The 144179-nt window shown below is 36.1% G+C and overlaps 4 protein-coding genes across 16 annotated transcripts in view; all 4 read right to left on the bottom strand.

Annotated features, from left to right (window-relative positions):
• LOC125802948 (uncharacterized) overlaps positions 1 to 7502 on the bottom strand; it is an 18849-nt gene extending 11347 nt beyond the window's left edge. For 4 of the 9 annotated variants that reach the window (XM_049481380.1, XM_049481381.1, XM_049481383.1 and 1 more), the window contains exons 1-2: positions 6469 to 7502; positions 545 to 880 (exon numbers count right to left, since the gene is read on the bottom strand). In XM_049481380.1, coding sequence (XP_049337337.1) covers positions 545 to 880; positions 6469 to 7473 — 1341 coding nt within the window. In that variant the 5' untranslated portion in view covers positions 7474 to 7502. Of the gene's footprint in view, positions 1 to 544; positions 1757 to 6468 lie in introns of those variants that run through there. The other 5 variants (XM_049481385.1, XM_049481387.1, XM_049481384.1 and 2 more) reach the window with 4 other exon arrangements.
• A 9004-nt stretch (positions 7503 to 16506) lies between these two features.
• On the bottom strand, positions 16507 to 33021 carry tmem184c (transmembrane protein 184C). Its single transcript, XM_022662923.2, has 11 exons — positions 32680 to 33021; positions 30227 to 30388; positions 29977 to 30107; positions 28244 to 28280; positions 26918 to 27123; positions 24803 to 24877; positions 24434 to 24527; positions 23652 to 23764; positions 22467 to 22566; positions 21887 to 22058; positions 16507 to 20432 (listed from the first exon to the last, which is right to left on the bottom strand). Exons 2-11 carry the CDS (start codon positions 30341 to 30343, stop codon positions 20146 to 20148), a joined length of 1332 nt encoding a protein of 443 aa, XP_022518644.2. The 5' UTR covers positions 30344 to 30388; positions 32680 to 33021; the 3' UTR covers positions 16507 to 20145.
• A 17002-nt stretch (positions 33022 to 50023) lies between these two features.
• On the bottom strand, positions 50024 to 108847 carry ednraa (endothelin receptor type Aa). Of its 2 annotated transcripts, none has more exons than XM_049481395.1 (8): positions 108759 to 108847; positions 90036 to 90545; positions 80553 to 80680; positions 59720 to 59918; positions 57072 to 57224; positions 56492 to 56625; positions 55368 to 55476; positions 50024 to 53698 (listed from the first exon to the last, which is right to left on the bottom strand). In XM_049481395.1, the coding sequence occupies exons 1-8, from the start codon at positions 108816 to 108818 to the stop codon at positions 53564 to 53566; spliced, it is 1428 nt and encodes a 475-aa protein (XP_049337352.1). In that variant the 5' UTR covers positions 108819 to 108847; the 3' UTR covers positions 50024 to 53563. The 2 variants fall into 2 exon arrangements, with proteins under 2 accessions (XP_049337352.1, XP_007231627.1); XM_007231565.4 differs by lacking the exon at positions 108759 to 108847 and adding an exon at positions 94637 to 94931.
• Positions 108848 to 115478: 6631 nt separating this feature from the next.
• On the bottom strand, positions 115479 to 116957 carry LOC125802951 (uncharacterized). 4 transcript variants are annotated; one of them, XR_007439994.1, is made up of 4 exons: positions 116312 to 116957; positions 116204 to 116263; positions 116096 to 116155; positions 115479 to 116047 (listed from the first exon to the last, which is right to left on the bottom strand). XR_007439994.1 is itself a non-coding variant. In XM_049481413.1 (3 exons), the coding sequence occupies exons 1-3, from the start codon at positions 116402 to 116404 to the stop codon at positions 115979 to 115981; spliced, it is 330 nt and encodes a 109-aa protein (XP_049337370.1). In that variant the 5' UTR covers positions 116405 to 116957; the 3' UTR covers positions 115479 to 115978. The 4 variants fall into 4 exon arrangements, 3 of the variants coding, with proteins under 3 accessions (XP_049337370.1, XP_049337371.1, XP_049337372.1); XM_049481413.1 differs by having other exon boundaries at positions 115479 to 116155; XM_049481414.1 differs by having other exon boundaries at positions 115479 to 116155; positions 116342 to 116957.
• Positions 116958 to 144179: the final 27222 nt, after the last annotated feature.

Genomic DNA, 144179 nt, shown 5'->3' with positions numbered 1-144179 from the left:
TATTTCTTACCACTTAATCCTCTACACTGTTCTACTTATAATTGATTTTTCGCCCCTTTCCTCGTGTTCCTCGTCTCCTGGGCTTCTTTTTGGATTCAGCTTCAGATCTGCATTCAGCCTTCGTCTCAGCTTCCTTAGTCTCTGCTGGGTCTGTGTCACATAGCAGCCCTGCAGCTTCTAATCCCTCACCCACAATGAGAGTGGCCTGATCTTCCTGGGGGCTGGTAACTTCTCCATCTCCTACCAGTGTTTCCACCACACTCTCACAGAGTTCCGGCTCCACAGTCACCTCAGCTTCCTCTCCACTGTCCTTCTTGTCGCTGATTTCCCGCTCTCTTTTTCGTCTCGGCTGACGTTGCTCTTTTGGTTCTTCATCTTTAGTTATAGGCCAGTCTTTGTAGCGGGGTTCATCTTCATCTGAAGGCCAGTCTTTGTAGAGCTGATACACACTTGGGAGAGGTTGCTCCTCATCCTCATCCTCTTCTCCTTCATCTTCCACAAGTGTTTCCACCACACTCACACAGAGTTCAGGCTCCACAATCACCTCAGCTTCCTCAGTCTCTGCTGGGTCAGTGTCCAGTAGCAGGCTGGGAGCTTCTGGTGCCTCATCCATAATGAGAGTGGCCTGATCTTCCTCTTGTGGGCATTCAACTCCTCCATCTTCCACTAGTGTTTCCACCACACTCACACAGAGTTCAGGCTCCACAATCACCTTAGCATCCTCCGTCTCTGCTAGGTCAGTGTTCAGTAGCAGGATGGCATCTTCTATTGCCTTTTGCACGATGAGAGTGGCCAGATCTTTCTCTTGTTTGCAGTCAACTCCTCCATCTTCCACTAGTGTTTCCACCACACTCACACAGAGTTCAGGCTCCACAATCACCTCAGCATCCTCCGTCTCTGCTAGGTCAGTGTTCAGTAGCAGGATGGCATCTTCTATTGCCTTTTGCACGATGAGAGTGGCCAGATCTTTCTCTTGTTTGCAGTCAACTCCTCCATCTTCCACTTGTGTTTCCACCACACTCTCACAGATTTCAGGCTCCACAATCACCTCAGCTTCCTCCGTCTCTGCTAGGTCAGTGTTCAGTAGCAGGATGGCATCTTCTATTGCCTTTTGCACGATGAGAGTGGCCAGATCTTTCTCTTGTTTGCAGTCAACTCCTCCATCTTCCACTTGTGTTTCCACCACACTCTCACAGATTTCAGGCTCCACAATCACCTCAGCTTCCTCAGTCTCTGCTAGGCCAGTGACCTGTAGCAGGATGGCATCTTCTATTGCCTTTTGCACGATGAGAGTGGCCAGATCTTTCTCTTGTTTGCAGTCAACTCCTCCATCTTCCACTTGTGTTTCCACCACACTCTCACAGATTTCAGGCTCCACAATCACCTCAGCTTCCTCAGTCTCTGCTAGGCCAGTGACCTGTAGCAGGCTGGGAGCTTCTGGTGCCTCATCCATAATGATAGTGACCTGATCTTCTTCCTGGGGGCAGTCAACTCCTCCATCTACCTCCACCAACTCCATCACAGTCTCAGGGAGTACAGGTTCAACCATCGGCTCAGCCACCGTTTCAGGGTCTCCTTCCACTGGAGTGACCGTAGTCTCCTCCGTTGTCGTCGGCTTCTGAGTTCTGGATCGGTACAGGTAGTAAAACGATCCACCGACCGCTACAGCTAGAGCTGCAACGCCCGCCGCTCCCAGAATCCCTTGGATTGAGCACATTCCTTCGCTGCGAAGATCCGTTGACGACTGAAGTTTCTCGCGCTGCTGCGCCTTTTATACTGTGAGTCCCAACGTTCATGTTAGTGACGTCACAGTTCTATCCAATTCTAACCACAGCGGTAAACTGAACTATGATGTCACTGACATGAACGTTCGAATGTTGGCAATAAGCCAACAAACAAAAAAGAAAAAAAAAACATCCAAGTCCAATTTTTTTTTTTCGTTTTTAATATGTATATATTTATGTGGTTATTTTTTTGGAGGGTTTTTTTTTTTTTTTTTTTTTTTTGCGGGTAGTTATTTTTATTTTTTTGTTGTTTTGTGGTTGATTTTTAATGTAACCTTTTTTTGTTGTTTTTTTATTATTGAATTATTTTATGGTTGTTTTTGTTGACTGACGCTGACTACATTTCGTTGCTAAAACTATCCGGTTTATTTGTATTTTTCATAATTTTACGTTGTTGTTTTTTTTTTTATTTTGTTTAGATTTTTTTTAGAATCTTTTTATTTTATTTTCAATTATTATTATTATTATTTTTTATATTCAGCTCTTTTAACTGTTCAGTAGGTGATAAAAACTAAACAACAAACTGTGCTGAATTCCTCACTACTGCTTTAACGCGTTTTCCTTCACCTATGACAACAGTTCAATTTTAACTATATATAACTATAAATAAATAACATTTAGATAAAACAAAAGCAATGCTCTTCCCAGCTAACTAAAATAAGGTTCGTTAAGATGTTGGGTTCTTATTGAACGTTTTTAGGACCACCAATAAACATTTAAAAGACTATTATGCGACGTTTATACAAAAATATTTAAACGTCTTTTATGGTCTTACGTCCTTTAAACGTCTCTAATAATGCTTAGTTAAATTCTATCATTTAGTAGATTGTGGCATACAATAAACACAAGTAGATCCTACAATCTGCTGTATTTTTATTAAATATGAAAAGACATATTTCTCGTGTATTGCTGTGATGATGTGCGCGCTTGTCCCAGCGCAGTTTCAGTGCTCCTCTTGGGGTGAAAGAGCCTAAAAGAATGTTAACATAACATCAATGTATTCACCGCCAGCGATTCAACACTTCAAGACCGTAGTTTAATAAATATAATAAATCTCTCAACAGCGCTGTAGAAGCGCAAAACTCCCCCGAACTCCCGGAGTCCTGAATCCGGTCTAAACACTGCTGCGTCTTTATACAGGGAGGCTGTTATGGGTAATGGTCGCTATTGCGCTTCTTTAACATATCGTTCAGTTCCATAGAGCTACTGAGGGATTATATTTACTCATATAACTTTTTATATGAGTAGGACGACGAGCTATGAGCTGTGCACTAGGCCTGAAATATATTTCAGTTTTAGTTTAACAGTATAACACAAGTATCCTACATTTAAAATGGTAAAAATGGTGCAATGTACAAGCGTGCACAAACTAACTTTAAAATACGTTTTATTTTTAAGCATAGTGTCTGCGTTAACCTAATTGCAAAAGTAAGATATAAAATTAAAAACATAAAAACTACTTAGAACACTGAAAACTAAGCATTTGTTACCTGTCCCCTCTCTCTATAAATTTTACCATAAAATATTATTAAACTCCTTCAGATAAGCATTTTTTTTTTTGCATTGTGCATTATTTTGTGAATGCAAAAAAAATCATAATAAATTAATTATATATAAGTTAAAATACACATGTCTGGAACATTCTACAAATCACATCTAGTTTTTCAGTATATTTGATCTAATTGTAACTACGACTGAGGAGGTATATTTCAACGCTCTGTCCTGTTACCTAATTTCATTCTTAGATATTACTTGTTTATTTTTAAATGGCAAATTTGGCAAAATCAGTAGAATGTGCTCAGTGTCCTCATGCTATTAGCATAGCCACCGTTTAGCTATTTTTCACGTTTTTGCTAATTCTATGCTAAAAACTAATTTATGTTACTTTCAGTCCTCTTAACATAAAGAATAACAAGACTGAGTGCCAGTAACAGGAGTAAGTTCCAGTGATAGGAATGAGTTCCAGTAACAGAAGTGATTTTTTTATGTTTTATTTTCTGTGCTTATTTATGCATGTAATTTCCTGGGGACAGAAATATAAATCGTTATGATAATCTTATGCATTGCAATTCATACGTTTATATTATGTAATAGTTTTATTCTTGTAAAGTGTATGTGAGGCTGAGAATTATTATTATTATTATTATTATTATTATTATTATTATTATTATTATTATTATTATTATTATTGTGCAATATAATTATACAGCATCAACAACACTGGATTTTTTTTAAGCTTAGAATTTTATACCAAAAAACTATTTTTTAAAAATACTTTTAATAATTATTTTTATGTAAGACTTTCAGGTATTATTTATCTGCGGAAAGGCAACAGTTTAAAAACACCAACAATAAAAGTTTGTGGGGAAAAAAATACAATAAAGCTTCAGAATACAAATGTGATTTTATACATCCATATTTTTGGCGAATAAATTACGTGTGATATTAAGTTTTTGTTTTTTTTCCCTTAGACTATAATCATACCATCAAAGTGTACTATTGTTGCCTTCCAAATTGTCCCGCTGTTTTTATGTCCTGCATCAATATATTTTTCTTTATAACAACTTTGTATAATACGAGCCCGGGGAGGGGGGGGGGGATAAAAAAAAATTAAATCGAGTGCTCAAAGTTTCTGTAATACGAGCGAACGATTTCTGTAATTCGAGCGAACGATTTTTATGCGCACTAAGATAAGCTTGGAGGGAAAGGAGCATTTATATATATTAAAATAAAACTAACAAACCTTAATAACCGAACTTTCAACGCACTGTGCACTTTCTGTATTTAGTAGGCAGATTTTGCCTTGGTGGCGGCGTCTTGGTTTGAGCGCGCGCAGTCCTTCGCGGAGCTTATTAACCAACAATTTACACAAATACAGTCAATTCCAGTCATGAATAAAGGGAACAAACATTTGACTGATGTAGGATGACTGTATTTGTGTTATTAAAACCCGATCAAATCAAAGTTATGATGCAATGTAGAATTGTGTTTAATAATTTCTTATTTTCAACAAAAATATCACGTAAAGAGGTATAATTTTATAAATATACAGCTAAAAGGCTTAGGTCCGAATGTACAATGTAAAGGGAAATAAAGATAATACAAAATTAATGCAATGTGTGACAGTTGTCTATGAATGGCTTATATAAGAGCTGCTTTAAATATGTAACACTATATAAAATCAAAATAGCTGGTCTAAAATATTTTTTTTTCCTAAAATCTAAATTTAATCCACATTTATTGTTCTTCATATATTATTAAAGTGTAACATATACTGTTTATTATAGTATATACATATACATATATGGGCCATTTCACCCAATGGGAGCCAGCTGCTTGTTGAAGATTTTATCTTTTTTTAAACTATGAACCTATTTAGTATTTGAATAATCATATTTCATGGTAGTTTATAGTTAAGAAAGTGGAGACAGGTAACAAACGCTATGTTAGTAGTAAGTAAGTAGTTCATATTAATGCTTTTAATTACATATCTTACTTTTGCAATTAGTTTAATATAACAGACACTATGCGTGTATGTAAAATATATTTATATATTTTTTTCAGTATTTTGTTATATATATATATATATTTTTAATACTTTATATTATGCTTCTTAAAAAATACATATTTTATCCCTTTTATATATATATATTTATATACATATATATATATACTTATATTTACTTATATTTACTTACTTATATTTATATATATATATATATATATACTTATATTTACTGCTGGGTCAGTGTCCAGTAGCAGGTTGGAAGCTTCTGGTGCCTCATCCATAATGAGAGTGGCCTGATCTTCCTCTTGGGGGCAGTGAACTCCTCCATCTTCCACCCCCAACTCCATCACAATCTCACAGAGTTCAGACTTCACTATCACCTCAGCTTCAGCCTGGTTGTTATGGTTGTTTTTTTATGTAAACTTTTTTATTTTATTTTTTTTTTGTAGTTTTTTTTTGTGGTTGATTTTTAATGTAATATTTTTTCCCTTGTTTTTTATATTAAATTATTTTTGTGGTTGTTTTGAATTTTTTTATGGAGTGTGCTACTATACTTCACATACAAGACTTCAAAAGGACTGAAATACCTAAAAAAAAGACCCCTTACACTCGAATTTAGATTTATGCAGATTTATTTCTTACCACTTAATCCTCTACACTGTTCTACTTATAATTGATTTTTCGCCCCTTTCCTCGTGTTCCTCGTCTCCTGGGCTTCTTTTTGGATTCAGCTTCAGATCTGCATTCAGCCTTCGTCTCAGCTTCCTTAGTCTCTGCTGGGTCTGTGTCACATAGCAGCCCTGCAGCTTCTAATCCCTCACCCACAATGAGAGTGGCCTGATCTTCCTGGGGGCTGGTAACTTCTCCATCTCCTACCAGTGTTTCCACCACACTCTCACAGAGTTCCGGCTCCACAGTCACCTCAGCTTCCTCTCCACTGTCCTTCTTGTCGCTGATTTCCCGCTCTCTTTTTCGTCTCGGCTGACGTTGCTCTTTTGGTTCTTCATCTTTAGTTATAGGCCAGTCTTTGTAGCGGGGTTCATCTTCATCTGAAGGCCAGTCTTTGTAGAGCTGATACACACTTGGGAGAGGTTGCTCCTCATCCTCATCCTCTTCTCCTTCATCTTCCACAAGTGTTTCCACCACACTCACACAGAGTTCAGGCTCCACAATCACCTCATCTTCCTCAGTCTCTGCTGGGTCAGTGTCCAGTAGCAGGCTGGGAGCTTCTGGTGCCTCATCCATAATGAGAGTGGCCTGATCTTCCTCTTGTGGGCATTCAACTCCTCCATCTTCCACTAGTGTTTCCACCACACTCACACAGAGTTCAGGCTCCACAATCACCTTAGCATCCTCCGTCTCTGCTAGGTCAGTGTTCAGTAGCAGGATGGCATCTTCTATTGCCTTTTGCACGATGAGAGTGGCCAGATCTTTCTCTTGTTTGCAGTCAACTCCTCCATCTTCCACTAGTGTTTCCACCACACTCACACAGAGTTCAGGCTCCACAATCACCTCAGCATCCTCCGTCTCTGCTAGGTCAGTGTTCAGTAGCAGGATGGCATCTTCTATTGCCTTTTGCACGATGAGAGTGGCCAGATCTTTCTCTTGTTTGCAGTCAACTCCTCCATCTTCCACTTGTGTTTCCACCACACTCTCACAGATTTCAGGCTCCACAATCACCTCAGCTTCCTCCGTCTCTGCTAGGTCAGTGTTCAGTAGCAGGATGGCATCTTCTATTGCCTTTTGCACGATGAGAGTGGCCAGATCTTTCTCTTGTTTGCAGTCAACTCCTCCATCTTCCACTTGTGTTTCCACCACACTCTCACAGATTTCAGGCTCCACAATCACCTCAGCTTCCTCAGTCTCTGCTAGGCCAGTGACCTGTAGCAGGCTGGGAGCTTCTGGTGCCTCATCCATAATGATAGTGACCTGATCTTCTTCCTGGGGGCAGTCAACTCCTCCATCTACCTCCACCAACTCCATCACAGTCTCAGGGAGTACAGGTTCAACCATCGGCTCAGCCACCGTTTCAGGGTCTCCTTCCACTGGAGTGACCGTAGTCTCCTCCGTTGTCGTCGGCTTCTGAGTTCTGGATCGGTACAGGTAGTAAAACGATCCACCGACCGCTACAGCTAGAGCTGCAACGCCCGCCGCTCCCAGAATCCCTTGGATTGAGCACATTCCTTCGCTGCAAAGATCCGTTGACGACTGAAGTTTCTCGCGCTGCTGCGCCTTTTATACTGTGAGTCCCAACGTTCATGTTAGTGACGTCACAGTTCTATCCAATTCTAACCACAGCGGTAAACTGAACTATGATGTCACTGACATGAACGTTCGAATGTTGGCAATAAGCCAACAAACAAAAAAGAAAAAAAAAAACATCCAAGTCCAATTTTTTTTTTCGTTTTTAATATGTAAATATTTATGTGGTTATTTTTTTGGAGGGTTTTCTTTTTTTTTTTTTTTTTGCGGGTAGTTATTTTTATTTTTTTGTTGTTTTGTGGTTGATTTTTAATGTAACCTTTTTTTGTTGTTTTTTTATTATTGAATTATTTTATGGTTGTTTTTGTTGACTGACGCTGACTACATTTCGTTGCTAAAACTATCCGGTTTATTTGTATTTTTCATAATTTTACGTTGTTTTTTTTTTTTATTTTGTTTAGATTTTTTTTAGAATCTTTTTATTTTATTTTCAATTATTATTATTATTTTTTTTTTATATTCAGCTCTTTTAACTGTTCAGTAGGTGATAAAAACTAAACAACAAACTGTGCTGAATTCCTCACTACTGCTTTAACGCGTTTTCCTTCACCTATGACAACAGTTCAATTTTAACTATATATAACTATAAATAAATAACATTTAGATAAAACAAAAGCAATGCTCTTCCCAGCTAACTAAAATAAGGTTCGTTAAGATGTTGGGTTCTTATTGAACGTTTTTAGGACCACCAATAAACATTTAAAAGACTATTATGCGACGTTTATACAAAAATATTTAAACGTCTTTTATGGTCTTACGTCCTTTAAACGTCTCTAATAATGCTTAGTTAAATTCTATCATTTAGTAGATTGTGGCATACAATAAACACAAGTAGATCCTACAATCTGCTGTATTATGAAAAGACATATTTCTCGTGTATTGCTGTGATGATGTGCGCGCTTGTCCCAGCGCAGTTTCAGTGCTCCTCTTGGGGTGAAAGAGCCTAAAAGAATGTTAACATAACATCAATGTATTCACCGCCAGCGATTCAACACTTCAAGACCGTAGTTTAATAAATATAATAAATCTCTCAACAGCGCTGTAGAAGCGCAAAACTCCCCCGAACTCCCGGAGTCCTGAATCCGGTCTAAACACTGCTGCGTCTTTATACAGGGAGGCTGTTATGGGTAATGGTCGCTATTGCGCTTCTTTAACATATCGTTCAGTTCCATAGAGCTACTGAGGGATTATATTTACTCATATAACTTTTTATATGAGTAGGACGACGAGCTATGAGCTGTGCACTAGGCCTGAAATATATTTCAGTTTTAGTTTAACAGTATAACACAAGTATCCTACATTTAAAATGGTAAAAATGGTGCAATGTACAAGCGTGCACAAACTAACTTTAAAATACGTTTTATTTTTAAGCATAGTGTCTGCGTTAACCTAATTGCAAAAGTAAGATATAAAATTAAAAACATAAAAACTACTTAGAACACTGAAAACTAAGCATTTGTTACCTGTCCCCTCTCTCTATAAATTTTACCATAAAATATTATTAAACTCCTTCAGATAAGCATTTTTTTTTTTTTGCATTGTGCATTATTTTGTGAATGCAAAAAAAATCATAATAAATTAATTATATATAAGTTAAAATACACATGTCTGGAACATTCTACAAATCACATCTAGTTTTTCAGTATATTTGATCTAATTGTAACTACGACTGAGGAGGTATATTTCAACGCTCTGTCCTGTTACCTAATTTCATTCTTAGATATTACTTGTTTATTTTTAAATTGCAAATTTGGCAAAATCAGTAGAATGTGCTCAGTGTCCTCATGCTATTAGCATAGCCACCGTTTAGCTATTTTTCACGTTTTTGCTAATTCTATGCTAAAAACTAATTTATGTTACTTTCAGTCCTCTTAACATAAAGAATAACAAGACTGAGTGCCAGTAACAGGAGTAAGTTCCAGTGATAGGAATGAGTTCCAGTAACAGAAGTGATTTTTTTATGTTTTATTTTCTGTGCTTATTTATGCATGTAATTTCCTGGGGACAGAAATATAAATCGTTATGATAATCTTATGCATTGCAATTCATACGTTTATATTATGTAATAGTTTTATTCTTGTAAAGTGTATGTGAGGCTGAGAATTATTATTATTATTATTATTATTATTATTATTATTATTATTATTATTATTGTGCAATATAATTATACAGCATCAACCACACTGGATTTTTTTTAAGCTTAGAATTTTATACCAAAAAACTATTTTTTAAAAATACTTTTAATAATTATTTTTATGTAATACTTTCAGGTATTATTTATCTGCGGAAAGGCAACAGTTTAAAAACACCAACAATAAAAGTTTGTGGGGAAAAAAATACAATAAAGCTTCAGAATACAAATGTGATTTTATACATCCATATTTTTGGCGAATAAATTACGTGTGATATTAAGTTTTTTTTTTTTTTTCCCTTAGACTATAATCATACAATCAAAGTGTACTATTGTTGCCTTCCAAATTGTCCCGCTGTTTTTATGTCCTGCATCAATATATTTTTCTTTATAACAACTTTGTATAATACGAGCCCGGGGAGGGGGGGGGGGGGTTTGCCTGGGGGGGGGGGGGGGGGGGATAAAAAAAAAAATTAAATCGAGTGCTCAAAGTTTCTGTAATATGAGCGAACGATTTCTGTAATTCGAGCGAACGATTTTTATGCGCACTAAGATAAGCTTGGAGGGAAAAGAGCATTTATATATATTAAAATAAAACTAACAAACCTTAATAGCCGAACTTTCAACGCACTGTGCACTTTCTGTATTTAGTAGGCAGATTTTGCCTTGGTGGCGGCGTCTTGGTTTGAGCGCGCGGAGCTTATTAACCAACAATTTACACAAATACAGTCAATTCCAGTCATGAATAAAGGGAACAAACATTTGACTGATGTAGGATGACTGTATTTGTGTTATTAAAACCCGATCAAATCAAAGTTATGATGCAATGTAGAATTGTGTTTAATAATTTCTTATTTTCAACAAAAATATCACGTAAAGAGGTATAATTTTATAAATATACAGCTAAAAGGCTTAGGTCCGAATGTACAATGTAAAGGGAAATAAAGATAATACAAAATTAATGCAATGTGTGACAGTTGTCTATGAATGGCTTATATAAGAGCTGCTTTAAATATGTAACACTATATAAAATCAAAATAGCTGGTCTAAAATATTTTTTTTTTCCTAAAATCTAAATTTAATCCACATTTATTGTTCTTCATATATTATTAAAGTGTAACATATACTGTTTATTATATTATATACATATACATATATGGGCCATTTCACCCAATGGGAGCCAGCTGCTTGTTGAAGATTTTATCTTTTTTTAAACTATGAACCTATTTAGTATTTGAATAATCATATTTCATGGTAGTTTATAGTTAAGAAAGTGGAGACAGGTAACAAACGCTATGTTAGTAGTAAGTAAGTAGTTCATATTAATGCTTTTAATTACATATCTTACTTTTGCAATTAGTTTAATATAACAGACACTATGCGTGTATGTAAAATATATTTATATATTTTTTTCAGTATTTTGTTATATATATATATATATATATATATATTTATATATTATATATATATATATATATATATTTATATATATATATATATATATTTTTAATACTTTATATTATGCTTCTTAAAAAATACATATTTTATCCCTTTTATATATATATATATATATATATATATATATATATATACTTATATTTATATATATATATAAAAGGGATAAAATATGTATTTTTTAAGAAGCATAATATAAAGTATTTCAGTATGAAAGCAGGTGTTTGTAATGTGTAACAGCGCCCTGTATCATAACTATATCTCTGCTGTTTGTAACAAACCAAACCGTGTGTAAATCGGGTATAAATTGGTAGAGTTGTGATTATTATAGGTGTTTTTTGCACCTTTCTCAGTGTAAACGTTTTCATGATAATTTATTAAGTTTTTATTGGAAGCATTAAACAACCTTCTTGCGTGTTAAAAAAAAAAACACTGTAAACAGCAGTTAAAAATAATAAACTGTAGAAACGGGTTCTAATCACGTACATGACCATAACTTTTTAAACTTTAACTGATACAGTAATTTAGCCTATCCACATACAGGCCCGTAGCCAGGGGGGATCGAAGGGTTCGTTCGATCCCCCCCCCATCCCCCACAACCCCCCCTCAGCCAACCCCCCCACCCCCCCGCCTGCCCCCAGAGTAGTGATGAGTAAGAAAAATTGTTAATGTTTCTCTTCACACATTTTGTTCAGACTGTTTTACACCAATCCAGTAGGTGGCGGCAATTCCCCCATTTCTGTTCTTAGCTTGTGGAAAGAATAAGAATCAGGGGAAAGTTACTTGAGAAAATGGGTAAAAAAGAAGACAAGGAGCGAAAACGGAAGAAAACGGCGGTAACATTGTTACTAATATTGGTGACTTGTTCAAAAAAAGGCCCAAAATCGGTAAGTTGCTGAGTGCAGGGCTTCTATTTCTTTACAACTCCCCTGCGTTAAAAATGCCGGGCTCGGCTTAGCCCAACAGTATATTGTAAATGTAACACCGGATTATTACTGTTATTATTGCGATAAATCCAAAGTCTGGATTTTTTGTTGATTTTTAAGAAATGTAGGTAAAGTGACAATAACATTCAGTCACTCACTTTGCAATTCTGACGATCAAGCTAGGGTGTATTTTACTCTCAACATGCCTGTTGCTCCTAAGGCCATATATAAAATACAGTATAGAGGTGTAAAAAGGGGTTTAACCTCTTAACACGCCCTGGTCCGCCGGCGGGCCAGAAAAATATCATATTTAATATCTGGCTGTGTTTATAAATACTTATAGGTTCAATGTAGACACCCAATATGCCATTTTAAAGCTTTTCAGTTATCTAGCCTATTTAGCCGTATCTCCTTTCAGAAAATAAACATTTAGGGCGAAATATGCCTGGTTTATGAAAGTTATGAAATATTATTTTCATATTTACGTTTTTCGTACGTCCATATTTGATCGAATGCGGACATGTTATACACCATTCAAACCGTCTGCCCCTCCGGATTACGGAACTGTGTTTAGAGTTTAAATCTGTTTGTGTTTCGCTTTGTGTTTACCTCAGGACACTCGAGACACACACCCAACCCCCTCCAGCGCTTCCCCCACACTCTTACCTTCAAAACGCAATCCAGTCACCAGTAATTCTCACATATATCCAAACAGTGCTTGAAATAATTTGAGGCAGAAAAAAATAATATCAACTGTAACGCGTTATTAAAAGCGGATTATTGGTCGCTCCACGAATCCACGCATATCTAATGAATCAGCAGACCCTCACAGACCAGACGGTATGCAAATGAGCTCTGTCAGCCAATCAGGCGCCGAGTTCAGCGAGCTGAAGGGGGGGGGGTTGTGGGGGCAACGAAGTCCCAGCACAGTTATAGGAAGATTTTAATAAGACAGAACACTTCAATTTATATTATTATTAATTCATGTTTAAGTTTTAATGACCATACCGATAGTGTTCCTAATGAAGTAATTCTTATCTATTTATGTCAATAGTAGAGAGATAGACAATAAAGGACAGCAACATCAGAGACAGACAATGGAGGGCAGCAACAGAGACAATGGAACAAAGCAACAGACAACTGAGGTGAGCAACAGAGACAGACAATGAAGTCACATCACAGATGTAGGAAGTTTGAGTAACACTTACATTTATATCAAATTTATGTTAACAGTGGGGAGCAACAGACGAACAAATAAGGACAGCAACAACAGATTCACAACAAACTTATAATGAATAAAATATGTCTAAATTAAAAGGTTTGAAGTGTGCTCGTGTATTTAGGGGGCATTGGAGTAGAGAGCCAAATGAAGTCCACTTTTGGGGGAAAAAGATCCCCCCCATCACAATGCTGGCTACGGGCCTGACATACTCTACCTAGGTTTCTTCTGATAGTATTTTCTAATAATTTTTAATATGGTGGTTTTTTTTTTTTTTTGTATTTTATTCCTGGGGTAGCATGGTTTGACAAGGCAGCGCAACTCGACAGATCACCGGTTCACTAATTAAGTCCCGCCTTTCAGGAGAAACAGCCAATCAGCTTGCTGGTTTTGCGAAGCGTGGAGGAGGGTTAGTATGAGCGCACACACACACCGCTCCACCAACACAATCCAAATGAATCGCGCGTGCCCTCAGCCGCCGCTGACTGACCCCGCTCTGTATTTACAGAGCAGAAGTATAAATATTAATGTGTCTTCAGTGTGACACGAACAGAAATCCCTTAATTTAACTCACAGTATCAGTCATTCACTCACCTCATTCACCACACAGCCTGTCACTCACCTCCTCCACAGTGTCTCCCTCTTTGTAAAAAGCTAAATATCTATTGAACCATTGAACAATTTGTCTATGATAGGTTTAAAAATAAAGAAAACTTAAGAAAACGTAAAAAATAAAAATAAAATAAAACAAACTAAAAACTAAAAAAAAACTGGCTAACTGCTACTCTTATAATAACATTTAAGAACATGGCAAAAAAACAAATTTATGTAATTTACGTAAAAATGAAGTTACTGTAAAAAAAGTGACCTCCTATTTAAAAAGCAACAGAAGTTGTTCATTTGTAACATTTCTAACACATTTATGGTGTTTTTACTCACTTTTTTCTCTCCCACAACCCTAATCCTTTACAGCTTCAAAAACATGTATTATGCAAATTAGGCGATGACGTCATTTAGCGACTTCTAGGACAGCCAATAGCTACTTTCCTTACTGAGGAGTTGGCAACACTGAACAGGCAGCAGCAGCAGCAGCTGACCTTAAAACTCATATGGACATACGGGGAATTTTCTACAAGAAAGGTAACGGTATCTAATCATGTAAACTGTAATGAGACTGTTTCTGATAGCTGGTTAAAATACATGTCAGAATCAAAACACAAAGATTAAACCCACTGTGTGCTTAATAAACTGCAGCTTGTGTCTAGTCAGTTAGCTTAACTTTGGAATTAGTTAGATAGGTAGTCAAGGTTTGAGAAGATTGTGTTTATTCATTTAGGATTGCAGGACTTGTAAGCTACATGAATAAAAATCCATTTAGCTAACTAGTTATCTAGAAGCCGGATGTAGAGGATAGCTAGAATTTAGCACTCGGTATTGTTTGTAGTTTAAAGCAGTTTCTTAACCCTGATCTCTGTCCTGAAATTGTGAATATTGCACATTATTAATATAATATAATATTGCATTAATAATGCACATTATTAATATAATATAATAAACTTAATCAGAATCTACAAACAAATCACTATAACCCACATTACTGACCTGCTGTAAAATCCAGAGACGCTGTGGAGGAAACAGGCTGGATGAGGAGCTCCAGTAACAGTATATGATGTATTTTGAGTTTGCTGGTGTTGCTGGTCTGTCAGTATATCCAGGGTGGTGCTGGATCAGTATAATTAAAGCTCATACTTATAGAGTAGTGTGTAGAACAGCCAAAACGGCACTATCACTGGTCTGAGCTACACTGGTAAAACGTGTTACAGCGTTTAAAGCTGGTTCTGGGTAATTCTGCGCTGTTGGGTCAGAGAGGGCAGTTAGATCATTAGTTGGATCAGTTGAGTGTAATATGCTGTTGTTGAGCCAAACAGCAAAAAGCAGACATGCGCAGACTCGCTGTGTGACGTCAGCGTTTTCCGAAACCTCCGTTTTCTCCGTCCACACGGCTCCGCTCCAGCAGAGTTTTCAAAAAATCTCCACCTTCGAAGGCGTTTTCGACAGAGGTGGAAAAAGTACTGAAAATTTGTAATTAAGTAAAAGTACCTTTAATTTGCTAAAATTCTACTCAAGTAAAAGTAAAAGTACCCATCTAAAAATCTACTCGAGTAAAAGTAAAAAGTACTCAATTTAAACATAGTTACTTTTAATTATTTGATGTAAAAAAAAAAAAATTAAATTGTTTTTAATGAAGTATTATTCCACATAATAATTTGGACCTTTCAGGCAGTATTTTTACAGACCACCCCATAAAACAAGTGGCATAGGTTTCTATGATCCATTTTTTTTCTTTACTATTAAAAAGGTTATGGTAATATAGGTGACTATAAACTGTATTTCTATAGTTTTACAGTTCATTATTATTTTTTAAATTGCCATTGCTGTGCTTTAACTGTTATTTACATGTTTTTTAACATTGAAGCAGATTGTTTAATGATAAAAGTACGTATACCACATGCTTTTGCAGGTTTGACGTGTTTTTTTTTTTTTTTTATTCAAACAATTGTTTTTTTTTTTTGTTTTTTTTTTTTTTTTTTCCCAGCATTTTATTTTTTACTTAGTAATTGGGTGTTTTCCAATGTAGCGAAGTAAATTACTTAAAATTACTTAAAATAGGTAAAATTACCTATTTTAAAAACTACTTTATTACAATTACAAATTACACATAAAATCTACTCAATTACAGTAACTTGAGCACATGTAATTCATTACTTTCCACCTTTCAGTGACCGAAAATGCTGTTTTGGTGTGGACGGAAGGCCAAAACCTCTGTTTTTAAAAATACCCGGGTTCGTGTGGACGGGGCCTTAGACACATCATACCACCTACTTTATTAAGAGCCTTTAAAGCAGAGATAGCTTTAGAATATGCAGAACAGTGGGAGTATGCAGTAGAATATGCAGGAACGGGGTTGAGAAACACTGATTTAACATGATTTCTGTTTATTTGTAGTTTACAGTAACACCACAGTAAGACCACAAATCAACCGGTTATATTGTAAGGTGTGTTTATGTATAGTGTTTTAAATTCGTGCTCAATTTTTCCCCTTTTGACTTTGAGCACCCGCCCCTCCAAAGCTCTCTGCACGGCCCTGCTTTACGTTCATTTGTGCCTTTTTCCACTTTAAAAAGTCAGATTATCAAGCAAATAAAAAAACACTGCTGAGATTTTTTTTACACACTCCTGTTAAGTTTATTGATTGGTGACGGTGTTAAAGATGCTCCACCCCAATTCAGCAGATATAATGAGGTAAACAAGGACTGTAAGTGATTTATAGCCGCAAAGATGTTCCTTAGGTGCTTTTTAGATACAGCAGATATCATATTAGGATTTATTATTGATCTGCATTCTCAAGCATTGTGAGAACATACAAAAAAAAAAAAAATTACAATAAATCAAAAACTGAAATTCAGACAGACAGGATTTTTATGAACAGCAGCACAAGTGTGCTTTGGTAGATAAACATTTCCTTAAAAGCTTAAAATGAAATAATAATAATAAAAAGAAAAAATGTCAAGAATAAAAGAGGTGTGTCAGTGACCTCAACTCATACACAAAACTATAACCCACATACACTAATCAGCCACAGCATTAAGACCACTGCCTAGTTTCTACTCTCACTGTCCTTTACATCAACTCCACTGATCATATAGGACTCTTTACAGTTATATAATAGTCACAGACTGTAGTTCTGTATCTGTTTCCCTGTATATTTTATTATTATCCTCCTTTCACCTTGTTCTTCAATACTCAGAACCACACAGGATAGAAAATCACCACAGAGATACCCAAAAAATACTGTGCTGCTCTGTGGTATTTTTTTGTTTGTTTATCCTGTGGGGTCCTGAGTATTGAAGAAAAATGTTCCCATCTAACCAGTGGATCTGATACAAATAGACAAGAGTATAGAAACAAGGTGGTCATAATGTTATGGCAAATTGATGTACTACATTTACTTTCTGGCTGAAACAAGAAAATTATTAATAATTATTAAACTATTAATTAATTAAACCGCAGAATGCTGAAATATCCCTTTAAGATAGATTTATAAAAAAGTAATTTGGATAAACGTAACAGGCAGATGTACAGGATACGTGCTCAGAGGCTAGAATTGGAAAAGCTCCATGCATTTAAAACATGTTGTGCACTTTAGGCCAGTCATAAAATCATTTAAAATAAAAATAAAAAAAAACAATAAAAAAAAACTCTCAGTTTATACTAAGGGCATTTTCACACCTGGACTTTTTTTAAGCTTCGTTTTCACTCTTGGTGCTGTGTGCGGTTTGTTTGGGCAGGTCTAAATACATTAAATCATACTTGGATGTGCCCCAAAATAAACGCAAGCTTGTACATTACACAAAACTATGAAATAATGCCATACCTACACAGGACCTTCTTATTGTATTTACTTTTTTTGCTCCACCCAAAAATAGGATATGTGATAATGCTACTGAATATTACAATATTGATGTAAAACATAATAAATTAATTGATTAAATGTAGTTAACTGTTTATCTGCACTTGGCTTCAATGCACTCACAAGTAGTAGTTAGGTATGTCTTGATAATTACATTAGACATACCAAACAATACATTAGCATTACACTGACCATTTTTGAGGACCACAATATTGCAGCTGAGTTTATTTGCGTGGATATTAAGCAGATTAAAAACAGGACGAAAAATCCAGGGACAATTTATCGGCAATTTAAAAACTTTTCTCGTGACAGGCCTCAGTGTAAGCGTGCCCTATTGAGCTTTACCTCACTCTACCTCCAGCCTGGTTATGTCATGTGATCACAGTCTGCAGCACGAGAGCGCTCCCTCTGTTGGTGCATGCAGATAATGCAATTTTTCGAGATGTTTTTGTAAGATAACGATAAAAATTTGGTTTATTGTAAAGTCTCTACCACAGACAGCTCTGACCAATAAGCAGAGAGCATTTTTTAACATGGTTTGTTATGATGCCTTTTAGCAAACTTGGATTTATCACTGTAGTGTTAAAACAAACCAAAGTAAGGTTAAAATGCCCAAACTTTATAAACTCGTTAACTGATTTAGAGCAAAACTAACCAACTACAGGTGTGAAAATGCCCAGTGACAAAAGTCAGTTCTTCTCTCACAATAATCTCTGTTAGCTGCTATTGCTAACATCACCTTGGCACTGGATCAGTACACATGTAATCAGCAAACATGATTCACTGTTTTGAAATAAAATCATAAAAAAAAGACATTAAAAAGTGAATAAGATTATCTTAGGAGAAGGAAATGGCGATTAAGTCTCGCTGCTTATCATTCACGTTACCTGTAACATTCGTACAGCTGTCTAAACGGTTCGGCTGTGTGTTTTTGATATGTGGTAAATTAGATTTTGCTAGACTAAGGCCCAATCCCATTTCACACCTTGCCCATACCACTATTTTGCACAATTACACCTAGGGTTAGGATGTCCTAATTCACTTGCTATATTGTAAAACATGTGACTACATAAAACTACAAATGTAGAATTTTTTGTTAAAATTAATTACAATAATCTTTGCATTATCTTAGTTTAAAGTAGTTTCAATATATTACAGCCCTTTACTTTAAAACAAGCAACAGCATAAACAATCTGCAAGTACCTTTAGTATGTCTCAGTAGCTGACTAACAAGGTAAGATTTCTGTTCCACCTCCACCAATCAAGGATCTAATGCGTTGTCAAAATAACTTAATATTTCCTGGTTATATATATAAGTTGTTTTGACAATTTATTAGATCCTTGATGGGTTGTCCCATTTCTAAGGGCCAATTTATGCTGCTTCACTTAAGGTGGAATAGAAAAATTAGAAAAAGATACTAGTGGATAGCTAATAGAATTTCTCAGCTGTAGGAAGCTAAAGATCCTTGATGAGTTGACTCATTTCTAAAGGCCATTTTAAACTTCTGCATTGATCCTACGTCATAGGTTACGTGTACTTTATGCATATCTCGCGTCTGGACTGATTAAGAGCCGAGTCAGCGCCGAGCACTTAAAACCTGAGGAAAACAACAAAACAACAGTAATCGGCCCTTTAATGAGGCATTTAAATGCCTTTTTAAAAGGTAAATAAAAAAGGAGTGGTTTTCTGGGATTAAAAGCGTGAATTCCACTGTAACTGGAAATATCTGCTCAAAACTGTGCCAGACTGAGGTGCACAGCTTTCGACACGTGCTCACGTTTACAAGCACGTGCCCAACCATGTGGATGGAGACCATGCGGTAACTACTTCTTGCCAAAACTTTGCAACATGATGTGTTTGATTTAACTGCCTTAAGTGACATCACACGTCCTGCAATGTGACTTTTGTACATGCGCACATCACAGTGACGATGTTTAAATGATATATCGTGCAGCCCTACTGTTGACAATACAGTACAGCTGACTGGACGCAGGAGGAAAAAATTCAAACCACTTCCCCTTGTTACTCAGTTCCAAAGAGAAGAGGCACATGTAAAAATAGGTGGTAGGGATAAAATAATAAATGGGATTGGGCCTGTGACTATAATGTGCTTAATCTTGCATGTTTTTTGGTCATGTCTCATCATAAAAACTAAAATGGCATGAGAAAAATGGACAGTCTAGTTTGGATGGTGAGCCCCAGCTACTAAAGCTTCACCCAACACCTACCTGATGGACACGTCTGAACATCAGGTCTGCGGTGAGTCGGCTATTGGATGCTAGGGTCGAGATTATTCACTCACTTCAGCAGATTCTCCAGCAGACAGCGCTCATTCAGCTCAATGTGCCCTATCTGCTTTAGCTTTGGTAGCATGTGACCGTCCTTCCGTTAAGTGATTTCAGCATAGTCTGTGTGCAGCTGTTTACTACCGTCACCAGACACCACGGTTGGTGTGATGTCATCCACGTCTCCGTCCCACGGCGCAGAGCACAGCTCAGCAGGAGCAGAGTAAGAGTGGGGCGTGGCGGTGCGCCCCAGGCCATGGTAACGTCCCGATGGAGACGGGGGTGTGGACGAAGCGTCCAGGCCAGGGTCCGAAAGCAGCCCAGTGTGTTCATCCTCCTCAGCCTCCTCACTGAAATAGCTCTTCCTCGGACGGCCCATAACCGTTCTCCCTGTGGGAGGGAAATATAATTAAGGTATATAAAATGAAGAGGGGCATTGTGTTTTATTTTATACTAGCACATCTCAAAAAATTACAATATCATTGGAAATTTCCTTTATTTCAGTAATTCAGTTCAAAATGTGAAACTCATATATTATAAACATGTATTATCTTTTTTAAGCATTTATTCAGTGTCTCAGAAAATTTGAATATTATACAAGACCAATTGGTACTTTTGGCAGTGTAGGCAGTGTGCCAGTAAGTCCTGCTGGAAAATGAAATCTGCATCTCCATAAAAGTTGTCAGTAGCAGAGGGAAGCATGAAGTGCTGTAAGATTTTGTGGGAAAACAAAACTGCACTGACTTTAGACTTGATAATAAAACACAGTGGATCAACACCAGCAGATGACATGTCTCTCCAAACCATCACTGATTGGTGGAAACTTCACACTAGACCTCAAGCAGTTTGGACTGTGTGTCTCTCCACTCTTCCTCCAGACTATGCTCCCTTAATTTACAAATGAAATGTAAAATTTACTGATGATCAGTGATGGTTTGGAGTGACATGTCATCTGTTGGTGTTGATCCACTGTGTTTTATTATCAAGTCTAAAGTCAGTGCAGTTTTGTTTTCCCACAAAATCTTACAGCACTTCATGCTTCCCTCCCCCACCCAATTAAAGTTACAGAGGTAACTCTTGGTCTTCCTTTTCTGGGACAGTTCTGATGAGAGCCAGTTTCATCATATACTATCAAAGTTCTTGAAATGTTTCGAATTGACTGACCTTTAAAGTTCTTTCTTTAATTAGTTGAGTAGTTGTTGCTTCTCATAATCTGGACTAGAACATTACTCAAATATTCACTATTCACTGTATACCTGTAACTCTACCTCTTCACTACTTTACAACTGATGCTCTCAAACACATTAAGAGACAAGAAATTCAAGTAATTAACTCTTGATGAGTTCAGCACAGCTGTTAACTGAAAGCCTGAATTCCAGGGGACTCTACCTCATAAAGCTGACTGAGAAAATGCTGTGTTCATTAGCTCAGTAAAACACCAGCTTTACAATAAACCGGACAGCAAATTCACCAAAAGCAGGGCTTTAACATCACTGTTTTCCTTAAAACCTCTCCTTATCTCTCCTAATCTGAGTTTAATAGAGTTATTTCTAGTTCTCGTCATATTAATCAACACCTGGTTTGGTAAATTGGTAAATGTGGTAAATCAGGTGAGCTGCTGACGGAACTGAACATAATATACACATGCTGGCTGTGGAGCATCCAGGAGAAATCTGGAATCTCTACACTTTGTTCTTCAGTTTGGCTCACAGGATATAACATACTTAGTTAAAAATGAGAATTCCTTGTTACGTTTTACTGTATTTGTTTATTTGCATTTGTCACTGAGGTCACAAGAGAACTTGTGAACACTGATGTGTGAGTTTTGAGTTTTGATTACTCACCAACGTTGCGTACTTGCTCCGAGATGTCGGCCCGGATGTCTGATATATCCCACATGGCCAGAAAGGAGTCGAAGCAGGAGCCCTCCTCTGCTTCCTGGATGTAAGGCTTGTAGGTGAAGCTGAAGTGATGAGCAATGGCTGCGAGGAACATCTCTACACAGATGATAAAATCCTGCAACAGCAGCAAAAACATGACTTGGGATGAGCTGGAGCTTCACAGAGTGAAGAAAAAGCAGCAAATATTGTTCAGCACCTCCAGGAACTCCTTCCTTCAAGACGCTGAGAAAACTATTCCAGGTGACTCTCCCTCATGAAGACACTGAGATTAAAATTAAAATCAAGAGTGTGCAGATCTGTCCTCAAAGATAAATGTAGCTACTTAGAAGAATCTAAAGTATAAAACAGATTATGGTTTGTTATTAAAATAATCCAGAAGGTGTTCCTGTATAGCTTTAATATAGTCTTCAATATTAAATTTACAATGTAAAAAATCATAAAAAGAAAGAAAACACATAGAGTAAGAAGAGGTGTGTCCAAACTTTTGACTGGTACTTTATGTGTAAGAAAAATGAAAGTGTACCTGCAGTCCAGTGGCCACAGCCTCCACACTGTCCCAGTCCCAGGTGTGTCTCTCTGAAATCACTCCCACTTTCACCAGCAGAGCGATGACCACAGCCTGCCTGTAATGCGGTCAAAAGCACAGTGGAGAATAAGTGCTAGTGATACAGAACTACTACACTAAAATACCAGCGTTTTATTCAGTTCACTGCACATTTTACTGTAGCTCTTTCCTGTGCTTCAGAGAAGTTTGACTTCTCTGAAATAATACTTTATTTTTACTCAAATACAGGTGCATCTACAAAAAACAGAATATCATTAAAAAGTAACTTTATTTCATTAATTTAGTTTAAAATGTGAAACTCATATTATATAGATGTATTACACAGAGTGATCTATTTTAAAATTTATATAAATTAGTACTTTTGGCAGTGTGGGCAATGTGCCAAGTCCTGCTGGAAAATGAAATCCGCATCTCCATAAAAGTTGTCAGTAGCAGAGGGAAGCACTGTAAGAAGTGCTGTAATATTTTGTGGGAAAACAAAACTGCACTGACTTTAGACTTGATAATAAAACACAGTGGATCAACACCAGCAGATGACATGTCTCTCCAAACCATCACTGATCATCAGTAAATTTTACATTTCATTTAAAGTAAATCAAGGGATCAGAGTCTGGAGGAAGAGTGGAGAGACACACAGTCCAAACTGCTTGAGGTCTAGTGTGAAGATTCTACAATCAGTGATGGTTTGGAGAGACATGTCATCTGCTGGTGTTGATCCACTGTGTTTTATTATCAAGTCTAAAGTCAGTGCAGTTTTGTTTTCCTGCAAAATCTTACAGCACTTCATGCTTCCCTCTGCTACTGACAACTTTTATGGAGATTTGGATTTTCTTTTCCACACTGCCCACACTGCCAAAAGTACCAAATAGTCTTTTATAATATAATTTTTTTTTGAGCCTCTGATTTTTGGGTTTTTATTGGCTTTAAGCCATAATCATCAACAATAAAATAAATAAACACTTACAATAGATCACTCTGTCGGTAATACATTTATATAATATATGAGTTTCACATTTTGAACTGAATTACTGAAATAAAGTAACTTTTCAACTTTATTCTTAATTTTTGAGATGCACCTGTATAAAAACACTACAATATCTCTTTATACAGCCTAATGTAGTATTAAACATTAAATTGGCTTACCAGAAAGACACAAACACGACAAGTTTGACACAGAGGAACTTCCCCACCGGCTTGATGGGACCCAGCTCTTCTCTCAGAGCCTTGTAGAACAGCACCAGGCAGTACATGGCAAACTAGGAGAGGGGAAGCAAAGGTTTATGGAAATGAAATCAATTTAAAATTTATTTACAGTAATACAAATAAAAAAAATATATATAAAATATCTTAAGCCAAAATCTAACAGAAAAAATGATAGATAACGCTTGGTTGGTTGCTGTTAGGAAACTTCCTGTTAGAGCTGCTGTTTGTTGAAATTGTTTTGTTAAAACTACTTAATTTCCAATTTGCACTGAAAAGATTTTGGACCACTTTTTAATTAAATGTTATAGATCGAATGGAAGAAATCGAAAAGTTTGGAATATGATGAAAAATATTATTGGACATTAATCTAAAATTTAATCTAATCTAAAAAAAATTATGTCAATGTGCCAAATGCTTATCATTAATTTTATTGGTTTATTATATGCGTACAATTTATGGAAAACTAGGAAACGTATGACAATTGACCATAAATTCATATCAAGTAAGATGGTTTTTAAAAGTATTATAACATTATAAAGCAATGTAATATTTAAGAATCCAACTGTGTTGGAATCTTTAATTTTTGTAATCATGATAGATTTTCATACAGTTTTCTTAAAAAAAAAACAAAAAACAAAGCAGGTGATAAGTGCACTGTATAATACTCAACATATATGAAGGAGTAAAAATTAAGAAATATTAATAAAAATAAATCTACTTACCAGCTGAGAAACATTGTTCACAATCACCAAGTACGTCCAGGCATTTTTGGAATTGAAGTTTCCTTCATCGTACACTCCACAAAGCTGACAAATTCTAAAAGTGCATAAACACACACACACACACACACACACACACACAAATAATAAAAAAAATTTCAATAACTACAATTTAACTAATCTGTACATTATAGAGGTAGTGATGAGTAACTGTGTAAGGAGATGTAGAATGCTCCCATTGCTCCCATACTGACTCCTGTACAAGACTTGTTCTTCTAAATTAAGGAAGATCCATAATAAGCCTTGAACCACAAGGCCTGGAAACTTGAGTCACAGGGTGTGAAAAACAGTGGTGATAAATGGGAAACTCACAATGCGATGACTGTGGTGACGGGTCTCACTACTGTATACTGCAGAACACCCAGCTTACACCTCAGCAACAGCACCCTACACACACACACAACATGAGAGAAAATACACATATTCATACACAGTCCACACATACAGTATACACACACACACACACACACACACACACACACACACACAATATGAAAGAAAACAAACAGATATTCATACATGCTCCACACACGCGCACACACGCACACACACACAAAATATGGGAAAAAAAAAGTGAACCAAGGCTCACTCCTAGCTTAGCTACCTAACTATGTAAAAAAAGGGACGCATTTGAACAGTCTCTCTCTAGGAAATGAAAAGTAAATCATCAGCACACAGCGTGAATTCTTCTTTTGCCTTTTTACACAACTTTTCAATGTTGTGTTTTCATTTTAATTCTGTCAGACATGCAGCCTATTGCAAGGAAAAATAAATAAAAACTTTACCATTGCATTTTGATTTTAGTTTTGACATTTACTATGCAGTTAATCAAGAAAATTCAAGGCCAAATTGAAGCTTTTATTTTTCTTTTCACAATTGTCACAATTCTTTTCATTTTAGATTTGACTGTAAAATACCTGTATGGTAATGAAATGGCAAAAAAAAAACTTTTTAATTTGAATTAAAAACAATTATTGCAAATAAAGTGATTTCAAAATGGTATTTGCATTTTAATTTTAGTGCTTTCATTTCTGTTTTATTTCTGGCAGGATTTACCTCCCATAAAAAAAGACAGTTTCTCAGTCCTGAGGTAATTTTCTTTTTTGTGGGGGGTCCTCTGTGATTTTATTCCCGTGCAGAACGACCATGTACGTGTTTTTCTCAGACGTCCTCTGAGAAAATTACAGGCTGAATTATCTACTGTTTTTCTCTGAGTTTCATCACCTCACGTTTAATAAAATACCTATTTATCCACTGCCACGCACTGTAATTACACTTTGGGTGCGCATTTTCACAGAGATCCATGTTAAAACACAACAGCGTGTGGAAATGGAGGAGCTACTGAACGTGATCTTGTGGTCATGTGACCAAGAAAGCCTAAAAACTCACTGGTCCTCTTTTTTCAATTACAGTCCAGATGCAGGAGTTTTTACACTAAGTAGAAGTGTGAAATATTTTCAACAGATGCCCCCCTGAGAAACTAATCCCATCCAGACTGGGCTATAGCAATGCAGCTTTAAATCAGACACAGAAAAACATGTTAAGCACTGTGGCGGATCTCAACATGATCAAAACCTTCCAGCAGGTTTCCTCACCATCTGCAGGCAACCGAGAAACAAGGCTGTTCCTGAACTCCACACTGCCGTAAGGGTGAGACACTCAGACACAGGAAACAGAGCAAACTTTCCCAGGGACTCGTTTTAATCCAGTGTTAATTAGGCAATAGAAAAAAATAGCCTGTGAGACGTCCTACTAGTGAGACTGAAGGCAATCCACTGACTAGATCTAAAAATAAACCCCAGCAAACAAGCTTTCCTCAGACTGCACTGCTCTGAATCAGACAACACAGCCCGAAACACACCACAGAGACAGTTCAGATAACACACAGCCCAATGTCAAATGGGCACGACCTTTTTAATGAGGCTCATTAAAAGAAATATGTGAGATACAGCTCTGGAAAAACAAGAGACCAATTAAAAATTATGGGTTTCTTTGATTTTACCAAATTGAAAACCTCGTGTATATAATCAAGAGGAAGATGGACGATCACAAGCCATCAAACCACCAAACTGAACTGCTTGAATTTTTACACCAGGAGTAAAGCAGCATAAAGTTATCCAAAAGCAGTGTGTAAGACTGGTGGCGGAGAACATGATGCCAAGGTGCATGAAAACTGTGATTACAAAACCAGGATTATTCCACCAAATATTGATTTCTGAACTCTGAATATGTATGATATTAACAATGCACACTGTGTATCTAAGAATGGAGGAAAAACTTTTTATTTTTTAAAAACATTTTAGTTTATCAATAATTATGGTTTAAAACGTATATTTAGTTATAAAACAAAAAAATCTGAATAGTTGTGGTTGAATGAAATTAAAAAGCACGAGTTTATGGTAAAAGCACATGTAAAAATGCACTCACTCTCCCATGGGCCAGGGTGGGCAGCAGCAGAGTGGGGGCAGATGCCTCTGCTGCTCCTGAACCTCCAGCATCAGCACCAGGCTGGGGTACTGCTTCCCCAGGTAGTTCAGCAGGAAGATCATGAAGTTGTAGATGACGTAAGCCTCGTAGCACTCTCTGCACGTGTCTACGTAGATAGCGATACTGGGGTACTTCAGTGCAATCCACTAGAGAGATAGAAATAGATAGATCTTGAAAGAGAGATCTTGTTCAGTAAGGAAAAAGTATAAGTATATAAAAAAGTATACTTAAAATTAAAAAGTACATACTTTTAACACTGGAATTGATACAAACTTAAATACATACTAAATGTAGTATTTTGGAATAACTCATGGCAACTTAACTATATATCAATTGTAATTAAGCTATACTTAAATACAACATAAAAACATTAAATTGTGCTTTTAAGTGTTTTTTTTTGTATATCTTCTTCAAACTTAAGTAGATTTAAGTATGTGTGCTTTTAACATCATTTTTAATACTCTTGGACTGTAATATAACAGTGTAAATGTACTACTTTGTGCATTGATGCACATATTATATACACCTTTATTACACTAACATAAACTACACTAAAGTGCAGTTTAAATAAATTTAAGTATATTTAATAGAAAATGCACCTTCAGCATTCTTTACCTAATTTAATGAACTTTTAACACTTCCTTTTCACAAGGGCTAGAACAGGGCTGCATACAGAACATACAGTGGGATTTGGGCTGGGCTGTACAGGACTAGTATTGTAACATTAGCTGAGAGCATTTTACCTTAGCATTTGTTTGTTAACCAAAAATGCTAATTGCATTTCTCTGTGCAAATTAATCAATTTAGCTAGCTAGCATGTGACTTAAGAAGCACTGCAGAGGTAAATGTATGTTTAGAATTGAACTGATTAGGTTTATATGTACTATAAAAAAGAAAACAATAAATATATATTTGGGCTAATTTAGTATTTGGCGTTTTATTTTGCTGGATTTCAGCCAAAAATATATATATATATTTTTTAAAGGTGTATAAAGCATTTCGAGGAATACAGAGAAAAGCAGAACTAAAAGGGTCTAAGTGAAGAATAAAAAGAGCATGACTTCAGTCAAAGCTCTGGATTCAGAAGCCAGACTGAGCACAATAATTTCAGTCATGTGCTGCAGCGACATCACTAACGCAACGCTACTAATTACTAACATGCAAGCAGAGGAAAAAGAAAAGAAGTAAAAGGCTGGCGTGCGCTATAAAGAGCTGGTATACTAAATATAACTCTGTCAACATTTTAGACAAGCATACTGTACTTACACTATCCAAACTGTATATTGGAACCATCCATAATATCCTGAAACACAGAGAGAGGGGAGAGAAGGGAAATGAATAATACTCCAAGTTATTTTAACTTAACCTAACTCAGCAAATTTACTCAGATACAGCACTGTGCATCTAAATAAATTCTTTAAAACCATTTCTCTCAACATTAAACAAAAAAAAGTTTTACTATAAAAACTCAGGTTCATGGATGATTGAGTGAATGAATGCCAGAATATCATATTAAAAATATGCTTGTTTTTAACCATGCCAAGGATATCATCAATATTGTATTTTGATTTTCTTTCCTTATTATTACTATTATTATTTTATTTTTTAGTTCATTTATTTATTTGTATTTTTATTGTATTATGTAAAAGTGGTTTTAGCTTAATTTTCACAGATTTTTGTTGTATTGATCTTATCTTCTTTTGATCATATATATTTTATATTTAACCAAATTTTAGTAATGTTATTACTTTTATTTTAATTCTACTTTTATATTTATCTATTTTTATCTTTTATTTACTTTGTCATGTTAATCCATGTATTTGTAAATGCTCAGCTACACTAAAAATGATGGTTGCCCTCAATGTACTTCCGACTCAAAATTGATTGATTGAATGAATGACTGAACATTGACCCGACTGATAAAAGTCTTGGCCTAGATTTGGACTCGGCTCTAGAAGGTTTGACTACAAAATAGGCTGGCAAAATCAGATCATGATTGTGTACATCACATCCGGTGGCATTTGTACTGTTCACATCAATATTGGAATGATATCTTATTGACCAAAATTAAGAAATATATTATGGAACAAGCACTGACCACATTGTCAAGGCCTAGTCTCGTGTCTATGTTACCTCCTGACTCCCTCTTCTTTTAGTTAGGCTGTTATAATCAGATCTGTCAGTCATTAGCCAAACTTCCTCTTCTTCTTATTATTATCATCATTATTATGTACCGTTTTTTGCGCACTATAAGGCACACTATCAATGAACGTTGATTTTCTGATCTATTTTCATACATAAGGCGCACTGGATTATAAAGCATACCGGATTATAAGGCGCATTATGCGTCACTAGTAAGGAACAGGGGTGTCGCCATGTTTTCCTTCTAATTCAGCAGGTCTCACCACTGAATGGTGGTTAACTTAGTTAAGTAAAGCCAAGCTAAGTAAACAAAACTGTCTCAATTTCTCTCCTTAAAACTGTTTATTTGGATGAGTAAAGCACTTCTGTTTATTTACGGTAAGCTTAGATTTTCAGATTTCCACTATGGCTGGGTGCAGCAGCATTAGCATTAGCATTAGCGGTTAATAGCTAGTGCTAACAGTATATAAATGCCACCCGACAGCTCTACACTGAGCTCTACATTGAGGAACCCTGAGTGTTCTGGTAGGCCAGGGTGATATTAGCTAGTGGTTCGTCCCACGTAGCTTGTTTTAATATGGTAAACACACAGGCTACAGTGTGAATGACGAAAGAGCTAATGCTTAGCGCAGTTAGCGGCTAATGCTAATACTGCTCCAGCCTTGGTGCTGGAGATCTTCACTGAAGCTCCCTTATAATGCTGTACTTCAGCAGAGTGGCTTTACTGCTCCTTATTACCTGACTGGTATAATTCATACATAAGGTGCACAAGATTATGAGGTGCACTGATGATTTTCGAGAAAATTAAAGAATTTGAATGCAAAAAAAACAAAAACAAATATTGTAAATGTCCTCACCTAATGATGGGCTTCTGTAGCTCAGGTTGGGTGTAATGCACCAGATGCTGAAGGATACCCCACAGTGATATGGGTATCGTCATAAAGACGAAAATGCCAGCGATGAACCATGCTTTATTGTGGGTGCCAACCTGAGAGCAAAAAAACACACTCAGTCATACACACTCCCAGATCACAGTCAGAGCTGCAGATAAGGCTGATTAATATTTAACACAGTCACATGCTGAAGGCCCAAAGTTAACAGACTGACCTCTGATTTCTGTAGCTCCCATATACACAGCGGGAGGACCACCAGGAGCAGCAGGATGTAGAGGAGCACCACGAGGGGCCGGATCCACCTCCTCCAGTTCCCACATGTGCACGGCATCTTCTCCAGAAGACAGTATAGAGGGTTTATTCACTGTACCAGCACCTAAAACCAACAAGAAACCAGTTACTAGGCTGAAAGTATCTATTATGCTTTGTAAAATAGTGTAATATAATGAAATAAAAAAATACTAACTGCATTGTAACATCATTTTTAAGAATTATTAAACATGAAAAGACTATTGAAATATTGAATATAAGGTAAATAATTACAGGTTTTACTAGAAAGGCTGTCACTAGAATTAGTGACTTATAGTGGCTTAAACTTCTCTAAACACAAATTGGTGAGTTTACACCCTAAAAAATAAGGGTTCTTTGAGTGATGTCACTTACATAGATGCTTAAATTTAAAGAACCTTTAAGAACATTAAGTGATGGCTATTTAAACCTCCTCACATTCAGACCTCTTTTGCAAACATGGTTATTTAAGGAAGCATACGCGGTTTTTGCAGCATCACTAAGGAACACTTTGTAGCACGTTTATATTTTAGAGTACACTACCATGAACATATTGGCACCAAGCCTAATTGTGGTGAGTTGTGGTGTTTCATCCAGTACTTTTAGGAGAAGCTGGAGTGATGAGAGTAGGAGGTGATGAGGTGGGGTCGTGATCAACCAACATCCTGACCTAATTAACACTTCTCTTTCTTTCTTTTATTATTATTTATAATTTTCTCCAAATTTAGCTAGGCCAATTGTTTCTCCCAGCTGTATATCCCCCATCACAAGTCACACTCAGAGGCTTGGAGCAACCCAGCATCCTAACCATCCGTACCAACGTACACTGAACGATCGAGATGATGCGACTGCAACTCAACTCCAGCAAGACCCTTGTGATTTTATCCCAATGCTGGAAATAATTTGGGGTAAGGTCTGCATTAGTTGGTCAGGATTGAAGGTTTAAGTCAGTCTTTTTCTAGTCCTGCTGTTTAGATAAAATCAATGGTGTTTAATATTATCATCAAGTCTTGAGACTTGGCTCACACAAATAGTGATGTGAACAATGTCAACAACCATTAGAAGAGCTACAGGAAGCTGCATCCCAGATAGCAAGTATACGTTGGCTCATTGTTTACGCTGGCATGACATTGGCCAATTACGTTGTTCCAATGTCATTTTGGCCAGTGGGCCTACGTTGGCATGACGTTGGGTGCCAACCAATGCTTGATGTTGGGCCTACAGTTGGCCAAATGTTGGCTTCTAACCAGTTAACATTAGCAAGACAAGGGCTTTATAAACTTTTAGATGTTATGTATTGCAAATAACCCTTTATGAAGAAGGTGAAATAATCAACAATCAATGTTTGCTAAAATAATTTACTGAAAACAGATTCATATTATGTATTTTTATATAAATGTCATATATATATATATCCCCAGTCTTTGTAAAATCTTAGTCGGTGAGTAAAAGGTGTGTGACTTGTCTTTAGATATGAGAGAGGGTCAGACTTTAATCTATTAAAAGTCTTTTTAGAGCCCAACAAAAGACAACTCCTAAATGCCCTTAATTTCAGAAAAACAATAACTCAGCAGGTGTCCTAATACGTTTGTCTATATAGTATATTAGTTGTAGGTTTGTGTATGGGTTGATGTTGGATCACTGTGCTAAAATATCTACATTTACAAGCACTAAAGACTGTTTAATTAGCTGGAAACGGGTTTCTGATGGTCTAAGATGGTCTAAGATTGATGGTTCAGGTGGAATTTAATAATTGTTTTTTTTTTGTTGAGTGTAACTGGATTGTGTGAATAAAAATTCACACCTCATGTACCACATGTGATGTAAATGACTCATTGAACCTTGGCCAAAACATCTATATGCCTGCAACTAACGATTATTTTGGTAGTCGACTAATCTGACGATTATGTTTAATTTCTTTAAATGTGGAGAGTACTGATTATTTAGTGATTAAATGTGTAATCTGTTGTGTTTGGGCACTTGAGTGAGTCATTTAGCCATTTCCCATTGCGCTTCTGTCTCCAGCACTTTGGGTTAGTCAACAATTAAATTTGTAGTTGACAAATTTAATTAATCGACATTGACGATTTTATCGACTAATCGTTGCAGCCCTATAAAGCACCTATACTGGCAAGCTATAGGCTCTGGTTAACCAACTCTTGACCAGAAAAGTGTAGTTATAGGTGTTTAGCTAATTTGACCATATTGAAAACCATAGCTATTATATCCTGGTCAGAATCCAAGCCCGTCAACCAGCCATGCTGCTTTTCCAGCAGATAAATCTGTATTTTGGTTAAACCAGGCTAAATCTCCTGTTATTCCAGTGTGAAAGTGAGTATTGTGGTAAGTGAACACAACAGGTTCTACAGTGTTACTTACATTAGTGTAGGTGAGGCTGGGTGAGGGCTGATCAGTTTAACAGCAGTAAAGCTGAAGATCTGCTGATACTTTTCTGAAGAGCAAAACCAGACTCATCAGCTGATCCACTGTAAACAAGCCCAGCCGCTCCTCCGCCGCCCCGGCTCCTCCTCACACACACACCCGCCCAGAGTCCACCATCCGCCGCAGAGCTTCCCCCGCCGCTCCGCCGGACAACCGACCGCGTTTAATGGAATATAAACTAACCGAGAGAGAGAAACTCCAACCCGGACAAACACAAACAACACAGATCCAGTTCCAGCTCCCTCCGCTTCCTCACAGGCTAAAACTACTGTACACTCAAGCCTGCTACAGCTCACTACTGCTCCCTACAGCTCACTACTGATCCCTACAGCTCACTACTGCTCCCTACAGCTCACTACTGCTCCATACAGCCCGGGGAGACCCACTATACTCACTACTATACCCACTAATATACTGCTACAGCTCACTACTGCTCTCTACGGAGCAGAGGCACACACAGATCACTACTATACTCACTATTCACTATACTCACTGATATAATCACTAATATACTACTACACTCACTGATATAGTACTAAAGCTCAATACTGCTCCCTACAGCCCGGAGACACACACAGGCCCATACACTATACTCCACTATACTCACCATACCTGACAAGTTTTGAATTTAAAAATAAGGGAAATTGTCCGCCGCCCGCTTTGAGCCATCCCACCAGCCCAACTGAGGTTCAGTATCCCTTACATTTTAAGACAGGTTTACAAGAAATCTAAAATAACTACCTGGGAACCACCATCCTCTACATACAGCTTCTAGCAAACTTCTTAGCTAAATTAATTTAAGTTTATTACAGCTTACAGTAAATTCTGCAATCCTAAATTAGTAAATACAAGTAAAAACAAATAATTAGTTACTGGCTGACCAGTTACCAGAGGGCAGATTGATATATATGGGTTTAATCTGTGTGTTTTTAACCTGTAGAAACGGCTCCAGAAACAGTGTAATCACAGTTTACATGGTTAGCTCCGTTACCATTCTTTTAGAATAATCACTGTATATCCAGATCTGTTTTATCGTCAGCTGCTCCGACTAGCTGCCTGGGGGTTGGTGGGGCTTCCCCACACTGACCCTCCTCTGAGCGCAAAACCAGCAAGCTGATTGGCTGTTTCTCCTGAAAGGCGTAACTTTCTCCTTCAACTGGCATTAAGACATCTCTTAATCTCTTATTAATACGTTTTTTTTTATTCATAATACGTGAAATTTACAGGAAAATACTAATAAGAGAGGACGGTGGGAAAGAGGGGTAAAATACGGTAGTTTCCCGGCCAAAACAGGAGACTTGACAGGTATGCTACTCACTACTATACTCACTAACATACTAATACAGCTCACTGCTGCTCCCTACTACTACTACTAGTACTACTACTACTACTCACTTATATTCATTGTATCACTCAGTGGTTATACAGTTTTTTTTATTTATATATATATCTTAATTTTTATCTGATTCTTTATTACAAATTTCTGTTAAAAAGTCATTTTTTAAGAGAAATATAGATTGTAGATAGTTCTGTTTCTTACACCTTCAAAAGAATCTTGTAAACTGGAGTAAACTACGGTGGCCGAGAAAGCCCAACGCAGTGCAAATTGAAAAGCGCTGCAAAAGCACAAAACACATCCATCAAAATTACAACACAGGCGCAGCAAATAGAAAAACGCGCTGCAAATAGAAAAACGCGCTGCAAATAGAACCACAACACAACGGAAGTGAGTCACAACACAACGGAATTTTCCCGGGGGAGCTTAAAAGATACTGTACCAGCTAAGCTGCGTCTTCAGTAACGTCTCGGACTTCACTATGTGTACAAAGGACAATAAGTGGCAAACAAGGTGTTTTGTGAAGCAGAACTTTTAATAATATGCACACAACCGTGGTAATCACAGGTAATAAACATTACTTACTTTTCAGAAGCTTGTTTGCCACTTATTGTCCTTTGTATACAGCTGGTACAGCATCTTTTAAGGTCCCCCGGGAAAATTCTGTTGTGTTGTGGTTCTATTTGCAGCGCGTTTTTCTATTTGCAGCGCGTTTTTCTATTTGCAGCGTGTTTCTCTATTTGCAGCGCGTTTTTCTATTTGCAGCGCGTTTTTCTATTTGCAGCGTGTTTCTCTATTTGCAGCGCGTTTTTCTATTTGCAGCGCGTTTCTCTATTTGCAGCGCGTTTTTCTTTTTGCAGCGCGTTTTTCTATTTGCTGCGCCTGTGTTGTAATTTTGATGGATGTGTTTTGTGCTTTTGCAGCGCTTTTCAATTTGCACTGCGCTGGGCTTTCTCGGCCACCGTAGTAAACTGATACAGGAAGACTGGGTCTGACTGACCCACGTGGAAACAGGACTAAGTCTCACTTTCAGCAGTGAAGAGAAGAAGAATAAGAGGTCTGACAGGTGAAGAACTGCAGTAATAAAGTCATTGATTAGATTCTAAAACAAAAAAGCAGATTGTCTGGGTCATACAGCACAGATATTGTAGTACTAAACATTACATTGTACACCAACAGTATTCATATAATTAAATGTAAAGATTTACATGGCAGCCTTGTCTTGTCTTTAGTTTATTCTTTAGAATATCTGTGCTTTGTCTCCAGCTTGTGGAGTTCAGTGGTAACACAGTGAATGTGTATCTGTAGGAAAATGAACTAACAGCTCACACAGATAACTGAGGAAGAACTGTATCAGCTGATGGTCTTTAGATGGCAGTGTGAGCTCACAGTTCCTCTGCTGAGAAACTCCAGCACTGAATCCCTGTACACTCACACTTTACTCAGAATAAAACCATACAGACTGTGCTAAACTGATCAGCTTTGAGGCATTATAGCGTTAAAGTATATTTTCTTTTAAAACAGAAGATAAAACTGATATTAAAAGTTAAATATATAAAATTAAAAATAATCGGGTTAAAGAATTAGAGGCATTTTTAAGGTTCAATAAAAAACAAAATTTTAATGAGCTTCTTTATAATAAACTGGCAAAAACCATCATTTAAAATAATTACTTCGAACTTATATATTAATTTACCATTTTTTTTCTATATGGCATACCTGAAATAATCATTTTGTGCCTTTATTTTTATGAAATATCGGTTTATAGCTCAGATTCTATCGTCTATAGTGTTTTTTTACACAGGATAAACAGACACGGACTGTAGGAGAGCAGTCTGCTAGTAGTTAACATTCCTCCTGACTGAGACGAACACGGCATTCTTCCAGTGTGTTTATTTAATTAAAAAAGAGCAAATTCAGCACTTTCTGCAAACCTCCTGATTAAGATTTATTACTGAATCACAATTAAAATAAAGAGTTTACACCTTAACGTTTCTCTGCCTTTTTCTCCATGCTGTTATTAGTTCAGGCCGAGGGTTAAGAGTGAGCCTCCTCTAGTTTCTACATCAGTGTCTTCAGTCTGGAGGTTTCTGTCTATTTATATAAAAATATGAATATACAAATCTCACAAACTTGTACCTCGATTGAAATGTTTTTTTGTTTTTTTTTTTATTGCTTTATACGTACAAAACAGATCCTTTTTACATTATGTGACTCATAGATCATTTTAATAGATAAATTCAAAAGCTTAAAAATGTAAAAAATTTAAAAAACACAAATCTCATTTTAACTGATTTCCATTATTAGTTAATCGTCTTTTTGTGTTCTGTAAAATTAACATTTTTTAATTAAACATTTTTTGTTGGTCAGTTTGCTTCCATCCTTCCATTTTTGTTCATTTGTTAATACTGTGATTTTTTATTTATTTGTTTATTTATTTATTGGACGACAACAACAATATTATTTAATGTAATATTATTATATGTAATTGTCTGTCTGTTTAGCATTCTAGGAAATTACAACTCTCAAATCAAAATGTTTCTCATTTATAGTTCCATTCCATTTTCTGTATTTTCTGTTTGTTAATTTATTTTATGTATCTACTTATTTGTTTTTCTTATTTTAGACCATTATTTCTTTGATTTTCCCAATTGAAAAACTCTGGAATATAATTAAGAGGAAGATGTATGATCACAAACCACCAAACCGAGCCAAACTGCTTAATTTTTTATCCAAAAGCAGTGTGTAAGACTGGTGGAGGAGAACATGCCAAGATGCATTAAAACTGTGATTAAAAACCAGGGTTATTCCACCAAATATTGATTTCTGAACTCTTAAAACTTGAATATGAATATGAACTTGTTTCCTTTGCATTATTTTCTGCAAATAAATGCTCTAAATGACAATATTTTTATTTGGAATTTGAGAGAAATGTTGTTTGTAGTTTATAGAATAAAACAACAATGTTAATTTTACTCAAACATAAACCTATAAATAGCAAAATCAGAGAAACTGATTCAGTAACTGAAGTGCTCTCTTAATTTATGTCCAGAGCTGTATTTTTTATGCAGCCCTAAAAGGCATTTTAAAATATGTGAATAATTTTGTTTGTTGGTAAGCAGTGAGAGGACTTTGCCCCCAAACAGTGCATTCAGAGCTCTACATATTGTTATTTATGGATTTATTTATTTGGAGGGACTTTAAACATGTTACACAAGCTGATCTGACGTGTTTGGCAGCTGTTTTCTTTTAGTTTCTCCTCGTTTTTTCTCCTTGAGCTCCTCGCGTCCTGACCCTGCCTCGCTGGGGAGAGTGTAGCGGGGTGGTTTTACTGGGCCTTTAGGGTCAGTTTCAATTAGCCCGTGAGTGATGATGAGGAGTTTAATGATGTTTTACGTGGAAAAGGGCTCAGCTCAGTCTGGGGTCTGGCCTGTAAAGCGGAATATTCGTAATTTCTCTTGTACTGTTTTTTGTTGGATGGGAACTAGTCGTTCGAGCGTCGCTGAAAGAGCTGAGATCCAGACAGAAGTGCGGGAAGTGCCGGGGTTAGGGCAGGGTTTGTGTTGCCAGGTCTTTCGGGATGGGGCGTTCTTTCCTCCCTCTCTCTCTCTCTCTCTCTCTCTCTCTCTTTTCTCTTCGCAGGAAGGCAGAACTTTTCCTTTGTGTCGCTGCGCCGCTACCTCGCTGCCCCCAAGTCTCAGAAATGACTGGTTGTAGTGGGACAGATTGTTCATGAATATTGAATCCATCCTTTTGGCTTTTATAAATTAGCAATGGCTCTTGCCACCGTCATGCGAGCGCCTTCGCTGGGTGGCTGCGAGCGATCGCTCTGCAAAATGACACGGGGGGCGCTGCCATGTTAGGGCAGGGAGAGACAAACAGCCGCTCTGTTTGAGAAAACTGGAGACACATTGGAACATTAAGCGCCTCGTGACGTCCGCGCTCAATCTCTCCGGAGGCCTGCGGGACAGCGGCGGTGGGTCTCGGCCCCTGCGAAGAGGTGATTGTAAAATAGCGAACCTTTATTATCAGTCAATTTAAGAGGTGATCGGATTAATCACAAGAAGATTCTGTGATTAATCACAATTAATCACAAATTTACCGCTTTTTTTTAAGACTTACACTGTATTTAAGGGTGTACTCACACTAGGCAATCCGTCTCTCCCAAAGCACTGCTCGTTTGACAGTCCCTCGTTTAAACATTGGCTAGCTGAGATGCTTAAATTTTCTTCGATGGAGTGTTTGAACAGTCGTGGACCAAGTGCACAGCAGTGAACTAAACAGATTTGTCATCCAATAATAAATTATTTTAAGAGGCCGTAGATATTTATTTATTTATTTAATTATTGTTATTGTTCTTTATTTTTGATTGTATGACCATTGGGCTTTGTCTTCTGTTGTTTATTATTATTATTCATTTTATAACTATTATTCTTATTTTTATTATCATTGTTACTATTAATGTCTAGTTATCATCAGCCCTGCTGTTGCATTATTATTATTATTATTATTATTATTATTATTATTATTATTATTATTATTATTATTAATAAGGTAATACTTTAAAATAAGACTACCTTTATAAAGGGTTTATAAACGGTTTACAATTAGTTTATTAATGGTTACTAATTGGGTTGTAAATGCCTCACAAGTCATTAATAATCAGTTATAACACATACGTAGAAAGGGCAACAATGACCTGTTGTTTGCCAAATAGTGAACTCACAGCTATCTATATTGTTGCCCTTTCTATGTATGTGTTATAACTGATTATTAATGATTTTTAAGGCATTTACAACCTAATTAGTAACCATTAATAAACTGATTGTAAACCATTTATAAACCCTTTATAAAGGTAGTCGTATTTTAAAGTGGTGCCATTAATAATAATTAAATAATTAATTATTATTATTATTATTTTTCTTCCTTTTCTGATTGCGTTTGCTAGGAGGAATTTTCTTTGTTATTTGTTATGTACAGTGTTTTCTTTTGAATTGATTATACAAACCAAAAAAAAAAAAAGTGACACAATAAAATATAAAATAAAAAAAGAAGAGGTGGGTCAGTACCTGAAGGTGCAGAATGTGTTCCGTAAATCTGTCGTCTCGTCAAATGAAAAACATTCGTTCCATTTCCAGACGTTCCTAGGGAAGTATGGAGGAAAATCTACTGTAATTATTGCTGTTTCAGAGTTTCCTGTCCTCTGTCCTTTATCATCCTGCCAAATTTTTGGCACTCGGACCAACAAAAGACAGCGTGGACAGGCCCGTAGCCAGCATTGTGATGGGGGGGGGGGGATCTTTTTCCCCCAAAAGTGGACTTCATTTGGCTCTCTACTCCAATGCCCCCTAAATACACGAGCACACTTCAAACCTTTTAATTTAGACATATTTTATTTATTATAAGTTTGTTGTGAATCTGTTGTTGCTGTCCTTATTTGTTCGTCTGTTGCTCCCCACTGTTAACATAAATTTGATATAAATGTAAGTGTTACTCAAACTTCCTACATCTGTGATGTGACTTTAAAGTTGATATTATTTTTTTCTGCCTCAAATTATTTCAAGCACTGTTTGGATATATGTGAGGGTCGGGGGGATTGGGGTGGCTAAGGGGGGTTGTGGGGGATGGGGGGGATCGAACGAACCCTTCGATCCCCCCTGGCTACGGGCCTGGTGGACAACAGTTGCAGAGAGTGCTGAGATATTTGGTGAGTTTTTAAATCACTAATATAAGAGAGGTAGCGAGTGTTAGTTATGAGATTTAATCCATATGTCTGAGGTAAAGCTAAATCTGTCCACCCTGTCATGGCAAAATATAAAGATAATTAAAATTATTTTAGAAAAACAAAACATACAGTGGTTGGACAATGAAACTGAAACACCTGATTTTAGACCACAATAATTTATTGTGGTGACGGACAGTTCTGGTGGAAACAGGAGAGTTGAGGTGCACATTGAATTCTGCCGTGATTTGATCACAGCTTCCTCTTACAGCGTCCACAGTTAATCCTGTTGGATGTGGTTGGTTCTTCTTGGTGGTATGCTGACATTACCCTGGATACCGTGGCTCTTGATGCATCACAAAGACTTGCTGTCTTGGTCACAGATGCTTCAGCAAGACGTGCACCAACAATTTGTCCTCTTTTAAACTCGGGTGTGTCAGAAACAGAACAAAGTTACCATGAACAATTCCAACTGTTCGCAACTCTAGGTCAACCACGTTTTTTTTCTTATAAATATGGTAAATTGACAAAAATAAAACATATTAAGTCTTTTTTGAAGGCCAAAAGGCAAAGTATTTGGATAATGCATCATGCACATAAATGCTGCTACAAAAACAGGCACGAAGCAAAGTGCAGTGATTTGGATGTGACTCCACGGCCCTGTTTTTCTACCAGCAGTGTCCCGCCTCCAGTTGTTTGATGGAAAATTGTTTGTTGAAACAAGGAATTTTAAATCAATCCAGTCATTCCTCTTTAAACAAGAAACAGCATTCAGCTCTGCTTAGGAAACAGTGGCACAATTACGAGAACATTAAAAAACTGTGACTTTAACAATTTTTAAATCAGTATGAGTGGAAGAGATTAGTAATGAATGACTCCAATTTGCTTTACTTATTCGGTCCATGTACTCAAGTCCTGGACCTGATCTGTATTTGTACTACTTTAAATATTCTCAATTGAAATTGAGCTTCTACACAAGTCTACTAAAAAATAAAAACACATTTAGTTCATTTTTATATCAGTGAAGGTGTAGGTTGAGACAGCTGATTATGAGATATTAAAAAAAGAGAAAATACAGGATTTCATGTCTCTTGATTTAGAGATAAGGTTATAGGGACAGTTTCCTGAACAAGGATTAAGCCTAATCCAATTTTCTTTTAGTTGGAAATTTACCAATCCTATGTAGTTCAGCATCAGGCTTAATCTCTGTGTGGGAAACTGGCCCATATGTTCCTGATCGAAGGATAAAATGTTCAGTATGATGTATAATGTGACAAGGTCAGTGAAAACTAGGCTTTTGTATAAGCTCAAGCTTTCTGGAGGAACTCTATGGGTCCTATCGTATCCTATCATTGTTTAAAATAGAAATAAATCTACACTGATGAGCATGATGGTCTGGAAGTGAGGTGTGTTCAGGTAAATATCTGGTGTGTTTCTTTCTTGGCAGTGGAAAATAGAGGTGCGTCACTGACTGATTAAAACCCTGACAACAGTCAACAGTTAGCCATCTAATACTATCTTAGACATGTCTAAGACTGATCTTAGCTTGTACACCTCTGCTCATGGACGCACTGCAGAGCACAAACTCAACTTTTAACTCAACAATTAACAGAATTAAGAATAAAATAACATTGCTTTTCCCTTAAATGAGCTGCTGGTGTATCTTCACAGTGTGAATGAGCAGCTCAGTATCCTCTGCTGAGACGCACAAAAGCGCAGCACTTTTAAGATACGAACACGAACGCCAAAGTCAGAGCTCACCTGGTTCTTAAAGGGAATGGCAAGTGATACAATGATTGGTTTATTTTACGTTACACCCAAATTTTAACACACACATGATTAATTAAGAGAATTAGTACATGCCTTTTGCCCATTTTCAGCCACCAAAGGTCTATTTTTTTGCGTTCTCATGATAACAAAGACAAAGGACCCTAATGCTTAAAAATTGTAGGCTTGTAAAGGAACTCTCTGCTGCCTGAGAAACTCTGAACTGGTGGATGAACTCTATGAGAAACTGTAGACCCCTGAAAAAACTTTAGGCTTCTGAAGAAATTCAAGGCTTGTGGAAGAATTCTAGACTCCTGGGGGAACTCTAGTCTCAGTGAGGAAGTCAAGGTTTCTAGGATCTCTTGGATAAACTCAATACTCCTGTAGAAACTTTAGACCAGGGGTCACTAATAGGTGGACCGCGGTCCGGGTCCGGACCCAGACGATGTCCAATGCGTACCCAAACCGATAAACTACTGAGAAGGATTTCATTCGACAGAGTTCATTTAAAGCAGCGGAACATTTATTGTCTTTATGGTTTACGTGCTTTACAGTGCAGTAAACTTACAGACCAATCACGTAAGATCACCAAACGCTCTCCTCTGCCAATCAGAGGAGACCACAGGCGGTGAGAAATCAGAGAATAAAGCGAGAAAAGCTAATACAGATGGTGCATTAAGGAATTAAAGAGAAAAAACACAGACAAGAATGCAAAATATTCCACTTTACTTCACCTGATCAGAACTCCTCAAGAAGAAAAAAAATACTCCCTCGCTCGCAGGTGGGCTCTCTCTACTCCCAAAACATCCCTACCTCAACACTAAGGCAACCCCCAGGGGACAAAAAGCATTGGCAACTCCCCCCATCAACATAATAAAGTATGCTACTGTAATAATATTAAATAAAATAAAACTAAAAAAAAAACTTTTAAAAAAAGCTGATATTTTGGCCAAGTTCAGCAAACATTTCTCCATTTATTGTACGATTTATCATTAATTTAATTATTATCATGACAGGCAGGCCTAAATCTAATATAAATAAAATCAAATAGAATAAATATAGCATTTTGAAATAAAGTGAACATACAGATTTACATTACTAGACTCGATATGTTTAATTATTGAGGGTGTTTCCATTTATTTTATGTTAGGTTGATAATGTAATTATTGTGACAGGCCTATTTAAAACAATAAATATTGTTGAAATATACTAGTATGTATAATTAGTTTTGTCTTTCAGTTGTTGATAAAACACTTACAGAACTACTATAGGCTTCTTCAGTAAACAGAATAAAACACTGAATCATAACACAAGTTAACAATGCCGACGGTCCGGATCATAGCCTGATGACATTTTCTCTAACTGGACCAAACTGAATTCTAGTTAAATACCCTTCTTTAGACCATGGAGAAATTCTAGGTTCCTGTAAAATTTATAAGCTCATGGATAAACTCTAGGCCCCTGGATAAACTCTAGGCCCCTGGATAAACTCTAGGCTCCTGGATAAACTCTAGGCTCCTGGATAAACTCTAGGCTTGTGGAGGAACTTTAGGCTCCTTAAGGAACTCTACGCTTCTGATAAAATGTTTGGTTCTCAGAAGAACTCTAGGCTCCTTGAGAAACTTCCAGCTTCCTGAAAAGAAACTCTAGGTTCCCAGAGAAAGTCTAGAGTCCTGGAACAACTCTGAGCTCTTTGAGTTGAGGAATTCATTAAGGTCCCAATCTTTCACTAATGTTTGTAGAAGTTGTAGTCTGCATGCTCAGGTGCTTGGATTTATTCACCTTTGGTGATGGATGTGATTGGAAGTTCACTTATTTGGATGGGTGAGCAAATTATGTAATGTTTATGTAATGCATTACACTAATGTGGAACCATTATATGTTAACATTTGAATCAGGGAAATATGAAACCCCAGAGGGACCCCAGAGCATGTGAAAGAATATCAGCACTAGATATGGTAAAAGATCACAGTTTATGTTCCATCCACCATTTATTAAACATACTTTATAATCACTACCAGATGCCTTTTCTCAGGAGTGAATGTTGGAGGGATAAACCCATAGTAAATGTGCTGCTAATGCAGTTTATAATACAGCAGGACGCAATGGAAACTGGTAGAAACTGTTAGAAACTGTTTCCACTCACCATCCCCTTGTGAAAACAAAATGTGTATTTTAATATAATAATAGTCTACATAGGTTTTATATCATATGAATTTTAGTTTAGTATATTTTTTGCTGTGTTATTTTGGTAATAAATATAAAACTATACATTTTTATGAACTGAAAATTCATTTCTGAGTGAATTATTGCTGTTTGTTGTTGTTTTTCTATTTTTCTTGGATAAAAAACACTCGTATTAAAAGGAACAGCAGCAGGAGCTCCTCAGATAAAATGCTGTTCTCATTTCTCTACAGGCTAGCATTAGTTAGCGAGCTGTGCCAGTATGCTTTTTTGGTTTCGGTTTTAATTTCTCCTTTGGTATAGAGGATGAACCGTTATACCGCCCAGCACTGCTGTCTCTCTTTAGTAGATAGTTAATATTAACTTATTAATGTATGTAAGACTTGTGAAATTTAAGCCTGTGTTATACAACACCCCAACTCTGAGATACAGACCTAAATTTAGCTCAGGTTAGAACATTACTTCCCGCTTGCGTGTGTTTCAGCCCTTTCATCGCACATTATCACAACTGCTTTATGTGAAAAATATATTCATAGGCCAAATCAGAAGTGACTCATACTGTTCTCTGGTGTCTGTCAGTTCACTTCCACCTCAGTCTTTACGATGTTTTTGGCTGCTCGGGTCTGCACGGCTTCAATATCGCTCGCACGAGACATGAGGTCAACATACATCCTAAAATAAATCCTCCGTTTTGAAGGAGTGAAGAGTGTAATATCTGTAGGGCTTATCCACTTCCATGCAGAGCTGTTATACTTACTTTTTGCCTTGGTGAGGAATTGAACCCACTATCATGGTAGTTTCTAGCCCTGTCTGGTTTAGATACAACTTGATCTCTGGCTGTATATATTTCACCCATTATTTCTGTAAACAGGAGTAATTATCAGACCTGCTCTACTGATTGGATTACCAGTCCGGTCCTTTTTTTCTGTTTTACTAAACTGGGAAAATCTGTTACAATAACTACAGAGCACTAGTGATCTGAAACTCACTACAGGAAACTCTAAAACTCTTGCTGTAGTCTAAAAAAGCTTGCTGTAGTCACTAAATCATTGTAAACATTTAGTTTCTAACCACCTTTAGTAAGCCTGTAACTGTTTTAGTTGAGTAGTTTTTCTTCTACCTTTTAATTAATTTTATTTATTTTGTTTCCCTTAATTAATAGTGGTATTTGGTCTACAGTTAGTAAGTGTAATTCACTATTACCCCACTGCTGTACATGTAAATCATGTAATAATCCTGCTGTAGTCTTAATATTCCTGAGGGAACCCTCCCATAGGGATTATCAATCAATCAATCAATCAATCAATCAATCAATCAGTCAGTCAGTCAGTCTGTCTATATGTTTTTATTCCCCCCTTACACATATTACAGGATTTTATGCAAGTATGACTCAGTATAGAATCAGGCTATGTTCACGTTACAAGCCACATTGCTCAAATCCGATTCTTTGCCCAGATCAGATATGGCTTATCTTGTCGGTTCACATTCACACATGTAAGTGATCTGTATCTGTGTGTAATGTGAACGAATCTGTCCCTGAAATGCCATCTCACATGCGCACATTGATACCTGTATAAACGTCTCCTTCTTTACCAACATCAAAAAAACTCATATTAGAGAGACGAGAGACTCGTAGCTTTATAAAGGGAAATGGATGAGTTAGCAGCTCATATGTGGAGCATCTTTTGCTGGAGTGGAGAAACAGTAAACAGTTGATCTAAACTTCATGTTCAGGTCCAGGAGGTGAAAAAAGGCCAGGAGGTTTGCTTTTGCTGTTTTTGCAGCTACAGCTGCACAGCTGCACCAAGAGATGCAGTGTGGGTACAAGAGAGAAGCACGTAGCTCATGCGTAAAAGCTAAAAGATGAAGGAATTTAAATTTGACCGTTCGCATTCATGCCGCATGTTCATGGATCGGATACATGTCTGATTTAGGACCACATATGAAAATGACTCAAATCTGATTTGAATCCCTCTATTAGAGTCAGTCTACATTTTACATGACTTTAAAGCTGCAATTTGAGGGTAAAAAATGCTTCATAATTTTGATTTTTGCTTTGAATTGTTTTTTATAAGGTTGAGTCCTATGGAGTGAATTTTCTGCCAAAATTTTACATTAAAAAAAATCTGCAATCAAAATTTTTTAAATCAAAATTGAATGTTGCAAACATTTTGTAAAGATTTTTGCAACAAAAAAGAATAAAAATATATAGCAAATATATATATTTTTTAATATACTTCTTCTAAGCCCCGCCCACCTGTGAAAACTGAGTCAAAACTCAGAAGCAAAAAAACTGAAGCAGAAGCTAAGGAGAGAATCCAGAAGCCTTTAGCTTCCACAGAAACTGAAATAATTTTCAAATAACTGCAATTAATAATAAAGTAATCAAGTATATTTAAATATATATAAATATATTAAATACCTTTTTTCTCATTTGAATTTGCAACATATAATTTTTCCTTTTGATTCTTTTTTCACTTTCATTCCGTAGAGTCCTGTCTGTCTAAAAACAAGAAGAGCTCTAAAACCCAGCACAGATTAACCTGACAGCTGTCTGTATTCTTTTTTGTAGTCTGTTTGCTGAAGAGAGACTGATGGTCGTCCTGAACAGCAGAAAAAAAACTCCTCTGCTCTGAATTTGAGTTTTTAATTTAACATTGAGTCTTTGAGCTGCACTCAGTTCCTTTCTGGCAAACAGAAACGTTCCCACCGAATTCCTCAGACTTTAGTCCATCCTCCTCTCTCTCTCTTATTTTTCCTCTTTTAAACTATTTCATAATGTGGCCAGAGAAAAAAAAAACAACTTCCAAAATCTGATGAAGAGCCTTCAGAGAGCTGAACCAACCGGCCTTTCTAAATTAGGCTCTCGCTCAGCTGTGCGTCTGATAAACAGGCTTTACAGTGAAATGAAGAAATATTTGAGTTCTGAGTGACTCGCTTCATGTTTCACTTGGCTTGGGTTTATAACTGGAATTTATGAGCAGACACATCATAACTAATCGGGTACACATAATGACATGCAATTAAAAATAATCCCTCTGATATTGTTCTACAGCCATTATCATACCATATCATAATCATAACCCTTACTCACTGCCTAATCTGACAGTGCTTGTATGTCTTATTTCTAATGAAATATAAAAACAACTGGCTGTTCTATGAACCATGAAAAGACTTTCACATAATATAATCCTAATATGTATAACTTAATAAAAAAAGATCTTGAATTGCACGTATAAACATGTAAAAAAGCTCGAGCAAATTAAAAGCACATTTGTCGAGACAGAGCGATGCCAGACCAATAAAAGACAAATGAGCTTGTCAGAACCATTTGTTGAACAGACTTTACTGACACATTTTAAGCCCTGTCCATTAATTCTGTATGAAAGCTGGACTCACACGACCTCAAGATATTTTAAAGCAGATAAATGGGTTAAAGTTCAGGATAAATCAGTCCCAGACGGGATCTTCTTCCCAGAGGAAATTGAAAAAGAAAGGACTCAGTGGTACATAAATGTCTGGATCAGAAGTGACGTTTGTTTTATGCAGAGGTGGAAAGTAATGAATTACATTTACTCAAGTTACTGTAATTGAGTAGATTTTATATTAGTAATTTGTCATTTTTAAAGTAGTTTTTAAAATAGGTAATTTTACTTTTACTCAAGGACATTTTGACACAAGTAATTTACTTTGATACATTGGAAAACTCCCCGTTACTGAGTAACAAATAAAATGTTGGGAAAAAAACAATTGTCTAAATTAAAAAATATATTAATTATTCGTGCGTGGAATAAACAGGCAATAACGTCCTCATGCAATACAAAATGTGCCCCGCTGGACAGAGCTGTCAGCTTTCAAAACTTCCACATCAAACCTGAGAAAGCATGTGGTGTAAGTATTTCTATCATTAAACAATCTGCTTTAATGTTAAAAAAAAACCATGTAAATAGCAGTTAAAGCACAGCAATGGAAAGTTACAATATAATAATGACCTGTAAAACTATAAAAATACGGTTTATAGTCACCTATATGACCATAAGTTAAAAAAGACAAAAGTTGTGGTCATATAGGTGACTATAAACCGTATTTTTTAAAAGTAAAGAAAAAAATGGATCATAGAAGCCTATGCCACTTGTTCTTGAAAATGTTTTATGGGGCGATCTGAACAAATACTGCCTGAAAGGTCCAAATTATTATGTGGAATAATAGTTCATAAAAAACAATTTAATTTATATGTTTTTACTTTTTATATCAAATAAATAAAAGTAACTATGTAACTTTTACTCAAAGTACATTTTAAATTGAGTACTTTTTACTTTTACTCGAGTAGATTTTTAGATGGGTACTTTTTTTTACTTGAGTAGAATTTTAGCAAAGTAAAGGTACTTTTACTCAATTACAATTTTTATGTACTTTTTCCACATCTGGTTATGTTTAAATATAAATAATCACGTATCTCTAAGATAATTAGAACCACAGCAAATATATATTTAAATGAATTACTATTGACTAAAATAATAATGGTAACACTTTATTTTAAGGAACACGATTTAGGCACTTGCTAATGTCTTATCATTTGCTTAATAAAGGCTTAATTATGCATTTGTAAATGATTTATACCCTATTTATTAGGCTTTATTCTGTGTAAGTGTTATTGGTGCTTATTAAAGGTCTGTGATTGATTCAATATTTATTCTGTTCTTTTTAGTATCGAATTAATGGTGAACAGAACCTCACTTTAGAATATGGTACACATCTTGGTCTATTAGTGACTTATTAAGCCCTTATTAACTCCTTATAAACTCCAGCACAGCCATCACCTTTCCAAACTCACATAGATCAAACTGCTGCCAATTATAATAACACTAATAACATGTAGAATTAGCTAATAGTTAATGCTTAATAATTTGCTTAACAGGAGGCTAACATAACTGTTTATCGTGCACTATAAGAACTAATGCAGCCATTATTAATCATTTCCACATAACAGACCCCTAATTAAGCACCAATAACACTGAATACACAGGATACAGCCTAATAAGTAGTGATTAAATAATTTCCAAATGTTTAATTAAGGCATTATTAAGCAAATAATAAGACATTAATAAGCACCTCTTTTTGTGTTCCGTAAAATAAAGTGTTACCGTAATAATTATTTTATTTTATTTTGACTTTTTCATTTTATTTGGACTCATCTAAATTTTGTTCATATTTGCATCTCATTTTTAAGCGTTTTAAGAAGAGTTGGAATATTTTATTTTTTAATGAGCAACATATTTAAGATATTAATTTAAAACATGCCTTAGAGTGTAGTTACTCTCAAGTTATTTATTTATTTTTTTATAATTAAAATACATTAATAATGACTGTGATTAAATGCAATTATTTAGATAAAAAAATAATCACAGATCACATTTTTTATTGCCTTACAGCACTATTAAAACCCTAAAATCTGGAAAATGAGGAACAAGCCTAGTCTAATCCTAATCTTATCCCTAACAATAATCTAATCCAGCATACGTTTTATGCAGAGGTGGAAAGTAATGAATTACATTTACTCAAGTTACTGTAATTGAGTAGATTTTATGAGTAATTTGTAATTTGTAAGTAGTTTTTAAAATAGGTCATTTTATTTTTACTCAACTACATTTTGAAACAAGTAATTTACTTTGCTACATTGGAAAACTCCTCGTTACACAGTAAAAAATAAAATGCTGGAAAAAAAACAATTGTCTGTAAAACTATAAAAATACAGTTTATAGTCACCTATATGACCATAACTTTTTAACAGTAAAGAAAAAAAATGGATCATAGAAACCTATGTCACTTGTTCTTGAAAATGTTTTATGGAGTGGTCTGAACAAATACTGCCTGAAAGATCCAAATTATTAGGTGGAATAATAGTTAATTAAAAACAATTGAATTTATGATTTGTTTTACTTTTTTAATAAAATAATTAAAAGTAACTATGTAGCTTTTACTCAAAGTACATTTTAAATTGAGTACTTTTTTACTTTTACTCGAGTAGATTTTTAGATGGGTACTTTTACTTTTACTTGAGTAGAATTTTAGCAAAGTAAAGGTACTTGGTACTTTTACTCAATTACATTTGCTCAGTACATTTTCCACCTCTGGTTTTATGGCAGTTTCTTGAGGATGTTGAGACTCAATGTTCAGTATTATATACTGTATATTATTTGTTCAGTATATTTTCAGGGAAACATTCACAGATTCTAACCTAAACACACCAAATAAAATGAGTAACAGTTAGATTTCTCGGACTATAAACATATTTTTTATTTACACAGTTAAAATAAACATGGATTAAAATGTTCTTGATAATTTACTGACTGTATTCAGATGATTCACTGCTGTTACATCAGTGATATGCTATGAATACAGCAACGAAGAAGAACAGCTGTTTGAACACTGTATTTGTACCATATTTCTCGTACTATAAGGCACATTATGTGACACTAGTAAAGAACTAAGTATGAAGTAAGCTTAGATTTTCAGATTTCCACTAAGGCTGGGTGCAAAATGCTAGTAGCTAATGCTAATGCTGCGCCAGCAGTGCTAGCTGGGGTTAGCAGCAGGCTACAGGCTAATATTCTCACCTCTGAAAGTCGAAAAAAAGCAAGTGCTTAGCACAGTTAGCGGCTAATGCTAATAAAATTGGCATCTCTGTGGTGCTGTTCATAAGAGGCTTTGGCCTGTTTTTCCTGTAAAGCTGCTTTGTGACAACCTTTGTTGTAAAAAGCGTTGTAAAAATAAAACTGAATTGAATTGAATTGAATTGAATGGTGAAAGAGCTAGCGCTTAGCACAGTTAGCGGCTAATGCTAATGCTGCTTCAGCCTCAGTGCTGGAGAAACTTCTAGGATTCATACATAAGGTGCACTGGATTATAAGGGTGCACTGATTAAATTTTTGAAAAATGTAAAGATTTTAAGGGCACCTTATATTGCGAAAAATATGGTAACAGTGAAACATTCTGTCTAAATCATAAAATAAAACAATTTTTTTAAATCCACTCTAATGTGAGTGAATTGACAATATTAGCTCAACAAATATCTGATTCACTTCATCTGCAAACTGGGAAAAACACATAATAAGTGGCATACAGTATTTATAATCCAACATAAATGAAATAGAAAGATTATAAATGAAGTTATTTACACAAAGAAGGAGGATTCACAGTGTAACGGGTGAAGGAGGATTTGTAGAGCTTTCAGTTTGTTTTTGGGTCGAGGGAGAGGCCCCTTCTTTCCCAAGCCCTCGAGCTGAACTTAGAAATGTTCTGCTTCTCTTTTTTCTGACGTTATTAGCAAGCGTTTGTTGCGATTGGACGGCCTCCTAAAGCTTACTCTAAAATTCAAACAGGGTCAGAGGTCATTAGCCTCTGTATTTCTAACTGGTCAGGAAAACCCAGCTGTGGGACAGAGAGCTCTATGTGGCCACTGTGCCCTTATACAACTAATCAAAGCTCTGTAGAAGAAGCTTTTCGTTAGTTTTAAAAGTTTAAAACGCTTAGAAACACATTATCCTGGGATACAATCGAGCTTATCTATACAGAACACAATACTGCAATGGTAATATTCACTCAGTAATGTACAGTGCAGTGAAAAAAATCAGATTTTCTGCATTTCTGTGCTTTTCTATATTATAATTTAGGTTTTCCCACCGTTATACAAAGAAAGAAAAAAACAAGGATTTGCTGAGAGGTAAATTATTATAAATGCCTCGTATCTGGGATGCTGTTAACTTGCGGTTTCTGAGGCTGGTTACTCTTGGTAACTCTTGCTCTTCCTTTCCTGGGGCGATCCTGATGAGAGCCAGTTTCATCATAGTGTTTTTAATGGTTTTTGTACTGCAATTTTTTTTTCTTTACTTAGTTGAGTAGTTCTTGCTTCTCATAAACTGGATTAGAACATTAGTCAAATATTCACTTTTCACTGTATACCTGTAACTCTACCTCTTCACTACTTTACAACTGATGCTCTCAAACACATTAAGAGAAATTGATGAGTTCAGCACAGCTGTTAACTGAAAGCCTGAATTCTAGGTGAATCTACCTCATAAAGCTGACTGAGAAAAAACATCAAAGGTATCTAAATCTGTCATCCAAAATATAAAATATAAACCATCTTTTTGGTTGTTTATTTTTTTTTTTACTAAATAATTCCATTTGTTTTCTTTATTTTTCTAATTTCTTCGCATTTTCTCTTTAATTTACAAGGCCAATTACCCAGCCCACTCATTAGGACTCCCCTATCCCTAGTGATCCCCCAACACACCAGGAGGGTAAAGCACACTATCACATGCCTCTTCCTTTGATACATGTGAAGTCAGACTCCGCCTCTTTTTGAACTGCTGCATTGATACAGCATCACAGCGCACTCAGAAGAAAGCGCAGCAACTCGGTTCTGATACATCAGCTCACAGATGCAGCCTTATGCTATAAATAACATCACCCTTTGGAGTGATAAGGGGAGATAGCGCTATCTACTGTAGCCACCCAGAGAGAGCAAGGCCAATTGTGCTCTCTCGGGGCTCCGGCAGCTGATGGCAAGCTGCATGACCAGGATTTGAGCAGAAACAACACAGAAAATGCAGAAAACCTTTAAAACACAGCGCTGTGAAGAAGATTACTGAGCCCTTTGATTCCAGCCCACCAATAATGAACAAAAATATTAACTGATATCAACAGTCAACAGTCCAACAGGAACAGGATAACTTTCAATGCATGGGTCCACCTTCCTGATATACCTTCTGATATACAGTCTGTTATAGATGTTATAGATCCAGATTTAGAGAACAAGCGGGAGTTTCACGCCTGAGCAGCATCAGGAAGGACCAGGGCAGCGGGGGTCTTTGGCTTTGTCCAGTTTCACACACACACACAAAGAGAATGTGACACACACCACACAGCTCCTTCCTTCCTGCAGTTTCCTGCCCCTTGAGAAAGTGTGTACACAGCCTAAACACATGTCCCAGTGTTTGTGTGCTTTGTGTGTTTTTGTGTTTGTGGGCCAAACATGCTAGACCCCTGATTGGGGCTCATTTATAGCTGACGTTCAGCTGCATCCTGCCCCCTAGCCTCCGCCCTCGCATCCTCTCTCACGGCAAAACATCAGTCGGGAAGCTTCTGGGAACACGACTTTAAATATATATCAGTCCCAGAACAACAGGCTGTGTCTTTGCTGCTGTGAAGAAAAAATGAGAAAACTTTTTTTTTAAAAACATTTTTTAGAGACGGCCTTTTGATTATATTAATTTATTTGTATTTTTTTTATGCAAAAAGCTTTTTTCCTCTTAATTTATGATTTTTTATAGCCTTAAATCTTTCTATAAAACACTTTGAATAGCCTCTGTGTGTTAAAAGAGCCATTTAAATAAACTTGCCTTGCCTTACCTTATTATACAAATAATTTTAAGGCAAAAATACCTAAGGCAAATGGCCCCAAATTTCCTCAAATTAAAGTTGTATTCTTTACATTAAAAGTTATTTTTTTTTTGGTGTCTCTTCAAAGATACTGTTTTTGGAGATACAAGGTTTTTGTTCTAAAGGCATCAATAATAAGCAGCTTCTTTCATACTGTGTCCAGCACAGAAAAGCACTAGTGTCCTCTACACTCGTGCCAGGGTTCACATAATATCGAGGTTTGCTGCAGCTGGACTGGATGGTGGTGGTGGTGAAGGTAACGGTGATGGTGTTGACAAGTTTCGTCCTCATCCTCCATCAACGGAGCTTAATACAGTTTACGGTTCGCAGTGCATCTTCCTCCAGGCCACAGATACGAGCTCCACATATCAGTTACTGTCTTTTCTCAGGCTGCGGTCGGTGTGGTTGTTGCCCTCTTGGTTCTTGCCCTGGATGCTTGTGCCATTCATTGGACTCAAGCTGGTGCTCTGGTTCTTAGATCGTCGCCAACAACACAAGCAAGACTGGAATAAGGATGAGAAGAACCACAAACACAAGACGTTAGCAAACAAGCTCATATTATAGATGCGTCCCTGCTGTAAATCCAACACAATAATATGTTAAGGTACTTTACTGGTACTATAAGATACAAGTGCATCTCAAAAAAGTAAGAGGCCACTTCAGTTTCTGAATCAGTTCCTCTGATTTTGCTATTTATAGGTAAATATATGTTTGAGTAAAATGAACATTGTTGTTTTATTCGATAACCTACAGCCAAAATTTCTCCCAAATTCCAAATAAACATATTGTAATTTAGAGCACTTATTTGCAGAAAAATGAGAAATGGCTGAATTAACAAAAAAGACGCAGAGCTTTTAGATTTCCTCAAATAATGCAAAGAAAACAAAAGTTCATATTCAGAAAGTTTCAAAAGTTAAAGAATAACCCTGTTTTTTAATTACTTTTTACATGCATTTTGGCATGTTCTCCTCCACCAGTCTTACACACTGCTTTTGGACAACTTTATGCCTTTACTCCTGATGCAAAAATTCAAGCAGTTCAGTTTGGTTTGATGGCTTGTGATCATCCATCTTCCTCTTGATTATATTCCAGAGGTTTTCAACTTGATCAAATTAAAGAAACTCAACATTTTTAGTGCCCTCTGTTTTTTGTATGGTACATTATAGTATATTATTATATATAATATAGATGTATTACACACAGATTGATCTATTTTAAGTGTTTATTTCTTTTATTGTTAATGATTATGGCTTACAGCCAATGAAAACCCAAAAATCAGTGTCTCGGAAATATATCAAAATATTATATAAGACCAATTGGTACTTTTGTCATTGTGGAAAAAGTCCTGCTGGAAAAGGAAATTCGCAACTCTATAAAAACTGTCAGCAGGGGGAAGAATTAAGTACTGTAAAAGTTTCTGGGAATACATCTATTTAATATATGAATATATGAAGACTGTTGTCAGGGTTTTAATCGGTCAGTGGAGCACCTGTGTTTTCCGCTGCCAAAAACACTTTTTGGCAGAAAGAACTTGAACACACCTCACTTCCAGACCACCACACTCATCAGTGTAGATTTGTTCCTAAACTCTGGTGCAATTTTAACAGCACAGGTTCAAGGTGTGAAAATAGACTGTTGACGGGGTGTAAGATAGCACTAAGCATTACAACGCACCTTGTGCAGGGTGTATTATAGGGCCCAATGTGTGCATACTACTGAAAAAAATATATTATTAGAATTCACATGTCCTTTCTACAGGATTCCAGCTGTAGGGGGCAATTTTGTCCACCTGGGCTTCACCTTTGTTCTGAAATCTGATTGGACCTTCCGCTCCCAGTGAACTCGATAACATCAGGCCCATTATTAGCTTCTTTTTCCATAGTGAGAGTCCAGCTCTCTCTAATCTAAAGTGCATGTGACGGTTAGATGCACATTTGATGTTCAGTATCAGACCTGGTTTATCTCTGAGCTCTTCTGGCACAATGCATGTCATGTGACCCACCCTGCTCTCCAGAGTGACTCTGTAAATTAAGCTCTGGTTGACTTTTTCCAACAGGAATGTCTCAGATCAGCAGCTTTCAGGTTGCAGAGGCCGTTTCAGAGGGAGCAAGGATAATGTCTAGCATGTGTTAGCGGGTTAGCATTAGCGTCTAGTTAAGGGGCGCAACTCACGTCAAAGCAGTTCTTGAACTTCTTGCTGACGACGTAGAGGACGATGGGGTTGATGCAGGAGTTTATAGTGGCCAGCATCAGGCCAAGGTGGTCCAGAATCAAAAGCATGCTGGAAAAAGAAACAAAAAATAGTAATTAATCGTTAGCATTTATGACAGCTATGCTATACAGATGCTATCAATTTTTTTTAGATAACATTTTACACTTACAGCAAATTATGTCAATCAAGTATTAAATGACAAGACATTATTAATCATTACAAAATCATTCAACTAATTTAGTAATGTTTAATAGTGTCTTAACTAGTGTCAATTAGTTGAGACATTACTCAACCATATAACCTTTAATCTTTATTTCTGTTGTAAATATTTTTATGTGTAATCCTTTTTAAAAAGTGTTTTGAATGAATATTGCAGTCTATGAAAAAATGTGAAATCAAGTGAAATTAGCTTATATCTTATTTAAATATATAAAATAACTCAGCTTTCAACTATACAATATTTAAGTTTTACTTCCACTATGTTTTTAGTATTCTTTCAACTGAAACTAATACTATTCTTTTTTTTTGTGTATAAATTCGAGATAAGTAAAATTACCTCCCAAATAAATGTAGGCCAGTAGATACAATAACTTAAATACATTGGAAATTAATCTTATAATATTTTATATTATATAGTTTAACTTAAAAATTAACAACATTAGTTGGTTTTGTAGACTACAGTTAAGATGAATGCATTGCTAATTTAAGATAAAACATATTTTTGCCTAGCTAGCTTAAGCTGGGGAAGATGTTTAAACTAGTCGAGCAATGTTATCAGTATAAGGTATGGTATTGCTTGAGTTTAATGGTTTAGGTTTTTGGCATAATTAACCTGACCAAGCTATTCAACCAGTATGTCACAACATTAGATAAGACCAACATTTCAAAGACATTGACCTTCAAAGATCCAGCTTAGACCATATGAAACCAGTAACCAGCAAAATCAAAAGTCACGTTTGAATTTTCAGCAGGAATAGTTTTTATTTTCATGAGGTCTGAGATGCTAATGTTTACCAAAATCAATGTTTACACCAATAAACTCAAGATCAGTACAAAGAAAGATAAAATACTGATATTTACTCACTTCAGAAGCTCACAGCGATTTTCATCATACTCAACATATATCAGTTTCTTCAGCAGTCGGCTGAGGTGCAGAGGGGACCAGCACAGAGCGAAGATCAGGACCAGGGAAAACACGGCCTTAGCCACTTCCCGTCTCTGAAGGACATAAAACCCAAATACCAGAAAATCAACATTTCCTTAAAAAAAATTCTAAAATATCACAATATCCACACACATTCCAGTTATAAAAAAACATCATTGAACAAAAAAATCTTTATTTATCTTCATTTCTCAAAAATTGCCATTTCTTAAAAATCACCATTTATTAAAAATTGCCATTTTTCAAAAAAAAAAAAATTCTCAAAAATCACCATTTATCAAAAATCACCATTTCTCAAACATTGCAATTTCTCAAAAAGAAATTCTCAAAAGTCACCATTTATCAAAAACTGACAATTAAAAAATTGCCATTTCTCAAAAATTAAAAAAAAAATCTCAAAAATGGTCTTTTCTTAAAAACTGCATTTCTCAAAAATCGTCATTAATAATAATAAATAAAAAAAGATTAAAAAGATTATGATGATGATGATGGTGTGCTGTACCTGTTTAAGGTGATCACTCAGGGCGATCCGGATGCTTCCTTTCCGGTGGGTGAGCATCTCCAGGGTCATGAGGGTGTAGAAAATGCCGGTGCAGACCAGCGGCATACAGAAATAAAACCCAAAAAGCCACCAGTCCTTCCACATAATGTACCGCTGCACACAGACAGACAGACAGACAGACAGATTAGAAATCAATAGCTGAATGTATACAATAAGTGTATAAAACTGGGTTCAGGCAGTTTTTAAACAGTTTGATTTGATTTATTTATATGAATTTCAGGGATAATACACATTAATCAACATAATTATTGCATAATTAGCCAAATTAGCCAAATAGCTAATTTCCAACTGTCATGGTTTGAGTTAGATTATTAGATATTTAGACACTTAAGATTATTCAGAGATTTTATATTCCCTTAAGAATCGAATGGGGTGTAGACATTTGAGCACCCTTTTTGTCGAAGGTGATACAAGAATAACTGATAAAACTTGTAAATAACACTGTATGTTCCAATATAATTAGTATTTGTAATAGTCAAAACAATAATAATAAAAAATACTATAATTCATTACTATAACAATGACTATATGTGAGCTTGGGCCAATGATGCCTGTAGTATAGCAAACAAAAGTAAAATCTATCACTATATCAGATAATTTTACATGCATCATTGTTGATTCATAATCTATAATTTACAATAATGTAGTCATACTTGACAGAAAACACAAAACTTGCGAAATATATAGTAACAGAGCTTCAGCGCAACAGTTTCAGACACTGCTGAAAAAAGGTATATACTCCATACAATATGGAAACAATTATATAAGTAGTGCACACAGGACGAACCTGACGTTGCTTTAAAGCACAGATTACTGAAACTGCCCGTGGAAAGATATGAAATCTGATAAAGCAACAAAAGAAGCCTGAATAAATGCTGTATACCTCCCGGCGGAACAATCACTTCCATATAATCAGACCCTAAACAAAGCCACTGGAGTAGCTCAGCTTAAATAGATGCTGGAGAAGATAAGGTTCTGATTGCATGGGAATATTTACATCAGCGCAGTGAAAACGTGAACGGGGTAATGGCTGAGATTTATGGTGGATTGGATTTTGTGAGGAGAAAGGACTGTGTGTTCCTGATCCACACACATGGCTGCGCTTTGGGCAGATAGCTGTTGTAATTGCGGATTTGTGGTCTGCTATCAATTAACTTCTCCAGGCCTGAGAACAAAGCAGCTCAGCTCAGATCCTCCCCGTCAGCTTTCACGCTTTTCACGGCTTTCTGTTTCTCATCCTCCTTTTCCTTAAATGAGCTGTTTTTCCCCTTAATCAGGAGCTCAGAGAGAGTCGGAAAGAACACTGTGTGCATTCTGTACAGATAAACTCACTATGTGGACAAAAGTATTCTCAAAAAAAATCTAAATTTCTTAAAGATCACCAGTTCTCAAAAATCACTAATTCTTAAAAATTACAATTCTCAAAAATCACAAATGTTAAAAAATCACAATTTCTCCAAAATCACTAATTCTCCAAAATCACCAGTTCTTAAAAATCACAAATTCTGAAAAATCACAATTTCTCCAAAATCACCAGTTCTTAAAAATCACAAATTCTGAAAAATCACAATTTCTCCAAAATCACTAATTCTCCAAAATCACCAGTTCTTAAAAATCACAAATTCTGAAAAATCACAATTTCTCCAAAATCACCAGTTCTTAAAAATCACAAATTCTGAAAAATCACAATTTCTCCAAAATCACTAATTCTTAAAAATGACCAATTCTCAAACATCCTCATTTGTCAAAAATCATTATTTCTTAAAAATGACCAATTCTCAAAACTCATATTTTCTTGAAAAATCATAATTTCCCCAAAATTCTATTTTCTCAAAAATTCTATTTTCTCAAAAAATCATCATTTCTCAAAAATCACAAATTCTCAAAAATCTTAAATTCTTAAAAATGACCAATTCTCAAAAAAACCCACAATTTCTCAAAAATCACCAATTCTCAAAAATCACCAATTCTTAAAAATCACCAATTCTCAAAAATCACCAATTCTTAAAAATCACCAATTCTCAAAAATCACCAATTCTTAAAAATCACCAATTCTTAAAAATCACCAATTCTCAAAATTCAACAATTCTTAAAAATGACAAATTCTCAAAAACAATAATTCAAAAATTCACAAATTCTTAAAAAATCAATTAATCTTACTATTTTATTTAAATAATGGGTATTAAAAAGTTTATCCTGTTTTTTTGTTGGAATAACTGTTTCTACTGCCCAGACAAGACCTTTTTGCACTATTTTAGAGCAATGCTGAGAGGATTTGATTCCATTCATTCACAATCTGCCAAAGTCAGAGCACACCTGGCTATTAAAGGGTATTGCAAGCAATGCACTGATTGGTTTATTGCATGTTCCACTCAAACACACCCATGATTATTAAAAAAATATATATATAAATGCCTTTTGCACGTTTTGAGCAGCACAAGGTGTACTTTTCCTGTCATTACGACAGCAAAGACATATTGACACACCCTAAACCAAGCTGCACGGTGCACGATTGACGGCTAGCCTATAGATGGCTAAAATAGAATCCTTATTCTTTAATCTCCTGTGTTTCAGCAGTAAAGACTTACATGCATGAAGTCGGTGGTGGGGACGAGCATGCAGGTGTGGATCTCCATGTTGTTGTAGTTGAAGACCTTCATGTTGAACACTATGGCCTCCGGCACGGCCAGAACGATGGACAGCACCCAAATCACCACGATTTCCACAGCCGTCAGTAAAGGGATCCCCACCCCCTGCACCCGACTCCACGAGGCCACCGCCCGGTACCTGCAATACACAGAGACACACAGTCAGAACAGAATTGGACATGCCAAACAATAGTTTTACATCAGCACAATAGATCTGAAACTAAGCAGTTAAGATGTAATTGAAGACTTTTCGTCTTAATTCAAGAGGGTTTAAAAATACTGTTTTAACTGCTAAGGAATCAGAGACTCATCCATCAAGTTAATATCAGTTTATTAACAGAGCGCACTTAAATCAATGTAAATTGACCAAAGTGCTGCACAGTGCTGAAAAATGCTCTGTCAGCTTTATGAAGCAAAGTCATCTGGAATTCAGGCTTTCAGTTAACAGCTGTGCTGAACTCGTCAAGAGTTAATTACTTGAATTTTTTGCCTCTTGATGTGTTTGAGAGCATCAGTTGTAAAGTTGTGAAGAGGTAGAGTTACAGGTATGCAGTGAATATCCTAAATAATCCATATTATTGCAAGAACTAAAGTAAAGAAAATAATTGAGAAGAGGTAGAGTTGGTATACAGTGAATAGCCCTATTTGAGAAATGTTCTAATTTATATTATGGCAAGAACTTCTTAACCAAGTAAAGAAACAAATACTTTAAGAATCCAAAACAGTTCAAGAGCTTTGAAAGTATTAAAGTGCAGTCACAAAAAATACCATAAAAAACATTACGATGGAACTGGCTCTCATCAGGACTGCCCCAGGAAAAGAAGAGCAAGAGTTCCCGGTGCTAATTACTTAAATGAGTAATGTTCTAATCCAGATTATGAGAAGAAAGAACTACTCTAACTAAGAACTAAGAAAAGGAATAAAAATCCTTTAAGAACTGAAGGTCAGTCAAATTACAATCATTGCAAAGACCATCAAAAACATTATGATGGAACTGGCACTCATCAGGACCGCCCCAGGAAAGGAGTTTGAACAGAATAGCTTTCAGCCTCAGAAACTGCAGGTTAACTTTTTTATGTAAAATGCTCTTTTATTTTTATTTGTTTTACACTTTTAAGTTACTACTATATGACTCCTTATGTGTTCCTTCATTTAGAAACGGAAATAAAAGGAATCTAAGGATAATCTTTTAAACTCATTCTGCTGCGAGGGTAATCATTCAACACCCTGACCATAATTACCATCAAATCCTCACAGCAATGTTCTAAAATCATCTAGTAAAGAAAGTATTCCCAACAGAAGCAGGATAAACTCTTTTTTAAAAGCATTGATTTTAGAATTATAAGCTTATTTTAACCCTTGTGTGGTGTTCATATTTTTGTTACTCGTTTACTTTGTTACTTGTATTTAATTCAGCAAAATTAAGCAATTTTACATTAAAAGGCTTTACACATGCTCGCTTCACCTAAATTGCAAGCAATATAAACAGCTTACATGGTTAATATTTGCTCTTTACCTTTCTTATGTTACATTTCTTTCAAAACGTGCTTCTCTTTTTTTATTAGTTTTTTAATAAAATGTAAAAGAAAATGAATTAAACTCAAGATATGAGTAGAAAATTTGTTTAGTTTCAAATTTACAAATGAAGCAATGTTTATTAGCCCTTGGCCAAACATACTGTATGTAATATAAATGTGTGTTTGTGTGTGTGTGTGTGTGTGTGTGTGTGGGGGGGGGGGTGTACAGTGTGTGTTTATTGAAAATATGTTTTGATATATGTTTTTCACAAAAAATGAGACAATGCCAATGAGTTTGAGTTAGAAAACATATTTTTTTAGTATCATTTGAAGAAAAATGTAACGGGTCCCACAGACCCGAACACCACACAAGGGTTAATCAGGATCTTGTTCTGCAGTGCACTACAAATGTTGACTTGGGTTTAAACCAACAAGCCTGTGATCGCAGAAGAAAAAGGGGTCCCACTTTATAATAAGTGTCCCTAAGTACTATGTAGTTACATGGTAACAATCCATGTAACTACAGTGTAACTACTGATGAAGTACACATTGTTACAGATTAACTACAGAGGTACAGGTTATGTAATTACACATGTGTATTAAGGTTAATTTTGACTTGTGTAAGTACACATGTGTACCAGGGGGAGTGTACTTACACAAGTAATAGAGCACATGTACTTACACTTGTGTAACAATGTGTGTGTACTTACACATGTGTAATAGTGTGTGTGATAAGTTGAGTGTAAACTTATCCAACAGATATTGTCTGATATGTAATTAGGGCTGATTGAGTGTTTTGAAAACTAAAATAATTTTTTAGATTTGATCATGGGAAGAAAAGGATGTCAGCATATCATCCCCTCAGGGGGAAAGTACTCATTGATATCCAGCACATTACCTTACTTTGTTAGCTCACCTAAAGACTCCACTTATGTTCATTCAGAACAAAAACCTACAGGTTTCCATCTTATAAATCAAATCATTAAACACTCCTTCTTTTAACATTTAATGTAATGTTTAACTATACTTAAAATGTAATATAATTAAAATGTTTCTAACCTTTATCTAGTTTTAATGGTATGATTATGTTGCCATCACATTATCAGGGATCAACCCCTCTATAACCTTGCAGATCTATAACAGCAAGTTTCAGCAAACTGAATTGTAAAGATAAAACTCCTAAATATCCTATTTATTACACTATCCCAAAAGCAGTACTCTGATTAACAACCTGTAATTTACCAGTACTTACATAATAACTACACAGGAACATTTTAAAGTGTAACATTAAAATGCTATATAATAAATATGTTTAACTTTGGTACATGTATTTCATATGTAACAGCAATGTACATACACAGTACTTACACAATAACTACACAGGAACATTTTAAATTGTAACATTAAAATCCTATATAATAAATATGTTTAACTTTGGTACACATATTTCATATGTAACAACAATGTACTTACACAGTACTTACACAATAACTACACAGGAACTGTCCACTTATTTTAAAGTGTAACATTTAATGTACTTACTGTGGGATATATATTTTTAACTTTGGTACACATATTTCATATGTAACAGCAATGTACTTACACAGTACTTACACAATAACTACACAGGAACATTTTAAATTGTAACATTAAAATCCTATATAATAAATATGTTTAACTTTGGTACACATATTTCATATGTAACAGCAATGTACTTACAGAGTACTTACACAATAACTACACCGGAACTGTCCACTTATTTTAAAGTGTAACATTTAAAATACTTATTTTCGAATAAATGTATTTAGGTTTGGTACGCATATATCATATGTAACATCAATGTACTTACACAGTACTTACACAATAACTACACAGGAACTGTCCACTTATTTTAAAGTGTAACATTTAATGTACTTACTGTGGGATATATATGTTTAACTTTGGTACACATATTTCATATGTAACAGCAATGTACTTACACAGTACTTACACAATAACTTCACAGGAACATTTTAAATTGTAACATTAAAATCCTATATAATAAATATGTTTAACTTTGGTACACATATTTCATATGTAACAACAAAGTACTTACACAGTACTTACACAATAACTACACAGGAACTGTCCACTTATTTTAAAGTGTAACATTTAAAATACTTATTTTCAAATAAATGTATTTAGGTTTGGTACGCATATATCATATGTAACATCAATGTACTTACACAGTACTTACACAATAACTACACAGGAACATTTTAAATTGTAACATTAAAATCCTATATAATAAATATGTTTAACTTTGGTACACATATTTCATATGTAACAACAATGTACTTAAACAGTACTTACACAATAACTACACAGGAACTGTCCACTTATTTTAAAGTGTAACATTTAATGTACTTACTGTGGGATATATATGTTTAACTTTGGTACACATATTTCATATGTAACAGCAATGTACTTACACAGTACTTACACAATAACTTCACAGGAACATTTTAAATTGTAACATTAAAATCCTATATAATAAATATGTTTAACTTTGGTACACATATTTCATATGTAACAACAATGTACTTACACAGTACTTACACAATAACTACACAGGAACTGTCCACTTATTTTAAAGTGTAACATTTAAAATACTTATTTTCGAATAAATGTATTTAGGTTTGGTACGCATATATCATATGTAACAGCAATGTACTTACACAGTACTTACACAATAACTACACAGGAACTGTCCACTTATTTTAAAGTGTAACATTTAAAATACTTATTTTCGAATAAATGTATTTAGGTTTGGTACACATATATCATATGTAACAGCAATGTACTTACACTGTACTTACACAATAACTACACAGGAACTGTCCACTTATTTTAAAGTGTAACACTTACTCTGACAGATCTGCGTTGGATTATAGTATCCTAAATAGTAATTTAACAGTCACTACCTAATAGATCACTTTATGAAAGTACACAATCACAAACATACAGAACACAATAGAAATGTTTATCCAATGTTTTAACAATAAAATTATCATGATAAAATAAAACATTTCCAATGAACCTCTATTTCCCTACAGCAAAAACAAACAAAAAAAAGCTCATGAATTCATGAGGCATGAATAAAAGTTCAGCATCCCTGCTTGAAGAAGCTATCTTATCATTGGAGACAATACACCTCCCACTTGTCCAACACCTGTAACACAAAGGAAAAGAGAAGTTAGAGATGATGCAAAAAAAATAAACATTTTTTGGACAATAATGCACAATTATTCATGAATTTTACCTGTCAGGTATTAAGGATCAGTAAACTCAAGTGGTGTACAGCGTTACAAAGGAGTTTATAAAGGAGCAGTATCAGCATTAGCTAACTGTAGCACTAGTTTTTTCGCTGTGCAAAGGTGCGTCATTGCTGTTTTAAAACAAGCTACATGAGATGACCTGGTAACTAATATCGGCCCGGCCTACCGAAACATGCAAGTAAAGGTGACATTAAAAAAACTAGACAAATAAAACTAATGAAACTAAAGGTTTGGAGGACATGACCTGTTTGATTTGTATTCAGGAACATGTGGATTTTAAAATGAAGTTCAGGATAGAGACAATTTTATAATTTTATTTGTTATATTTTGACATTAGCAGATTATTTATTTTTTTTAATTTTCTATTACAATTACAATTACATTTTTCAGTAATGTTCCTTATCAAACATGAAAGCTTTTTATGTAATGACTAAATAGAAATCCACGAGATTTAGTGGTGTAATGCTAGGCAAACAATTAACAAAAATCCCGGCCTGTTAATCTACATAAAAGTATAAAATTGCAAAATTTTCAAAACATGAACTACATCTCACATCATCTTTTGTGCACATTAATTAGATCAATTTGATAAAGGAGAGATCACTTGAAGTAGAGAAATGTCACATCTGGTGCTGTAGGCGCTTCTGTTCCTTCCACACTGAGCTCCAACTGAGGTTTTCAGTCTAACAACTACACTACCCAGAACGCACCACCCGCTGACATCACACACACACCCACTCACGTGACACCTCACCTGCTTCCTCCAGGAGGCCCGTAGTATTGATTACCTACCCTATTTAAGGACACTGCGCGCACACACCTGTGTCGCGTATTGCCTGGTTTCTACCACTTTACAAAGCGTTATTATTCTGTGATTGTTTTCCGTGAATGACCTTGCTTTTTGTTCTCGACTTCACTGTGGATTATCTCGTGTATTACCTCCCGACTCTGATATGGTCTTAGCCTCCAGGTATCTGTTTGCTGGCGTTATATGCTTTCTGTTTTGACTATCCCTGGACCCTGTGGATTTTTAATAAAATCTCAAAACTGGTTCCGTGAGTGTCTGTATTCCGTCCCCATCATGACAAGAAAGCTCAATTAAGTAGAAACATCCACTAGATCAAGTTTTTAGTTTGGACAAATATGAATCTGAAAAACTACAAATAAATGCTTTTTTATATAAAAAAAAAATACACTTAAGTCTAGTTTGCTTCTAAAAAGTAATGGTGAACAGGGCTGGACAATATGGCAAAATGTAGTTATTGTATTGTGGTGGATATGTTTTCGATAGCTGGTTATAAAGGCAGGTCTCTGAATGAAAACACACAGATCAAACCCACACTGCAGCTTGAGTCAGTTAGCTTAATTTTGGAATTGGCTAGACAGGGAGTCCAGGTTTAAGAAAAAATAAACTATATATATATATATATATATATATATATATATATATATATATATATATATATATATATATATATAATGTTCAACTTGCCCTGATGTGCCTGATCATTTAATTTTCAAATTGTGTTTATTAATTTGGGATTGCAGGACTGTGATCTATAATGAACGAAAATTAATTTAGCTAACTAGTTAGCTAGAAGCTGGATGTAGTGGATAGCCATAATTTAGTACAACACTGTATGTTGGTAGTTTAAAGCAGTTTTTAAACCCTGGACACTGCCCTAAACTGATTAGCTAAACAAAACAGTCCTTTACTGAGTTTACCTGTTATCCCTTAGCCCCCTATGGAGCTTCATGTTTCTCCAGCAGTGTGTTAGACACATCATACCACCACTTACCTTATTAAGTGCATTTATAGAAAGCTCTATAATATGTTGTATAATACAATGCTGTAATCTGACTTCTGTTCATTTGTAGTTCACAGTAAGACCACATGTCCTGACTTCTGCCAAAAATCTCTATGAAACGAAAAGTTACTTTCTTTTACATAAAAGGACACCATCGTAAGAAGTGCACTTAGAATAAACAAATTAAAAGCACAGGACCCAATGCTTCTAAGTATTTTTTAAGAGTGAAGAAAATGTAAATATACAACATATATTGTTATATTATTTTAAATATTAGGTGATAACTGATCAATTTTAATAATATTAATATAAACATATTTTTTTCTATGTAAATGTAATGTGGAGTAACATAGAGTAACTTAGGTTGTTAAGTCACCTTTACTTGCATGTAACTAATAATAAACAGAATACAGAAAAAATATATATTTTTTGTGATTAAAAGTAATTGGGTGTCTGCCAAACCCAACCCCCCCCCCCCCCCCCCCCAAAAAAAATCAAGCCCGCTCCTATGCCCTTGTGTGTGTGTGTGCCAGCAATGAAGTAGCTAATTACATTCATTAGAATTAATGTCCACAAAATTAATATATAGCGAGTGTTTTATGTAAACATTATATATTTAAAAAATGTTTGCGGTTATATTACACCAGCCAACTAGTCCAGTGTTTTAATGTTTTGTGTGGGCTGATTAACTCACCTTTTTCCTCAGCTGGTCTGGCAGGCATCTTTTTCCTTGCTGGTCTTGGAGGGGCCATTTTATGAAGCATTAGCAGCAGCAATCTAATGTAAACATGCAGGAACATTTACTCTTATTTCAGACAAAGTTCCAGACTCAAACACTATAGCTTCTCTCCTCCACCGTCAGCGCGCGTGCACACACACGCACACACCCACACACACCCACACACACACACACACACACACACACACACACACACACGCACACACACACACACACACACAAGCGCGCCCGCGCGCGGCTCTGCTCGCAAAAACCGGGGAAATATCGCGTTGCCTCAACAGCCAATCAAATCCGTCCGTGCTCATCCAATCAGTGGAAAATACCGGGAAATTCAAAATCCAAGTCCTCCACTAAGGCGCGCGGATCGTCAGAAAAAAGCGAAAATAACAGAGTTAACGCGGATAATGCTGATATATTTTAAAGTACAGCATAAGATGGTTTGTTTAATTCACTGCTTTAAAAACGGTAAAGGAAACAGACGACTAATTAATTGGTTTGTAAGTAAGGACTGCTGTACAGAGATCCGCCCTGCTCCTGCTCCTGCTGCTGCTGTGGGAGGAAGATGAAGCTTCAGCACACTGCAGATCAGACGGGCTTAAACGGTAAGATCTTTCATACACTATCACAATTACACATTACAGCATTCTACACAAAATACTGCTTTTAGAACTGCAAGATGTCTTCTTCTTTTTTTTACTGGCTAAATTATGCTATAACATAGTTAATATATTGACTGAATGAAAGTGTATAAATTTAAAGTTACAAAGTTATAAAGGTACAGCGTATTATTATTATTATTATTATTATTATTATTATTATTATTATTATTATTATATTGTTTTATTGTTTTATTATTACATTTTTATGGAAACAAAAAAGGCAACAACAGTCACATTTTCCATGAACAATGCACTGTACTAAATGGCTCTAACTAACTTTCTAACTACTAAAGATTTCCTCCATAAAAGTAAATCTGCTAATGTCAAAATATAACAAATACAATTATAAAATTGTCTATTTCCTGAACTTCATTTTAAAATCAACATGTTCCTGAATACAAATCAAACAGGTCATGTCCTCCAAACCTTTAGTTGTATTAGTTTTATTTGTGTAGTTTTTTTTGTCTATTTTTAAACCTGCAGAAATTGGGTTGATTCCTGTTACTGATTTGGAATTATTAAGTTGAGTAGAGAGAAAACAAACCCTCACATTTTCACAATATAAATAACTTACTTCACTGCAGAAATCACCTACACCTTTAGCCCGTATACGGGACAAGGCATTATAAGGGGTTATTTTACACTAAATCCATGTTCTTGCATAAAGTTTAATGTCTAAAGCAAAGTTCTCTTTCTCCAATAGAAAAACCTGACAGCTATCTGGACAGCTATCTGGAAAAAAATATAAAATACAGAAAAGAGTGAATATTAATATAAATGAGAATGGGTGTGCAAACCTATATGTATATAGAGCTCTGGAATAAAATTAAAAATGAATTTAGTAAAAAAAAATTCTGAATCAGTTTCTGAGTAAAATGAACATTGTTGTTTTATTCTATAAACTACAGACAACATTTCTCCCAAATTCCAAATAAAAATATTATCATTTAGAGCATTTATTTACAGAAAATGAGAAATGGCTGAAATAAAAAAAAAAAAAGATGCAGAGCTTTCAGACCTCAAATAATGCAAAGAAAACAAGTTCCTATTCATAAAGTTTTAAGAGTACAGAAATCAATATTTGGTGGAATAACCCTTACTTTTAATTACAGTTTTTATGCATCTTGGCATGTTCTCCTCCACCAGTCTTACACTGCTTTTGGATAACTTTATGCCACTCCTGCTGCAAAAAATCAAGCAATTGATTATATTCCATTATATTCCATCATTTTCTTTCTCTTATTTCTTTCCAGAGCTGTATATAGTACCAGTCAAACGTTTGGACACACATTCTCATTAATGTTTGTTCTTTATTTGAACTATTTACTGCGTTTTAGATTAATATCAAACACGTTTGCAGGTAGTTATTAGACAAAAAAGTGTTTGGTTTTCACAAACGCTTGATACAAAAACTCAACCCAAGTGGTTTGGGATGAATTGGAGCTCAGATTGTGTGAGTGAGTAGAACTAAATGAAAAAATTACATTTTCAGGGCTTTCAGAAAACAAAGCATGGTTCAGCATTATTTATTTGTAATATATTTTTCAGGTGTATGTGGAAATGGATTATATGACGCACTATCAACAAACGTGTATTTTCTGTTCTATGTTCATAAATAAGGCGCAACATATTGTAAGCGACAATAGTAAGAAACATGTAATTCAGCATGTATTGCTGCTGGGAGCGATTCAGCGAGAATTAAAAAATGCTTTTTTTAATTCTTAAAAAAAGCATTTTCTTTTAAAGTCAAACGAGTGCTGGATGTTAATCTACACAGATTTCTCTCCTGAAATTTGTTTTTTAAACGTAGGTTCTAACATATACTAGCACTAAGCGCTACTAACGACTGCTGAGTGTTTCGGTAGGCCGGGCCGATATTAGTTACCAGGTCATCTCATGTAGCTTGTTTTAAAACAGCAATGACGCACCTTTGCACAGCGAAAAAACTAGTGCTACAGTTAGCTAATGCTGATACTGCTCCTTTATAAACTCCTTTGTAACGCTGTACACCACTTGAGTTTACTGATCCTTAATACCTGACAGGTAAAATTCATGAATAATTGTGCATTATTGTCCAAAAAATGTTTATTTTTTTTGCATCATCTCTAACTTCTCTTTTCCTTTGTGTTACAGGTGTTGGACAAGTGGGAGGTGTATTGTCTCCAATGATAAGATAGCTTCTTCAAGCAGGGATGCTGAACTTTTATTCATGCCTCATGAATTCATGAGCTTTTTTTTGTTTGTTTTTGCTGTAGGGAAATAGAGGTTCATTGGAAATGTTTTATTTTATCATGATAATTTTATTGTTAAAACATTGGATAAACATTTCTATTGTGTTCTGTATGTTTGTGATTGTGTACTTTCATAAAGTGATCTATTAGGTAGTGACTGTTAAATTACTATTTAGGATACTATAATCCAACGCAGATCTGTCAGAGTAAGTGTTACACTTTAAAATAAGTGGACAGTTCCTGTGTAGTTATTGTGTAAGTACAGTGTAAGTACATTGCTGTTACATATGATATATGCGTACCAAACCTAAATACATTTATTCGAAAATAAGTATTTTAAATGTTACACTTTAAAATAAGTGGACAGTTCCTGTGTAGTTATTGTGTAAGTACAGTGTAAGTACATTGCTGTTACATATGATATATGTGTACCAAACCTAAATACATTTATTCGAAAATAAGTATTTTAAATGTTACACTTTAAAATAAGTGGACAGTTCCTGTGTAGTTACTGTGTAAGTACTGTGTAAGTACATTGCTGTTACATATGATATATGCGTACCAAACCTAAATACATTTATTCGAAAATAAGTATTTTAAATGTTACACTTTAAAATAAGTGGACAGTTCCTGTGTAGTTATTGTGTAAGTACTGTGTAAGTACATTGTTGTTACATATGAAATATGTGTACCAAAGTTAAACATATTTATTATATAGGATTTTAATGTTACAATTTAAAATGTTCCTGTGTAGTTATTGTGTAAGTACTGTGTAAGTACATTGCTGTTACATATGATATGTGTACCAAAGTTAAACATATATATCCCACAGTAAGTACATTAAATGTTACACTTTAAAATAAGTGGACAGTTCCTGTGTAGTTATTGTGTAAGTACTGTGTAAGTACATTGTTGTTACATATGAAATATGTGTACCAAAGTTAAACATATATATCCCACAGTAAGTACATTAAATGTTACACTTTAAAATAAGTGGACAGTTCCTGTGTAGTTATTGTGTAAGTACTGTGTAAGTACATTGATGTTACATATGATATATGCGTACCAAACCTAAATACATTTATTCGAAAATAAGTATTTTAAATGTTACACTTTAAAATAAGTGGACAGTTCCTGTGTAGTTATTGTGTAAGTACTGTGTAAGTACATTGCTGTTACATATGAAATATGTGTACCAAAGTTAAACATATTTATTATATAGGATTTTAATGTTACAATTTAAAATGTTCCTGTGTAGTTATTGTGTAAGTACTGTGTAAGTACATTGCTGTTACATATGAAATATGTGTACCAAAGTTAGAAATATATATCCCACAGTAAGTACATTAAATGTTACACTTTAAAATAAGTGGACAGTTCCTGTGTAGTTATTGTGTAAGTACTGTGTATGTACATTGCTGTTACATATGATATACATGTACCAAAGTTAAACATATTTATTATATAGCATTTTAATGTTACACTTTAAAATGTTCCTGTGTAGTTATTGTGTAAGTACTGTGTATGTACATTGCTGTTACATATGAAATACATGTACCAAAGTTAAACATATTTATTATATAGCATTTTAATGTTACACTTTAAAATGTTCCTGTGTAGTTATTATGTAAGTACTGGTAAATTACAGGTTGTTAATCAGAGTACTGCTTTTGGGATAGTGTAATAAATAGGATATTTAGGAGTTTTATCTTTACAATTCAGTTTGCTGAAACTTGCTGTTATAGATCTGCAAGGTTATAGAGGGGTTGATCCCTGATAATGTGATGGCAACATAATCATACCATTAAAACTAGATAAAGGTTAGAAACATTTTAATTATATTACATTTTAAGTATAGTTAAACATTACATTAAATGTTAAAAGAAGGAGTGTTTAATGATTTGATTTATAAGATGGAAACCTGTAGGTTTTTGTTCTGAATGAACATAAGTGGAGTCTTTAGGTGAGCTAACAAAGTAAGGTAATGTGCTGGATATCAATGAGTACTTTCCCCCTGAGGGGATGATATGCTGACATCCTTTTCTTCCCATGATCAAATCTAAAAAATTATTTTAGTTTTCAAAACACTCAATCAGCCCTAATTACATATCAGACAATATCTGTTGGATAAGTTTACACTCAACTTATCACACACACTATTACACATGTGTAAGTACACACACATTGTTACACAAGTGTAAGTACATGTGCTCTATTACTTGTGTAAGTACACTCCCCCTGGTACACATGTGTACTTACACAAGTCAAAATTAACCTTAATACACATGTGTAATTACATAACCTGTACCTCTGTAGTTAATCTGTAACAATGTGTACTTCATCAGTAGTTACACTGTAGTTACATGGATTGTTACCATGTAACTACATAGTACTTAGGGACACTTATTATAAAGTGGGACCGAAAAAGGTTAATCTAAGTTTAATGAAAAGAGTGTTTTGCATCGTAACGTTGCGGCAACACACACACATACACACATACACACTCTCTCTCTCTCTCTCTCTGGTTGGGATTGTTTAGATAAAGCAGTTTACTGGCTGTTTTTCCTTTGCTGGAACTCGTGTTTGCTTGTCTGATTCATTAATGACTCCTCTCCTGTGGATGTTTCTCTAAAATGCTGCATCAAGATTTCATGGGTAAGTATATATTTTTCATGACCCATTTGAATATTCCTGTTTAACAACAATGGGGCCATTACTATTTTACTAAGTGGTGTTGTATCCACCTTTTAGACGCTGGAACAGGCGAGGGGGGAGAAAAAGCAGCCAGACTGGTGTTTCTGGGGGACATGAATCAGACGAGATATGCTCAACATTTCCTCGTGGCTGGATGGAAGCAAATGAAAAGCAGCTGTGTAGCTGGAGCTGATGAAGTTAAGCCAGTCCCTGCGTTTCCTCTCTGAAGGAACGAGCGCTCACACATGTGTCAAAACCCCTGAGCTGCTCACTCTGCAGAATCCAGCACATGGTCAGCCTATTGTCTTCTTATTACACCCTATTCAGCCCTTTGAAATGGATGAGTTTTAGACTCAGCCTGTGAAATGTTATGCGTGTGGTTAGGCTTGAGAAACATGAATTTTGAGTTCTCATGCAATAAGCAAGTTAGGGAACACCTTACTTGGATGGTCCATTTTATGGCCTTGTTGATGCTCAACTGACATTCAACTAACACTGAATTGAATGTCCATTAAATTTAACTTAACCCTATGTTGAATGTAAATGATTCAAAATAGAACCTAACCCTAATCTTAACCCTAACCTTAACCCTTAATCAACCCTAAAATCTAACCCTACACCTAACCCTTACCCTAACCTTAACCCTTAATCAACCCTAAAATCTAACCCTACACCTAACCCTTACCCTAACCTTTAATCAACCATAAAATCTAACCCTACACCCAACCCTAACCTTAACCCTTAATCAACCCTAAAATCAAACCCTACACCTAACCCCAACCCTAACCTTAACCTAAGCTTAAAATCTAACTCTAAACCCAATCCTAAAATATTAAGATAAGCGTTTGGATTAGAGTTAAATGTAGGGTTATATTCAATAGAGAATCATTTACTTTCCCCTTTTATTTCATTTGCATTTAATAGAGATGCAATTGAATGTTAGTTGAATGTCAGTTAAGCATCAAAGCGGCCATCAGATGGACCCTCCAAGTAAAGTGTTACCGCAAGAAAAAAATAAATCTTCAGAAATATTAGTACCACTTTAAAAAAAGACTACCTTTATAAAGGGTTTATGAATGGTTTATAAAGGACGTTATTAATGGTTATTAATTAGGCTGTAAATACATTAGAACACATTACTAAGCAACAGTGAGTTAAAAAAAATGGCAAAGTAGTGATTCCACACTCATTTCTACTGATCTTACTTTGTGTTTTCCACCAATCAGAATTAAACTTGTCATATTAATATATTTGTAAGTATGTTTAACTCTTTAATATAAAATAAATGATTTAGTTAAATTAAATGACTAAGCAAACAACGGATCACTGTTGCCTTTTCAATTGATGTGTTGTAACTGCTTATCAATGGTTTTAAGGCATTTACAACCTAATCAATTATACTTAATAATTTAATTTATAAACCATTTATAAACCATTTATAAGGGTGGTCTTATTTTAAAGTGGTACCGAAATATTTGCAAAAAATAAAGTTGCATCCAGAAAAAAGTGAGACCTGGAGAAACTCATCCACGCCTTTATTTCTAATAATGAACTCCTAACTTGACTCCCTAAAAAGACTATCAAACAGCTTCAGCTGATTCAATATGCAGCAGCCAGAGTTCTCACTAGGAGTAAAAGAAGGGAGCACATCACCTCCATCCTTAAATTCCTACACTGGATACCAGTATATTACAGAATAGACTTTAAAGATCTCATTCCATCATTTTTAAATTCATTTTGAACAGTCTAGTTGTGTCTCTAGTATGAATAAATGCCATGTGAGCTGCTTTTTTGTGAAAAAAGTGTGTTCTAAGATGTTTCTATTTAGCCCTGCTTTAGATCACTGAATTAGAGGTCTCTGAAGAATGACATGTTTTGGCTCTTGCTCATGAATATTCATACATGCAAATATGTCGCCTCTGATTGGCTAACAGCACTGCAGCAGAGAACGGCTACCTGCCTTCGCCCCACAGTCAATTTTACATCTCTAAAACTCAAAGGACAAAATGTTTTCAGAGATACAGCCTTAGTTATAAAGATGCAGCACAGAGTGCTAGATAAAGTTAACTCTTAAACTTTACCCTTAAACTTCACAAGTTTCAGTTCTGACTTTTTCTGAGGAGAAATATGGTACCAATTTTTTTTAATTCTAGCTCAAAAGATATACAGCTCTGGAAAAAAAAAATAAAAAGAGAGCACTTAAAAATTATGAGTTTCATTGATTTTACCAAATTGAAATAAAATCAAGAGGAAGATGGATGATCACAAGCCATCAAACCAAACTGAACTGCTTGAATTTCTGCACCAGGAGTAAAGCAGCATAAAGTTATTCAAAAGCAGTGTGTAAGACTGGTGGAGAAGAACATTCCAAGAGTTTTTAAACTATTAAAACTTTATGAATATGAACTTGTTTTCTTTGCATTATTTGAGGTCTGAAAGCTCTGCATCTTTTTTGTTATTTCAGACATTTTTCATTTTCTGCAAATAAATGCTCTAAATAACAATTTTTGTTGGAATTTGGGAGAAATGTTGTCTGTAGTTTATAGTATAAAACAACAATGTTCATTTTATTCAAACAAATACCTATAAATAGCAAAATCAGAGAAACTGAAGTGGTCTTTTAATTTTTTTCCAGAACTGTATTATTCAGCACCTCCAGGAACTCCTTCCGACGCTGAGAAAACTATTCCAGGTGACTCTCCCTCATGAAGACACTGAGATTAAAATACCAAGAGTGTGCAGATCTGTCCTCAAAGATAAATGTGCTAGAATCTAAAGTATAAAACATATTTTGGTTTGTTTAACACTTTTTGCTAACTAAATAATTCTGCATGTTCCTGTATAACTTTAATATTACATTTACAGTGTAAAAATCATAAAGAGATGTGTCCAAACTGGTTTTATTTTTAATGAATTGAGTTTTTGAGCATTTTACTTGAGTATCTACAGTCATTTGAAGCTACAGCTAAACATTTCGACTGATTTTTTTTTTTTTTACTGTTTTAAAGTGAAAGTGTGCCCACAAACCTAAAAACTGGTACATGTGTACATGAGGGCTTGGACCCCCAGAGGTGACCATTATAGCTGACCTTATAAACTTGTGAGAATGCTCTAACCCACATCCTGTCGCCCCTCCACTCCACCCTCAACAAGCAAATTCATTAATCTCTCCTAGGAGCGTTTCATGGGAACCACTTGTACAGAGACACTGCAGGGAAATGGCACTGCGCTGCTGAATCAATCACACAAAAAACACAGAATACAGCCGTCTGCGTTTCCTCAGTTTAAACAGTACAGACACTCATGTCAGTACTACAGTATATACACCAGACATGTATAAAGTAACAGAGACTCAGACTTAGGTAGAAGTTAAAGGGTTCTTTAAGCTCCACACTTAAGTAAAAGTACTAAAGTATTCAATATATTTTGTACTTAAGTAATGCAGTAAGTAGTAACTCCATCAGGAGTTTAGAATGATTCCTGATTTTTTTATAATTATAACGAGTAACAATACAGCACATAAACAATGTATCAGAGTAAAAGCATTAAAAAGTGGAAGTAGTAAAAGTGGAAGTAGTAAAAATAATACTCCCGTAGATACAGATACAGTATTTTAGTACTTAAGTTCTGTAGTGAAGTAAAAATAATACTCCAGTAGATACAGATACAGTATTTTAGTGCTTAAGTACAGAAGTGTAGTAAACATAATATTCCAGTAGATACAAATACAGCATTTTACTACTTAGTAGAGTAGTGAGGTAAAAATAATCCTGCAGTAGATACAGATACAATATTTAGTACTTAAGTACAGTAGTGAAGAAAAAATAATGAATAAATGTAATAAAATTATTCTTTGATTCTTTGATTTTACCAAATTGAAAACCTCTGGAATATAATCAAGAGGAAGATGGATGATCACAAGCCATCAAACCAAACTGAACTGCTTGAGTTTTTGCACCAGGAGTAAAGACATAAAGTTATCCAAAAGCAGTGTGTAAGACTGGTGGAGGAGAGCATTCCAAGGTGTATTAAATTGTGATTAAAAACCAGGGTTATTCCACCAAATATTGATTTCTGAACTCTTAAAACTTTATGAATATGAACTTGTTTTCTTTGCATTATTTAAGGTCTGAAAGCTCTGCATCTTTTTTGTTATTTCAGCCATTTCTCATTTTCTGCAAATAAATGCTCTAAATGACAATATTTTTATTTGGAATTTGGGAGAAATGTTGTCTGTAGTTTATAGAATAAAACAACAATGTTCATTCAAACATAAACCTATAAATAGCAAAATCAGAGAAACTGATTCAGAAACTGAAGTGCTCTCTTAATTTTTTCCAGAGCTATATATCAAACAAATGCAATTTTGTGCAATATTGTGATGGGCTGTTCACTGACAAAAACGAATTAAACAGTAGAAATGACAGCCACTTGTAGGCTTACATAAGTAGATTCACTTCTAATTTAGCTCAAAATAACTTTGTCTTTAAAGTTTAACATTCTCATGTGATCCAACCAAACGAAAAACAGGCAGTAGCTCATTGCACAAGATCCCATTACAGCATTTCTATATCAATATACTCAGGTCAGGGTATATGTTTTAAGTCACAGTGAAAATATATGAAGTCAGGGGGCATGCATTTCCATTTGGTGGGGTTGAGAAAATAACCTTCAGCTCAGTGAGCTCCAGATGGTCCTGATTTGTGGAGGAAAGCTGTAGCTGTAATACACTCAGGCTGTATAAGGTGAACAGAGCTGCTCAGTGGGAGTATGGGAGTATAATGGGGTGTATTTGTAGACTTCTGTAGCTTTATGTACTGTGAAATACTAATATAACATAATATAAACTCCAGCATAAAACCATCAGCCCCCCCCACACACACACACACACTCCCTCAACTTCCCTCTCCTGCCCTGAGTCTGACCCCAATACTAACCCCCACCCTGAAAACCTACCCCCTCACCTCAGCTTAACCTCGGGGTTAAAGGTTGGAGAAGGGAAAGTTCAGTGGGTTAATCTGCAGGGGGTAAAATAATAAATGGCAGCTCGTTAGACTTTACCCTAAATCTGTAATAAGAGCTGAACAGTCTAACCCTCTGTAGTTGAGTAGTGTTTCAGTGTTGAGTAGTGTTTCAGTGTTGAGTAGTGTTTCAGTGTTGAGTAGTGTTTCAGTATTAATTTGTGTTTCAGAGTTGAGTAGCAATTCAGTGTTGAATATTGTTTCAGTGTTGAGTAGTGTTTCAGTGTTAATTTGTGTTTCAGTGTTGAGTAGCAATTCAGTGTTGAATATTGTTTCAGTGTTGAGTAGTGTTTCAGTGTTAATTTGTGTTTCAGTGTTGAGTAGTAATTCAGTGTTGATTAGTAATTCAGTGTTGAGTAGTGTTTCAGTGTCAATTTGTGTTTCAGTGTTGAGTAGTAATTCAGTGTTGAGTATTGTTTCAGTGTTGAGTAGTGTTTCAGTGTTGAGTATTGTTTCAGTATTGAGTAGTGTTTCAGTGTTGAGTAGTAATTCAGTGTTGAATAGTGTTTCAGTGTTGAGTATTGTTTCAGTATTGAGTAGTGTTTCAGTGTTGAGTAGTGTTTCAGTATTGAGTAGTGTTTCAGTGTTGAGCAGTGTTTCAGTGTTGAGCAGTGTTTCAGTGTTGAGTAGTGTTTCAGTGTTGAGTAGTGTTTCAGTATTGAGTACTGTTTCAGTGTTGAGTAGTGTTTCAGTGTTGAGTAGTGTTTCAGTATTGAGTAGTGTTTCAGTATTGAGTAGTGTGTTAGTGTTGAGTATTGACTAAGTGTTGAGTAGTGTTTCAGTATTAAGTAGTGTTTCAGTGTTGAGTAGTGTTTCAGTATTGAGTACTGTTTCAGTGTTGAGTAGTGTTTCAGTATTGAGTAGTGTGTTAGTGTTGAGTATTGACTAAGTGTTGAGTAGTGTTTCAGTATTAAGTAGTGTTTCAGTGTTGAGTAGTGTTTCAGTATTGAGTACTGTTTCAGTGTTGAGTAGTGTTTCAGTATTGAGTAGTGTTTCAGTGTTGAGTAGTGTTTCAGTATTGAGTACTGTTTCAGTGTTGAGTAGTGTTTCAGTGTTGAGTAGTAATTCAGTATTGAGTAGTGTTTCAGTGTTGAGTAGTGTGTCAGTGTTGAGTAGTGTTTCAGTGTTGAGTAGTGTTTCAGTGTTGAGTAGTAATTCAGTATTGAGTAGTGTTTCAGTGTTGAGTAGTGTGTCAGTGTTGAGTAGTGTTTCAGTGTTGAGTAGTGTTTCAGTGTTGAGTAGTGTGTCAGTGTTGAGTAGTGTTTCAGTGTTGAGTAGTGTTTCAGTGTTGAGTAGTGTTTCAGTGTTGAGTAGTGTTTCAGTGTTGAGTAGTGTTTCAGTGTTCAATACGGTTTTAGTGTTTTGGTAAATTTTATTTGGGAATCCTATCATGTGGACCATCAGGATGTGAAACTCAATGATGATCTTTTATTGTGTTTAATATTTAATGCCAGACAAACAATAGTTTAAAGTGATGTCCATTTATGCAGAGTGGTGTTTTAGAGATGAAAGACAGCGGTTTGTACATCCTTGAGGAACACTATGCTGTACAGGTACAGTGATGTAAAAAGAATTTGCTCCTATATTGATTTATTTTGTTTTTATCATTTTGTCATGTCATACTAACATTTTATAAATGATCAAACCTGCAGCTTTCATATTAGACAAAGATAACCTGAGTAAATATTAAAAAACACGTTTTAAATTATGATTTTATTTATTATTGGAAAAAAATATCCAAACCAATCTAGCCCTTTATCCTCACATAAATTAATTGTGATTAATCACACTTTTTGAAAAGCTGAGTTCAGATTTACTACTAACTTTAACCAGGCCTGATTACTGCCAGACCTGTAGAATCAATAAATCACTTAAATAGAACCTGTCTGACAAGATAAAGCAGAAAAAAGTCATTGATCATCTATCAGTCTGGAAAAGGTTACAAAGTCATTTCTAAAGCTTTGAGACTCCAGAGAACCACAGTGTTCACTATTATTTACTAATGGAGAAAACATGGAACACTGGTGAACCTTCCCACCGAAATTACTCCAAAAGGGCATGAACAACTCATCCAGGAGATCCCAAAAGAACCAAGAACAACATTTTAAGAACTGCAGGATCTCACTCGCCTCAGTTAAGGTCAGTGTTAATGATTCAATAATAAGAAATAAGAGACTGGGTAAAAATGGTCTCCTTGGGGAGAATTCCAAGATAAAAAACACTGCTGACCAAAAACAACACAATCACCCGTCTCACATTTACCAACAAACATCTTAATGATCTCCAGAAGTTTGGTTAAATATTCTTTGAACTGACGTGATAAAAGTGGAACTTTTTGGACGGTGTGTGTCCCATTACATTTGGTGTAAATCTAACACATAATATCAGAAAAAGAACATCATACTGAATGTAAAACATGGTGGTGGAAGTATGATGGTCTGGGGCTGCTTTGCTGCTTCAGGGTCTGGAAAACTTGCTGTAATAGATGGAACCAGAGTTTCTGCAGTTTATCAGACAATCCTGAAACTCTGAATCTGTTTCTACATTAGCCATAGCTCTCCATTATCCCTTAGGTGCCATCACATTTTCACACTCATAAATTAGTATCTGTTACATTAGATATAGCTCCACATTATCACTGTTGTTTTCTTCTGTTATTTGATTGTTATTTGTTGTTTATTTGTTTGTTCTGAGCAGGTCGACCTGAGTAGGATGGGTTCCTCTGACTGAGCCTTGGTTCCTGAATAAAATCATTAATCAGTGATAACAGTTTTTAAAATGGCATACCTGTCCACACTGAGAGCACACAGGTTCAGCCCTGTGATGCCCACAGATGCTTTCTGCAGGAACGGCACCAGCTTGCACAGATATGGACCAATAGCGTAATCAGCCAGTGGGAAATATCCTGTTACCAGCTGCAAATAAAACAGAAACACAGAAAGGGTTATTACTTAATATAAACACATACTATTATGCAAAAAAGTCATTGTTCAGTCAGAAATTACCTTTACAGTCAACCGCCACCTATTTATTTCAGCTGTGAGGCTAATATAGCTAACAATTAGCCAAATTAAAGATACAGTATATAAATGTACACAGTTAGCCCAGTGCTAATTAGACTTGTATCTAAAAACTAGTGGTGTCAATTGATATTTTATCCTATTAATCACAACAATATTCTGTGGTTAACTGTGATTAATCGCACTTTGATAGCGTTTGATAGTATCTGGCTAATATATCAGATTAAACTGTGCCTTATTAGTAGTTTAGCTTAATTATATCAAAGTATATTTAATAGCATTTAATTAAATGCAAAATCCATGCATTGGGTGTTGATAGGGCAGATTACAGATAAAGTTGGGATCAAACTTGATGGCGTAATTAATTAATTGTGTTAAAAATATAATAATAAAAAATCATGTAACTCATTAACACTCTAACATTGACAGATATATTAAAAATTTTGGTAAAGTAAAGACTTTCTGGATGTGTATTGTTATATTATAAAAAAAACTGCATTTTTAAATATTCTGGGAACCACTTTAAAATAAGGCTCCTTCATAACGAGTTTATGAATAGTTTATAAAGGAGTTTATTAATTGTAATAAATTAAGTTGTAAATACTTTTAAAACATTAATAAACACTTACAACACATAAATAGGAAGAACAACAGTGACAATTACTTTTTTAACATAGCTAATAAAATAATATAGAAAGTCAGTTTAGTCATTTAATATGTTGTTATAGCTAAATAAAAAAAGTTATTAACTTTACGTTATTATTATTATGTTAATGATGACTGATGGAAAAGACAAAGAGGGATAAGTGAGTGGTTTAACTGTATAAATAAATGTAGAATCACTATTTGATACAAGGCAGGACACTGTGTTGAAAGTGCTTATTTAGGGTTTATAACCTAATTAATAACCATTAGTAAAACCCCTTATAAACTATTTATAAACTCTTTATAAAGGAGTCTTATTTTAAAGTGGTACCTGTGATATTCTGTTATAGTGGTGATGGGTTAGAAATGTAATACTGTGAAAAAAATATCTAATGTTACAATATTTTTTAGGGATTTTACTCCTACACTGCAAAAAACTAAATCTTAGCAAGTGAAATTTTCTAAATTTAAGGCAATAAATCTTATTTTTTTCTCTGATAAGACTTTTTGTCTTACTAAGCATTGTGTGTAAGTGTTAGATTATTTTGTAAGTGTGTGTGTGAGTGTTAGAATATTTTAGGGATAATTATCTTAATTGTCATTCTTACTTAAAATTTGTACCTTATTTTAAGTTATTTCAACTCAAAATAAGCACAATCAAGCAGCAATTCTTGTTATTCTGATTCTTGTGTCCAAAAACAGTGACTTTTTTGCTTGATTTAGGTGTCTTTTAGGTGATTTTGCTTGACTTTGCCATTGCTTTTTTTAAGAAATCTTACTAAGAAAATTTTGCTTACCCCATTGGCAGATTTTTTTTGCTTAATATACATATATTTGTCTTAATTGGCATATATTTTGTCTACTTTTTGCCAATGGATTTTTTGCAGTGTAAATAACCACACCCCTGCACCCAAATCCCCATATGATGCTCCCAGGGGTGGCATGTCTATATCATGCAGTTAGATGGTTGAATGTTTGAGCTAAACTCCTTCAGGAGGCCCCGCCGCTGTTCCACAGTTTATTTAAGCAGTAAAATCCAGAGTGAGGGAAACGAGGGATCATTAGAAATGCGTGAGAAATGGTGAATGTGGCGTGAGAGAGTGAGATTACAGCCAGTTGCATGAGTCTCACAGCCAATTAGTCAAGGGTGCCAGAATCATCAAAAATCTGATAAAGGACCAATGTGTATATATATATATATATATATATATATATATATATATATATATATATATATATATATATATATATATATATATATATATAATCTGTGCTAACTCAGATATTAAGAAAAGCCAGTATAATCTTGCTTGAATTGTAGTGTGTAAGTGTGGCAGAAATATACTACTTTTACTTATTTTAGCTTTGATTGTGGTTAAACATTGCCATTTAAAAGGTCTCAAACTTTTATGACAGCAAGTTAAAGAGTACGTTCAGTGTCTTCAACCTGGCAACCTGCTTAAACTTCAAATCTGGGGAGAAATGAGTGGAACAGACAACTGTGTCCATTGTTTTTAAACTTGACTACCTCCTTTAATACATATTCTTCCATTAATCTCCAGTAAACGTGCATATTTGTTTTTTTTTTCTACTTTGTATAATCATATTAATACTTTATATACAAAAATAGACGAATGGATAAACAATATTTCACCAATTCACTACTGTTTTTTTGCTAGGCAACAGTGTCAAAAACTACAAAAAGTGCATATAAAAAGTGAGTTTATTTTCTCTTGGATGAGAAAACTAATAAGAAAATGCTATCCTATCTATTTCCAGCCTGTTTTGTTTTGTTTCTAGTCGCGTAGCTTTCCCAAACAAAGCAATTCAAACTGTTCTCTTACACACAGCTCTGAGAGAGCACTTAAAAATTATACGTTTTTTTTATTTTACCAAATTGAAAAGCACTGAAACATAATCAAGAGGAAGATGGATGATCACAAGCCATGAAACCAAACTGAACTGCTTTAATTTTTGCACCAGGAGTAAAGCAGCATAAAGTTATCCAAAAGCAGTGTGTAAGACTGGTGGAGGAGAACATGATGCCAAGATGCATAAAAACTGTGATTAAAAACCAGGATTATTCCACCAAATATTGATTTATGAACTTTATGTTTCATTTGCATTGGCTGAGGTCTGAAAGTTCTGCATCTCTTTTTGTGTGTTATTTCCTCTATTTCTCATTTTCTGCATATAAATGCTCTAAATGACAATATACATTAGTATACTATGATTACAAAAAGAGCTGTCTTTTTAACCATCTGGCATGGCAGTGAGCTACCACATCATGTGTGAGACTGGGGTTCAATTCCCAATCTGGGTGACTATACTCTCTATACACTCTACACCAATAAGAGTTAAAGTAAATTGCCTCTTTACTTCCCGGTCTATTCTATGCTCAATGACCTTATTCTGATTTATTTGACACAGTAGATGTCATTCGCTGTTTTTTTTTTTGTTTTTTTTTTAAAGAAAGAGTGAAATTCAGTCACTGGATGTTGGTCAGCTGGCTGCTGGCCTTGGCAGTAGAGTGGGGTGAGGAACTGCTATTTTTACAGAGGAAAAGATGAATTGTGTTCTGGTTGGGGAGGTAACTCTTCACCGGTGCATCCTGACTGCCTGTGTTTATACACGGCCCTGCTGTTCATCATAGAGGGGAGTGCAACAGCTGGGGGGAGTGTGTACGTGTGTGTGTGTGTGTGTAGTGAGTGTGTGTGTGTAATTGTGTGGTGTCTGACAAGCTATTGAGTCATTGTTAACAGTAAGGATAAAATTGGTCTCACCGCTCTCTGTGGTTTTCTGACCACAAGAAAGTAATTTTATCCGTTTGCAACAAACAGCTACAAATATTTGGAGGTAATTTTTGTATAAAGCACTTTAATGGACTTGGCCTCCAGATGTGTGTGCAGAGAAGCCTGAAATCAAACTCAAGTAAAGTTACTTTTGTGAAATAATGACTCATGTAGACCCAAAAAAAACCATGTGTCACTTCCACTCCAGTATCACAAGACTCTAAATGAAGTGAAGTAAGACTTAAATCAAGCCAAAATCTCTTATTTTGTGGCTTAAATGTGTACACAGAATCAGAATAACTTGAATATAACATGGCTTTTTGTTCTTATTCTTCAAATTCAAATTACTTAAAGTAAGGTAAAAATTCTAAGTAAGACTAAATAAGATCATTATTACCATTATTAAGTACAATAATTGTTCACAAAAAAAATCTTATCAGAGAAAAAACAAGATTTATTGAATTAAAATTAGATTATTTCACTTTCTAACATTAATTTTTTTGCAGTATGTTCCCAAACTGTCCTCTGAGGCAATACCTCATGGCCATAACAAGAAGAAATGACCTTTGGAACATGTTTGAATCAATCCTGGTTCAGAGTTCACTCATAGCCCCATTTCTACCAAAATAACTCTGGTTCTGGAACTGGTTCCATTTAGGCTTTGTTTGCTAAAAGTTACTTTATTTCAGTATTTCAGTTGTATAGTTGTATCAAAATGTGAAACCCATATATTATATAGATGTATTAAACACAGAGTGATCTATTTTAAGTGTTTATTTCTTTTATTGTTGATGATTATGGCTTACAGCCAATGAAAACCCAAACATCAGAGTCTCAGAAAATTTGAATATATTAATATTTATGGTATTGTGGGCAGTGTGTGGGCAAGTGCTGCTGGAAAATGAAATCCGCATCTCCATAAAAGTTGTCAGCAGAGAAAAGCTTGAAGTGCTGAAATAAAATATTCTAACACTAGTATAATTTTATATAATTTTACAAAATACTTTTACAATATACTAATAAATATTTTTTTTAAATATCAAAATTACTTTTTTCGTTTTTACTTCATTTGTTTTCTTTAAAGTTTACTCTAGAATTTTGTACACTAGATTTTATACCATTTACAGTTATTGACTATTTCCAGTTAAGAGACCATATAAAGAATAAAGGGAAACTTTTAAACTCTATTAACCAAATGGTCCATCTATGGTTATCAAAAGAACTCTAATTGTGGAACTGGTTCCATTCAGTTTTATAAGGCCTTTTCTTAGCAAACCAGCCCAACTGTTCTAGTGGAACTGACGATACGATATTAAGAGAATGAGTTGGACAACTTCAAGCTAAAGAACTATCTATTCTTTGGTTCCAGCTGGAAATGATCCTTTCCGGTTTTAGAACTGATTTTTGTTGGTGGAAATGCACAGTCAACTTGTTTAGAGCAGGCCTTTGCTTTGCTTACTGGATATAACTGAATGCTTCCCTGAAGAACCAGAGAAGATAACGATGCTCTTATCAAAAGCGTGATAACACTCCAGACCGTGTAAGGCCAGCGCTCTCTGTGTTTATTTTAGCTGGCCATATCCACGCTGCCTTCATCACTACACACTCTGTGACTGTAGCACAGTGTTCTAGCGGATAGACTCCATGTGACTGTTTAAAATCACTTTCAGGCCTTTTACACTATACACTCTCTCTCTAACGTTCTGTCACTTCAACTGATTTACTTACTGATTACAGGCTGTTTTTAAAGAGAGATACATTAGTTTAGTTTAGTCTAAAGTTCTTCTAACTTAAATTTTATATTTTACTTTTGTATCTCAGTTTGATCAACAATATTTATTAAGTTGAGCCTCAAAAACTAGTAAATTAGCAAATCATCTGAAGCTGAAATTCATTCAATATCTTGTAAGATGTTCAGTCTGTGGCTCATCACCCTTTATTTATTTATTTTTTATATTAATCTGAAAAAAAATGTATGCATATATATATATATATATATATATATTTTAAATGCATTAATAATTTTAACCATTTTGGCCCTAACATAATTCCATATTTTAGTTTTTACATAAATAAGTGTATTTTTAGGGATATTTGAGTTTTTATTTCCAGCAATCTTAACAGCATAGCAGAATATATAAGGGCTGGTTTCTGTTTTTAAAAATATAATTTATTTATATAGATATATAAAAAATACTTTTTCTTTTTTGTAAATGCATCACTAAATCACTAAATGCTGATCTGTTAATTGATTGGCAGTTCAGTTAGAGAAACTAACAGCCCTTTTATATATAGCTAACTTCTTTAAGTAAATTTAATTTCAGATCAATTTAAGTAATTCAACTTGGTTTCAAGACTTAAATGCTACATACAGACAATATTAATAACATTTAAATATTTTTAGGTAAAACACACATTCAAATATTTACACACTCAACACATGGATAGCATGTTTAGTATATTAAAAAGAATGTATTCTAAGCCATCCATGTGTTGAGACAGTGTAATATGTGTGTTGTAACTAAAAATATTTAAATTTCAGGAATTATAATGTATTATGTATAATACATTATTTGAGTAATATTGTATAAATGAAGTAATTGTAATTAGGTATTATTGTCTGTAGAAATTAAGTAAAGTTTGCTAAAAGAAAGGATTGAGTGAAGTTCAGTTCACTTATTTACTCTATGTAACATTTAAGTCTTGAAACCGAGTTGAAGTTACTTAAATTTACATGAAATTAAATTTACTTAAAAAAGCAAATGCAGAAAGTTGTGAAACTTTTTTTAAGTAAATTTTACTCATCATTTTTTAGTGTGTTTGTGGGCCACATTTGGCCCAAGGTCTGTACTTTGGACACCCCTGCCTTATCCATGAATAAAGATATAAAGCTATTCAGATTCATGGCCATTGTAGCAGATCATGTCTATGTTACCTTCTGGCTCTCTCCTTTAGTTGGGCTGTTTTATTCAGGTCAGAAGGTCAGATCTTGCAGAATCACTCTTTAAACACTGATAATCTGTTAACATTTTGTGTTCTACATAATCCACTTAGGACTAATTCCATCCCTTTATCTTTCTCCAAGATAATGACTGCCTACAGCCTAATAACAGTGTCTGCCTCTTATTTTATAACCACAGACCAGCTGCCTACCCTCCTTTAACACAGTATACAAACAATAAACATAGAGAGGGGATCTATATGTTCTTTATGTTAACTGTTACACCTGTTTGAAGTGGATCATGAGAGCTAATAAAGGGTCCAGAGTTATTTCTAGATGCACTTCCATCCATGGGCCATCATTTCTTCTCTATTTCAAATTAAAGACCAAAAAGCTGCCAGTGCCCAGAGATTCCACAAGAACAAATCAGAGACAGGGCGCTGGGTGTGTCCAAATCAACTGTCTGGTATACAGAAGATAAGCCAGAAGGCACTAATGGACTTGGCAATAGAGAACAACCTGACACACCACAACAGACAACCACAGTAAAAGAAGAGCAACAGATCAGATTGTCAGTCAATAAACAAACTGTTAAAGAGCTCTAAGTTAAAGTGATGCAATAAACTTTTAAAGCAGGTTCTTCAAGAGTTCTGACTGCTTCAATAGTTCTCCAAACACAAGAAAAACCTCGGAAACCTCTTAACATGGTTCTGTAAATATCTTTAAACAAGCTCTCAAAAGGTTTACACTGTTGTTGCAAGTCATATAACTATACAGTCATTTTATTATTGTGCAGTTTCAGAGCTTTGGAGTGGCCCTACTGTCTAACTGCTGCTCATCAGTGGTTCTAAATTCTGGTCAACCACAAAAAACCATTGAATTGCTGGTTAATTGGTTTCTTAAGTGCTACACAAAGCCCTTTAAAGGAGATCTCTGGTGTAAAATAGATTTTGTTGTAGTAAAACATGATAAAGAATACCTACATTTGATGAATAGCACACCTCCGTTCTCCTACAGCGTTCAGAGATCCAGAAAGTGTGGAGCTACTTTGAGCTGGATAACAGTGTTAAAATCGATTTATCAAGGCCAATTATGCCCCCGTGTCACCCAGTCTGAAGGGTGTTTGGACAAACTGTTCAAATTTCTGGATCTCAGAACGCTGAGGGAGAACGGAGGTGTGCTATTCATCAAAGGTAAGTACTTTTTATCATGTTTTACTACAGTAAAAATCCATTTTACTCCAGAGTTCTCCTTTAAGTGTAAGGAAGTTTTAAAGCTTAAAAGTTGCCATATGGTCAAACCTATTAATTGTTCTTGAACATGAGCAACCCAAATAACCAACTGAATGCATAAGTGGTTCCTTCAAATAAAATAACAGAAACAAATACAATAAAAATGCAATTTTATTTTTATTTATAATGGTTATACATAGCACCAAGAAGAGTTACACTGATGTTGCAAGTCATAGAACTTCTTCTAAGAACTGTATACCCAGATAACTAACATTATTTGGGCCATTGTTGGGTTGAAAACCACACACAGAGCCTGAGCTGCAAAGGATAGACTCAAATATAGGCCCAACTATTGCCCAAATGATTGGCACACATTCGGGCCCAGTGCTGAATGTGTCAACACCCCGGTTGCAGAGTGTAAAAGGATGATTAGCCCAAGCCACATGTCCCAACACCCTGGTTGCTGAGTATAATATGTAAATCTACCCAAACTGCATGTGCGAACACCCCGGTTGCCAAGTATAAACAACATTTGGCCCAATTCATGGTCATTACTTAAATCAAGTTATTTGTGAAGTAAAAGGAATAACTGAAACATGTTAGTTGAACACTAATACTTTGTTCTTAAGATTGATGCTAAAAGACAATTGATATTCTTCCCATGGGCCACATTTGACCCAAGGGCCAGACCCCAGCCTTATCTTGGGGCTCATAGATAGATTTCTGGTAAACTGAGATACTCAGATTTGTGGTAGATGCCATTGTTTCAGGGTGCACTTGTGTTTATGTTATCTTCTGGCTCTCTCCTTTTAGTTAGGCTATTAGCCCTGGTTGCTGAGTATGATATCATCGCTGTCCAATGAAAAACAAGTATCTCTAAAACAGAAACTTTACAGGAAAGAGAAAAAACCTTGTAAACTTACAATAGAATTCGATGTAAAAAGAGTTTATTTCAGGTCATTTTGAGGAGTTTCTATTGGCTGGTTCGTCAATAAATTTTGGCACAGTGTTATAGAGACAGTTTGTCTGTTCAAATTATGTAGTAAACTAAAAATCGACAAAAATGGAGGTATGTGTTTTCTATTGGACAGAGACGATATGTAAATCGACCCAAACTGCATGTGCCAACACCCTGGTTGTCAAGTAAAAACCACATTCGACCCAATTCTGCATGGCAATTAGGTTAACCAAAATTCACTGGCTTTTCTAAGCCATTTATTTTTTTGTTTGTAACTTGTTAATGGAGGAATTCTAGAAGGTTCAAGTTTGAAAGTTCAAGTTAAGTTTTCTGAAATTTAAAACAACTTTTGAGCGCATATTTGTATATTTTACTACAGAATTTTCCATGGTTTATCCCTAAACTTCAAATCAAATATTACATATTAACATTTGATTTTACAATTTCTTTACTTTATTACTTTACCGTACTCCTCAAGTGTATGGGCCAGTTTCCCAGACAGGGATTAAGGGGATCTAGTCATACACTTTCTTTTCCTTTTATTGGAAAATCTTTATCCTAAATGCTGTGTAGACCAAGACTAGGCCTAATTCCTGTCTGGAAAACCAAAGACGAATGCCACCACAGCCATAGAAAGCTCTAGAAAAATGTTCTAAGAGCTCTAGAAGGTCCAGGTTCTTACCTTGTAGAGGTTGATGGGGATGGCGATGGTGATGTAGATGAGGTCTCCCAGGGCCAGGCTGGCGATGAGGGCGTTAGGTCCGTTCCACATGCACTTGTGTTTATAGATAATCCTCAGCAGGGTGGAATTACCCAGCATGCCCACCACGAACACGGTGCATAACAAGATCGTGTTGACGATTTTCAGCCATTGTCTAATGGAAGGTGATTGCTTGCAGGGCGGAGGGGGTATTCTGATTGGTGGACCCCTGGTACCGTTACCTGCAGTAGGTTCCTGGCGTGTGTCTGGGATTTTCCCTGGCTGGGATTGAGTCTCCCGGGGCTGGATGGTGGTGGAGAACGGCCAGGAAGTGCCAGGAAGCTCCTCTGTGTTGTTTATCTCAGCCGTTCCAACAGCGGCCATGACGGCCATTAGCAGCAACATGCGTAGAGTCGTCGAGCCCATCGCTGAACAGATCTCTCTCTGACTCGAAGATAATGGGATAAGAGTCCAATTACGTAGACGACAGGGCTGAGGGACAGAAGAGACACAGCAGAAGACTTAACTTAAAGCAAATTTAACTTTTTATTAGCATAATTTGCCTTCCTCTCAGTTAAAATGAGATTAAAAAAAGACTAAAATGTTTAAAAGGTACAGAAACAGTTGCTACTTCTAAACTGTTTTACTTCTGACCTGGTTTTAAACAATTATCTGTTACTTTTATCTATTACTATTGATGACTGATGATGACTAAAAATGCTGGAAATGTGTTCTAGAAGTAGAAACATGGAGTTTTAAAGGTCATGATTAGAACATTTAACATTCTTACACTCGAATTAAAAGGAAAAATGTAATATTTGCTTCAAAGTTTAGCTCTTGTTATTTGAGAAACAGTATAAAACATGAACAAAACTAAACTAATTTACACCAATTATTTAAGTTTTCTAAATTTTCAAGCTTATATTGTTTTTTTTTTTTACAATTTAAACAAATTAAATATTTTACTATATATTTGTTTTTTACTTTCTAAACTTAAACTTCAAAATTTCAAAATTCTAAATTACGCATTTAATCTTTTTATTTATCTTTTTTTTTTTACTTTAGGACTTCCAACTTTTTAAATTGTGAACTTTGGACCATATCTCTCATACTTCTAGAACAAAACAAAATAAAAAAAAATGTTAAAATTTCTTGGTTCTATCTATACATTAATATATCAATTTAAGTTTTCTGATTTTAGAACATTTTTCTATTTTGTAGTGTTTTTTTCTTTACTGCATTTTTTTACTTTTACTTAACTTTTGTATTTTTTAAATTTTGTACTTTAAAACTAGTGTCTTCAAACAATTTACTAAAATATAAGAAGGAAGTTAGTAAAAAATTACTTTTTCAATTTAAAATTGGTAAAAAAATATACTGTCACAGGTAAAACAGTTAAGAGCTAAAAACTGTTTTTGACTTTTAAAAACAGCTTTTCCCTCTTAATCTCAGCAAACTCAAAAATGGAAACTTTTTTCATGTTGCACTATATAAAAAACTTAGATTTCACAATCAAGCATCTTATAAAAGTCTTATAAAGAGTGACCATCAGAGAACTTAAAGAACTAAAATCTGATTTATACAAATATAAACAACTCAAACGTTCATTAAAAGTAAAATTACATTTTTTTAATTAATCCTGAACTTTATGGGGCAATTTTCCAGACAGACATCAAGCCTACTTTTAAACTACAGAGCATTTTTAATGGAGATTTTCCATTAAAAGGAATAATCTGGTTTAGGACTAGACTTAATCCTGTCTCTAAAACTTGTGGGAATAATCCTCACAGAGACGAGCGCTGGCTCTGTCACGGAAGGCTCAGGAAATGTGACAAAATCAAAGAGAATTGTTTAAAACTACAACAACAGATCAGTGCAACTTCCTCGCAACTTCAAAAGGGATTTAGTGAGGGAGCACAGATGGAGCGTGCCAGCATGAGTTACTGTTACGCTACGGGACGAGACGCTGCCGCTCCCATCAGCCCCTGCAACTACCCATCAGCCCCGGCATGGAGCTAATGGCACAAAGCGTTGCACCAGGACTGTTCAATTGTTTCTTCCTTTTCTTTCTTTGTTTCTTTCTTTGTTTTCCGAGGACGTTTCTCCTGCATCACTGTCATGGATGCGGTTTCCTCCTTCCACAAACATTTCCACACACATTCCCCCTCTGGTTCTGATTTAAAACTCGGACTGGCCCAACAAAGGGCCACTTTAACATGAAAAGCCTGGACTTTTTGGACCCTTACTCAACACACTGGTCTGTGTGAGTGAGAGTGTTAGTGAATTCAGAGACAGCAGATCAATCACACACTGCTCAAATCACTGATAGCACTAAAAACAGCATGGTTTAAAAAGAGAAAACAGCTCAAATCTTTTGTCAACGTCAATTACTGTTGGAAAAAAAGCTTCAATAAAAACACTAAATTCACAGACTGAAAATCTTGCTGAAAAAAACTGTTGTAAGAATTTGCTAATAGCTAATAGAGCTAAAGCTAATATGTAATTTCTAAGTATCTAAGTATCTAAAAAAAAGACGTTCTAGCATTCACAATGCATATTTAGACAATACATGTGTCTATTTGTGAATCCACTAAATAGTAAATTACTGATATCACTTAAAACAGCAGAGTTCAAAAAGGGGAAAACAACAAAATCTTTCATCAATGTCAAGCAATGTTGGAAAGTTTCAGTAAAAACACAAAACGCACATCATTAAAATCTTCTAAAAGTGAAATTTAAGTAAAGTTTGGATTGTTTTAAGAATTTGCTAATAGCTAATAAAGAAAGCTTAGGCTACTATCTTATTTTTAAATATCTAAAAAAGACTTTCTAGCAATCACACTACATAAATCTACGATATCACTTAAAAAAGCAGGATTTAAACAAGGAAACTACCAGGAAACTACCAGGAAACTACAAGGAAACTACAAGGAAACTACAAGATGTTTTGTCAACATCAATCAATGTTAGAAACTTCCATAAAAACACAAAAAGCATTGCAGGAAAAAACTTCTAAAAGTGAAATCAGTCTAGTCAAATTCAGATTGTTGTAAGAATTTGCTAATAGCTATTATACAACAGTTAGTTCTGACCTCACAATCTGATTGGTTGAGAAGTGATCTAGCCGTGATGATATTCGTGATAACATCACAGCCTTCTCACACTAAACCTGTATCACTCCGCCGATGCGTTGCCGAGTAACGGCGTATTTATACACACTGGACACCCGCAGCAGCGTTAGCTTAGCACAGGCTACACATTGGTCTATTCGTGAATCCAGAGACAGCAGATCAATCTATAACTACTTAAATCACAAATATCACGTAAAAATAACATTTTGTCAACATTGATGTTGGAAAGCTTCAGTAAAAACACAAAAAGCATAGCAGGAAACCTTCTAAAAGTAAAATCTAAATAAGTTTAGTCAAGTCAATGATTATTGTAAGAATTTGCTAATAGCTAATAAAGTGAGCTAAAGCTAATATCTAATTTCTAAGTATCTAAGTAAAGACTTTCTAGCAATCCCACTACTTAAATCTATGATATCACTTAACAACTACAAGAAAACTACTCAAGGAACTACTTAAATCTTTTGTCAATGTCAGTAAATGTTGGAAAGCTTCAGTAAAAACACAAAATGAACAGCATTAAAATCTTCTAAAAGTGAAATCTAAATAAGTTTAGTCAAGTTCAGACTGTTATAAGAATGTGGTAATAGCTAAAAGAGGGAGCTAAAGCTAATATCTGATTTCTACGTATCTGAAAAAAAGACTTTCTAGCTATCACACTACTTAAATCTATGATATCACTTAAAAACAGTGGGGTTTAAACAAGGAATCTACAAGAAAACTACTCAAGGAACTACTTAAATCTTTTGTCAATGTCAGTAAATGTTGGAAAGCTTCAGTAAAAACACAAAAAGCATAGCAGGAAACCTTCTAAAAGTAAAATCTAAATAAATTTAGTCAAGTTCAGATTGTTATAAGAATTTGCTAATGGCTAATAGAGCAACCTAAAGCCAATATCTGAGTTCTAAGAAAAGACTTTCTAGCAATCACACAATCACGTTACTTAAATCTATATCACTTAAAACACCAGGTTTTAAAAAGAGAAAAACAACTCAATCATTTGTCGAGGTCAATCAATGTTGGAAACTTTCTGAAAGTAAAATTAAAAGTAAAATCTAGCTAATAGAGCAAACTAAAGCTAATATCTCATTTCTATATATCTAAGTATTTAAGTATTTAAGTATCTAAGAAAAGACTTTCTAGCAATTTTTTTTGCATTGAGTAGAAGCAGCTCTTTAGTCTCTGACTAAAAGTAAAAGTTAATCAGGTCCCGCCGCCGCCGTCCCGCTACTTTCCAGCCTCTTTTGATAATGGTGACAGCAGAGAGGCACTTCAGAGGCGAGATGCATTTCCTGTTCAAAGTCCCTGCCGCCACCTGGTACACAAAGCACTATTTAGCAGACAGCCCTTCAAGTAGCATCACAGTTTAGCATCAGCCCGGCACTACAGGGATCCGTGACAGCCCGTAAACTGCTCCGCTGATCAATTATGGATGGCTCCTGGTTTTTCACCTACCGCTCCTTAAACGTCTGCCTTCCCTTGGATCCTGTCACTCAGTCAGTCAGTCAGTCAGCGAGCGGGAGAGAGCGAGAGAGAGCGGGGCAAACTTTCGGCTGGAGCCCCCCCAGACATCTGTGTGGCATCATATGAGTAATTAAGCAACTATCAAAGTAGAGGAGGGTCCCTCCTGGGCCGCCGCCGAGCGCTGAGGCTGCTGTGAGGTGCTGCTCTGCATTCTGTCTCCAGCTTTTCCTGTGGAGAGTTGCTCTCTTAGTGTGTGTGTGTGTGTGTGTGTCAGAATGTGTGTGTGTGTGTGTGTAAGTGAGAAAGAGAGAGAAAGAGAGAGAGAGAGAGAGAGAGAGAGAGAGAGCACTTTGACTGGGTGGGATTGCATTTCGCCCCCCTCCACACGCACACACACACACGGCCCACCCCAGCCGGGAGGGGGGCCCCAGAGGAAACAGCAGTGGTTCACGGCCCGCCTCGCCTGTCTGCTGCTGATGAGGATCATTGGAGATTTGCAGTGTGTGTGTGTGTGTGTGTAGTATACAGTGTCTATGGGTTTTAGGCTACAGGACAGGGTTTAAGGCAAGCGCATGGGACAAGGGCGTAGGGTGAGGGGCATGGGGGGCAACGGCCCCCCTCTTCAGAAAACTCCCAAACTCTCTGTCTCTCTCTCTCTCTCTCTCTCTCTCTCTCTCTCTCTCTCTCTGTTTCTCTCTGTTTTTCTTTATAATCCCTTTATATAATCCCATTCGTGGCCTTCACTTATTACCCTCCTTCTACTTTTTACTGTTTTTTATCAAAAGAAAAAATCACACTGTTCTCATTTCCCATTATTTATCTACTAGAGACAGATTATATCTGTCCGGTATCATTTATTTTACTTTAATCCTGGATATATGGAGATATCTGGAGTGCATTATTAGTGACATGATATTCTGGATCACTGACTTCTGTTACAAATCTGATAAAATTATGAAATTATTGTATTTTACATTGAATATCTCAGTTAGAGGTGTGTCATATCATATGGAATAATACAATGAAATCAAAATGTCATTTTGTTGCAAGTAGTGTTTTCTTGAAATATTTTTTTTTTACTCAGTGTTTTGTCATATCGCCAAGAGTATCATTATCGCGAAAATGCCATAAAATATCATGATTTTATTTCAGGGCTGTATAAATGTACAAGTGGGTTTACACAGTATTTAATACAGTTCAGCTACAGCTCATTAACTAGTGATTTTAGTTCATATATACTGGTTACAACGTTACAGAAGATAAAGAAGATTAAAAAGAAAGTGAGTTAGAAGTTAGATGAGCTTTTAACTAAACTAAGTTGACTTAACTAAAAAAATGCTCAAAAATCATTTATTGTAAAAAGTTGGTCTAATTTAACCTTTTTTATAGATGGTCTTTTATTATGATTTGACTTTTTTTAGATGTTCAGTGGTTTTAAGTACTTTTCAGCCTTTTAAAAAAACTATTTTATTTAGATTTTTAAAAGAACAAAGTTAATACATATAAGTTTAGATCTTTAGTTAACTGAGTTAGAAATATCAAGTTTGTGACTGCTTAATTGACCATTTTCACTTTATTCTAACGCAGAAGTTTCACAAACACAAAGCTATCTGGTTTATGGTCTATGGGTTTTACAGGGGGGGCAAAGGCGTGGGGCATGGGGGGCATATTATACCCAAAAATAACATGCCATATCACCCAGCACAAATCACATCACAAAACTGCTTATACATCACATATTATATGAGAGGAAGTTTGGGTCAAACTTGGTCAAATTACTAATTTTTGTTAATCCCAGCATTAATGTGTTAGGGTCAGTCCTGATGCTGACATTAAAGACTCCAACTCCCAGCATGCATCCACACTGGACCTTCGGACTCTGCTGATCACTCATGCTACAGTGTTCATGCTCTCCCAGTTTCTGATTGCTCACACCTGGCCTATTTATATATACCCTTTGTTTCATTTAATCTAGTTTGCTAGCTCTTTTACAATGCATTTTTTAAAATTATTTTTTCTTTGTTACCAACCTGTTTTTGTGTTTTTAGACTACTCTTTTTGCCAAACCCTTTTACCTTTTGGATTACTTGTGGATCAGAGGCGGTCCTTGCATAGCGGCATTGCTAGGCAACTGCCTTGGGCCCCTCCCACTGCAGCCCACTGTAGGGGCCCCATACTTAGCTGCAAATTCCCATAGGCCTACAGCTGGTAATTGGGGCCCTTTGGACAGTAATTCACAGATTGTGAGTTCATAATTGGTGATTTTTGTGTGTTTAAAATGGAAACAAAGACAACACAATAAATTACAAAGAAATACAGATTCCGTCCACACCCCCTCTCTTTCACGTTAAAATGGAATATTCCATCCATGCCATGTGGTCATGCCGGTGAACCGCGAACGCGCTGCTTGTGAAAGACAGAATTAAGGTGAAATTAAGTGTACAAGTGGGATGTGAGCGAAAAAAGAAAAAAGGAGGAAGAGGCTAAACTAAAAACAGATGCTCTTTCAAAACTGATAAGCTTTTTTAGTGTGTCAGCACCACCGGACCGAAGGTTTTGGTGGAGGAGGAGGAGGAGGAGGTGCCATATCGTCATTTATGAACCATCCCCACTTTTTTGTTTTTCCAGAAACATGCACTGACCTTCTTTGGGTCTCCTTCACCTAAAACTTTAGCAGGGATTGTATGGAAAAATATCAAATCAGGTATATAAATTAATTAGAGTCAGGGATGAAAATTAAAATACCCTACTGCTACAAATATGCCTAATTGGCATATTATTATATTATTTATTATTATTTTTATTATTATTATTATTCTATTATTATTTATATCTAGGTTACAGCTTGTCTTCGTTTTTTCTACATGTCTGTATTAATTTTAAACATTTCATGTTATTCAGGCAAATAGAATAAGCATGCTCGTTGTGCTTCTGGAAACTTGCTCATTGTTAACCAGTGTTGGGCACCTTAATTTGAAAAATTAGTTATATTTACTAGTTACTAAGGGAGTTACCCCACTATAAATGTAACTAGTAAAAGTAATTGACTTACTTTAAATTATGTAAATTCTATTATTTTTATTAGAAAAATAACAAACGAAAATAAACCCAAAATGTTGACAAAAATATAATATAACGAATTTCAAAACATAGAAACGAAAAACGTTAAAATGGTATTGATATAACATAATATAATATAACAGCTGCATCAAACAGTTTAGCGTCAGTCACATGGAAAGCACGCGCGGCATTGCATTTAAAAAAAATAATAAATAAGATCCTATCAAGTGAAGTAAAATATATGGTAGTAAAAAAATATTAAATTCACATATTTATTGATATTTAAACAAGAGAAATCAGGCAAAATGCGCCGCACTGCGCCGCGCCGCACTGCGCTGCCCGCGCGCTCTCTCTCTCGCTCTCTCTCTCTCTTCCGCAGTGCAGAACTGAATTCAGCGGGAGGCTAGAAATAATTTGAAAACTCAGTTTAGTTAAATAAATTAAGATGAGTGAGGACCTGTAAAGTTAATCAAATATTGTCAAATATAAAGTATAGGTTGAGGTTTTGGTGAGCTGTTTCAATTATTTGAAACTGAAACTAACTGAAACTGATATTATTCTGCGAACTATTAGATAGCTTTTGATTGTGTTTTAAATGAGTTTTTATTTTATATTAATTATTTTTTATTCATTTTAAATATTTTTAGTATTTTATTTATCAATATTTTTTTTTATTGATGGGCCCCCAAGCTAAATTCGCCTTGAGCCCCCAAATTGCTAAGTAAATCGCCACTGTTGTGGATGACCCCTGTTTGCCTTCTTCACTCTGGTATGTTGTTTACAATAGCTGCCTTACTAATACTGACCCTCCCTATAAAACTAATCCCTCAGATTATAAACTGTTTGATTGGTATCTGCTTTTTACTAAATGTATTGCATTAATTACTTTTATTTTTAACATTTTCTCATTAAAATAATCTAAAAAACTCTTTGTAAATCACTGTTCTAAAATAACAATTACACTTTTGGTTCATCTTAAAACTTTGGCGTTTAAAATAATAGTGAACGTGATTACCTACACCACACTTCTTCAGGTCCAGTCCTGTTGTCCTCCTAACTTGCACACCTGGTTCAGCTCTTATGTTAATGAGCAGGTTGGCTGGATGTGTTGGAGCATGGAAATCAACTAACTGAGCTGGAGACTTGGCCTCCAGGACTAGAAATTAAACCAATTTGCAGCATTCCTACAAAAATAAAGCTGCCAATGAAACAGAGAGAGCTCTTTAGAGCAAAGCCATAAAAAAAAAACATAAAAAAAAAAAAAATTAAACTGCTATTATCTGACTATTTCTGTGAATAAGATGGGTTAATGTAAAAAAAACCTTTAAGAAAGTTTCTTTGTTTTAACTGTGTGGTTGTGAGAAACTGATGCATTGGCTGATGGAGAAATCTATTTTTATTACCAAAAAAAAAAAGATGTTTGTGAACATAAAGAACCTTTTAAATGTTCAAGGACATTTCACTTAATGTAAAGCTTACATACCAACAAAAAGGATCCTATTAAAATGTAAAATAAACATGTAGTCATGGGGGAGGAGCCACAGACTAAACATCTTACACAATATTTAATAAGTTTCAGCTACAGCTCATTTACTAATGTTTTGGTTAATGCAGCTCTGGACCAAAAATTAAGAGACCACTTCAGTTTCTGAATCAGTTTCTCTGATTTTGCTATTAATAGGTTTATGTTTGAGTAAAATGAACATTGTTGTTTTATTCTATAAACTACAGGCAACATTTCTCCCAAATTCCAAATCAAAATATTGTTATTTAGAGCATTTATTTGCAGAAAATGAGAAATGTCTGAAATAATAAAAAATATGCAGAGCTTTCAGACCTCAAATAATGCAAAGAAAACAAGTTCATGTTCATAAAGTTTTAAGAGTACAGAAATCAATATTTGGTGGAATAACCCTGGTTGGTTTTTAATCACAGTTTTCATGCATCTTGGCATCATGTTCTCCTCCACCAGTCTTACACACTGCTTTTGGATAACATTATGCTGCTTTACTCCTGGTGCAAAAATTCAAGCTGTTCAGCTTGGTTTGATGGCTTGCTTATGCTTATAGTTCACAATAACTACAATAACTATTTGAAGAGTTTGAACGGCCTTACTGCCACCACTGGTTATTTTACTATTTTCCATTGATTTTTCATGCACAAGCTTCACAAACACAAAGCTATGTGGTTTGGAGAGATTGGGTTCAAGAGGTTAACTCTCCTCTTCAGTCTAAGCTGTGCTGTCATTCATCCACGTCACTCTCTTGTGTTAACAACTGCAGAGATTACATCTCAGAATCCGGCCCGACCGCTCCGTCCTGACGGCACACAAAGAAAGGAGAGCAGAGGGTCCAAACTTTCCCTTCAACCTCTGCAGCCTGAAATATCAGCCTGTGGGTGGCCAAGCCCAGCAGAAAATCCCCTTCCTGTGCCCTGCAGAGTCGTGTGAACACAGGACCCACACACTCTCTAACATGAGCCTGGAACTGATGTTTTTAGTGATATAAGACCTTTCTTTATGAGAAGATCAGAATAGAGAGAAAACAGGATTTGTGTGACTTTATTTAAGAGGGAAAATGTGTAATTATGAATTAGATTAAGATAAGACCATTTATTTGTACAATTTATTGGTTAACTTTCATTAATATACCAAACAACTAATGATTAATAACTGTTATTTGTCACATTTTTAGAAACTAAAAAGTCGCTATCAACTATAAAGCATTGGCAACATGAACGGCAATTAATAAAAATGTGCCATTTCGGTTTAAAATTCGTATTTACAAGCAATTTATTAATGTTCAAATTCTGATTTGCTAACATTTTTAATATGAATATCCATGGTGATAAATAAGTGCCATGTGTGAGCATTTGTTAATATTCAAATTCTGATAAACTACTGCTTTATTTACATCTACTAATCATTAGTTAAAAATATATTAAAGAAAAATATTAGAAAGTGTTACCATTTATTGTTTAATCAATGCAGAGATCCAGAAATCCTATCAATTCCAAAGGATTCACTTAATTTTTCTAGCCTGCACTGTGAAAGCTGTCAATACCATTTGTTTACTCTGGGCATTTTCACAACTGAAAGTTCAGACCAGATTCTGCGCCTGATTTCTCTTGTTTAAAAATCAATAAATATGTGAATTTAATATTTTTTTACTACCATATATTTTACTTCGCTTGATAGGATCTTATTTATTTTTTTTTTTAAATGCAATGCCGCCCGTGCTTTCCATGTGACTGACGCTAAACTGTTTGATGCAGCTGTCTGCACCTTGTGTGTTTGTTACACTGTATATTCAGTATTCGATACGTTTAGTTTTGGTTTCACACTGCAGTTTAGTAAGCGGACTAAATAACTTTTATTAATTATTTAAAAACAAGATTGCAGGAATCCCAGTCAAAGGTTTCTACAGCCAGTCCAGATAGAAACACGTGACAAGTAAAAATTCTCATTGCATTTTATGTTTGAAACTAGTTTATCTACTTACTTACTGTAGACAGATACAAATTCAGTTTTTGGACCAATTTGGTCCTAAATTCAAGGATCATTTTTAAAGATAAAATAAAGTATTGTCCCAAAATGAGGACATTGTTTTTTTTTTTTTTTTGCAAATAGACAAAAGACAAACAAAGTTTTTAAACTTGTTGGGTCCTACTAATTCGAAAAAGCTAGAAAATTAAAGAAAGATTAAAAATGCATACCAAACAACAGTCTCAAAACATATATTTTCGATGTATTGCTTTGTTCTGAAACACACGGAAATTTTGAACAAGCATCTAAATTGCCTAAATTCCCTTCGGGGTAAATAAAGTACCTACCTACCTAGCTACCTACCTAGCTACCTACCTACCTATCTACATATCTACCTACCTACCTACCTAGCTACCTAGCTACCTAGCTACCTACCTACCTATCTACCTATCTACCTACCTACCTACCTAGCTACCTACCTACCTACCTATCTACCTACCTAGCTACCTATCTACCTACCTATCGACCTATCTACCTATCTACCTACCTACCTACCTACCTACCTAGCTACCTAGCTATCTACCTACCTAGCTACCTATCTACCTACCTACCTACCTACCTAGCTAGCTACCTAGCTACCTACCTACCTATCTACCTATCTACCTATCTACCTAGCTACCTACCTAGCTACCTAGCTATCTACCTACCTACCTACCTTCCTACCTAGCTACCTATCTACCTACCTACCTACCTACCTACCTAGCTACCTACCTACGGACCGACCGACCGACCTATCTATCTATCCATCCATCTATCCTATCCGGACAGAATTAGGTCCTGGGGTAATTTTCTGTTTTATGAGGAAGATTTTCTGTGATTTTATTCCCGTCTGGAACAACCATATATGTGTTTTTCTGAGACATCCTCTGAAAAATTACAGGCTGAACTATCTACTGTTTTTCGCTGAGCTCTGTTCACGGTCCTCCGGTAATTTTAGTCCCGTCTGGATGCACATCTCTGAGTTTCATCACCTCAAGTTTAATAAAATAGCTATTTGTTCACTGCCACACACCGTAATTACACTTTGGGCCACGTTTCCATGGAGATCTGCAATAAAAACACAACAGCGAGTGGAAATGGAGGAGCTACTAAAGCCATGAAAAACTCACTAGTTTTCTGTTTTTTGAATTGCAGTCCAGAGTGCAAGAATTTTATCACTGAGTAGAAGTGTAAAACATTTTTCACAGATGTTCAGATAGGGTTTAAAACATATTTTAGGTGTCTGTAAAGTTTGTAAAGCAATACATTTTAACGTAAAACTTAAAAAAACAATCTCCATTTTCCCTTAAGATCAGCTGTAACTGTTATTTTGTTGTTGTTTGTCGGTCAGTGCTGATATAAGTGAGTCATTCACGGTGTAATGCGGCAGATCATGGAAAGCTCATCGCTTTTATGACCGCATCGCCGTCCATTACCCAACCTGTGCATTAATCCTGCGCAGCTCGGCCATTATCAATGCTGGAGTTAAGTGCAGGAAGGCAGCTATCAGACGCCTGGCCACACGCTGAGCAGCTGAGACAGCACTACGGCCTGTTTATCACCCTGCACTGCATACACTCCTCCTGCAGGACATGCCTTACAAACACACAGCAGAGAATCCAATAATCTGTTATCTCCTTCCACACACACACAACACACTCCATTATCTGTTATTTATTTATGAGAACGTGTTAGAGAAATCACTACATAATATTACTACATCTTTAGTATCAGGAATCAGGAATTTGATCTGATTTATTTGCATGTGTGTTAAACAGGGCCTGTCCAATGAAACACATCCACCAGAAAAACATAATGTGGACATAATGTTCAGAAATTTGATTCACTTTGATTCACATTTTTGATTCACTTTGATTCACATTTTTGTGCCACAAAGGTTGGAGGGACCAATAAAAAAAGCATGCAATCGATTTTATCATGAGTACACGGGGCTGAAGATTCAAAACCACTATACAAAACTCTAAAACCGTATATACACACACACACACACACACACACACACACACACACACACACAAACACACACACACACACACATATATATATATATAGTTTTTGAATCAGTTTATCTGTTTTCTGTTATGCTTACATGTTATATATGGTTTAGGTTTGAGTAAAATGAACATTGTTGTTTTAGTCTATAAACTACAGCAACATTTCTCCCAAATTACACACAAAACGCTGTCATTTAGAGCATTTATTTGCAGAAAATGAGAAATGGCTGAAAAAAAGATGCAGAGCTTTCAGACCTCAAGTAATGCAAAGAAAACAAGTTTTAAGAGTTCAGAAATCAATATTTGGTGGAATAACCCTGGTTTTTAATCACAGTTTTCAGGCATCTTAGCATCATGTTCTCCTCCACCAGTCTTACACACTGCTTTTGGATAACTTTATGCTGCTTTACTCCTGCTGCAAAAATTCAAGCAGTTCAGTTTGGTTTGATGGCTTGTGATCATCCATCTTCCTCTTGATTATATTCCAGAGGTTTTTAATTTGGTAAAATAAAAGAAAAACATTATTTTTAAATAGTCTCTTTTTCCAGAGTGGTATACATACAGAATGTTTCTACTCTGATTAGCCTGTACTATTTAAAAAAATCTCCCAAACTTCTCTATTTATTATACTGTTTAGTATTTTTTTTCTCCCTCTTTGCTTCATATGTGTAAATGGTCTGTGTTCCTGATGTGTCTGTTTAATGCGTTACTAAGACACATTCCTAAGGGAGCTGTTAACTTGTGGTTTCTGAGGCTGGGAACTCTGATGAACTTATCCTGTACAACAGAGGAAACTCTTGCTCTTCCATTCCTGGGTGGTCCTGATGAGAGCCAGTTTCATCATTATAATGTTTATGATGGTCTTTGTGGTGACTGTACTGGAAGATACTTTCAAAACTCTTAAAATTCTTCTTTTTGGATTGACTGACCTTCATTTCTTAAAGTCTGTACTTAGTTGAGTAGTTCTTGCTTCTCATAATCTGGATTAGAACATTACTCAAATATTCACTATTCACTGTATACCTGTAACTCTACCTCTTCACTACTTTACACCTGATGCTCTCAAACACTTTATTAAGAGACAAGAAATTCAAGTAATTAACTCTTGATGAGTTCAGCACAGCTGTTAACTGAAAGCCTGAATTCCAGGTGACTCTACATCATAAAGCTGACTGAGAAAATCCAGCCAAGATTTACAAAACTGTCTCTATCTAAGCAAGAGATGCTACTTTAAATAATGTAAAATATAAAACATATTCTGGTTCGTTTAACACATTTTTGTTTACTAAATAATTTTAATAATGTGTTTTTCTTTATAGTTTAAATGACTTCAGCATTAATCAACAATGCAGAGAAATTAAGGTGCATCCAAAACAAGCTACTTACTGCAAAATAGCTTTAGTGGTCTTGGGGAGTTCTTGTGGGGAAGGGGACGTACACAGTACTGTATAGATCAGGTGGTTTTAATGTTTTGGATCTGTCTAGAATAGAATCTGATTCCCAAGACTCTTTCTGGTGCTCATTCTCCAATCCATCATTATATAAGCTGAAGACTCTTCACTTTTCTCCAGTGCCAGTTCCTGCAGGCTCAGTGTTTGAGCTCGGTTGCCAGAATAACCCTGTACTTCCTGCTGGACCAAATTACTTCCAGTCTCCATTTTTGCCTGATTTCTACTCAGCATGTGTTACGAGGCCTGGAGCGAAGAGTTCAGTGTTTTAATAAAGCTCTCCACCATTCTCTCATTCATCCAATTACATCTTCTAACATCGTAACAATCACAAGATGCCTTATTGTCTTCGGCTTGTAGGAAAAGTCCATTTTAAGTCAAATTTAGGGGGTTGTGGTTTTGTGGTTTAGAGGGTTCTGTGTTTTTTTTCGGTTCTAGATCAGACGTTACGCTAAACAGAACCGACTCAATGAGAAAAAGAAAAAGAAAAGAAAAAGATGATCTAAATAAACAGCATAACATGTCGACACAATCCCACAACAACCAGAATTCATTTCAGTGCACCGGAGTGCATTCACTTTAAGAGCTAATCTGCCTGTGACTTCCGTGGGTAATGCTAATATTATATGGAGGCCACATGATAATCTATTGAGGCTATTAAATAACAGGCCATATGAGAAAATATTGAGGCCACTAGATAACATACTGAGGCCACACGATTATACATTAAGGCTGTAACAGACCATATAATTAAATATTGAAGCTAATAAATAACATATTGAGGAACAAGGTACCATATACTGCATTTTAACCACAGGTTAAAATATGGAAGCAAAAAGTTAATAAACTGTGAAAAAGACTATTGTAGCTTCACCGGTTAGCACAACAATACTGTGTACAGCTCACAAAAATACACAAGATTAATCACAAAAAGGCATATAAAACACACCACACTATATAAAACAAATATAAGCATTTATCATGTGCGCCTTTTAGACCTTGTGTTATATGGTTGTTGTAAGTTCTCACTCTGCTGCTAAGTTAGTTGTTTCTCTGGCCCACAATTCCTCAGTTACCCGCGTCACATGGCTCATTACGCTCCACAGTAGAGCAACACTAAACCAAGTACTAATTTTTTAACCAAATATTATTTTAGCCCTTTCATGCATAGAGGTCACTACAGTGTACAGCTGTTTAAAAAAAAAAAATCTTTAAATATGCTTGCAATTATGGGCATTGCTGCATATAGTCCACTGTAGTGGAAGCTATTGCATCATCCTATACAAAAAAATCCCATTGGTTGGTCATTGTAATGGGAAAAAGAAGTCAATGAAATCAAGATGGCCGGCAGACAGGGAAAACCACCAAACACCTTGGCTATTTTTGTTTCTACCTTTTATAAAATTATATCACTGCAGGTAAAAAATATATATAATTACATCAAGTAACATCTAAGGTGACACATTATGTAAAGATTTTCGAAATTTTGATTTTATATTTGAGGGAATTGTAGATTAATCATCTGTCCACTTAATTGTACATCATGCATCATTAGCTATTTTTCAACTTTTATGCAATGTCAATTACTTCCAGTGTTGTTTTTAAAATAATTCATATTGTTTAATGTTTTGGCTGTAAATCAACTTCTTTAATTGAGGAATGTCTGCCAGTACAGACAGTTGCAAGCAGAGAAGTAGGGTCAAGCAGTGATAGTGAAGGTGAGTCTGGAAATGTTACTGAGGGAGTTGAGGCTGAGGAACGGAGATGAAGGAGATGAGGCTGTTGAAACTAAGGGCACCCCAATATCCAGTATGCCCCTGGAAACCACTGGCCCCAGCTCAAGAAAGTATAAAATGCCAGCACACAAAGAACCAAGTACATCTGCATGCAGTGTCTTGTAGCTTTGTGCCCTGTATGCTTTGGCAACCATCATAGAAAATAGTCTCAGAAATTAGCAACAAGCATGATTTGACAGGAAATATGATACATGCTATAAAATACTATAAGAGAATATGCTCACTTAACAGTTCAGAGACTTGACAAGAATACAGCATGATAATACCAGTCACAATCAAGATTCTATAAGGTTCTACGGTTCAGAGACATTTTCTTGTGTCACAATATCCTCCTCAGTTCCACTATTCCAACAGAATACCATATTACAACTGTATAACTGAATTACATTTGTGTTTTTTTTACAACAAAAAATGCATGAAGTACACTTGAGTGGACAGATAAATATTTCTTTATCGAATAAAGATAGAATATATATTTTTTTCAAACCTTGTTTTACATCCCTAAGGATGTATAAAAACACTTAGAAAAAAATCCTGACTGAGTTTATTATAATTCATGCATGAGAGGGTTAGAGACGTATATTATTAAACACATTTTACCCTTATTTTTAAACCTGTTCATATTGGTTTTAGCACTTTTTAATAACCGTATGAAGTTAAATGACAATAAAATTTATATCGATAAATAAAAACAAGAATCCCAATAATATGTCAATTTGACACTTACAACTATTTTTTAATGAGGCCACAAGATAATACTGTAATCAAGTGATAATTATTAATGCTATTAGATAAGATCACGTTGGTTCACTACTGCCAAATTCACACAGCAGGTAAAATGGCCCAAATTAGATTGACCCATTCCTGTCTTATTTTTTAATGTTTTGACACACTCTTTTTTTTAATGTGACTCATATCTGACATTCTTCTGAACAATTTGTGCATTAAAGAGCAATGCTTTATGTGAAGTTTCAGTTTTAGTTTCATTCTTGCCAGAGTTATTTTTTTTTATCTTTTAACGTTTTTTTTTATAATGTTAGTATTTGTCTAGCTGGGAATGTTTTAATTATATATATTTTAAGATCTGAATTATCTCCAGGCATAGAAAAACATGTAGGAATGCTGTTTTCTATCTATGATGCACAGAAAAGAAGACTCTAATATTGTACTATAATATCTATAAAAGCAAACAAATCCAATTAACTAAAATGAATAAACCGCATTAAATGAGTAAAAATGCACTGTTACTTCAGCCTCAGTGGTTCTAGCACTACTGTTTGCCCATTGGTTTTGCAGTGGGCTGGGTCAAGTTACTGGTTCACTGTTTTATAAACTTGTTCATTGGCTGGTTCATGGTCTATACTCTTAAACAGTGTTATGTGCTACAAAACATTTAAAAATAAAGAAAATACATGATGTATGTCCATTGGAATGGATGCAGAGTCTGAAAGGGTTAATAACAGGTTAATAACAGTTTGACACAATGCATAATTGTACTGTCACACATTTTCAAAACGTTCCTGGAACATTATTTAAGTAACATACCTTTTCAAAACCTTTTAAAACATTCTTATAATGTTCCTATAACATTCTCTGATACCTGTGTTATTTATTGTCTTCAACTTATAAGAGAAAAAAACTGAAGCTATTTTCAGTTTAGGTGGTTTATTTTATTTCTTGTGGTTTAGTTTTCACTTTTTAAAGCATCTTTTTCAGTTTTAGATCAGATTTTTTGCTGAACAGAACCGAAGAGGAAACCGATGACCCGGATAAGCAGCACGACGACTCAACGACACGCCGCAACTCAAACAACCTCAACTCGCTTCAGTGCACCAGAGTGCACTCACTTCAGCAGCTAATCTGCCTTCTTAATATATACGAATTGTGACTTAATTGGGTAGTGCTAATATTTACAGCCATTTAATTTTAAAACGATTGTGTTTTCTTTAATTGTAGGCATGAATACGTAATGGCTCTTGAATAAGTCATGGTCAACAGTGGCGTATATTTTATTCATCGGGACGTGATTTGCTGACTGGATCGTTTCTTTTTCTTTTTTCTTTTCTCTCCTCCGCAAAGTCCCTCAACTCCGGCAGCAGTTGCAGCGAGCGGCGTCGCAACTTTTGCAGGGTTGAGGAGGATGGGGTAAGGGGGTTGGGGGGTGGGGGGTGTGGTGCGCTGAGCTGAGCTGCTGCGCTGCTCGCTGGTGGTGGTTGAGTTTGGAGTCTTTGTTAATCAAGCCATTAATATATAAAATGATGAAACCTTTACCTGGTCCCAGTTGTTTTGGGCTTTCATGTTGTTGTGCTGTTGTTGTTTTGGGCTCTTCATCTGGTATTAATGCCATTCTGTCTGAACTCAAAGATGGCAGCCTGCCTGGTAATTCATATGCTTGTTCTCTGATGGCATCTGTCGAAATGTGCTCCCTGCATATTGGTACATACCCTGTGGGAAAAAGCAAGAGTTGAAACCTCTGACTGAGAGGGGTGTAAGCGGTTTCTTAACTGGGGCACTTGCTCCAAAAAGGGGGATTGGTGGGTGGAGGGATGGAGGGATGAAGGGAGGGAGGTGGGGTTGGTGGGGACTGGGTTCGGTGGGGGAAAATGAAGGACCATTTTGATTGTCTTGTGACTGACGTGCAGGCTGGCTTTCGGCGCTCGTGTGGAGGTTATAATTAGCGCTGAGAACGTTGAGAACAGCCACCGCTGTTGGATGCGCACTAATACCTGCATGTCTGATCATGATCTGCATTGTGCTCAATTAAGTATTATACAACACTTGGCTTGTGTTCTTCTTCAACTTGATAACTGCAGATGTGCCAAATTTGCTGCCTGAGAACTACTAGGAAGTCCCTGTTTTACGAGCCAAGAAAAGGGCAAAGTGGATAAAGGGCAAAGAGTGAGGAAAGGAGTTGCCTAATTCTATTTGATTACAGTGTCTTGCAAAAGCCTTTATACCCCTTGAACTTTTCTATCACATTTTGATGCCTTACAAACACAAATTTAAATACTGTATATTTTATTGAGATTTTAAAGGTCTCATTCCACTAAAATCCACTTTTTTTGTTCTTTCTGAAATACTAAAGGTCTCTTTCCAGTGTTTTTTCTTCAGTGGATGGGGCCAAGCTACTGTTTCATTGGTTTAAAAACTTGTTAATCGTCTGGTTCATGGTCTACTCTAATAGACAACAGCTCTCAAATTAGGGTTATGTTCAACAAAACATTAAAAAGCAACAAAGAAAATACATGTTGTCCATTCGAATGGATGCAGGGTCTGAAAGGGTTTATAACAGGTTAATAACGGTTTGATGCTAACAAACAAACAAACTTAAATACGTATATTTTATGGAGGTCTTATTCCGCTAAAATCCACTTTTCTTGTTCTTTGTATAATTGTCTGCAGTCTCTAGTAGAGGAAAATACTTAGAAATACGAGTTGATCAGAGAGATGTTAGATGTCTACGTCAACCAGTGACTACATGGCCTCACCCACCTCGGCTCAGGACCACCCACAGGCTGCCGCGGGGGTTATTCTCACTGCTGTGGGGGTTATTCACTGAGAGTCCAGCGTTAAGTGAAGTTTAAGAGTCTAATAAGTTTAATAATTGTATCTAGCAATCAGTGCTGTACCTTTATAACTAAGGCTGTATCTCTGAAAAAAATTTGTCCTTTGAGTTTTAGAGCTGTAAAGTTCCCTGCTGCAGTGCTGTTAGCCAATCAGAGGCGATATATTTGCATGTATGAATATTTATGAGAAATATCCAAAACCTGTCTTTCTTCAGAGACCTCTAATTCAGTGATCTAAAGCAGGGCTAAATAGAAACACCTTAGAACACACTTTTTTTTGTGTCACATGACATTTATTCATACTGGAGACCATAGAGGCATTTAAGGTAGGATGCAAAAAATATGCCTTGCATATTATTTAAATTAATCATGGGTGTATTTTGGGTGTAACATGAAATAAACCAGTCAGTGTGCCAGTTGTCATTCCCTTTAAGAGCCAAGTGAGCTCTGACTTTGGCACATTCGTATCTTAACAGTGCGGTGCTTTTGTGTGTCTCAGCAGAAGATACTGACCTCATTTAAGGGAACAGCAATGTTATTTTATTCTTTATTCTGATTATTGTGGAGTTAAAAGTCAGGTTTGCAGTCTTGAGCATGCAAAGTATTAATATCCCTTGAACCTTTTCACGTTTTTTCACCTAACAAGCGCAAACTTAAATCAATTTGATTGAGATTTTAGGGGTGATCGACCAACACAAAGTAAAAAATGATACATGGTTTTCAAAATGTTCATTAGATAAAAATCTGAAATGTGTGATGTGCAAAAGTATTCACCCCCCTATATCAACATTTAGTAGAATCATCTTTCACTGCAATCACGATTGCAAGTCTTTTGGGCTATATCTCTACCAAACTAGAAACATAACTCAAAGTTCTGATGAATATTAATTAAGCATTAAATCCAAATTCATAATATACTATTTCAAATAAAACAAAGAAATTGCTCTAACAATATATAACCCGAGGCCACAAGAAATTGTAGTAATAATGAAAAAACAAAAAAAACTAAAACATTGTCACCTCAGGAGCTGTGTATCATTCACACTGCAAAGCAAAGCAAATTTTGAAAGGTTTTATCTTAATTTAAACACTCAGATTCCAAGTTAAAGGTGACCAAATCCAATGTATGATCATACTGTAGCCTCACATTTGTGTATGTGAGCAGCTGAACATAATATATTGCAAATGGAACTTTTGCTGTAACTAAGTTGGTGTATAAATCGAGTAGTCGCTCCCATTTGAGCAAATCGGCCGTAAACATTACAGACATCACATTATATCACCTCACCTCCCCATGCTTATGTTAAAAACTAAAACTGTCCCCGTAGTACATAAAGCATCTAAAATCTCTAAAATAATCACTCTGTAGCTGTAAATCAGCTCCTCGATAGTGAAGAAAAGCAGCTGGATAATGTTAAGACACTGCACCAGCCGCATTACCGCCTCCCTAAACTCCCCACAATCCGTCAGCTTCACCTCCCGCAGTCCGGAGCCGAAGACGAGACGTGATGTATGATATACGCTCCATTAGCGCGTGTGTTCCGGGAAAGAGCCACGTCAGTTCACCTCGCCGCGAGACCACGGGGTTAGAGGTCATGAGAAGTGTAGCAGCTATCTCTTTTTACAATGCAGCAGAGAGAGATTACTCTGGAGGAGGCAGACTCACGTGTGTTGGAGAACAGCAAGCCCAGCTCACAATATATTAACTTTAAATAAAGAATATATGCAGTTTTGGCCTTTACTGACGCTGATAAATGAATGGGAGGTAAACAGATGGTAGGGGTTAATGCACTGTTAATTAGTAAAGCTCACAAACTGGAGATACATTGCATTTAGATAAATATATTACAAAATAGCAGATAATAGATAACAGTAATATATCATCAGTCCTGATCTTTACACAGTGTGAACATTTCATGATGAATGGACCAAGAGAAATAGACCAAAATGCCCTGTTGTTTTAATCTATGTAAGTCCGTTTTTATATGTACACTGAAAAGACCAGCTGCTGCTTATATTGTATCATGATTGTATTGTTTTTTTTACAAGCTGTATCTAAAAGATAATACAGTATATTGAGACATCAAAATAATATACAGTATTTAGACTGCAAAATAATAAATTGAGGCTATACGTTCATATTTGAGGGAACAGAATATTATACTTAAAATAATATTATATTGAAAAATAAGTTAATAAGACAACATATATATGCCACACATTAATACATTGACAGAACAAAATAATACACTGAAGCTACAAAATCAAATATATTTAGACCATAAAATAATACTGTATATTGAGACTATGAGATAATATTGCGAGACTGAGATAACACATTGAGACTATAAGATAATATATTGAAGCTTTGAGATAACATATTAAGACAATAAGATATTTTGTGACATAAAAATAATATTTCGAGACAATGAGATAAGACATTGAGACTGTAAGATTATATATTGTGACCAAAAGATAATATATTGAGACTATGAGATAACATATTGAGATCATAACACAATATATTAAAACCAAATGAGATAATATTTTGAGACTACAAGATAATATTTTGAGACTGTGACATAATATATTGAGACAATAAGATAGTTAACCAAGATTTTTAAATAATAAAGAAACTATAACATAATATATTGAGACCATAAGATAATATATTGAGACCATAACATACTATACTGAGACTGAGATAATACTGAAAACTGAGACTTTGAGAAAACATATTGAGACCATGAGATAATATATTGAGACATTAAAATACCAATTTGAGACAATGAGATAAAACATTGAGACTATGAAATTATATATTGAGACCATACGACATTATATTGAGACTTTGGGAAAACATATTGAGACCATAAGATAATATATTAAGACTATGAGATAACATTTTTTAAATAATAAAGAAACTATAAGATAATATATTGAGACCATAAGATAATATATTGATACCATAAGATAATATACTGAGACTGAGATAATACTGAAAATTGAGACGTTAAGATAATATATTTTAAAATAATAAAGAAACTATAAGATAATATATTGAGACCGTGAGATAATATATTGAGACATTAAAATAATAATTTGAGACAATAAGATAAGACAGTGAGACTATAAGATAATATATTGAGACCATGAGATAATATATTGAGACATTAAAATAATAATTTGAGACAATAAGATGAGACAGTGAGACTATAAGATAATATATTGAGACCATGAGATACTATATTGAGACATCAAAATAATAATTTGAGACAATAAGATAAGACATTGAGACTGTAAGATTATATATTGAGACCATATGATATTATATTGAGACTATGAGATAACATATTGAAATCATAAAACAATATATTAAAACCAAAAGATAATATATTGAGACTATGAGATAATATTTTGAGACTACAAGATAATATTTTGAGACTGTGACATAATATATTAAGACAATAAGGTAATTAATCAAGATTTTTAAATAATAAAGAAACTATAAGTGTCACGCCTGGCCCTGTTTCCTGTCTGTCCTCGTGCCTGTGTTGTCCCACGTGACCCGTGCCCCTGTGTTCTGCCTGTGATTTTCCATTACCTCATGTCTCATTTGTAGCTCCACCCCTTCCCCAGGTGTTTCCACTCCCAGTGTGTTTCCTGTTATGTTAAAAAGACTTCCTCTGTTACTTGTCCTCTGTCGGTCTTTGCACTGTCCCCCGTTGTCTGTCCCTCTGCGTTTCTCTGTTCTCAGTGTTTCCATAGCCTTAGCCCGAGTCCCTTGTTCTTTGTTTATCTTCTTGTATAATTCTTGTTTTGTACAGTTCTGTTTTGTTTGTCTAGCTTTAGTTATTCCCTGTTTTTGTTCTTAGCTCTGTTTAGTTTCTTGTTCTCTAGTCTCCCTAGTTTGTTTTGGTTTGTTTCGCTGTTCTTTGTTTATTTGTTTATTTATACTTATTTAATAAATTTATCGCCATACCTGCACTTACGTCCGCCTCCTCGTCTCTCTGCCTGGGTCAAATCCTGACAAAAAGACCGACCAAATGGACGTACACCAGTGGCATGCTGCTCGGAAGGCGGACCTGGAATTTCTCCGCCTCCTCGCCGAGCAAATCCGAGGAGATGAACCGCTCCCAGCGCCTTTCCTCGGGTTGGAGCCCGTCAGCCCAGCTTCAGTGGCGCCCACCGAGACCCACAAGGGGATCCCGTGGACTGGCTCCAGGATGGCGATCCGCCATGCTCCATTCGGGACCCCGGCGTTGGAATCCCCGAGGCCTCAAGGACGCCGCAGGCCTCGGGGTAGACGTTTTAAGGGGTCCCGCCAGCCGGAGGAGAAGCCCGTTTCCGGGGAGGATTTTCTTGGGGGGGCGCTTGGGCTGTGTGCGGTCAGCCTCGATCCTCGCCCCGACGAGGACGGGGGTGGCATGGATGCAGGCTGTGAGGAGTCCTATTCCTGGGACTACTCCGATCTCCTCACACCTGCGTCCAGTGAAGAGGAGTTTGAGGACTGCCCTCCTGCACCAGCCCGCCAGCCGCTACTTCCTCCTGCGGTAGCTGCCGATCCGCGCCCTGTGTCTTTCGCGGTGGCAGCCGAACTGCAGGCCGTGATTCCCGCGGTAGCAGCAGAACCGCGCTCCGAGACCCCCTGCGCGGCGAGCCAGCCGCGGTCAAAGACTTTCCCCGCGCCAGCTTTCACCGGCGAACCAGCGCTCCCCGCGCTACTCACACCTGACGCTGCACAAGAGAGTAGGACTCCAGTCCGGGTTTTTTCTTCAACCGCAGCTTTAGGCTCCAGCATTGCTGCAGCGGATCTCTTCATGCCACGCCCCGTGAAGCACGCGTCTGAAGCGCTGCGTCCCGCGATACACGCGGCTGAGATGCCACGCCCCGTGTTGCACGCGCCGCTCCCCGAGATTTCAGCGGCGGCCGCGCCGCTCTCCGAGATTTCAGCGGCGGCCGCGCCGCTCCCCGAGACTTCAGCGGCGGCCGCGCCACGCGCACAGACTGCAGCGGCGGCAGCGCCGCTCTCCGAGCTTTCAGCGGCGGCCGTGCCGCGCTCACAGACTGCAGCGGCGGCAGCGCCGCTCTCCGAGATTTCAGCGGCGGCCGCGCCGCTCCCCGAGACTTCAGCGGCGGCCGCGACGCACTCACAGACTGCAGCGGCGGCAGCGCCGCTCTCCGAGCTTTCAGCGGCGGCCGCGCCGCGCTCACAGACTGCAGCGGCGGCAGCGCCGCTCTCCGAGATTTCAGCGGCGGCCGCGCCGCTCCCCGAGACTTCAGCGGCGGCCGCGCCGCGCTCACAGACTGCAGCGGCGGCAGCGCCGCTCTCCGAGCTTTCAGCGGCGGCCGCGCCGCGCTCACAGACTGCAGCGGCGGCAGCGCCGCTCTCCGAGCTTTCAGCGGCGGCCGAGCCGCTCTCCCAAGCACCAGCAGTCCCAGCTGCTCCAGTTCAAGCACCAGCAGTCCCAGCTGCTCCAGTTCAAGCACCAGCAGTCCCAGCTGCTCCAGCTCAAGCACCAGCAGTCCCAGCTGCTCCAGCTCCAGCACCAGCAGTCCCAGCTGCTCCAGCTCCAGCACCAGCAGTCCCAGCTGCTCCAGCTCCAGCACCAGCAGTCCCAGCTGCTCCAGCTCCAGCACCAGCAGTCCCAGCTGCTCCAGCTCCAGCTCAAGCACCTGCAGCTCCCAGAACTATGTTTGGGCCCAGGCCCCGTATTTCCAGGCCTGCTCCTAGGCCTCCTGACTATGCCCCTAGTTATGTGCCCAGGCTGTCCCCACAGACTTTTGCCAGTCCTGGGCACCCACCTGTGTTTTTGGTCCCCCTGTCTCTCCCTGTCCTGGTCCCTGTATCTGTGATCGTTCCAGTTCCTTTCCCCGGTGGTTTCTCTGTTCCTGTCCCTGTTACTGTGTTTGTTTCCGTCCCCGTCAATGTTCTAGTCCCTGTTCCCATGTCCGGTCCCGTCCAGTCTCTGTCTCATGTCCAGTCTCCGTCACCTGTCCAGTCTCCGTCACCTGTCCAGTTCCCCGTCCAGTCTCCGTCACCTGTCCAGTTCCCCGTCCAGTCTCCGTCACCTGTCCAGTTCCCCGTCCAGTCTCCGTCACCTGTCCAGTTCCCCGTCCAGTCTCCGTTCCCCATCCAGTCTCCGTCACCTGTCCAGTTCCCCGTCCAGTCTCCGTCACCTGTCCAGTTCCCCGTCCAGTCTCCGTCACCTGTCCAGTTCCCCGTCCAGTCTCCGTTCCCCATCCAGTCTCCGTCACCTGTCCAGTTCCCCGTCCAGTCTCCGTCACCTGTCCAGTTCCCCGTCCAGTGTCCGTTCCCTGTCCAGTCTCTGTCCCCTGTCCTGTCTCCATCTCCTGTCCAGTTCCCTGTCCAGTCTCCCGTTCGGTCTCCTGTTTTCCCCGGCCTCTCCCTGCCGCCAGCCCCCGGGGTTTGTTTTTACGCGCCTCGGGAGCTGCGCGTTTAGGGGGAGGTTTCTGTCACGCCTGGCCCTGTTTCCTGTCTGTCCTCGTGCCTGTGTTGTCCCACGTGACCCGTGCCCCTGTGTTCTGCCTGTGATTTTCCATTACCTCATGTCTCATTTGTAGCTCCACCCCTTCCCCAGGTGTTTCCACTCCCAGTGTGTTTCCTGTTATGTTAAAAAGACTTCCTCTGTTACTTGTCCTCTGTCGGTCTTTGCACTGTCCCCCGTTGTCTGTCCCTCTGCGTTTCTCTGTTCTCAGTGTTTCCATAGCCTTAGCCCGAGTCCCTTGTTCTTTGTTTATCTTCTTGTATAATTCTTGTTTTGTACAGTTCTGTTTTGTTTGTCTAGCTTTAGTTATTCCCTGTTTTTGTTCTTAGCTCTGTTTAGTTTCTTGTTCTCTAGTCTCCCTAGTTTGTTTTGGTTTGTTTCGCTGTTCTTTGTTTATTTGTTTATTTATACTTATTTAATAAATTTATCGCCATACCTGCACTTACGTCCGCCTCCTCGTCTCTCTGCCTGGGTCAAATCCTGACAATAAGATAATATATTGAGACCATAAGATAATATAGACTTTGATATAACATATATAGACCACGAGAAAATATATTGAGACATTAAAATAATAGTTTGAGACAATGAGATAAGACATTGAGACTATAAGATTATATATTGAGACCGTATGATAGTATATTGAGACTATGAGATAACATATTGAGATCATAAAACAATATATTAAAACCAAAAAATAATATATTGAGACTATGAGATAATATTTTGAGACTACAAGATAATATATTGAGACCATAAGATAGTATTTTGAGACTGTGACATAGTATATTGAGATTGTGACATAATATATTGAGACTGGGACATAATATATTGAGACATTAAGATAAAATATTGAGACCATAAGATAATATGTTGAAACTGTGACATAATATATTGAGACTATGAGACAATTAATTGAGATATTTCAATAATAAAGAAACTATAAGATAAGATATTGAGACCATAAGATAATATATGTATACCATAAGATAATATACTGAGACAATAAGATAAAATATTGAGACTATACCGTAGTATATTGAGACTTTGAGATAATATATTAAAACCACAATAAATATATTGTGACCATAAGATAATAAATTAAGACGTATAATATATATGTATAATATAGTTAGGAATGTTTTTAATCGCATTTATTATAAACATACCATTTTGAGATATGTCATAGCATTATCTTTTCCACATATTCACATTAAAAGCACTGTGGATGATTATATAAAACATGATAAAATCAAATAAAAATAACCCCTACATTTCTACATTTCTACAACTCCACCAATTTGTCCAACTTCAAATCTTTCTAAGCTTCTTTTCTATCCAGTTACAGCTGCTGGACTGATAGTGGGCTGCAGTGTAATTGGGCTGCAGACACATTCCTGGGCTATCCATCCTCTCCTGAGTCTGCTTCAGAGCTGGCTGTGATAAAGTCGAGTGCATGGCCATATCGGGAGAACAGCTACACAAACACTCTGCAGACACCTCCATCTCCCAAACTGCACATCATCCAGGATTCATCCAGTCCTGAAGCTCTGACTCACACACTGTTCTTTTACATTTACAGCACACTGTGCGTCAGGCTTTACAGAATACAGAGGAATTAGTCCTGTGGGAGTTGGGCCTCATGTGAACCTCATGGTTTGGCTCAACTTTTAGAGATGTTAAATGACATCCATACTGAGAGGCCAACATTCTTTTTTATATATATATATACCAAATATCTCTATACAGGTCTAACATTCTCATATGTCACTAAATAATTTTATACTTTTAATTTATAGCCCCCTTCAGACAGTCTGTAACTGTTTTAGATGAGTTTTTATTTTATGAGTTTTTCTTATATGAATTTAATTTTCTGTTTTGCCATTTTCCAGGACTTTTTATTCATATCATCCTTTTATATTTTTTTCCCATTTTATTTTTGTAATTTAACCTTTTTTATTTCATTTATTTCACCTTCTTATTTATTCTATCTTAGGTCTTACCTTTTATTTTACGTCTATTACTTACTGTTTTTGTCCTCTATTTCTTTATTTGAGTTTCTTTTATTATTCTATTTATTTATCTCTTTATTTTATTGCCTGTCCACTTATATTTTTATTCTGAATTATTTAATTTCTTCTTAGTTAAATCTTACATTGTTTGTTTCTTATGTTTTAACAATTTATTTTTATTGTTTTGTTTATCAAGCTATTTATTAAATTTAGCTTACCTGATTGAATACTTAATTTTAATTTTAATTTAATTTAATTTAAATTAATTTAATTTCAGACTGAAAACATTTAGGTGAAACATTGAAAGAGACAGGTGTTGCACAATGAAACTGAAACACCTGGTTTTAGAGCACAATAATTTACTGTGGTGACGGACAGTTCTGGTGGAAACAGGAGAGTTGAGGTGCACATTGAATTCTGCCGTGATTTGATCAGCCGTGGTTTTATGTTTTTTGGATTCAATCCGGGTTAACACCCGAACATCCCTTTCAGACAGCTTCCTCTTACAGCGTCCACAGTTAATCCTGTTGGATGTGGTTGGTCCTTCTTGGTGGTATGCTGACATTAACCTGGATACCGTGGCTCTTGATGCATCACAAAGACTTGCTGTCTTGGTCATAAATGCTCCAGCAAGACGTGCACCAACAATTTGTCCTCTTTTGAACTCTGGTATGTCACCCATAATGTTGTGTTCATTGTAATATTTAGAGCAGAACTGTGCTCTTACCCTGCTAATTGAAGCTTCACACTCTGCTCTTACTGGTGCAATGTGCAATTAATGAAGATTGGCCACCAGGCAGCTCCAATTTAGCCATGATGAAACCTCCCACACTAAAAGGATGACAGGTGTTTCAGTTTCATTGTCCAACCCCTGTATATATCAGACATACATTGTTGCTCTGGTGTTGTAATGTCCTGAAGAAGAAAGTCGTCACTGGTGTACTAAGTAGGAGGTGTCAAACTTGTAGACCAAAGAAACCACTCAACCACTAACCCCAGACATCTACATCTTATCTCTCTCACTGCATTCATTCTTTTATTTGCAATAAATCCATTTCAACCACCCTCAGTGATAAACCCAGCTCCTCCTACAAAACAGGATCTGCTGTGAGACACGGGTTCGACCGGTCAGGGCGATTAGAGATCAGCGTGAGTAAACAGCACAGCTGCTGGATGGCTGAGCAGAAAGCGGAGTCATCTTCAGTTCCAGGACAGAGGAAGAGCGTGGGGATGAGTGGAGATGAGCGGAGATGAGCGAGGAGACAGCAGTTTAAGCAGGAGGTCTTTGGCCGCTGCTTCAATTGCCTCCATCTGGAAAACAATGAGGAGCTTTCGTGTGCAGAAAGCAAATATTTGTAAACAGAAAAGACCAAGAACTGAAAGCTGGATGGGGAACACTGGGCTGTTGGGCTCTCCTCTGGTTTTATTTCCGTTATTTTGTCCCTGCAGGGATCCGGGGCAGGATTGTTTCTGAACAGGAACAGATGGTGGCGTGCGATTCTAAAGCATTTCAACATTTTTAAATGTTTATTGACATTTCTTCATAACCTCATAACCTCGTATATGTCAGTAATAAAACAGGAAAGCTACATAATCTGCTAATGATGAGCAATGTGTCCAAAAGTATACAGACATCCATTCAAGTTTAATTCAGAACCTAATAGAACCTAGTCCAGTAGTGTGTGAGATTAGTATTTTTATCATTATGAATCATTTTTGTGTTCCTTTTACACATTTAGGGATTTTCTAGATTTTAGGCCTTTTTTCTGAAGAAATGCCATTCTACAAATATTTTTTGACACTTAGTGGCAGAGTTGCAAAAAGAGGCACTAGATATAGGGAATTTAAAACACAAAATTTCAGCAACTTTTGAACAGACACTAAAAACTTTATTTTATTAACATGTTAATGTAATTAAGAAAATAAAGTGGCAGATTTACTAAAAGAGGTATTAAATAAAGGCAATGTAATGAGAAAAAATTAGGCACACTTTAATACAGAAACTTAAAACTTTATTTTATTAACATATTAATGTAATTAAGAAAATAAATGTAATTATTTTGACTTTTATCTGCAGTAAATAAAACAACACTTGTTATTTAAATTGTTTGAAAAATAAATACTTAGGAATAGTTTGTATTTAGGAATAGTTTGGATTTAGGGATAGTTTGCATTTAGGAATAGTTTGTATTTAGGAATAGTTTGTATTTAGGGATAGTTTGGATTTAGGAATAGTTTGGATTTAGAAATAGTTTGGATTTAGAAATAGTTTGGATTTAGATATAGTTTGGATTTAGGAATAGTTTGGATTTAGGTAGAGTTTGGATTTAGGAATAGTTTGGATTTAGGAATAGTTTGGATTTAGGTAGAGTTTGGATTTAGGAATAGTTTGGATTTAGGTAGAGTTTGGATTTAGGAATAGTTTGGATTTAGGAATAGTTTGGATTTAGGTAGAGTTTGGATTTAGGAATAGTTTGGATTTAGTAATAGTTTGGATTTAGGAATAGTTTGGATTTAGGTAGAGTTTGGATTTAGGAATAGTTTGGATTTAGGAATAGTTTGGATTTAGTAATAGTATGGATTTAGGAATGGTTTAAATTTAGGCATAGTTTGGATTTAGGAAAAGTTTTGATTCAAGAATAGTTTTGATTTAGGAATAGTTTGCATTTAGGAATAGTTTGGATTTAGGAATAGTTTGTATTTATGAATAGTTTTGATTTAGGAATAGTTTGCATTTAGGAATAGTTTGGATTTAGGTAGAGTTTGGATTTAGGAATAGTTTGAATTTAGGTAGCGTTTGGATTTAGGAATAGTCTGGATTTAGGAATAGTTTGGATTTAGGAATAGCATGGATTCAGGAATAGTTTGGATTTAGGAATAGTTTGAATTTAGGTAGCGTTTGGATTTAGGAATAGTTTGGATTTAGGAATAGTTTGGATTTAGGAATACTTTGGATTTAGGAATACTTTGTATTTAGGAATAGCTTGGTTTCAGGTAGAGTTTGTATTTTTAATACGTTAATAAGACCTGTTTTAATGCGTGTGAGCTGCAGAGCAGAGCTGTAATGTTGGTGTAGATGGTTGTGGTTTTTAAAGCTCATTTAGTGAAGTGTTTGAGGAATATCGTAATCAAACCATCAGCAGGTGTCTAGACGCAGATTACGCCCCTCCTGTACTTTGAGCTGCTGCCGCAGTTTCCAAACAAGAGCCAAATGAGCGTAATCAGCTGGAGGGGCGCAGCCCCCCGACTAAACAACTGGAAGAGCTCTTTTATTCCAGTGCCACCATTTCCCTCCCTCTCAGCTCCAGTCAGGCAGCATGCCCAGATATTTCCCCCGCGAATAACCAGCCTTCCCAGCATTCCCAGTGCTGAGAACATATCTCTCCATCTCTCTCTCTCTCTCTCTTTCAGTCTTTTTCTTTCTTTATTTCTATCTCACTTTTTCTTTTTCTTTCTCCCTCAGATTTTCTCTTGCTCTATTTCTCTATATCTCTCTCTATCTGTCTCACTTGTTCTTTTTAATCTCTCTCTTACTTTCTTTTGCTGTCTATATCTCCCTCTATCTATTTTCTCCATCTTTCACTCAATATCTCAATATCTCTTTCTCTATCTTTCTCTCTCTTGCTTGCTCTCTTTCTCTCTCTCTCTCTCTCTCTCGGTCTTGCTCTGTCTATCTCTTCCACTCAACCTTTTACTCTTTCTCTATTTCTTTCTCACTTTCTCGTGCTCACTCTCTCATTCTCACTTTCTTGCTCCCTTTTTCCCTATCTCACTCTCTCAATCTCTATCTTGCTCTCTCTCATTCTTTCTCTCTCACACTCTCTTGCTCTCTCTCTATATTGCTCTCTCTTTCTCTCATACTCTCGCTCTTTTTCACTTTCTTTCTTTCTTTCTTTCTTTGTTTCTACCTCACTTTCTCTTTCTCTCTTTTTCCTTTTTATCTTCCTCTCTATCTTTTACTCACTCTATTTCTCTATATCTCTCTCTTTCGCTATCCGTCTCACTTGCTTTTGCTCTTTAATCTCTTCCTCTCTCCATCTCTCTCACCCATTTTTTTTCTTTTTCTCTCTCCCTCTCTCTTTCACTATTTCTATCTCCCTTTTCCTTTTTCTCTTTTTTCTCTCTCTCAATCTTTCTCCCTCACTTTCTTTTGCTCTATTTTTCTCCCTCCCTCTCTCACTCCACATCTCTATCTCTATCTTTCTCTGTCTTGCTTGCTCTTTCTTTTTGTATCTCTCTCTCTCTCTCTCTCTCTCTCTCTCTCTCTCTCGTGATAGTGTACAGTATACCAGTATAATTTGATGTTTACCACATGGGTGATTAGCGCTGTGTCATTAGACACCTGTTATAAAACCTTTCCCAGTCTCTTTATCTTCCCTCAGAATGTTTTATTAGAGTGCTGAACATTTATAAGAGTTAATAACCACTGGCTTCATTACGCTCCTGCTACCGGGCCTCCTTATCCACGGTGCGTCGCCTGGCTCTGTCCCAATTCCCTCAGCCAATGACGCCACTGAAAAGCAGTCCAGCCCCCTGCGGGAAAACTTCAAGCCTCTTTCACTCCGAATTATTTTATTGTTTTATGTCTGCAGAGTTTGACTGCCTGTTGTTTTAAGGAAATTCCAGGCCTCCAAGGAAAACACCATATATATATATATATCAGGTTATTGAACTCTTCACTGGATTTAATGGGCCTTTGGACAGTTTTGACATTGTGGAGTTTTCCAGTGCCAATCTAAACAGTTCCAGGGCAAAGCATGCATAAAACAAAAGGTAAAGGAAATATTTAAGTAGTGAGAGGGACCTTTTTATTACTGCAAATACTGCTCAGAAACGTCACTGAGCGTAAAACGAGTTGGAAAGTGCTCTAAAACATCATTATCACGACCATGACCGGAGACCCACCTCAGCTCTTTCCCATCACAGCGAGGGTCTGCTCACTGAATCAGCCGCGGCTGGGGTGATGAAAAATGATTATAATGAATTAGATCATCCTAAAGCCCCCAAGTTCTGAAACTGAGAACTGAGACGGACAGGAAGGAGATGGTGGGAAGTGAGGTTATGACTGGTATGTCTGGTTTACTCATTGTCTGGAAATGACAAGATATTTTCCCACTGATATACACAGATGCGCCCATACAAATCAGCCACAACATTAGCACCATTCACTGTCCATTTTATTAGCTGCTCTGATCATATAGGAACATGGTGTAGTCCTAGAAGTACAGACTGTGGTTAGTGCTGGACGATTTTCAAAATGGAGTAAACGTGAATTTACGCACAGACATTTTATCTTTTTTATTTAAATATTATTTCTGAAAAAAAAAAACAAAAAAAAAAAACATATATATATATGTATATATATATATATATATATATATATATATATATATATATATATATATATATATATATATATATATATTTTTTATTATTATTATTATTCTTTTTTTTTTTTTACAGGTAAACTTAATTTTGAACCATTTCTTTGTCATCTGTACTTTGATTTTTAGGGGCTGGAAAAATTTATTATAATAATTATAATATTTTTTTTAGGCCATAATCGCCCAGCACTAATTGTAGTCCTTCTGTTTTTCTCCACAGGACATTGTTGGTGGACTATTCTCGATCTAGCAGTGATACTGAGGTGTGTAACCTTTAATAGCATCAACAATCAGGCAACAAATTACTTTTTTTCAGCTATTACACCATCCTTTTCATTTTTTATAAAGTTATTTTTAAATAAAATGTCACAACATGTCTCCATCAAATAAAATTTGGGGAGGTGGAATGAATTGGAGATTTTACTTTGAAAGTGGATTAATCTTTTTTTTATTTAAAGTGGTCAAAGCCACATGGGAATGAATACCACCAAATTGTGTATTTAATATACTAGTGCATCAAAAAAAAAATAGAATATCATTGGAAAGTTACTTAATTTCAGTAATTCAGTTCAAAATGTGAAACTCATATACAGTATTATATAGGTGTATTACACACAGAGTGCTTTATTTTAAGTATTTATTTATTTTATTGTTGATGATTATGGCTTACAGCCAATTAAAAACCCAAAAAACAGTGTCTCAGAAAATCAGATTATTATATAAGACCAATTGGTACTTTTGGCAGTGTGGGCAGTGTGCCAACTCCTGCTGGAAAATGAAATCCGCACCTCCATAAAAGTTGTCAGCAGCAGAGTGAAGCATGAAGTGCTGTAAGATTTTGTGTGAAAACAAAACTGCACTGACTTTAGACTTGATAATAAAACACAGTGGATCAACACCAGCAGATGACATGTCTCTCCTCCAAACCATCACTGATTGGTGGAAACTTCACGCTAGACCTCGAGCAGTTTGGACTGAGTGTCTCTCCACTCTTCCTCCAGACTCTGCTCCCTTGATTTACTTTAAATGAAATGTAAAATTTACTGATGATCAGTGATGGTTTGGAGAGACATGTCCATCATCTGCTGGTGTTGATCCACTGTGTTTTATCAAGTAATTTTACCAGGTAAAATAAGGGTTAAAAAAGTCCTCTGTTTTTCATGATACTGACTCTTTGATTTTGTTTCTACAAGAAATTTACCACATCTCTCTGCACATATAATTTATAAATAGTGAGTATAGAATCTAAGAAAATATTATTATACAAGTCCACACGTTTTTCTTCATAGTTTGAATTGAGTATTAATCTACAATGCAGAATTTATTGAAAATATAAAAAACACTGAATATTAGGTGTGTCCAAACTTTTGACAGCTACTGTTTATGGATAATTTTGTAAAATTTTTACTCAAGCATATTTTTGCCTGCAGACTTTCATTTCGTACATAAATAAAAGTATGTCTAATTAATCAGACACTTTTTTTATTGTTTTTAAAAAAATACACTACTGTTCTATCCATGGCTGTAAAGTCATTTTTTTGTCATTTAAATAATAAACTTAAGTCAGTTTATACTTTTTTGATGTGAAAAGACATTTATCTTGCTTCACACAGTTTATACTGTTTTATCAGGTGCAGGAAAAGCACCCACGTCTTCCACCGAGCCGTTAAATCAATTAACTCTGAGGATATGGAAATGCAATCAGCCACTGGGGTTCGGCTGAGTGACCTTTCACCTTTGAATGGGAGCTCTGTAACCCGGCACCGCTTGAGCCTGAGCACCAGTCAACAAATGGGCTTTATTCTGCAGGAAAGATCGGCTAGGGGGCAATTTAGAGATTTAAAGAACTCTAGAGAGCAGCTCTGAAGTTGGGAGTAAGTAGCTACACTGACAGATTTATATTTCTTCTGTTTTCTGAGTATTTTGCTTTCTAAGTATATTAATAAGAAAATACTAATTTTAACTTTTCAGTTTTATTCTCTTACATTACTTGCAGTGTCTTTACAATCCAGCAAATTGTCACATTTCTTTATCATTCCTTGTTAGACAAAGATAAAGATCATAATCATAAAAAGAAGAATTAAATCTGTCTTAAAAATTTCTTAAAGACACATCACAATGCTTTTTGCTATCTTACACCCCGTCGATATCATCATAGTTTAAGAATAAATCTACACTGATGTTCGTGGTGGTCTGGAAGTGAGGTGTGTTCAGGTAAATATCTGCCATGTTTCTATTTTGGAGGCGGAAAATACAGAAGCTCCACTGACTGATTAAAACCCTGACAACAGTCAATCGTCAGCGTTCATTTCTATAGGTGCTCCCAGAGCACAAACCTGACTTTTAACTCAACAATAAACAGAATAAAGAATAAAATAACATCACTGTTCCCTTTAATGAGCTGCTGGTGTATCTTTACAGCGTGTACGAGCAGCTCAGTATCCTCTGCTGTTAAGATATGAACGTGCCAAAGTCAGAGCTCACCTGGCTCTTAAAGGAAATGACAACTCACACACTGGTTTATTTCATGCTACGCCCAAAGCACACCCATGATTAATTAAGAGAATAAAAATAGAATAATAAAAAGTGTATTTTTTGCGTCCTTACGATACCAAAGACACACAGACACACCCTAAATCTAGCTGTGCGATCTGCAATTGATCGGCGCACTATTGATCACTAAAATATTTTTTTTGTACTATTGCTTCTGTTCCTAAAGAATGTGTTTTTTTTTGCTTTTAATTTCACTGAAACAAGCTACTCTATACACTACACGAGGGCTGCACAATATATAATTTCAGCATCGTTATTGCACCATTATCACTCCACCATTTCATAACTATATTTTATTTTTTACAAAAATGAAGCTCCTGTCAAACCATGATTAAAATATAGTATTTTCTTCTTTGATCCAGACGAAACAAATCTGAACTAAAGGTTTAAACACATCCTGAAACTCCTGCAGAACTATGTTCAGTACAGCAGGGCGACTGCAGCTCAGAAGGCCTCTGTTTATTTTGCTCCTCTAATTGCTGGACGCAGGGCCAGATTATCTACTGTTCCATCTCTGAAGTGGCTGAAATCAGTCAAACAGAGGATCTTTCGTATCAAAGTCACTCTGAGATCAAAAGATCAAAAGCTGGAGCTGTGCTCTGATGGTCAGCGCCGCCCATTAGAGTGGACTGGGCTGGACAGAGGAAGGAAACGCGGGTGACTAAGCGTGGCTTTATACTGTGTACTGCTGATCTCTTTATACAGGCTGAACTGCATGGGTTCCCGCTTTTGGGTGGGCATCAGTAGTGTCGATGCTGTAAGTGTGACAATAGCTCAAAAGCCATTTTATTAAAATAATAAACTGCCCCATTATGAATAATGTTGACCAACCATGTAATTAATTTGAGCTAAATATGAAGAAAAGAAGGAGGTGAGGAAGATGAGGAAATAGAGATTATCAGCAGGAGCTGAAGAGGAAAAGGAGGACGTGACAATAAAGAGAAGACAATGACAATAAAGAGGTAGAGGTAAAGAAGGAAGGAGGTTAACATAAACACAGTTTATAAACGAGTTTTCGGACCTCAAATAATGCAAATAAAAAAAGTTCATATTCATAAAGTTTTAAAAGTTCAGAAAACAGTATTTGGTGGAATAACCCTGGTTTTTAATCACAGTTTTCATGCATCTCGGCATCATGTTCTCCTCCACCAGTCTTACACACTGCTTTTGGATAAATTTATGCCTTTACTCCTGGTGCAAAAATGTAAGCAGTTCAGTTTGGTTTGATGGCTTGTGATCATCCATATTCCTCGTGCTTATATTCCAGAGGTCTTCAATGGGGTTCAGGTCTGGAGATTGACTATCAACTTATTTGCTTGTCAGTAAGCAACTGCAGAAAGGCATCAAGTGACCTACAAAAAGAATGGCAAATTGCAGCTGTGGTGAAGTGCACGGAAAGACCATTTGGAAACATGTTTCTAAAGGGCATGTAAAGCTAGAACATTTACTGCTGGGCTGAGAATGGACCACCACCCCAAATCAGCAGACCCTGAGGTCAGAAATAAACCGTTGATATATAGGATAGAGAGGGGCTAATAAGTTAACTCCCTACAGTGTGCAACTGTACACCTACAGTATATACTGGACCTGAGCTCATAAAATGCACAGACAGAGAGAAAGTGCTAAGGAGGGGTTTCCAATAAAGTGGACAGTGAGTGCAGTTTTAAAGGGACGGTCTTGCCGTCTCTAAATCTCTCCTGATGGGTTTATTGGATGGTTTCAGCTCGTGCCCGCTCTGTGCCGTGACAAGCCTATTCTAAACATGCTGGCTTTCATGAGTAATCTGCCCAGATGGCTCCCACATGTGTGTATGGACACACACACACACACACACACACACACTCTACAGGCACACAGTGTGTCTGTTTTTATACAGGGTCATGGTGTAGTATCATAAATATGTTCTACATGTCTTATAAGTAAGTACTTATAATACATATGTAACACATATGTAATAAATATATCATCACTCTACATCTATCACTCTGTTTGTAATGTATGTGTAAAATAAGCGATTGCATATAAATTCTGCCACATTAAACTGGCTCAACTAATTCAACAGAGGGCCAGGCAGATGGTGCTAGTAGTCTCCCAGTGAGTGAAATTAGTCTAATTGCAGTATAAATACTATAGTATAAAGTCAACTGTCTGGAAGCTTCACATGTATATTGTCGCTGTCCTATAAAAACACTTATCTTAATTTTTGTCGATTTTTAGTTTACTACATAATTTGAACAGACAAACTGTCCCTTACACTGTGCCAAAATTTCTTGATGAACGGACCAATAGAAACTCTTTAAAATGACCTGAAACATACTCTTTTTACATTGACTTCCATTGAAAGTTTACAAGGTTTTTTTCTCTCTCCTGTAAAGTTGCTGTTTTGGAGATAAGTGTTTTTTTTCATTGGACAGCGACGATATAAACCTTGTATTGTAAATTTAGCTATTTTTGGGATAATGTCAAATATGGTCAAATTGTTGTGGTGAATCAACCAAAAGAAATGCCACTTGTCTCTTTGTCTCTGTAAAGCAGCAAATATACACAAAAAGCATTAATCTTTCAAATTAAAAAAGATTTCAAGTCATTTTGGAGCATTTCTATTGGTCCATTCATTCTAAATTCTAAATATAATGAACAACGAATGAACAGCACAAATTAACAATTAAAAACAAGATGTTTGTTCCAAAAGCGACTGAGGGTAAGCAATTTATGTAACAAGAGTTTTTTTTTTCCTAAAACGTGATCTTAAACTAAATAGTTTTAATCTTTCAGTTTGTAAATGTTTGGGGAAGCATGTTTTTGATTCTTTAGATCTTTTTTTTCTGGTTTCCTGGAAAAGTTACATTTTTGTTCCAAACCCAAAAGAAACAAATTCTCTCTCTCTCTCTCTCTCTCTCTCTCTCTCTCTCTCTCTCTCTCTCTCTCTCTCTCTCTCTCTCTCTCTCTCTCACACACACACACACACACACACACTCGTACACAGAGTCCTGGCACAGGGGAGGAAACCCTGTGTTGTGTTGTCCAGCTGCAGTCATCGTTTCCTGTAAGGGTTTACGGCGGCTGACGGCTCTGCAGTGAAGGATGGAGCGACTGTGGAGCTGTAAGCTGTTTAATTGCTCCAGTGGCTCCATGATCCATAAATTTGTCATTTTTTTGTCTTTTTCTCGCTGTCTCTTTTGCTCTTCTTTTCTCCTAATTAGTCCTGTATGAACTGTAGAATATGCTTTAATGACACATATTACGTAAGTTCTGCATCTTAACATAAATGCATAGTGATTTTTAACCAAATAAACTAAATTTTAACTAAATTTCTTGCAGACAAAGTGTGAATTGTTTGCTTATTTCTTCGAAACATGAACATATATTCTTTAATATATTCCTTATTTACCATCTGGATGTAGTCAATCACACCAAACTACTTTCACCTACGTAGTGAAAAAAGTCTGTTTATTGGGCTTTCCCAGGCTCTCAGTTGAAGCTTTTAAGCACTAATTATTACTTAATAATTAGCTGATGAATAAGGGTTTATATTGAAAAAGTTTGTCTTAGTTTAGATGAATAAATACACACGCAGAAAAAAAATAAATTCAGCATAGTTAAATGTCTTCTTCTGCTAAAATCCACTGTTTCTTGTTCTTTTTGAAATACAGCAGGTCTTTCTGAATTATGTATGCTGCTGCTCATGAAACTGTTTCTCAGCCTCCATTGTCTGCAGCAGCTAGTTAAAAAAAGATTTTGGAAAATAAATAATGTCTACATCAACTTGTGAATTAATATTTATGGCCCCACCCAACTTGGCTTGGGAGCGCCCACAGACAGAGCTGAAGCTGGGCAGCTAACAGCGCTAGGAACAGCATGGCAGTTCATTCCTGTGTTATTTGTGCGAATAACACATCAGTGTTTTTAATGCTTTACCCAGTAATTCAGAGCTAAGGAACAAATGGTTAGAATTAGCCTATGGAGGAAAAACACCACCAGTGAAGTACAATTGAGATAGGAAGGTGTATGTTTAAAACAGTTCTGTTTACACTAGTTAAAAGTAAAAGTAGTCCATTTTTACTTTCTGGACCTGGACTACCCTCTGTGCATAAGCAACCAGGTTTAAATAGGATCTCCGGTGGATTTTGCGTTTTACAGAGACTCTAAGACTAGGTCAGTGGCTGAACTGCACTTAGCAGGGCATTATTACACATGTTGTAAAGTAACATATGACATACACATCGTGATATTTGGGTCTAACTAATTCTCCCATGTTTTTATCGCTAGACTATCGCTTTTTTTATAATGCTGTGATCGTAAACCATGATAAATGTTAAGCTCTCTGTCTATCCCTCTCTCTCTCTCTCTCTCTCTCTCTCTCTATGGGACTAAATGGCATTTCTTTAGGGATTTTGTTAAATAAAACAGGAAAGTTCAGTAATCTAAGAGTACACACACACACACTCGGTTTAAACAAATAGATAGATGAACTGCATTAGCTACTGAATGCTAAACACTGGCTTCATCAGCAAACACTCAGTTCCTGTCTGTAAACAGCAGAACTGTTAACTGCTGCACTTTCACTTTGGTCCCGTGAGCATTTAAATCTTCTACTATTACAGGAAAAACAGCTAAACTGCTACTGTTCACTTCCTGTCTGCACCATACAACAATAACAGACTCAAATGTAAATGTACTAAAGTTATTTAACCATAGGAAATCACAGAATCATCTGGCTGCTCTCCAAAAATGAGTTTTGCCATAAGAACATGTGAAAAACTAAACATACATGAGCCCTAGTGATGTTATGCCAGATAATCTCTAGAGAGGAGAATATCCACTTAAAGTGAGTAAAAAAAATGCTGAATTCATACTAAGTAATTGAGCAAAATTAGAGTTTATAATTTTTTGCATGGAAATATGTCCTCATTTCCTGAACACAGAAAAATATCAAATGTTTAATGCATCAAACTCCAGTTTCAGTATCTTCAGCATCACCCCAGCCACTAGTCAGCACACAGTGGCAGTAATGCTACTGTCTAAAACCTGTTTGGCATAGAAAAATGTTTTTTTTTGTTTTTTTTTGTAAAATACTTTATTCTGCATTCAAAAATTAAAGGAATAACCCAAACAAGTAGTTTACGTATAATTACTATATTTAATAGAAGATTGGAGTTTTTAGCTCCATTCACCCCCATTCTATATATCTATCTATCAATTTTTCTGTCTATCCATCTATTGGTTCATCTATCCATCCGCCTGTCTGTCCATCTATCCCTCGGTCCATCCACATATCTATCTATCTATCTATCTATCTATCTATCTATCTATCTATCTATCTATCTATCTATCTATCTATCTATCTATCTATCTATCCATATTCCATATTTTCATCAATGTACAGTACTTATCCATCTATCCATTTATTGATTTATATATTTATCCCTCCACAGTATTTATCCATTCATCCATCAATCTATTTATCCACATATTCACCCATCCATTTATCTATCCAAACATCCAACCATTTATCTATCCATATTTTCATCAATGTACAGTACTTATCCATCTATCCATTTATTTATCCCTTTATTTATTCATCTACAGTATTTATTCATACATCCATCCATCTATTAATTCATCTATCTATTCATCTATTTATCAGTTCATCTTTCCGTTTGTCCATCCATCCATCCATCCATCCATGTACTGATGATGTGTCTAAGTTGGTGCATCAGAAAATGTTTTTCTATAGAATTTAATAGACATTCAGTTAAATGTTTGATGAATCATAGGTGAGCATCTATGAGGCATCTATAATGGACCATCCATAAAAAACTAAACTACAAAAGAGAAAATACAGTATATTATAGGCCTAATATCTATTCAGGAAGAGACTCATCGTGTAGTTTTGCTGGTAGAACCATTCCTTTAAGAGCAGAGATCGTCTGGCAGGTGAAACACTGTCCAGCCTCCAGACATGAGGAACCAACACTTAGCGACTATCAGCTCTGCACTCCTGACCCCAGACTGGCCCGAGCGGCCGTCTGAACCCTGCACCCCTGCCAAACCTTCATTTACCCAGTTCTGGACTTCACATGATGAGATCCAAATCAGTTGGCGAGCTTTTCTGCAGCTCTCCAACACTTGGTGATTATTTTGGTCTCAGTCCAGCCAGACAGCGCTGACCCACGGCTCGGACCGCGCTCCAGCAGAAGTGTCGCTATCTGAATAAGATACGAGTGAACCGCAAACTCACGCTGGAGGAATGATCTATCCTCCAGGCCTCTCTGAGTGTTTTCACAGTAAATAACAACACCAGCCAGAGCCGCTGAAAGCAGCGGTCAGCGCTGCCGAGGAAAACACCACAAGCATGAGCGCGTCAGCAGCCCATAAAAGGTGTTCAACCGAGGTCACTGAAGGGGCAGCGCTCAGACTCAGGTTTTATAGGAATTATGAAGGAGTTGGAGTGTGTGTAGAAGTGTGTGTACACACTTCCTGTGTGTATCATATTGATGCTTTAGTGATGTCTCTTGATAAACAGTCACAGGAAGTGCATATGAGAAGGATGAGCCATGCAGGATTATGTAGACTGGGATTCTCACACTATATACTATACAGAATATGCTATAGTAACTTCTATAATTCCTGTTGCCTTGCCATTATTCCCCTGGCCAATTTTCGCATTTACTCACAAGATAACACCTTACAACTTATACAAGTTTGGGGTTACGCTTCAGGATCACACTACATACTGATATCTCAAGACTTTCTGAATGCAAGTGTAAAAACAAAGAAGTTGAGGACACTTGACGACAACCACTTTTAATCATTTATGGAGATGTAGAGTTATTTTCTCAGTTAGTTACTAAATATGTTACTTAGTTACTTCCTAAGTTATACTTACTAAGTTACTTTGATATTTACTTAGTTACTTGCTAAGTTATTACTAGCTTACTAAGTTTTTTAGTCACTTAGAGTACTTAGTTACTTACTAAGTCATTTACTTAGTTACTTACTTACTACAATACTTAGATACTATCTTAGTTACTGGCTTAGTTATTACTAACTTACTAAGTTAGTTAGTCACTTAGTTAGTTACTAAGTCATTTACTTAGTTACTTATTACAATACTTAGATACTAACTAAGTTACTGGCTTAGTTATTTACTAACTTACTAAGTTAGTTAGTCACTTAGTTAGTTACTAAGTAATTTACTAAGTTACTTACTTACTACAATACTTAGATACTATCTTAGTTACTGGCTTAGTTATAACTAACTTACTAAGTTAGTTAGTCACTTAGTTAATTACTAAGTCATTTACTTAGTAACTTCCTACAATACTTAGATTCTAACTTAGTTACTTGCTTAGTTATTTACTATGTTACTTACTTAATATGGTTCTTGCTAAGGTACTTACATACTAAGTTACTTAGCCACTTACTTTGTAACTTACTAAGCTTTTTACTAAGTTACCTAGATACCTACTTAGATACTTGCTAAGTTAATAACTTACTTACTTAGTTACTTAGTCACTTACTTATTTACATACTAAGGTATTTACTAAGTTACTTATTTATTTACTTAGGAACTTATTTGGTTAATTGCTAAGTTACTAAGATACTTAGTCACTTTCTATGTTACTTATTTATTACTTTACTTAGTCATATACCTAGTTACTTACTAAGTTATTTACTAAATTACTTACTACAACACTTAGATACTTACTTACTAAGTTACAAAGAGCCACATTTAAAGGTCCAGTTCAAACCCACAAGTCTGCAACTCAGAGTAACTTCACATCCTTGCGATTACACTCCAATCATTGTAAAGTTACTTTTGATAGTTAAAACATGGGCAATACAACGTCTATTAGATTCACATATATAGTACTGGAGAACAATATAGGATATCTGATATAAGGCATTGATTTCAGTGTAAATCCACTGATAAAACATGAAGTTGCTCCATCTGTCCATCAGAATTATATAAAGCCCCTGGAAAATGTAAACAGCTACACACACACACACACACACACACACACGTCTTCTTGCTGAAATAATGAAGGAGGCCTGAACATCAACAAGTCCTTCAGAGGAGGGGGACAGACGCTGAAACCCTTGGGAACGGTCAGTGGCACATCTTTAATAAAATAAATATGAAGGCTCTTGTTGTCTCTTGTTGTGAGACTCTTCATTGTTGACCCAAAGGTACTTGTTAAAACGGTCACCCACCACTACCAGGGTCTCCTCTGTGTTCGGCTCCACTTCAAGAGGAATGTAGTCGTTCACAGTCCCCTGGTACTGCGCTGCTGTTGTTTTTGAACTTTGTAATAATTTTGTTTTACAGATTTTGTTTTATTACAGTATTTTAAAAGGACAGGTGCTCTTTATAATGTGTGTAAATTGTACATTTTCACAATAAGTGAACCGATAGAAAAAAAAAACATTATATGAATGCATTTGCATCCTGTTCAAGAGGTACCCTTGCACCCAATAATGGGTGTCAATGTTAAGAAAGACCAAATTTAGAACTGTATAAAACTGATATAAGACTTCTTAAATATTACCCCAACAATCAGCAGCAATTAGTGGCCCAACACTTTAATATATTAATATAATACATTAATGTAACTGATGCCTACAAAGCAGGAGATGATATAAGTAGAAACAAAGTCTTTTTCAGGTAGTCAGGTAAGAAATGGTGGAAGTCAACTTTACGTTGGGAAGATTAGCAAAAATTGCTAAAGAACTGCATGTAGGATTGCTAGAAAGGCAAATTGTCCTTGTTTGAGTGTAAAAACTACATTAGCTGTCTCTGGAGCAGTGAAATCTGTATTTTGACGTCATGACATTTTCATCTAAACAAGCCTGAAGCATTTTGCAAGGTCAAAATAGTAGGTCAAAAGATGCATGATTCATGCAAAGAACACCTTTCCAACTGTTCAGCATGGAGAGAATTGATCATGCTTTGGGATTGTGTTGCAGCTAGTGGTACAATGGACATTTTACTTGTAGAAGAAACAGTAGATTAAATAAAACATCATAAAACTTGAAAAATAAACTTGGAATTAAACTTGAAAATGATCGTAACCCAAACTCAAACCCTAGAATGGTCTACCTCCAGAGGAGCAAGTTAAAGCTTTAGAATGGTCCTTGCCATTCTTAAAAGAGCAGTGCAGCAATACAACCCAAGAATTATCACAGAACTAAGAGCATTTGCAGGAAAAAATGGCCATACATCCTCCAAACAACAACTATAAGACTATTTGCTGCCAAAGCAAGTGTTTTAAAATTGTGATTCTCTCTATAAAAGGGTGTTTCTAATTACTAAGATTTTTTAAAATTATTTTAAAGCTGTGTTCCAACATTACACTATCGCTCTTTCTTTACAATTTCGGCAAAAACATTATAGAATAAGAAAAAAAATATATTTTGAACAAACTCCACTCCAGTGGCTTAATTTTTAGAGTTTGCTTTGAATGTGGGCTGCATTTCTTCATTTCTCAGCTGTATATGAAGGAAGGGTCTTTCACATTGAAACAGCCTTCTATGACATAGAAGCTGAGAAATGCAGCCCTGCTCAGCTGCAGTCTAGACATTTTGGACGCAGCATAAAGATGCAAACGAAAAATAACCCTTAACTCACTTAACTTTTCACAGTAACAGATATTTTGCCCAGGAGTGCCCAAACTTTTGCATGCCACTGTATATAAGAGGTTGGGCTTGAGCTGTTTCCCAGTGTGGAAACTGAGTCCCATGAATGTGGTACAAGGAAAAGAGTGACCCCGCTGACCCCCGAGGAGCCGAGCAGAGCAGCAGGGACCCCGGGGGACTTCCACCGGCCGAGTGAGTTACAAACCAAAACACTGACTAAATACAGCCAGAGGAGAGCCCATCACTCCAGCCGGTGTGTGTGTGTGTGTGTGTGTGTGTGAGGGCCCGAGGCTGCTGGTCATGACTGGCTCTTGTGTGTGTTTTTCATTAACCTGAAGGGAGTGACGCACAGAGACTTCAGCAGGGCAAAGATTAGGAACAGACTGAGGATGGATGTTTCACATTTTACTTTCTGTGTGTGTGTGTGTGTGTGTGTGTGTGTGTGTGTGAAGGGGTACAGGGTAATGTTTTTGCCTTTCTGTTGGGACTTTAGAAATCTTATCTGTAAATTGATAAGTTCTTGTAATCATTGAAGATATTTTATGAGGACGTTGGACTTACCCTATTCTATCCTAAACTACCCTGCATTACCCTATTCTGCCCTAAACTACCCTACATTACCCTGTCCAACCCTAAAATACCCTACATTACACTATTCTTCCCTATACTAATCTACCCTACATCACCCTGTCCTACCCTATACTACCCTACATGACCATATCCTACCCTATACTACCCTAGATTACCCTATCCTACCCTATCATACCCTACATTACCCTATCCTATCCTATACTACCCTAGATTACCCTATCCTACCCTATCATACCCTACATTACCCTATCCTACCCTATATTACCCTATTCTACCCTAAACTACCCAGTGATGGTATAGTTACTTTGATAAAGTAATCCGATTACTGATTACTGATTACTCCTTTAAAAAGTAACTTAGTTACTTTATGGATTACTTGATTTTAAAAGTAACTAAGTTACTTTACAAGTTACTTTATTAGTTACTTTCAGCAGCTGCAGACACCACCTCCCGCCGCCTTAACATAAACATTATAACCAGTTTTGCCAATACTCCCTTTATTGGAAAATGCATTTTTAACAGCAACAATTTATCTCTATTAAGTTGAACTATTTCCTAGAAAAATAAGTTTTTTTTATAAAAATAAAAAAATTAACTTAACATAAATATTTTTTTTATAAAAAATAAAATATGGTCTTTCTTGATTTTACTAAACTTAAATACTTGTTTTTATAAAAAATATATAAAATAAAGAAAGTCTTTCTTGACCTTACATATTTAACACTGTAAAACTGAACATTGAACCTGTTGTTCTCTGCAGGGCAGCAAGGAGTGGTTTTATAAAACAGAACCGTGTATATGATCTAGACCAGGGATCACATATTTGCAGACTGCGGTTCGGGTCCGGGTCCGGACCCAACTACTGAGAAGGATTTAATTCTGACAGTGTTCATTTAAAGCACCGGAACTTTTCTTGTCTTTACGGTATTGTGCGCTCTGCGCCACAGTGAACTTCCAATCACGTGTGGCGTAAAATCTTCAAACGCTCTCCTCTGCCAATCAAATTTGTGGCAGACCGCTGCCCTGGCTAGTGAATTGGGACGCGGCCGCAAAAAAAAAAAACGCCTTTATAAAGAGATACGGAGCCCGAGAACTGGCGAAAAACGAAAACGGGCGGAAACTAAAGACACGCCGAGCGCGAGAGAGAGACAGGGGAGAAAGCGAGACGCGTGTGATTGGGGAAGAGCGGAGGGGGAATGGGTAAGGGAGCGGTGTGTGTGTGTGTGTGGAGGAGATGAGGTGGAGAGAGAGAGAGAGAGTAACGCACAGTGACTTAAATAAGTAACTTTAATCTGATTACTGGATTGGAAATAGTAACGCGTTAGATTACTCGTTACTGAAAAAAGGGTCAGATTAGACATCACTGAAACTACCCTACATGTACCTATTCTACCTTATACTATTCTACCCTATACTATTCTATACCACACTACATTAGCCTATTCTACCCTATACTACCCTACATTTACCTATTCTACCCTATACTACCCTATATTACCCTATTCTACCCTAAACTACCCGACATTTACCTATTCTACCCTATACTATTCTACCCTATACTATCCACACTATATTAGCCTATTCTACCCTACATTACCCTATTCTACCCTATACTACCCTACATTATCCTATTCTACCCTATACTAGCCTACACTATACACCATACATTACCCTATTCTACCCTATACTACCCAGTAATATCCTATACCACCCTATATTACCCTGTACTCCCCTATACTATCCTACATTACACTAAACTCCCCAGTACTCCCTATATTACCCTATATCATCATATAATACCTTGTACTCCCTATACTAACCATCTACTGCCCTATAATACCCTTTATTACCCTGTTACCCTATACTGCCCATATACTCTCTACACTACCCTATACTAACCTATATTACCCTGTACCACCCTATACTCCCTATACTACCTATATGACCTAAACAAATATATTTTCCCCTATACTGCCATATTCTATCCTTTATTTCTCTATACTCCCTATACTATCCTGTATCCTACACCTAACATACACTATACTCCCCATACGACCCTATAGTCCCTCTTCTACCCCATACCTCATCAACTACCATATACTCAATACTGGCCTATACTCCAAAAACTACTTTATACTCTATACTACCATATTCTACCATTTTGCCTTTATTACCTTTCACAACTTATACTACCCTATATTACCCCATACTACCCTATACTAACCTATTTTCTCTATACTATCCTGTTCTACCCTATACACTGAATACTCCCCTATACTGTCTATACTCTCTATACTACCATATACCGCCCTACTCCCTATACCACCCTATACCCCACACTGCTTTTCCAGTTTGTGTGAAGCAGTGGTCATTCTCTAATCAGTTGGTACAGGTGATTGATTACTTATCATACTGATGGTCTAATCATTACAGGTAACATTTTAAAGGCTACTTTAGACATTCTGATAGTATGAGCAGAAGGCCCATCTAAAAATGGCTCTGCACTGCTTCCCCAAAACTGTCTAGTGTGTTTGTGCTCTCAGATTTGTGTTAAAGGTTTTCAGGGTGGCACAGTAATTTCAGCTCTCATTAGCTGGGCCAGCAACTACAAACCCTAAACTACAAACAGCACAGCAATAAATGCCTTTAAATGTCCGTAAAGATGATTCTTTAAGAGCTTGTGTTTAAAGTAAGATAAACGAGAGTGAGGCAGATGTGATTGTGATCTGGCTGAGAGATCAAACCCTCGGCTCTCTTGTTTACAGATCCTCTGTTTCTTTCTGTTCCAAACTCTTACCACACAAGGGATGGAGATGAGACTGAGCTGCACTCTGCTCCTCTCTGATGCTTCTCTCTATCAGATTCGGCGTGCTTTGGTCTCAGGAGGTCCTCTTTAAACTTAAATCTGATTTAAAGTCCTGCAACTTACTTCAACACCAGACCACCAGCACTGATCAACCACAGTCACTAATTTCCCTGAGCACCAGCAGTCATGTGAGTGCTGAGAGATAACATTTGTCCTCGTAATAGTTGTAGATTAAAAAAATAAAACATGGTCTGATCTGCAGTGATGGATCTCTGTAATTGCAAAAGATGGTTAATGTTTCCTGTAATAACAATTTAGAAGCTTCTTATCTTTTTCAATTTTATCTGGGGGAGGAAACCAATGCTCAAACTCCAATTGGCAGAACCAATCAAAAGCTTTTTTCTCTATTTAATTTCATTTAAGGGAGGAGAACCAATAAGTAGGAGAACCAATAAGAATCCTCACCTCCACTGAATTTCATCTGGAGATGAGACAACCAATTAACTTAGTGAGAGAACCAATGAGTATCCTGTCTTCATCCAGGTAAAAGGACAATGGTGTTCCAATCAGAACCAATCAGGGTCTCCACTTTATCTTTAGACTGGAAGAATCAGTAAGAATCTACAGCTCCATATTATTTTTTCTCTGGTCTGGACAGCAGATGGTCAAAACTAGTGACAGAACCAGTTAGAATCTCTCATCTTGGAATATTTCATCAAGGCAGGACAGTAGATCAAAAATCAGAGGTCAATCTGAGTGGCAGATCTAATCAGAGTTTCACTTTTATCTGGAGCCATCATGACAAGTGGTTAAACTCATTGGCTGATCCAATTAGAATTTCCATTTTATTTAATCTGGTGGGACAACTAATTGTTAAACTCAATTTTAAAACCAATAAGAATCATCATTTATCAGGGAGTAGTACAACTCAGTGGACAAATATAGTGGGAGAACCAGTATCTCCATCTCTTTTTCATGTAATCCAGTAGCAGGACAAAAGATTGTCAAACTGGTTCGAATCCCAGTCATGCAGCTTGCCATCAGCTGCCCGAGCCCTGAGAGAGCACAATTGGCCTTGCTCTCTCTGGGTGGGTAGATGGTGCTCTCTCTCCCCTCATCACTCCTAGGGTGATGTTGATCAGCACAAGGCTGCGTCTGTGAGCTGATGTATCAGAACCGAGTCACTGCGCTTTCCTCTGAGCATTAGCGCTGTGATGCTACTGCAGCTGAATGGGTGGGACAATTGGCCAAGCTAAATTTGGAGAAAAATGGGAGAAAATGAGACAAAAATGGTCAATCTCAGTAGCAGATTCAATCAGAATTTTTATTTATTCCTTGGGGGTGACTTAATGGCAGAACCAATCAGAAACAGGCATTCACCTGTGGGTCAAATTGTCAAACCCAGTGAATCTCCATGTTTTGTTATCTGTAAGTGGCACAAAGTATTGTCAATCTCATTGGCAGAATCATAGTTTCCACTGTAGGTAATAATCTATATATTTTCTGAAGGCTGGACCACAAGCGGTCAAACATATTGGCAGAAATTACCAGAATCAACATAAGAATAGATAAGAATCAATATCTCATATGGGGTGTGGCAAAAGATGGCCAAACTCAGTGGCACAACCAACAAGAATCTCAGAATCTCCATTGTATCTGAGGACAGGAAAACAGAAACTACTTTTCATTAATGAACAGTGTTACTGGAGAGGTCAGACGTTTAGCTTGACATCACCTCACACTAGTACCACGTTCAACACATGTTCAAGTGTTGCATTAACTCTTGATGTTAAATCTTGATGGAAAAGAGCAGAGCTGATGTTTTGAGTTCAACACATTTTAATTCTGCTGTTTGTTTCCATTCATTATGATCTGGAACAAAACAAAAGAGTGCTTTGAATTCTAGAATTTTACTATTTAATAAAATCTAAATGTGTGGACCTCTTATAAAGGCAGTTTTATTAGAGCCTCTGTTTAAAAGCTGCTATTATCAGGCTATCAGAGTGCTTTGTTGTTGTCTGATCCTGTTTCTCTGCATCTACAAGGGTTTTTCTGTTCTAGTTTTTATAGCTCACAGTCAGACTAGTGGCTGTAGCGTTGCGCTGCTGCTACATATGGTTGCGTTTAATTGGTGAACGGGTAAAACAACCGAAAACGAAGAGCGCTCTCGTGCCAGCTGGCAGCGCTGAATTTCACTGCAGTAAAACAAAGTAATCACGTCTCTGCAAAGCAAAACAAGGCTCGATTGGACTCCCAGTCATTCAAAGCAAACATGTTTTTGGCCAGTTTGAAGTTTTAAGCGGGTCAAACAAAACAGAGAGGCGGATTTTCATGACACGGAGAGAGAGAAAAAACATTTACAGACGTTTATAATCATCATTATAAAGTGATTTCTGAAATATATACAGTTTACAGATTACATATGCAAAAATTAAGCCACAGTTACAGCAAACAGAAAAAAACATTTCATGACCCTGAAGGCTAATTGTTGCATTCCTAAAGGTTTTATACTAAAGGTTACGAAACGAACCAGTAATTCTCAATTTTGTTATATAACCAATGCATTAAATTGGTTAAAGCGTTTAAGCCCATCTGGCTTTGAAAGAAACCCAGTATAATAATCCCCTAAATTCCCTTCTTACTTCTATAAATAATGAAGCTGACCGACCAAATACTGAAGGATATTTGTAGCGTGTGAAAGCCGTAACCTTTAAGAGGAGAGACAGCACAGTATCTCTAAAAAATAAAGCCACTACCGGCCTATTGCCTTGGCTGGATGGGAGCAGTATGATGTGTAGCCCCGCCCATCAACATATGTTAAAATGACAAAACAGCCCCGCCCATTTTTCATCAAGATTTCTCCTCTAAACTGTCTTACCATCTCTAGTGTCATTTTCAACATTCATTTGGAAGGCAGGGTTAATTGATTTAACCCTGCTTTGGCTGGAACTGTCTGTCTGTAAACTCAATGAAGGCAGTCTGAGATGCTTGGTTTGGGAAAAGGATGCAGGATAATTTCCTTCGGGATAAATAAAGTATCTATCTATCTATCCATCTATCTATCTAATGAATTAGAATTTCTATTGTTTTGCACTGCAAAATGGCATGCTTTCCTAAAAGAAAAGTCAATTGCAGATTTACCTCTTTTAGGAAGCATTAATATCTATAAGCATCTATTTCTTTTGCACTTAATGTTGCATATAATATTATTTAATGTGTACTTCCGGCAGTGCTGTCTTAAAGGCAGGCATGGCCGGTTAGAATCCTGTTAACGTAGCTTGCAATCAGCTACCAGAGCCCTGAGAGAGTACAATTGGTCTTGCTCTCTCTGGGTGGGTACAGTAGATGGCGCTCTTTCCCCTCATCACTCCTAGGGTGATGTCGATCAGCACAAGGCTGCGTCTGTGAGCTGATGTATCTCTGATACCGAGTTGCTGCGCTTTCCTCCGAGCGTTAGCGCTGTGATGCTACTCAGCAATGTTGCATCATCAGCAGTTCAAAAAGAGGCGGAGTCTGACTTCATGTGTCTGAGAAGGTCTCTGATAGTCTTCACCCTCCTTGTGTTGTGGCATCACTAGTGATAGGGGGAGTCTTAATGAGTGGGTTGGTAATTGGCTGTGTAAAGTGGGGAGAAAAAGGCATAAGTGAAAACTCATCTCTTCTCATTTAATGAATTTTCTTTCTTTTTTAATATTTTACATGTAAATTTAATATTGAAGCCTATAATAAAGCAATACAGGAACACATGATGAATTATTCTGTAAAAAACATGCTAGACACAACAGAGTATGTTTTAATTCACTTTAGATTCTTCTAAAGTATGACATTTATATTTGAGGACAGATCTTCACATTCTTGGTGTTTTAATCTCAGTGTGTTCATGAGGGAGAGTCACCTGGAATAGTTTTCTTAGCGTCTTGAAGGAAGGAGTTCCTGGAGGTGCTGAACAATAGCTGCTGTTTTTCCTTCACGCTGTGAAGCTCCAGCTCATCCCAATTAAATCACCTCAAATCACCATCTCAATTCATCAGGTTTAGATCAGGGGATTCATGTGCAGGAATAACACTTATATATATATTACTTAATTTTCAAATTGTTTTCATGTCTTTAATATTAATCTACATGTAGAAAATAAATTAAATAAAGAAATAAAAATACATACAATTAGAAGAGAAGGTGTGTCCAAACTTTTGAATGGCACATTTGTGACACTGTGGCATATAAGGCACTTTATAACAGCCCCCTTTTTCTATTGGGAGGGCAGAAGGATAACATTGATTGGCATTAATTGTCAAAATGTATTGATCTATAGAGCTCACAGTATAAAATGCAGCATTTAGATAAATAATGAACAAATCAACGTGCTTTCTTCAGTGTTTGTTAATGTAAAAATAGAAAAAAATATATATAATATTGATTATATTTATATTAATTAACCAAAATATAGTGTTTATATTGTAAATATGCTATTGGATGGTAAAGTTTGAGATGGTAATAAGGTAATTGCTGTTTCACTTTTCTGGTTGCAGTTTAAACACTAAGCCACTAGGTGGCAGAGTTGCTTCCTTTTCCCAAGTTTTATCAGAAACTCATTAAATAATCATAATCTTGCTCTGTTTTGGGGGAGTATAT

This window comes from Astyanax mexicanus, chromosome 7, assembly GCF_023375975.1.
Source record: "Astyanax mexicanus isolate ESR-SI-001 chromosome 7, AstMex3_surface, whole genome shotgun sequence".
In the NCBI taxonomy this organism is placed as follows: domain Eukaryota; kingdom Metazoa; phylum Chordata; class Actinopteri; order Characiformes; family Acestrorhamphidae; genus Astyanax; species Astyanax mexicanus.
This window is presented reverse-complemented; position numbering and strand designations above follow the sequence as displayed.

What these genes read in the sequence shown, in the direction of transcription:
- tmem184c (XM_022662923.2), bottom strand. Translation starts at nt 30,343, where the DNA reads ATGCCGTGCACATGTGGGAACTGGAGGAGGTGGATCCGGCCCCTCGTG. An exon ending in GGGAGCTACAGAAATCAGAG is followed by an intron (nt 30,108 to 30,226) that starts GTCAGTCTGTTA and finishes TTTTGCTCTCAG; the next exon opens with GTTGGCACCCACAATAAAGC. An exon ending in TGAACAATGTTTCTCAGCTG is followed by an intron (nt 23,765 to 24,433) that starts GTAAGTAGATTT and finishes CCCCTCTCCTAG; the next exon opens with TTTGCCATGTACTGCCTGGT.
- ednraa (XM_049481395.1), bottom strand. Translation starts at nt 108,818, where the DNA reads ATGAAGAGCCCAAAACAACAACAGCACAACAACATGAAAGCCCAAAAC. An exon ending in CCACCACCGACTTCATGCAT is followed by an intron (nt 57,225 to 59,719) that starts GTAAGTCTTTAC and finishes GTCTGTGTGCAG; the next exon opens with CGGTACATTATGTGGAAGGA. An exon ending in TGAGTGATCACCTTAAACAG is followed by an intron (nt 56,626 to 57,071) that starts GTACAGCACACC and finishes TATGTCCTTCAG; the next exon opens with AGACGGGAAGTGGCTAAGGC.
- LOC125802951 (XM_049481413.1), bottom strand. Translation starts at nt 116,404, where the DNA reads ATGGAGACAGGACAGGGGACAGAGACTGGACAGGGAACGGACACTGGA. An exon ending in CTGGACGGGGAACTGGACAG is followed by an intron (nt 116,264 to 116,311) that starts GTGACGGAGACT and finishes GGAACTGGACAG; the next exon opens with GTGACGGAGACTGGACGGGG. An exon ending in CTGGACGGGGAACTGGACAG is followed by an intron (nt 116,156 to 116,203) that starts GTGACGGAGACT and finishes GGAACTGGACAG; the next exon opens with GTGACGGAGACTGGACGGGG.